General features: G+C 42.2%; 3 protein-coding genes across 6 annotated transcripts; 1 reads left to right on the forward strand and 2 right to left on the reverse strand.

Moving 5' to 3' along the window:
- Positions 1-20292: 20292 nt before the first annotated feature.
- Positions 20293-49892, reverse strand: LEO1 (LEO1 homolog, Paf1/RNA polymerase II complex component). Of its 2 annotated transcripts, XR_011338236.1 has the most exons (13): positions 49787-49892; positions 46839-47564; positions 46473-46577; positions 45665-45759; positions 44849-44994; positions 43347-43431; positions 42917-43011; positions 42501-42635; positions 41759-41894; positions 41288-41474; positions 40945-41042; positions 39550-39732; positions 20293-21161 (listed from the first exon to the last, which is right to left on the reverse strand). XR_011338236.1 is itself a non-coding variant. In XM_069866363.1 (12 exons), the coding sequence occupies exons 1-12, from the start codon at positions 49842-49844 to the stop codon at positions 39628-39630; spliced, it is 1971 nt and encodes a 656-aa protein (XP_069722464.1). In that variant the 5' UTR covers positions 49845-49892; the 3' UTR covers positions 39459-39627. The 2 variants fall into 2 exon arrangements, 1 of the variants encoding a protein (XP_069722464.1); XM_069866363.1 differs by lacking the exon at positions 20293-21161 and having other exon boundaries at positions 39459-39732.
- Positions 49893-54148: 4256 nt separating this feature from the next.
- On the reverse strand, positions 54149-74545 carry LOC138725438 (tropomodulin-3). 3 transcript variants are annotated; one of them, XR_011338237.1, is made up of 11 exons: positions 74483-74545; positions 69341-69527; positions 67768-67924; positions 61523-61645; positions 60858-60947; positions 60218-60348; positions 58938-59045; positions 57396-57539; positions 56898-57042; positions 55610-55751; positions 54149-54843 (listed from the first exon to the last, which is right to left on the reverse strand). XR_011338237.1 is itself a non-coding variant. In XM_069866365.1 (10 exons), exons 2-10 carry the CDS (start codon positions 69464-69466, stop codon positions 54812-54814), a joined length of 1056 nt encoding a protein of 351 aa, XP_069722466.1. In that variant the 5' UTR covers positions 69467-69527; positions 74483-74545; the 3' UTR covers positions 54149-54811. The 3 variants fall into 3 exon arrangements, 1 of the variants encoding a protein (XP_069722466.1); XR_011338238.1 differs by lacking the exon at positions 74483-74545 and adding an exon at positions 74380-74454; XM_069866365.1 differs by lacking the exon at positions 55610-55751.
- Positions 74546-82494: 7949 nt separating this feature from the next.
- On the forward strand, positions 82495-110542 carry LOC138725543 (tropomodulin-2). Its single transcript, XM_069866545.1, has 10 exons — positions 82495-82590; positions 90240-90448; positions 91850-92006; positions 101984-102106; positions 103395-103481; positions 106163-106293; positions 106914-107021; positions 107289-107432; positions 107748-107892; positions 109434-110542. Exons 2-10 carry the CDS (start codon positions 90323-90325, stop codon positions 109466-109468), a joined length of 1056 nt encoding a protein of 351 aa, XP_069722646.1. The 5' UTR covers positions 82495-82590; positions 90240-90322; the 3' UTR covers positions 109469-110542.
- Positions 110543-121896: the final 11354 nt, after the last annotated feature.

Genomic DNA, 121896 nt, shown 5'->3' on the forward strand with positions numbered 1-121896 from the left:
GAGTCTGCTCTGTTGTTGAATCAGGAGATAAACCGCTAGCAGCAACAGTCTGGCCTCGGAAATCTGGAGGGGCTTGTTGGTTGATTGCAGAAGCAGCAAATGCTCAGCTCTCTTACAGTGCAGATATAACTCGCATGGCTCCCACTTTCAGAAAAGCTGAGGGCTCCATGTTGTTTATTGTGCAATAAGAAGACACTAATAATCATGCCTAATGATGTTTAAGAATGGAGATAAAATTCTCTATTATCATGGATTATCAGTTTGTCAAAGGGGAGGCTGGCAGACAGAAGCTTTATTGAGATGAGGTTTGCATTTCAATGAGCAATCTGCTTTGAGCTCCTCTGAGCATCAGATCCAGGCAGGAGCGTATCTGTGCTGAAGCATCTTTCCAATATGACCTGCAGCTCTCAGAGATGTCAGGCTCCAGCCAAGTCACAGTCAAGGCTAGAAATTATAGACGGCCTTAACTGCAGAAGATGCTGCACTGCAGGGAGAGTAATTGGAGTTTTAGAAAAACACTCTGAAAACGACTGTATTTCCTGCTATTTATAAAATCCTGCAAACTGGAGACACTGGCATAATGCTCAAACCTCAGCACTCCCTCAGACCTAAGGTGCTTAGATCCTTTCATGAAGAGAATGGTAGAAGCACTGAATCCAGCCACTTTTTAAGGATTTTATCTGGAGCCAATCCCAAGCACCCAGGTAAAGACAAGGAGAGAAAACGCGTAGGCAAGCAGCGTCTCACCTCCTGGAGACTGCACTGAGTCCCACATGGAAAAACCTTGCTGCAAGCATGCTGTTGGTTTTCTGAACTTGTGGTGATTACAAGGGAACATGGAGTGGCAGTTCTGTCACTCCCGTCCCAGTCTGTCCTTCTCCCATCACATTTCTCTACCCTGCAGCCAGCCCACAAGACAGGTGAAGCACCTTCCTTGACTTGCCAGACAAGCCTAAAAAAGATCTCTTCTTTAAGCAGTAATTTCCTTGCTGTTCATTAATCTTGCATGATACCTGGGACTGGAATACGCTGAATTAGGCGCTTTTCAAGAGGCAATAGTAGCAGGATAAAACTTTGCACAGACTTGATCTTAAAACCAATGCTCAGCATGAAGAAGAGATTATCGCCCCTTCACATTTTCAAGTCTCTTTCTGCAAGCACAGCAGCTAGAAACACCTCTCCTTCCTCATCTCCCTTTAAGAAAATACTTGGGTTTCCCTGAAACATTATGCACCAAACAGCTGTCTCTTTGCCAAGCTACTGAGCATCTTGAGTCTCACAACGGAGTCTCAAGAGCTTATAAAGCTGCCTGTGCATGTAGTTAAGGAGGCTTTGGGGGATGAAAGGCAAGCCACGTCCCTGCTTTGGACCTTGTTTCTACCATCCACAAGACTCGCACAAGAGGCAGTATTGGCTGCATAAATTCTCACGGCCCCAAGGAGCTCTTTGCAGGAGCCTGCTGACAGCAAAATAAAATTCTTCTTGTACACAGCACCAACCCCGTGCTGCGCTTCAGAACAGACCTGAAAATGCCAGCAGCCACATGGATAGAGTCACAAGACTAAACACCGGCTGCTCTCTGTTTGCTCTCCAGGATGCAGCCACCAGGCTTGTGTGGCCACTGACGCAGGGAGCATCTGCTGTGTGCGCGCAGGGAGTGCTGTCGGCTGAGGCACATGCACCCACACATACATACATACTCCTCATGTGCACACATGCTCACCAGCTACAGCCTTATACCATAAACACAAGCTGCTGCTCAAGTGCAATTCTTGGCTGAGCTCCCTTCCACCTCTACGGCACTTGACGAGTTCAGAAACAAGCAGATTGCTGGGATAAAAACAACTAGTCATTATTCCTTCTGCGGCAGACCTGCTCCTGCAGGTTTCATAGGGCCTCCATGAGCAATAAAGACACGCACGTAAGGATGGAAGCACCGTTAACCCCATTTCTCAGGTAAAGGAACTCAATGCTTTGCACATACCATGAAGGTTACATCCCCTGCAGCAGCAAGGCAGCAGCCCAGCCCCAGGCTCCTTCTGCCTCGTGCCAACCCTTCTCCCTGCAGGTCTGGCTCATTTCTTCTCGTGCAATCTGCCACCGACCCAGGAAGGGGGTCCTTCTCCATGGACCTGACTTTGCACGTGAAGCTTGTTCTCTCCCTCTTTAATTCACAGAACCACTAGGTTGGAAAAGACCCACTGGATCATCAAGTCATAGAATCACAGAATCATAGAATAACCAGGTTGGAAGAGACCCACCGGATCATCGAGTCCAACCATCGAGTCCATGCAATTCTTTGTAGTTTAGGCTGGATAACCCTTATTTCAGTTGTCCCACATAAAACATGGGGCAAGAGAATAGCGCTGCTGTTACTTTTGCTGGGGTTTGCTGCTATTATTTTTTGCTGCTCGTCTCTAGGGCGATCCACCACTTTCTTCAACTACAGCGTGTAAAACCCAGACCCAGAATTTCAGCTGTAGCTTCACCTCTCCTGACCGTGGCCAAAGAATCACTTGTCTGGGTCCTACCAGCTACACTGGTATTTATCTGAGCCAGTGTGACAGTCCCCTAGCACAGTCCCCCTCTACATAACAGCATTGTACTGTTTCTCTGCAACTAGGCAAGGCAAAGACAGCAGGAATGCAGGGAACCAAGTGCCTGGGGCTCTCCCTGTATCCCCATTTCTCTCCATGTCTGCTTCTACGTGGCAGGGGAAAAGGAGGTTTGAAAAGTATCTCCCTTTGCAAGCCACTGGCTCCTGTAAGCCTCCTGGCAAGCAATGTTGCAGCACAGTCACCTGCCCCAGACAAAGGGCAGCAGAGGCTGTGGCTGGAAACAGCATTTTGAGGCAGCGGAGCACACATGCATTTTACAAACAAAACCTTAATAGACCAAGCACACAGCGTGGGCTGACACAGCTGCCACGCTCTCACTGTCTCTCTGCTCTCCACAAAAATGCACAATTTGTGCTTTGCTGCCCAGGGCAGAGGAGATGCACGGCTGGCCGGGCTACACACCTTCCCTCACCTCAGCTGAGCTGCCCCACAGCAAAGGGTCAAGGTTTATCCTGCCCCTCTCCACCTCCCCTCGCTGCCCAGGGGCAGGGAACACGCTCCCCAGTTAACACCGACCATCAGCGCTGGTTCGACACCACTGGTACACAACCAGCCTTCACAGATGGCCATGGAGCAAAGATTTCAATACAAAAAGCAGCTGAAACAACAAAAACCCTGCTGAGGTTAATTCAGCTAGTGAGCCTGCATCCCATTAAGCAAGTCGTTTTTTCCAGTTATTCAGTGCAGGAACCGCGTGGTGTAGTGAGGTTTCCCAGGCAGGGTCTGGCAGTGTTGATTCACCCCTTCCAGCCAAGCTCCCCGCAGCCAGCTTACTCCAAACTGGACCACGGTTACTCCTTCTGCACTAGCAAACAAGTCCTTGTGACAATGACTTCCAGCCAACTTTTTACTGAGGACACCCTGGCAACCCAGCAGGTTTCATCCACTTGCAGCCCCCTCAGGAGGACGCTACTGCATTTTGAGAGGGTGATTCTGGTTGATAGAGACTTGCCTAATGTAAAAAGGAAAGAGTTTCTCAATGTCCCTAGCTGGCACCTCCCAACATCTTGCAGGCATGGTGGTGGCTGTGACACTTGGAGGGGTAGAGCAGCACAGCTCCAAAGGAGCTGAAAGACACCGGTTGCAATTCTTGCACAGAGACCATTAAAAAGCAGAGCCAGGGCAGAGACTAAACCCACTTTTCCCTCTTTTGCATCATGTCTAAGGCTTACTCATGCTGTCTTGCAGACACAAATCTTGTCCCTTTGAGACATCCTAACTCAGAGTACCAACAAAATAGATCAAAATCTAGTAAAACCTACAGCTGGTGGAGCAGCTTTACAACTGTTTTTCTCCTTGATCGCTGCTGGGTTTTTTGCTGTTCATGAAGTGATGCAGACTCCAGACAGGATGTGGTTTGTGCCATTCCGTGGGTCATTCATAGAAGATGCTAGACTGAAACAGTCATTCACTGGGAGATTTCAAGCAGGACCTCAAGAAAAAAAATAATTTTTTTTTTTTAAGGTGGGTAGATGTCCCAGGGAAACACAAAGGTCCCATAGTAAACTAGGAATGAAATTCCCATTCCAAAGGATAAGTGACAGGAACTGAATGTCACTGCGCCTTTAAGTGACTGGCTACCTTTGAAAACTTCTCCTTCAGCCATCTGGCTTAAGCCACAGCTTTTAATTTAGCTTGGGAGGCTCTAAATCAAAGAACAGCTCCTAATTATTACTGACATATATACTGCTCTCTGAAGTAAGACAAGCTGAATTGTGAGTTTTAATAAAAATAGGATAAATATTAACCTGCTAACCATTTTGCAATTGTTAAGCAAAGTCTAGAGATACAGGAGTTTGCTTAACAGAACAGTTCAGAGGAGTTTGTTGTAGCTCATACTTTCAAGTAAAAGTCATAACCAGGTCGCACTGGAATCACATGAAGATGATGCTAGAATTACCAAACTGTTTGAGGACTTGACCTCTTAGGCAGACTGATAAATAGTTTTGGATTGAAAATGAAGGCTTTTATCCACTGTGCAAACACCTACTTGTTGGAAACACGAGGAGTCATGTAACTGATTACGCCAAATCTGATAGAGATCACGGGGCTGATCCAGAGATAGAGACATACGCAGGATCCTTTCTGTGCTCTGACGCAGTGTCAGATGTTGGCCGTGAAGCTTTGGATGATCCTCGGATGTTTCACCAACTACTAACCTTTAGAAAAACCAAAAATATCCTGTTCACTTTGATGGGGCTCAGCCTCTAAACCTAAAGATTTCTGCTGCTTTTTTTCTACATCCTCTTACATTTGACAGTTATCAAAAGAAGATACTTATTTAACAGTACGAAGCAACGCACACCCACCTAATGAAAGTTACAGGCGTTTCTGTATTGCTTGCAGGCAGAGTTTCCCTGAAAGCACCATCAACATCCCAATGCTGCACTTAATCACATATGTTCACTCGTCGTTGCCTTCCCTGGCAACTGTGCAGTATCCACGGTGCAGCAAAAATTGGCCTTAGCTCTTCATTAAACACCGTTTGGCTGCATTTTGGTTTTTCCAGATTACAATGTTTTGAATTTGGATGAATATAGCATTACAGAATAGTGTCTGATCCAGATAATCTGAAGCCGAGGTAGCACTAATCTTGCACTGAATCAGTGTCAACATGCTTACTCATGTCTCCTGAGTTCTGGAATGCAGCACTTTCCCTTCAGCCTGAGGTTGGACCAGAAATACCAAAAAGATGCTGGCAGAAACTGTAATTAGAAATGAAGACATCACGAAACCAGCCCTGCATAAAACCGAGATCACGCTCCAGCCTTGAGCTGGCTACTGCATTAGAATTACCGAGTAAAATAAATACAAATTTTATCAGTGTCTCTGCGAAACATTACCTTTGCTTCATACCCCTACCACAAACCATTAGAATTAAGCTATGAAATGTTACAGTGAAAGAATATTTGGCAAGCCACACAGACCCCGTTTTTTTTTTTACTTAAAGAAACGTACAGCTTGGTTTTACCAGTATCCTGGTACAAGATAGGATGTTTCTAGCCCACATAAAATGCACATTTTCATTGGCTGTGAACTACATAATATTTAAACACTGACGTAAAAACTGAATCACCTCAGATATTTTTCATCCTGTGGGCTAAGTATATATCTTGGAGATGATCCATTGGCTATCTGGTAAACAGTATACTTCACAAAATGATCCGTTTCCTCGCTGTGCAGCCAGACCATTTAAAGGAGATGTTCATTCCCTTCCTGTAAGTAAAATTCGTGGAAGAATTTTCCACTGCGAAGCTGGTCAAGAGCCAGCCAACAGCCTTGGCGCTCTGTGCAAAACCCACACAGCAAAGCAAGTCAGGGAAAGTCCACGTCGAAGAAGCAGAGATGGGAAAGCTGGAATGGCAGCGCCTGTCCAGCACCAGCTGGACACGCTTCGCCTGATGGGAGGCAGTAGAAGTGTAACAAAACCATGTTGAGAGACAACTCCAACTCATTCAGCCTGTCCTCATATGAGGAGTGGTCCACCTAGTCAGGGGCTGAGGTGCTGAGGCACCCAGAGTCGTACAGACTCTAAAAGCACAGCCTCATATAATAAATGCATCAGATTTATTACCTAGAGCCTGTCTCTGTGAGAAAGGTACAAGCAATGCAAAGGAGACTGAAAATACTGAAATACAGGTGAGCACTTGCATATCCTGGACATCTAGGAATCCCAACAAATAAGCAAAATGCCTACCCTCCCCTTGGATAAAACTTGTAGGTGGAAGAAAGGACACACCTAGGGGAAAGCCTCCTGCTAGAAGGGGTGTTGAATTTTTTTATTAGATCTGAATGAAAAACGTCCAGCAGACATTGACCAACATGAATTCATAGTTCTCAGCCCACTTGTTGGAATGGTTTGTCAACATGAGTGAAATAAGCCAAGACTTCAAGCCAATCTGAGGTATTGGGAAGAGTGACAAGCGGGTGCTATTGTGAAAAAACTTAGCAACACTTCAAAACCCAACTGTAGTCCTAAATTGAAGATGGAATTGGACAATTACAGCTTTGTACTTTCAACCAAGGACACCACACCTTGTCTTAAGACTCTCCAGAATGCTTTCTTCTGTCCCCAAGAATGTTCCTCCATGAGCTGATCTCATGCCTCTGAAGCCTCCCTGGGGATTGTGATGTGGTAAAACGTAATGAACAGCCACAGCAATCTCTCATTGTGTCCTTAGTGGCATTTGGGTGAAGATCGCTGTACCAGATCAGTTAGTGGCTGGTGGGGATGCTAAAAAGTAACACCACTTCTAGAGTCACCGAAGGAGAAGGAGATGGTGGGTACTTTTACCACATTTTGAGGAGATGAATGCTGACTATTAAAGTAAAACTTTTCTGAAGAAACATAATATAAATAATTATAAGCAGTCATATAATAAAATACAAGAAAACAGCAGTCTTAAAAATGACTTGTATTCAGCTGAGGTCACTGTTGAGCATCAAAGCCCTTTTGCAGCTTTGTTTTCTCAAACCCAGAGAGCTAAATAATATGTTGTGCTCTAGCCGTTTGTTCTTTAGGACAAACATGGGATATCACATTTTCATTTAAAGATACAATCTTGAATGCTTATAAGGTGTTACCAACTTACAAGGAGAAAGCATGCATAGTAAAGAAAGCCATATGGTACAAATGGTAAATAAAGGAAATAGGGCTGAAGTGTTAGTGAAGCCTTGCATTACTGCAAGGAAAAAGCACTTAAGTCTTGAAGAAATTTCTGTATGCATGCTTCTAAGAGTCTTTCAGACAAATGCATCTGATCATTAAGGATTCCCATTCTTGGACTGATTTGGCTCTCAATCCCCTCTCAACTGCCTTTTCCAAGTATATTTTTGCCTACGTAAAATACCTTCTGAGCAGCATCCTTTTGGATTTCTTTACAAATAAACTTCAAGTAACTATTCATAGCCTGTGAAAGACATATGCTTTTGGAGATAATCCAACTTTTTTGGTCATCACGGGAACAGTTATAGTCAAAAGAAAATAAAAACAGACTGTATCAATGTCTGATTTAGGTAACAATCAGCTTCACATTCGCCGCACAGATGAGTTTTATCACTTCTTTTATTTAAACCATTGTTGCCCTGCTTTTCACTCATCTTGTCATCTAGAAGAAGGCTGATCTGGAATGTTTATATAAAAATGCAGTGTTTACACAGGGCTTCTCTTTAAAGTCTTTGAACCCACAGAGTTGGATCACCACTGTCGGCGACATTAGCCATATGTAGTTTTAGAGACTAACATCAAGAAAAGTAACCTGCAGTTCTCAGCATCTCGCACGGCCCTAGCTGTGTGGAAGGGCTCTGTCAGCTGGCACAGCTTCAAAGCACTGTTACAACAACTTTGTTCCAAAACAAGCAAATTACCACCGTCTGCATCCAAGACTGGCTCTCACATATTATTATATTGTCAAGGAAAAAACTATGGCATCCTTAAAGATCTGAAGAAATTCCCAAACTAAGAACTGTCGTATATACCCAATTATGTAGCAGAACATTAAAACACTGTGATATTTCAAAGGCGAAAAAGAGTAAAAAAAAAAAAAAAAGAAAACCACTAAATATCTAACATGAATAAAATAAGAGATTGAAGGTAGCTTTAAATTTGAGGCCATTTCACTCTTCTTCCACACATCCACCAAGCCTGAGCAGCCTCTTCACCACTAGCCATTGTCCCAGACCCCACCTGCCAATATTTTTATGTGCCCATCTTGAAATAGCATCAGATGGAAAAGCTACACTATTGACAGCATGGAAGTCACAGTCCTCCCTCTTTTGGTCTACATACCTCCAGAAGAAGCTGCAGCAGGAGCCAGAGAACCTTCTTTGACTGCAGCACTTGCCATCAACTCCCACATCTCTTGTTCTTCAGCTTCCTTACTCTTCACCAGGTAAGACTCGAGAAGCACATTGAGAGACTCACATTTCCCAAAAAAAACATAAGCTCCACAGTAGAGGGAGTTACAAATATACCTCATGTATCACACTTACACGTGAGGAAAGCGATAAGAAGTCATAGTTCAGATTATTTGTGAAGATCATGAACTTCCAGATCAGAGCTTTCTATTTGTTCTCCTACTTCAACCCAGAACAGCCTCTCTCTTTCAGTGACATTACTATTTATATTCTTTCTGTGGAAGTAGCCAGGTCCTTTATACTAATTTTCTTTCTGAACATAACCAATTCTCTCTCTTTCTTTGGGAAAGTTAATTCCAATCAAGGCATTATACAATTTTAAAATGAAATTTTAGACAAATGTTACAGAGACTGCTGTTCTAGAGCAAAAATGCCTTTGGAAGTGCACTAAGATAATCCACAAGAAAAACCCACTCGAATTGGAATGTGTTTATAAGACAATCAAATAGTTTTAGTGGGGCAGCCATTCCAGAATAACTTTGAACTCCTGATGCAGCTGTGATGACTTTTTTCCTCCCTCTCTCTTTTTTTCTGCTGCTCTATCTCCTTCAAGCACACGCAATATGCACACAAGCAGCACTCAGCAAACGCCCTGATTTTCATGTACTGATATGTGCTAGGTAAGGGGATCAACTAGTACTTCACACAGGACTTAAACTGTCTCCGACAACCTTCTTAATGAGCAATGTCATCCAGCTCAGGAGGGTTTCTCAGGAGTCACAGCAGGAGCAGCATCCCAGCTTGAACAGGAAGAAACAGACATATCGGAAACCCAATTTAGATAAAGTGACACAACAAACTGACGTCAAACAGGATCAGCAGCTTCATATCTTAGTTCCTCAGTAAATAATTAAAATCAACAAGTTACTTGCCTTAATTCCCGTCCCTCTGAAGGTCTCAATTCATTTTTTGCTTTCAAATCAACTTTCGTGGGAGATATCGAAGCACTTGGGAATAATTCATGATGAAATTAATTTAACACAGTGTAAATCCTGAATAGTAGCAGATGTATGTACCAGGATACACAATGAGGAACCCAACATTAATCTGGTAGTATCTTATAGTACCATCAACACCAACCCCCTAGCTCAGCACATCTTAAGATTGGACACATTCAGCTGACTGAGAACTTCATTACAACCAGCCTTACAAGAGTTGAGAGCTAAAGCCATGGAGCCAGGTCATCTTGTAGAAAGTGGAGAGAAAACCACTGCCCAGACCTAACGACTGTCTGGTGGTGCTACAGACACACAGATTCCTTCTTGCTTTTTCAATTTCATTCACAAGGTTAAAGATGCTTGTCACTTGTATTTGTTGCAAAAATATTGTCCAATCACTCCCTACTCAATGAAACATCATTCTGTGCCCCCAAATTCATCCGCAGTATGAAGAAGCTGGAACAAGTTTCTCATGGAAGGAATTTCCATCGTTATTATCATTTCACAGAAAATAGGGCAAGTTTATTTCTGCTTTTAATAACAAACACAACCCCAGACTAAAAACAAAGCCATACTAAAATGAAAAATTAGCTGTGAGTCACCTAAAAGGCACCAGGGAATCCCCAGAATCTCTTTCATTAGAGAATATAATCACGGATTTGCATACAGACACACAAAAGGGACTCAAGCTAAAGGGAAACACTCCCTCTTTCACTTGAATGAACACCAAGTATTGATGCATGTCATATGAGCTGTGAGATGCAAATGAATCTCAAAGGGCCCATCTGTGAGTTATTTATTTACCTGTGGAGGGAGTGACTTGCAGCAGCAGTATTTGTTCTTCTGCTGGCAAGAACTCAGACTGCAACCATGGAATAACCCTGTGTTATAATTCTTCAAAGCAAAAACAACCCCCCCATGAAACTAGGACTTTCTTTAATCATAGAATCATAGAAACTTAGCATACTTTGGGTTGGAAGGGACATTAAAGATCATCCAGTTTCAACCTCGTCCTGTAAAAATACATATTTCCACATAAATTTGTAAAAATACCTATTTCTGAGTCTACAGAAAGTTTACCCCATTGCACTGTTATTTCTGTATAGAGTGATTAATACAGCTTAGCTTGTCTGCAAGCATGGAAGACAACCAGTCTAGTTAATTCAAACAACAGCGAAAGCTCATGCAAGACCACATCACATCAGCATTTCTCTGCTCATTGCCCTCATAAAGCACAGAAGTCACAGCCACCTGCATTTATCTTGGTCACAGCTGTATCAGGTTGCTACACACCACAGAGGAGTGAGGTAGAAGGCAACGTGACGCTTGGTATCACATTGTTCTGCAGTTCAAGGGGAGTCAGCTTCTATACAGGAGAAAGCAATAAACTGGGGAAAATGGGGATGTTCTGTATCAGCAGCCTGGAGTGGGAGCACCGGGCTGGGCTCAGCCGTGGCTGGGAGGGCTGACTGGGTAGGTTAATGGTTGGCTAGCTAGGACAGGAAAAATAAACTGGTTTATTTCATCCTTTTACTTCTCACGGTGTCTAAATAATATGTCCACTCACTTAAGTTTTCTGCTTAAACATGGTTAAAATTAGAATAAATAAATAAATAAATAAATAATAGATGAAACCAGCTACCAGAAGTAAACACAGTGAATAAATCAGAGTTGCTAGAGAAAATTCTATGGCACCAGGACAGCTGAATGCAAAGGCTACTACAAAAGCAGTAATCTCAAACCGGCAATGTTTTACAGGACATGTTGCACTAGGGCTCACGCTGCTGCTGGAGTTGCAGTAGAAATCTACTTGCAGCAGTGTAAGACCTTACCATGGACTCAGCGTGTGTGCATTTATTTAGCCAATTCCCATATCCTGTGTTAAACGCCTTGTTGTCCTGACAAACTCAAGTACTATCTTACCTGAAGCAACCAGCAGAGAGCTGGGTGAGGTGTGCCTGACATGCTTAACTGCCAGGCTTTACCTCTACTGACTTATCAGGATACCAGTCCTTTTCTTTCTTTTGCCTGCTCAGACATAAATGACTTGCTGCGTTTCCTACCACTTCAGGTGGAGCTATAACAGCAAAAGAAAGAGCTTAGCAATACCCAGGACTTGAGAGGACAGTGTAATCTCAGTGCAATGCTTCTGATTTGATATATTGTCTAAAAAGATTGTTCACAATGGAGAAATCAGAGATTAGAAATAGGAAGAAAGGAGAATTAGCTTAAAGAGCTTCACGTGACTTCATCCCACAGTGACAGTCTGTACCCAACTGTCAGCTCGAATCATGTCGCTACCTACAAGATGGACTGAGTGTGACAGTGAGGGAGGCATCGTAACCCTGTTTTACAGAGAGGGGAACTAAAACACAGAGTCACCAGGTCTCTTCCTCAAGGCCATCTATTGAAACCAGTGACCATTCTCCTGGCACGAGTGGCGCTCCAGGCACATGCTGAGTCCCAAAGACAATAAGAGAAACGATGTGCTGCCAACCCCCTGTGCAAATGAGTCCAGAGAAGAGCAACAAAGCTGGTGAAGGGGCTGGAGAGCAGGTCTTATGAGGAGCGGCTGAGAGAGCTGGGGGTGTTTAGCCTGGAGAAGAGGAGGCTGAGGGGAGACCTCATTGCTCTCTGCAACTACCTGAAAGGAGGTTGTAGAGAGGAGGGAGCTGGGCTCTTCTCCCAAGTGACAGGGGACAGGACAAGAGGGAATGGCCTCAAGCTCCACCAGGGGAGGTTTAGGCTGGACATTAGGAAAAAATTCTTCACAGAAAGGGTGATTGGTCCGTGGCAGAGGCTGCCCAGGGAGATGGTTGAGTCACCTTCCCTGGAGGTGTTTAAGGGATGGGTGGACGAGGTGCTAAGGGGCATGGTTTAGTGATTGATAAGAATGGTTGGACTTGATGATCCAGTGGGTCTCTTCCAACCTGGTTATTCTATGATTCTATGAAACTCCCTTAAAAAACCTTTTTTTTCAGAAAACCTCACGACCAGGTTTACCCCTGAAGATGCCTCACTGCTTGCAGCAGGTGGAACCACTGCTCTTGCACCAGGCTATTGAGCAGGTGGAACCACTGCTCTTGGATGGAGCTCAGTGCTGGCACCAGGCTCTTGAGCAGGTACTGTTGCACCAACAGAGCTTGCAGCACAAAGACTCACTCTGAAGTGTGGGTCAAATGCAAGCCATGACTTCTCCTGCAGCACTGAGCAGGACACCTCCTTCCATCAACCAGAAGGGAGATGTTAAAGCACAAATTTCAAAACCTCTTACCGCAGGAAAAGCCTCCAATGTGTGGCCCTTCAAGCTGTGTTATTGTTAGGGGGCTGTGAAACATTTGTTAAGGATTTGTCTTTGTTAGAGAAGCTCACAAGCAACATTATAGGAAAGCTATTCCCGTAAATTTTGTAAATCCAGCTGTACACGGAGGCTACAAATATAAATATGTAAACAGTAGCTCCAAACTCAGTTCATTCTGAGCGGAGGAGGCTGGGCACCCCCACTGGCAGGTCTCGGGAAACCTCTGTAAAAGCAAATGGTTCTGTTACGAGGGCAGGAGCGAGAAGAAGGAATTTGTCCATGAGTCAAGTCCAAGCCTCTCTCAGTCTGGGCCACACCAGATCTCAATAGACGAGTGTTATATTGGTTTAAAACCACTTCTTCATCTACGCTTGCAGAAAGTTGTTTGCAGGTAAAGCCTCAGAAAAAAAAATTTCTGAAGTGCAATTTCACCTGAAGAACCAGGAAACTGGGATTTACAGCACCGTGCTCTTCTCACAAGGAAGATGGTACTCCTAACCACTAAAGCTCTGTGGCCTTATCCCTATTATCAGGACTGTCAAGGAGCCCTTTGGAGTACAGTCGGCAACTGCATCTCCACAGCAGCTTACCCAACTGCAACCAGGGCTTTTCAAGCTCCTATAGACACCCACAACTTCTGTTTCCAGCAGGAACAGCCTTGGCAGGAGCACAGCTCCTCGCAGCGTCCATGAGGAGCAGACTGCCCAGCTCCCACTGGCCAGCTGTTCCTCATCCAAATCTCCACGGGGCTCGTGTTGCTTCAGAGAAGGATTGATCTTCGCCAGCAGTTTGCAGGGAGGATTCTCGGATAACAAGCATTTTTCCGAGGGTGGTTCTCCCAACCCTAGCAGAGAGGTCACGTCAGGAATGGAAAGACATGTGTGTGTAACTATGAACCCTGTTCACATCAGCTGAGGTTCAGACCATGAAATGCACTCAGGTAGTGGGGCACAACAACCCTGTGCAGTGCTACAGACTAGGAGAAGTCTGTCTAGAAAGCTGCCTGGAGGAGAGGGACCTGGGGGTGTTGGTTGACAGCGACTGAACAGGAGCCAGCAGTGGCCCAGGTGGCCAAGAAGGCCAATGGCATCTTGGCTTGGATCAGAAACGGTGTGACCAGCAGGTCCAGGGAGGTTATTGTCCCTCTGTACTCGGCACTGGGGAGACCGCTCCTCGAATCCTGTGTTCAGTTCTGGGCCCTCACCACAAGAAGGATGTTGAGGCTCTGGAGCGAGTCCAGAGAAGAGCAACGAAGCTGGTGAAGGGGATGGAGAACAAGAGGAGCGGCTGAGAGAGCTGGGGGTGTTTAGCCTGGAGAAGAGGAGGCTGAGGGGAGACCTCATTGCTCTCTCCAACTACCTGAAAGGAGGTTGTAGAGAGGAGGGTGCTGGCCTCTTCTCCCAAGTGACAGGGGACAGAACGAGAGAGAATGGCCTCAAGCTCCGCCAGGGGAGATCTAGGCTGAACATTAGGAAAAAAATTTTCAGGGAAAGGGTCATTGGGCACTGGCAGAGGCTGCCCAGGGAGGGGGTTGAGTCACCTTCCCTGGAGGGGTTTAAGGGACGGGTGGACGAGGTGCTGAGGGGCATGGGTTAGTGTTTGATGGGAATGGTTGGACTCGATGATCCGGTGGGTCTCTTCCAACCTGGTTATTCTATAGTTCTATGATCATCAGCTTCAAGGGTCTGTGTGACACCATGCAGTCAGAAGCTGGAACAGGAGCGTCTCTCCTGCCTGATGCCCATCAATAAGCCACCTCGGGTGCACCACTGAGATCTCTGCCAGAGTGCTTGGCTTCCCCCAGGAAATTCCCTGGAGAGAGGGGAGTTAATGCAAAGTGTATATGCAAAAGCTCCACACCCAGCATTTCTTCTAATCTCAAACATCTGAACAACAGTGTCCAGCACCTATGTGCAAGATGATCAGCAACACAAGCCCCACTTTCTGATGTCACGGTCATCTGAAGCCACATAGTACCCATTCATTAGCTAGAACACTAGCTGTTCATGTTTGTATGGGGGAAGAAAAAAGAAGCAATAAAGACAATGCATTCTGGGAAGGATTACTGAACTGGCAGAGAACATGCAATTTAGCACTAAAAATAATGGTAACACAAAGAGATTCTTGGAGAGATTCTCCAGTTATGCCGATGGGCACTGGCAAGGAATCAAAGAGATAGATTCCTACAGGAGCAAAGCATGCTGGCTGCTGAACTTTACGTAAATTTATCCTGTGGGCACAAATACAGCTACTAAAAGGCAAACATTTGTGAAAATGCAAGCAAGAGCTCTCTAAAGGCCACAGGCTGACTACAACCTGTCCAAGACCTGCTCTGTGAGCTACATGGCCACTAGCACACTGAGCTTACAAACTGGATTTGTGATGCTGGTCGCAGCAGAGGGGTGACGGGCTAAGGACACCTGCACGGTCTGATGTGCTTTAGGAGAACGTTTCCCTGCAGTGTCTCCTCTAACACTGCGATATTTACAGCTGCTTCCCCTGAGGGTGGAGTAGTGAGGGCAGAAACTTGGGTGGAAACACAAGTGAGATTTCTCTTAGTCCAAAAGCAAGCATAAACCTGGACAGGAGTCTCCTCTTGGACCACCAGCTGCTCTCTGCACTGTCCTCTTTTCCAGCTCCTAATTCATGGCTGAATTCATTGCCTTACTGGGTCATTATGGTTGGACTCGATGATCCGATGGGTCTTTTCCAACCTGGCAATTCTATGATTTCTTGTCCTTCACACAACACAGCTTCAAGTCTGGTGACTCCTTGCACTAAGGGAGAAGGGCTCTCCTTTTGTCAGCTGCTGTACAACTCTTTACAGGGTTCAAACAAGCCAGTGTTTTTCCTAAGCTCTAAACAGAAATGAAAACACAAACTACCACTTGACCAGTTATGCAAAACAAAACCTCCTTCAGCAAGGTCTGCTTTGTGGATTAAAATCTTTTCCCTTGAGCTCAACACAACGTAAAAAATCTCTTCCGGCAGCTTATCACAATTTAGCTAACCCCAATCCTTGAAAGACTTCTCTATCTCTGCACACCAAGGAAGGTCTTTGTCAGGGACTTTCCAAAAGCCCTTAGCAAACCTGCTGCACACAGGGTACAGTGCAGGCTTCTGGATATCACAAAACCTCTGAGATGCCAGAGTGAGCGCTGGGGGGAGGGGATGGTGGTGTTGGATGTCAGGAACAGAACAAGCCTGGGCATTATTTCATTTTAAAACCTTTTGCCAGTCGTTTGGAAACTTATCAGGTTGTTCCAGGAGCATGAAAAACAGGGGGCTTCAGTCAGAGCGTGCTGCTCCTCACATCCAGGCTGTATGTGGTCCTGGAGAGGTGGCTCCCTTGGGTAGACTGGAACCGGTCAGGGAAACAAAAGTGACAGAAAACAGCTTATAAAATCCCTCCAGATTTCCAGCTGTTTCTTCACAGGCTACACTTCATTCACCCTCTGAGACATGCATGAACATGAGACTAAAACGTGTGCAGTCCAAGGGATTAATCAAAGGATGCCACGAATTTGCTGGGAGAAAGCAGACTACGTGCCTGCAGTAATGAAGGACAAAGAGATCACTACTAAACACTGTTACTGGCTTCTTTGGTAACTTTTGTCTAGTCATAATAGCTCTGTGTTGTAGCCCTCTTAAAAATCAGAAAATATTATCACAATGTGATCTTGCTGGTTTCCCAAACTACCCCACACTTACAAAAATACCTGAAGATCTGGATAAACAAACAGAATATTTTCATTATACTAATCTAAAGAGCAAGGCAAACTCAGTGTAAATGTATTTTTTGGTGGCTGTGAACTTACTTGCCATGGAGCTACATCTTGCTCAACAACCCAAAATTAGCTGCTACCCAGAGCTCGAGCTCTATGAAAATGTATCTACGCCTCCTTGAAAAAGCAGAATGTTGTATACAAGTACTTACTAGCACACACAGAGTTAAGTTCTGTGCGCTGCCCTCAAACAGAACTGGTTTTGAGAAGTAGTTGTTTAAACAAGTTAACAGAAATGTCAGAGGCCATTTCACCAACTGCGGATGACGACAGCCGCCTTCCTCCTCTATCAGCAGAGAACAATTACACATTGGGAAACGAGGGCTTACTAATGGTGAGTCAGAGCAGGAAAATCTGTCCAGAAAATACATGTAAATGAAAGAAAGGAAAAGACAGACTGCGTTCTGTCTTCCCCTTCTTCCCTCAAATCACGCGAGCTGAGCAGAGACTGCGTCTCCTACCCTGGCTTGAAGAGCCCCATGGAAGAATTTGGCACAGCCAGTCTCATCTGTTCCCACAACTCCCGCGTGGGTACTGGTAGTAAATTGGATGTCCAGATAAATCCTTGCTAAGCTTAACAACTTCTGATTATCTCAGAGCAGGAAACTGTTTTCCAGGAGTATCAGGAAGCAGCACATCCTTCCAAGGGTGGGCTTGCGTATAAAGCACAAGAACTCTTGGATCTCCTCCAACATGAGAAGCTCCGGACTTCCTATGACCACACAGACAAACCATGCTGGCATTTCCCTCCAACCGCAAGTCTGACCGCAAGGGACGTGGGAGGTGACCTTCCTTCACTTTTGTAAAGAACCCAGGGCTAAAGGGCTTGTTAAGTGTTGGGCATGATAAGCGACTGAGATTTCAGTTTTATTAGACTGGAAGAGCCACCTCTTCAATGTTTAACTGTAAATACTCACTAATAATTATGTCCACACAGGTAGTTAAGAGCATAAACCTGAGTGACAGGATCAGCTGTGAAACACCGAGTTCTCTCACGTGTACACCTGTCCTTGCTCTCTCTCCTCTTTTTGCCCACCAGAGGTGACTTTTTCAGAACTTTCCTTAAATCAGGACGACCCCCATATTTCCCACCCAACAACAGTGCATTCCCACATCAACACCTTTTAGAGAAATCACTCCACCGGTTTGGAGCAGAGCGGCAACAGTGCCAGGACTGGCAGGGCCAAGATACACCATACCCAGACTTCAGCCAGCAGCAGAGAACCCTTACCTGTGCTCCCTGCACTGCACCTGGCCCAGCATTGTAGTATACAAGGTGCTGTTTGAAGCTGAATTTAAGGTCAATCCCAATAAAGGACATGGCAGCAATGCAGTCACACAAATAGAAAGAGATTTGATGCTTTCCCCTCAAACGTGGATCGTGAAAAGAAGGTGTACCCGAAGCAGGCACAGCTGGCAGATCTTCTTGGCCAAAGCCAAGTCATGCCTGCAGCGCTGCACGTGGCAGAGCCCTAGTCCTACAGCCTGAGCGCTAATTTAGCACAAACAGAAATCGTTAAGGGAAAACTACTTTGCTCTGGAGTTGATTTCCACTTGTGAAAGTAACACGGCACAAGGCTTCAATGCCAATAAAGCTCTGCCATCCGTTCCCAGAGGGCTCTGTTGCCTCTTGGAGAGGCTCTACAGCATCTTTCCATATTTCGAAAGGATGAGCGATTCTGAAAACACCACCAATCTCCTATATCTTTCTAGTTTTTAAAAGCAAGACCCCACAAAAACAAGCTGACAGAAGAAACATCTCCTCTGAAATTCCTGATTACACATTTAACTTTTTTTTTTAGGAGAGGATAAAAAAACAGGTGAGACATAATGAGTATTCTGGTATAGTACAGTTTCATTTCTTTCAAAAGACTTAACCATAAATAACTGAATACTCCCACCTCTTCCAAGAACACCAGTCCTGCTCTACTTTCCCCTCTCTCAAGCTGAGATGTCATGCATAGGTCACTCCTAAAGTCAGGAGACTTCAGCTATTCTCGTAAAGTGAAAGCAGAGTGTTCTACTAAGTCAGAAAACGACAGAATTCAATGGAAGTTGCTGCCTCGTTCTACAAACAGACCTGTTGACATTGTGGCTTTTCTAGATGTGCGTTATCAAACAGCTCTGACGTGCACAAACCTGCAGAAACAGCCTGGGAAGGTGACGCTGCAGGGTCCTCGATGGTTCGGAGTCTCCTGGAACAGGTGTCCTCTCCCTACCCGGGTAAAACACAAGAAATTCATTCATCCAAATCATACATTTCACTTCACGTTTTTGCCTTACGCAAAAAGGGTCGTGCAATAAAGCGTTACCTATCTTACCCACTTAATTCTCTCCTGAGGGCCCACTCTGCCTCAAACGTTCTATCCCTGGTCTCACCGCCCTCACTGGGCTGCTGTGCTGATGAATTAGTTAATGTTTGCAAGGTGCTTTGAAGATGAAGAGTGCTAAGTGCTCAGCAATAAGCGTGATTATTATAAAAACGCTGCAGGCAGATGAGTATTATATTGGAGTCACTTTCTCCTTTTGCCTCACAGCTACCATGACCCGCAGCGTATTTCAGTTCAACAGTTTCAGAAACGCATAGCGTGCCTTGTCTTACAGCTTAATTATAGAACAACATCTTGTCAACCCTGTGCTGCGTAGTGAAGCAGGAAGGCTGGTCACCACTCATGCTGCACGAACCCCACCACTGTGACCGACCAAACAGCAAGTTCTGCCTCCTGCCAGAGCAAATTCCATAATAACCCCGGTGATGGTTAGGCAAGGCTGCAATGGGATTGCAGCAGGTGATAAAGTATCATAGAAAAGCAGATAAAGAATCATAGAATCACCGGGTTGGAAGAGACCCACAGGATCATCAAGTCCAACCATTCCTATCAAACACTAACCCATGTCCCTCAGCACCTCGTCCACCCGTGCCTTAAACACCTCCAGGGAAGGTGACTCAACCACCTCCCTGGGCAGCCTCTGCCAGTGCCCAATGACCCTTTCCGTGAAGAATTTTTTCCTAATGTCCAGCCTAAACCTCCCCTGGTGGAGCTTGAGGCCATTCCCTCTTGTCCTGTCCCCTGTCACTTGGGAGAAGAGCCCAGCTCCCTCCTCTCCACAACCTCCTTTCAGGGAGTTGGAGAGAGCAATGAGGTCTCCCCTCAGCCTCCTCTTCTCCAGGCTAAACACCCCCAGCTCTCTCAGCCGTTCCTCGTAAGGCTTGTTCTCCAGCCCCTTCACCAGCTTCGTTGCTCTTCTCTGGACTTTTCTTTAGTCTCACTTTCCTAAAACACTACAGTTGCTATTCTTTATGTACAGCCTGTACTCCAGAAGGTAACAAGCTGCTAATCAAGCTAGTAAATAGGAACATCTGTTACCCCATCTATACCAAAATGAGCTAGGAAGCGTTTTTTCCCCAGAAACGTGATACAACCAAGATCCCCGAAGCACTGAGCTGCTTTTCCCCAGCTCGAGCACCAGCCACGTGCAGCAGAGGATAACGCTGGAACCTTACTAAATTAGTGATTGGACAAGAAAGGAGAAATTTATTAATGAATTTATTCCTGCTATTACAAACCATTTCCACTGCAATACCAGGGCTTTTAAAGGTTTGTGGCAGGACAAGCCAATTCCTTTCCACCCAAGGGTGCAATGGAAGGCTTGATTTCAATGATTGCTGAGCTCTTCCTGCAGCTCCCATTAGCTGTGGCAAAAGCTGTGAGGAGTGTTTATAGCTCTTCTGAAACACAACAGTTCGATGTGTGGAGGGGGGCTAAGCAACCCCTGTGAGTACATACTCAGGGAAGCCTGATAAACACTGTGTCCGTGGGCGCTGAGCATGGGGCTGCCCGGAGAAGGAATGGGAATAGGCTGCACCTGCCAAAAAAGGATTGACTCCAGCTCTTTCCCTCATACCTGTAGTTAAAGGCAGCCAGGAATGGGGAGAGCACTTCAGATCTGAGGTACTTTGGGGCGTACCTGATCACAGACTCAGCGTGCACCAAGCCACCAGACGACTGGGGCAACAAGACGAAGTGCTCAGGAAGGGTTGGAACTCCTGAAGCTCTGCTGCTTTACAGCAGCAGCAATTTCAGCCCTGAATTTAATCGTCAAGAGGAAGATTGGATAGACATCTGCCCTCAGTTAAAAAGTGCTTTAAAGAGACAGCAGATTCTTCAAAGTGATTCTGCCACATCACCTACAGTTCCTTCTTATCTAAACGTGGGTTGCCCAGCTATTGATGCTCCTCAGGGACTTAATTATTCACAAGAAATCTCTGTGTGCTGCAGCCAGCAGCCAGTGCTAGGTAAGGTCTTCTGGGATCAGAATCCAGACTGCCTTATGGCTTGATATTAGAAGTCAATTGCATGAAAATCAGTTTTCTTCTGCATGATCACATAAATGCAGTTGTCAAGCACAAAGTTGAAAGCTCTTCAGTGAAGAGAGGGTAGTGGGTTTTGTTTCTTTTTTTTTTTTTTTCTTTTCAACTGCTGAGACGAACTATTAAGTCAAAACCAAATCATGAAGCACTTATTCAATCTCCCGCGTCTGCCAGTCTCATACAGGCTTCTGTGGGAGGTCTGTTTGAACAAGGCTATTTTCAGCCATCCACCTGGGAAAAACAGAAAATAGAGAACTAAAGAAGATTTTGTTTCAGTATAATCTAGTTCCACCATGTGATGCTGACTGATCTATGATAAAATTTCCAGGCTCAGCAGGTGTTTGGGGAGTGACTGCAGCCGCCCGTTCGACACAATAAGCAACCACAAGAGAAAGATCCAAAAACAAAGGTCAAAGTAAAAAGAGTGTAGGAAGTTAGGTGTGAAGATGGATGATGGAACTAGATAAAACTTGTGCCAAGCGTAATTTACAGCAGGGAAATGAAATTCTCTTTCTGGGTGAGCACAAGTTGAATGGTTCCTGTTACAAGGTCCTTCTCCATCACGATAACAATCACACACATATCCAGATACACTGGGACAACCAGTGAAGGCTGCAGGAATCCCAGCCCAGAATACAGCTCACAGCCCACTTTGTCCACTTCTTCCACCTATTTGTGACTAGATGGAGCAAAGAAAAGAGATTTTCCTCCTCTTCCAGAGCTCCTGTTGTCACAAAGAAGCTGAAAATCAACAGAGTGATAATATAAATCCTAGCAGAACCAATTTTTTGCTGTTTATGTAGCCCAAACACCGAGGATGCAGGGGAAAGTTTCAGCTTGCTGTTGATACTCAAAAGCCGAAATCCCCACGCCTCAGACCTTTTGCTGTGAGATGTTTCAGTATGACATACTAAATATAGTTATAACCCTAAATATACCCCAGGTACTGCCTGCATAGGGTAAAACACTATGCGTGGAGCAGCTAGACAGGTGTATTTCAGGATTAGTGTCACACGGAGGATAAAAAATGCTTATCCAAAACGGCAACACTGTAGAAAATTAATTTCAGAGTTAACTGCAGAGAAATAGGAAATAAAGCAGCAAGGTTGCTAGGGTCTAACAAGTACAGACTAAAAGACGTTGAGGAGATAACATGGGCTCAAGTTACCAGACCAGAAAGAGGACAGATTAAGAGTCCCTGCGTATATGCCACCTTCCCCCTTGGAAAATAAAGCAAGCGTCGCTTTGTACAACTCCCTCCTGACTCTTCTGGCTTCCCAATAAACAAGCAGAAAGGCTTGTGCAGCTGCAGGCAGGAGGCACACGCACCCCAGCATCCCTAGCTCAGGGAGTCACCCTCCCTCCCTCCCTCCATGAGGGCATCATCGGGCGCAATTAAAAGCTAAACATTTCCCAGAAAGACCTTGAAATACCAGGAACTTCCTGGCCAAAGAAGCAGAACATTCACCTCCTAGTTTTTCCCACAGCAGCTGAGGATATTGGCTTTATGAATGTTAGGTCCTTTTACTTTCTGGGCAAGCCATTCTTAATTCTTGCAAACTCTACCCACTTTATCACTGAATCGGAGCAGCCTGTTCCAGAGGAGGCACATATGTAGCAGCTCACCACTTTGCTCCTAAAAAGGGAAGCACTAAACCAAATCAAAGAAATGAATTTACTATTTACTACTATAGCTATTAAGTACTTTGGAAGATGTCTGGTGTGGATCACTGACACTTGAAAAATAACATAACTTTATTATTTTTGTCTGAATCCTCAAACTCTTGTGCACTGTTCTATTTTCTATCGTAAGGAAAAAGAAATTAAATAAAAACCACCGCAAATTACACAAAAGAGCTGCTGGCCTTGGCTTCTCCAAAGAAATCTGCAACAAAATGGTCTGGTCAGCCTGTAAAAACTCTGCACTGGTTACTGCCAGGACTTGCACATATAAGGACTTTAAACCTGATTGCTACTGTAATGATGAATCATCACGTAACTGAAGCCTCACAACCCAAATATCATATGCAAAGGGATCACCCTCCACCGGTTTTACAGTTCCATGTTAATTTTTTCACTGCTGCAACTCCAGCCCCTAGAGAACGACCATAAACATCCCTAATGTAATGACCTAGCTACATATGACAGTATTTATAGCGCTATTATTTCCCCTTTAGTACGTTTCGGAGCACAGAGAGAGCAATCAGACCCCTTGAGGATTACATCCTAACGTATCTACTATAAATATTTATCTGACCGACTTAATTTTAGCTTTGCCTAGGTCTTCCAGCAGTACCCAGTGGGCTTTGGCTTGGGAAACCAAAGAAGCAACACAACGTGACCTTCTCAAGTTCAAGTTAGTTTCCCCTTTCTCTTGAGGGGTTAAGTTACCTGTGTGTAACCGATCTGGAATGGCCTTGCAGTCACTGCCTATCGCAGATGAATGGCAGCAGCCACAGTCCTTGGTGGATGCTGCAATTATTGCTGAAGTCAAGGATGGAGAATAGCATCATATTTTCATGCCACTTGTGACCCTACCACGACAATGAAAAGCCTGGCAGCACCCAGATTCATATCACTCCAGAGAGGTAGCTCCTTTTTGCCCAGTACAGTACATTCACATGAAAGAAAGGTGTTCGTTCCACTACTAAAAGAGAAGAAAAAATAAAATCCTGCTCAGAGTAACATCTTGGAAATAAATTGCACAGAATAACATACCTTCTGGAGTGCGAGCTTTGTCCTTGGACGTTTACCATGATGTCTGCCTATGTACTTCACACCTTGTCCTGTAAACTTCAGTCTTGCAAGCAGTTCCGTTTTCAAGCCACGGTTCCTCAACAGATGCTGGATCCCTCTGCAGCGGCTCGCCTGGCACACGATCATCCCTGGAGGTATTTAAAAGACGGGTGGATGAGGTGCTATAGGGCATGGTTTAGTGGTTAATAGGAACGGTTGGACTCGATGATCCAAAAGGTCTTTTCCAACCTATTGATTCTATGATCCGCGCAGCGGGAAGGTGGCCTAGGTTCCTAGCACCGTTCTTATTCAAGCATCCCCAGACTGGCAGCTATTTTAACTCACCACGGCACACTGATTACTGGCACGGTGAGCTGCTCCTCTAAGCTTACCTGGCAGTTAGCAGTCTCAAGGATAGACTGTTATCACTGCTGGCTATAGGGGAGACCACTGCCCTGAGGATGCTGAGGTGGTCTAGCATAGTCTCCTCAGCTATTAGCAACAAATTCACCCTAACAATTCGCTTGAACGCTTGCCATGGGACAGATACTTAAGCATCACTTCACTGGCAGGAGGAAAGATCAAGAAGAATCACGATAAAGTGCCAAAGTAAACAATATTGAAACAGCCTCAGATCTGCTTCCATGCAAGACCACAAGGCTAGAGGGAAAAACAAAGCAAAAACCCCAAACTAACTGAATTGTTCAGATTTGACCATGACAAGCAATTTGTCTCAGCAGAAAATGTAATTACATGGAGGAACCTCTACCAAAAACATAGCACCTCCTTTCTCTGACACTCCTCGCCCTGGTCTTAGGGTGGAGACAGATTCTTCAGACACAGGCTTGCAAGGACAGTGACCCTCCCTGCTGCTTTACAATGTTATCAGATGCTGAGGAACAATACAGTTCACCCATGAAGGAGTTCAGTTCAAGAACAAATTTTCCTATTTTCAAAGGATTTTTTTAAAAATAAGCTGTGATTGTTTCGGTACTCCCACTCACACTGTGACCTCACAGGAAGATCTATCAGCACATCAGCATGAGGGAAAGTTAATGCAGTTGGATCAGGAATAGTCAAGCAGCTCTGGTCTGTTTTGTTAAAAGGTTTTGACCCTAAAGAAAACACGGCACCGAGCTGAACCTTCAGTCACATTTGGGTGCACAAAACATTCTCACAGGCTGCAGTTCGCCCTTGCTCACCCTACACAGGCCAACTTATTAAGAGCAGGTTGAATCCTACTCTCTAGGAGGCAAGAGACAGGTGACAGGTGGTGGTTACCGGCACTGGAGTAACACTAGGAGAAATTTAGCTCATGGCTTGCAACTTTTAAATCCTTCCTTCTCCAAATAATTTGCTAAATTCCTTGTGCACGAGACGGTATGAGCAGCACAAAGAGCTCTCACTGTGAGGTCTGTCTGCCATCAGGTCCACCTAATCTAGGGGTGATCCCTCAGCAAGAAGATGAAAAAAAACCCTGCCTGGTTCTGCAGGAAGGTGGAGTTCATTCCACTTGGGCAGCAGCGGCAGGTGACATCTCCCTCTCACCAGGTTACCCCTTGGGCATCAGTGACAGAACTTTTTATGGGGCTTCATTAACTGAGGAACAGATCTAGGTCTTAATATTAAAAGCAAGAAAGATAAAATCAGTTTCGTGTTTGCTTTAAGTGCAGACCTGCTTAGCAGAGTCCCACATGCAGTTGCATCACCATGAGGGGAAGTTCCACTCGCTTCTAGAAGAGAGGACAATAAGTCAAGGGTGGAGTGGGGAACATTGCCGTGCAAGTGCCCACACTATGAAACTACACCCACACCAACCCACTACAAGAACAGCCCCGTCCTTCACCCCACAGCTTCCCACCACAACGGCAGCAGAAGTACTGACCAGGCTGGGAAAAGGCTTCTTCGCAGGTCCCCAGCTGAACAAGTTCCCTGAGGCTGCTCCTAAGCAGTGAAACGGAGCCTTCAGACCACAGAGCATCTCAAACCCCTTCCAGGGAAGCCTCCTGTCCCCTCTTCTTCCATGTGAAATGTGGCCATGGAGAAGAACAGCATTAGGGGAGGTGATACTGTCTATGGTGACTCCTAAGCTCCGCATGTCAATGACAGCATTCTGGAGCATGGCTAGAATTGTGGCTTCACGTTCTCTGCTTCCCAGAACCTTTCTTCATGGACCTAAGGGAGCCCATATCTCCTTAATAACTGTTTCAAAAATAATGCAAGAGTGGATGTATCTAAAATACTGTAGAAACCAACATTTCCACCAGACATCAACTGAGAAGCATCTCAGCACCAGGGAAACAGTGGTGGGCTGGCAGAGCAGGGCTTAACTGGCTTCTTTGGCTGCTCACAATCCCAAGAAGCACTGGGTTAAAATACTGCAGAGGCTGCTTCAAGAAGCTGTGGTGCTTGAGGGACAAGGTGGTGCGCAACAGGCAAAGACCAAAGACGGGTGTGGGGACTGCGAGGTGACTGCGGGGAGCAGCCTCCCAGCCTCTGCTGGGTGAGGAAACCACATCTGCAATGCAAATTGACCAAGCACAGGCAAGTTATCATCCCAGACAGATCTGTAGATCTGATCTTCTTCCACTTCTCAAACTGGGATTTTCACCATAGATGTTCACACAGTAAAAGCGCTGCCTAGCAGCCAACTATGAGAGGAGACGTAAGCCAGATATTTCCAACGCAATTCAACTGGGCTGGAGCACCTCCCATTCGAGGATAGGCTGAGAGAGCTGGAATTGTTCAGCCTGGAGAAGAAAAGGCTCTAAGGAGACCTTCTGGTGACCTTCCAGTACCTGAAGGGGCTGCAAGAAAGATGGGGAGGGACTTTTTACAAAGGCTTGTGGTGATAGGATGAGGGGGAATGGCTTTAAATTGGAAGGGGGCAGATTTAGATTAGACATTAGGAAGAAATGGTTCACGACGAGGGTGGGGAGGCCCTGGTTGCCCAGGGAAGCTGTGGCTGCCCCATCCCTGGAGGGGTTCAAGGCCAGGCTGGATGAAGCTTTGGACAGCCTGACCTAGTGGGAGGTGTCCCTGCCCATGGCAGCAGGGCTGGAACTGGATGGGCTTTAAGGTTCTGTCCAACTCAAACCATTTTATGAAAGATTTCCCTAGAAAAAAAAAATATTCAAGTCTTGAGGGTCTCTCTGCCGCTCCCAACGTACGCATCCCTGTTACTCCCTGCCTTTACCAAGACGAACACCCAAGCCACCCACCACCATCAGAAAGTGTTTTGATGTTGCATATCCCCAGCAAGCCAACTCCAGCACTAGGGAAGGGAAAAGGCTGTTCCCATGGGCAGATCGTGTCAAATTGGACAGGTGACAAGGACAACCACAGAAGAAAGATCTTCCATTATCTTTCACAAGTGCAGTTTTACGCAGCACCCTCGGTATCTAATATATAATCCATTTATCAGTATCATAGGTTTATGCTGGTTTAATTAACGTAAGCATTAAATTGAACAACTTACCTGGCTCAGATAATAAAAGAATAGCAAAGCCCAGAAGCCCTGACATAAATACTGTGTCACATCAGACAGCAAATGAACTTTGTGTAGAAAAGCATGAGACACATTATCTCTTCACCCAAACACACTTCCAAACCTAAATTTCCTGACTCTACAGCTGCTTTGGCAACAGGCACAAATGAGTTACTGGAGTGCATGAGAACTGGTTTGTAGCCTGGCAGAGCTGTGTGCAACCTATGGCCAGGTGCCCACTCCCTCAACAACCAGAGGACCTGCTGGCTTCTGCTGGAGGTTACCTTCCATTCCCACACCTCCGTCAGCCCCAGAGGTTGTGCAAGCCCAGCTTCAGCACAGCCCAGTGACCTGAAGCCTCCACCCAGTGCACGTTCAGTGCTCTCTTCTACTGGCACTGAACGTGGTGGCATCCAACCGGTGGGTAAAAATGAGCGGTAACATCTTTAACATGCGGCTCACAGGGACTCTCTGTGATTTCACTAGCTGGAGGGCTCTAACTGGAACTGTTTTAAGAGGACTTCAAGCCTCTAAGAGATCCCCCAAGCTCTTACCTCCCCACCTGTACTGCCTGTAAGAAGCCCAGGGAACCTTGGAACCCTGCACCAAAGGTGAGCGAAGCAGAAAAGCCCCCTCAGCAAACTCCTGCGCAGCAGCACACCAACCTCCGAGTGATCAAACACATTATGTGATAAGAATCAGCAACAGTCACTGAATAATTTATGTGATAAACTATTTCTGGAGCACTTGATCAGCTCTACTGGGTATCATTATTTTCGCTGAATCAACAGCCTCCATCAGAGCATATGCTCAAATGAAAAAAAGGAGAACCGTGACAGGTTAGGAAAGACATTTACTACATTAAACGCACGCCCCACTTGCTCCACGGAGCCCTAATGCTGTTCATACATGGAAATCTAAGCAGCTAAACGCATGCTCTTCCTGAAGTGGCTGTCTGAGCATACACAATCTGTCCCTTCAAGGTTTTTCCATTAACATACCCACGTGTAGAGCCATAAATCAAAATGAAAGCAAACAGAGCAAGCCAGCAGAAGGGCGAGAGAAAGAAAATGTACTGCAGGCCATTTTGCAAAAGGCAGCGATCAACTATTATCAGTTAAAAGCAGCTGAGGATGGAGCGATTCTGCACCTCAGTGGCCTACAGACAGCTGGAGATGTGGAAGGATGTTGGAGAGAAACGAGGTGTTTAGCTGCCCTTGAAAACAGAAAAGAACATGACAACTTTATTTTTTATTATTTTTTTTTATAGGGATAAAATGAGTTTTTATAGGAACTCATGCGACCTCTCCCTCACTTCAGAAAGTAGCTCGTGGGATTTGCTGGGGAGCAATCACCAGGTTTTCACTACAAACACTCCCCAGGGATATCCCTCGCTCCTACAAAATTTTAAATCCTTCCTTGCCACAACCTTTCTCCACGTGGCAGCCGTGAACCATTCTTCTTGTTGTACAGACGTAGAGTTTTGGAAAAAGAAAGAAGAACTGCCACGAGGCGTTGCTGTTGCACAGATGATTTGATCAGCACCGGGATTATGAGATCCTTTTGCTAATGAAAGGGCACACGTGGCACGCAAGCACCCATGCTTTCACCACATTCCCTGGACACATTTGTGGGATCATCTGGATAGCTCTGGCAGCAAAATCCCTGCTTAACTCATTTTCCCAAAGGTGGGTGGCCTTGGACGAGAGGAACCCTAGCATACGCTGGGATCTTCAGCTCAAAATACAAATTCATATTTAGTAATAATAACACACAAACCTCTAACTACCGGCTGCGTGCAGAAGACAATCTCATTTCCTACTCTGGAGCATAGAATCACAGAATCATAGAATCACTAGGTTGGAAAGGACCCACTGGATCACCGAGTCCAACCATTCCCATCGTGCTGAGATGTCAGCAGGGTTCACAAGAATGTCTGGGGCCAGCAAATTATTTTGGTGCAGCGAATCAGTTCACCAGGCAGCGGAACACACGCCAGTGGGAATGACGAGGCAGGAAAGCTGCCGGCTGCCCTTCAGCTGCTGGAGTGGTTCCTATCTGCACAAGCACACTGGACGAGGTGCTAAGGGACATGGTTTAGTGTTTGATACGAATGGTTGGACTCGATGATCCGGTGGGTCTCTTCCAAGCTGGTTATTCTATGATTCTATGATTACACCCACTTGCTATCTGGCAACAGTAGATTTTACACTGCTGAACGCTGCTGTGAACTACAGGAACCGTCTTACAGCGTAACAACAAAGTCACACGTAACTGGTTTAACCAAAGCTGAGTATTTTCCTGCTATGGAAACCAGTCACAAGAACCAAAAAGCTGCCCGAAGACAAGAATTTCATGTGCTGCTCTCTCCTAATCTGCCCTGTTCCCTTCTGAAACCCTAAAACTGATGAATGGTGACATGGACTGGTTACAGCTGGCCCAAAGCAGCAATCTGAGCTTTTCATATCAAAGCTCTGCCAATGCATTATCGAGGGTCACACCAAAGCACAGAGATATTTCACCTACCACCTCCAAATGACCTCCTGCAATGTACAGCCTTGCTTCATCTTCACCAAACAGACTTCCCACACAGGCAACAGACCTTTAAGCTGTAAAGCCGTAAGACAAATTCATTCTTCCAGAAACAGGAATAATCCACAAGTCCAAGCAAAGGGAAGCTGGGAAGAGCTCAGTGGTCCACAAATGAACGCGAGAGACACCGCCACATTTAGGGAAAAAGCTCAAAAATCGGCTCTGAAAATTGCAGTTCATCCTTTTCTATTGAGAGTAGAAAATATATGGACTGAAACTGTAGCAAAAGGTGAGCCGAGACTCAGAAAACCTTTGAAAAACTGGAGACAGATAAGCGGCACAACCATCACTGGCAATTTACAGGTTAAAATCTGTCAGGACGGCTTACATCATTTTTGCTGTCTCAGGTCGTGGAAATTCCCATCCAAATCTATTTTTCTATGAAGCTAAAACTACTAATGTTTCATGCCAAGCAACCCAAGAACTAAAGCACTCTGTATTCTGCACTGCAGAATTCTGGCTTTAGATATTAATAGAATCACCAGGTTGGAAAAGACCCATCGGATCATCGAGTCCAACCATTCGCTACTCTATACATCTCAGCAAACATTTTCCTGCTTTCTAAACGTTTAAGTAAACTTTTTGTGGGATTTTTAAGCTATGTTTCCATTCATCTAATGCCAGGACCTCGAGCTGGTCTTCCCCTGACACGTTACACTATGGTTTAGGAGTAAATAGGAATGGCTGGACTCAATGGTCTTTTCCAACCTAGTGAGTCTGTGATGCTGCTCTGCACCCCGGCAGAGGTGGAGATACACAGCTTGGTTGAATCGGTGGGGTATAAAGGCACAGAATCCATGTGTGCATATGTATATGTGAAATATCACTTTTATAAACTGAACTCAAATAATTTTTCAGCCTAAATTGCATTGGTACGTGTGCTAGGTGGTTTTTTAATGTAAGTTTTCCGTTCATTCTACAGTCATCTCTGTTACCAGTTTTTAAATACATATATTTATACGGTCTAGAAAGAACCATCTGGAATCAGGTCCTGAAAAACACATCCTTCTGGCAGACAACTTGTGTACTTCCATGTAATTAGCAATGTTTATTTAGACAAGGCATACTTGGGTGTTTTATGTTTGAGCCTGCCTTTCATTAATTACCACATTTTGCAAAGAGTGAGAAATAACATTGGGCCCTCCTCAAATTCAGCTGCAACAAACCCGGGTATGAGGCCACGATAAAATATATGCAACAAATGATTGACTGATGACTTCGTTCCCCCTCACACCTCCTGTGCACTTGTCCTCCGTGGTCCTGCACGGCTCTGCCCCAGGGGAGGCAGGGAGAGGGGCTGCCAGCACTGCAGAGGCAGCAGCAGCTTCATCCAGCAAAGCTCCTCAGCTAGATTAAACACCTGCTAAAAGTCCTGCCATTTCTCTCCTTCCACAACAACAGATTTCTTTCATCTCTTCGATTTCAGACTTCCTTTCATTTTAAAGTTTTTCAGGTTTTTGAAACACCTGTACAACCTGACTTAAGAAACACCTAAAAGCCCCTTCAAGATCAAAAGCCTTCAGGAAGCCCATTTATCTGAAATCTCTAATGACTTCTGAAAACCGTACAGTCCTTTTAAATTTCACAAACCTAGTCTGTTGAAAAAAAGGGTGTGCTTCGAGTTCAGCCCTGCAGCATGAAATGCATCTGTTTTAAGCCACTCCCAGAGATCCCCAACTCAAATGTGACACCTTGTTTTCTTAGCAGCATCAAAGTTGACCTCTCCTTTCTAGCTCCCCAGCAGCAGTAGCTGATCCACCAGTGCACCTTGGATGATGTTCTCTAACAACAAACCTGTGTGGCCTCGGAAGGTCTGAAGAGATTTAGAAAGACATTGTGAAAGGAAGGCATAGAAAGGGGGACAAAGACAGAATCAAAAGAAGTTTACGAAACATCCCTCAAAATAATTTCTTCCCCTAAAGAAACTTCCTTCCAGCTTATCTCGGAATTGTTCTTTCTATGCAGCCAAGTGTATTTCAGCTGCAGAACTACGCTCACATCCAGTACTGCAGACAAAACCATGAACCGTCCCCAATGTCCAGGTCAGCGCTCTCAACCTTTTCCAATTTGCAGCCTCAAGTCTTAACAGCAATATTAGCTCTTCTGCATATCTGGCATAAGCCTATTCACAGCCAGCCAGAATTAAGAATGTTTAAACAACTTGTAAAATCTCAGATAATCCTGCTTACTCAAAAACTTTGCTGCCTAACTGAAAGGAAAGTTGTCCTAAAATTTAAAAACACAGGAGCAGAGATAGTAAATAACTAAGGCAGTCCTGAAGTCCAACAAAGTGCCTAATTACAAGGTGACCCAAAGTCTTCAAACTGGCAGTGCAGCACCCCCAGATTTAGTTTTCCCCAGTATCTAGTAATCTCATGATAGACTATATCTTAAGACAGACAACCTCATACATGATGCTGCCTGCTACATGCCAGCAGCTACTCCAGATTTAGTGTCTGAGAAAGCCTGAGAACCAGAATAATCCTATTTAGCACTGAGAGATCAAACAGGATCTGTAGAAGGGTAACATATCCACAGATTACTCAAATGTTTCCAGTTTAAGTGTGGTCACTTTGTAATCATGTTCAGAAAGCATTCTCATGTGTAGATGTAGAATTTTTTACTATGTCCAGAGACATTAGAATTACATGAAAAATATACACTCATACATATAAATATACATGAAAAATCCTGGGAATGGTATTCATGAAACACCAATCCCCCCTTATTTGTCCCTCATACAAATCTGGACTCACTTACTGATTCAGGAAGGTTCTTCCACAATAATATCAACACAGGGAACATATCAACAAACCAAACCATCTCTTCCTTAGCAAAGAAAAGCCCATCAATATCATCTAACAATCAACTTCTCTAAGCAAGTTTTTCTTCAGAAAGTATTTAAATATGCCAGTTGTTTAAGTAAAGTTCATGCTGATCTTATCAACAATTAATTCAGTGAATGCAAAATGATGCGGTGATGGAAGTGTCTTAAAACCCAGCACACAGCTATATGCCTAACCATACCTGTAATTACAGCAATTAACAGTTCTGAAGAGCCTCCTAGAGCTCATTGTTGACGAGGTCCTTAACAATAGCTTAGATAGGACACTTCCAAGTATTTGCTCTTAATCCTTCGTGCTCTGCCTACTATGAAAATAGCAGCAGCATTCAGCTCACAACAGAAAAGCCTCCACCCAAGACAGTTGTGAATTAATTGCTTCTAAAAGAAAATGCAGTCAGCTTAGAACACAGGAAAATACAGCTCGGTAGACTGCGCCAACTGTGTGCAGCATCAAACCACCAATGTGACCTGAAGGGCAGAAAGGGATCCTTCTGCAGGGGGCTTTCTACCGCGATACCAAACGCAGAAAATCAGCCACCTGCCAGTGGAGATCCCAGGAAAACATTGTCTAAATGGCTACAGCAGACACAAACCTAATTATCAACCAGGCAAGCACCATAAATAACACAAATAGATGCACAGATGTTATTTCTGAGATAAGAACAGGGGCAGTCAGAGCTTCAGAAAGCTCTTGATCTCATTCAGCCACTCCTGCTATCCTTGAATATACACTCCCCTGGTCCCTAATTTTTTCATCCCATTGCAAGTAAGTATTTCTAACCTCAAACACGGATATTTTAATACCCATAAAGCTTTTTTTATTTACAGCAACATCCAATCCAACATGTCTGTTGAGTAGGGGCAGCCAGATCAAGTCAGCTGGCTCTCAAGATAAAAATAAATATATTTTCTATGTATAACCCACTACCCGTGACTAAACCTGACTGCAACAGTAGAAAGTGCTCGAGTTTAGCTGAAGCTACAATCCCATACAAGAAAGGTTTAAGGGTGCTGTGCTCAGCTGGACTTCTCTTTCTTAAACTGAAGGTTAAAAAAGCTGACTGAGTAGCAGAACTCGCTACCTGTTATGATGCTGCATACCTTTCTCTGGGCTCTGTTCAAACCCTGCCTATGTGACAGCTGTATTGCTGCTTGTTGGTTTGTTCTGTAAATTCTTGGAAAACTTTCAGTACAGACCTGAAATTCAGACTGACAGTGACCAGGCACATCCTGAAAGGACACACCACAGTGGGTGCTGAACTGAGTACCAATTTGTCTTGACAACTTTAGAGAACAGGTAGTAACAAATGCCTGTATTTTATACTGAATATACTATTCTTTTTCTTCCCAAACATGCTTTATTTGCACATCCTACTTATGAAAACTTATTTTCTCAGGGAATCTGATCCCCTTTATTACCTGAAATAAATCAATCTTTTGGTTTTTATAGCACTGCCGAGTCACACAGCAACAGGTCAAGGCTGTATTAGTGTTTTCACTGCATAATATGTTTCTTGAATCTTTTACAAACCTACCATAAATACTCACCAGGGACTATAACGGGCTTTATGCAACCTTACTAGATTTTTTTTCCTTCAGACAGCTTTCACATCCTAGACTGAATGCCTCTAGCTTGCTAGGTTAAGGATCCTGTTGTTTATTCCAGAAGTTGACCATTTTACCTCTACAATATTTCATCTTGGGTTGTACATCCTTCACCATAAGCCCAAACACTTCTGAAAGCATCAGCCCTCCTTAAAAACCACCGGCTTGTCAAGACACCTTGTGGACTTGGAAGGTTGTTCCCCTCTAAATTGTTTTCCATTCATTGTTACATAGAGACCACTGCAATGTAGATCAATCAGGCCATTTATACAAGCTGGACTGCTACAAAACTTACTTTCCTGAAACTATCATTTGAAAATTTAGTCTTCAACAATTTGACTCTTCCTAAAACACAGGAGGTTGCTATGGGCTTAAATGTCTTTACTGTAGGTACTGTAAGAGTTTGATCTGTACCCTATGATCTCCTATTAGGCTGACCTAAACGAGTTAGTCCCAACATAAGAATGTGTCCCAGTCATTTTCAGAAGACTGATCTATGAATACAAGCATATTTGGGCCAAAACCTGCAGTTCTATGAAACCACAAGCTTTTTACCTTAGATGAAGACTGTCTGCTCAATAAAGCATTTGTATAAGTTCCAAGAAGAAAAGAGGAATATCATCTATGTCCCAAGGCAATTCACAGAACTCATGGGAAGAAAAACAGGCAAACATTTTTAGTCAGTAAGCTAACACTCCACTATTTCTGTCCTTGTTATTTAAGCCTCCTGTTTCATCATCAGATGTGATGCTGTAAGTGATCAGCAGTGCTTCTCAAAATGACAGTGGCTATTTCGCATTTTTTTCCAAAGGAAGATGTTCTCCTTGCCTTTGCTAATCACCAGAAAAACCTGTACTGAGAAAAACACAGAAAATTCAATCCAAAAGGCAAATTACCAATTTGACATACATAGCGTAGCAAGGCGGGTATGGAAAAAGGATAATAACTCAAGACGTGTTAATATTGATATAAAATGAGGTACATACAAGCGTGCTAAACACCTGAATGGAAAGGCTGGTACTGCTGGTACCAAAACCCTAATGTTTATTTCCTTCATATATTGAAAATGAGAGCGTTTCTTCAGTATTCATGTAAATTTTCTAAAAAAAGGATTTATCATAAGATCAATAATGAGTCTCATTGTGAGAACCTGTCCTGTGCAAAACGTTTACCATGCATCTTTAAACTCAATAAAAAAATCCTTAAGAAAACTGCCAAATTACCAGGCTAAGATTAGCACCTCGCTTACACAGTTATATTCTGAAGTATTTTGCAAAGAACAGAAAAAGCATCAAACAATATAAAATGAGATAGCTGACTCAGTCACAAGATATAAAAAAAGAGGGTATGTTACTTAATACTTCCACTGTTTTATAAGATTTTATTTATCTTTCATTTACAATAAAGAATACAAAGTGGTTATGACTCAGTGACTAACAATAAGCTAGTGCTTCCCAGAAAATTTCAACAGAACCCAGAGACTTCACGTTTGTTGGTAAACTGGCTCTACCACCTCTCACTTCTTCAAGAACAAGCCTTAATGGAAAAGAAAAACCCAGACCAAAACAAAAATCACTTTCTGAAGTTAAGCTTCCACTTTTATCACTGATTTCTTCCAGATATCAACCCATACACTAAGATTTACAGGCCTTTAAAGCATTAAAAATACCCTTTAAAAACAACCACCAAAACCCTCAAGAAAAAAAGTCTTTGTGACAATCACTTCAGCACAGATTTACTTAATTTTACGGTACTTCCCCAACTACTTAGCATACATAATTCCTCAGAATGCCTAGGAGTTTTGAAGCAATTAAAGATACAAGCTAGTAATCAATACCAGTTTGCAGCTTTTTTGCAAGTCTTTCATGTCCAGACAAGTATTAAAAAACCTCAGCTCAAGTCAAAGCAACAGCAGGTATTAGTCACATTGCCCTCTGAGAAGCACTTCGAAGTCAAGCCACAGACAAGTTCCTGAGCCTTAGAATAACCTAAGTTTCACAGGTATAAGACGTTATACCTCTTATAGCAAAAATCAAAACTTTTATCAGCAACAAATCAACTTCTTGATCATTCCCCTGTAACAGTCTCTATGCATTCAACAACACCCAGAGAGCTCAACTAGCAGTCTAATGTTGTCAAACAACAGTGCTCTACTAGAATGGGCTGACACCAAGGACCTCCATGGCTACTGGCTGAGAAATAAATACCCATGACTTCATAGGAAAGTCACCATCTCATGTTTATCACATTCCTCAGGCTGCAGCTTCATATCAGAACTGAGCTGAAACTTGATGCCATATACGGGATGTCCTGCTCCACCTCTGCTTCCCCTTGCACCACTTCAAGGCACAGCTCCTTTTTCTAATGTGCTAGTCGAGACAGCTACACCAGTGGAAAAGTATTTGCTTCTTTCTGTATGGTCAGGGAAAGTTTTCATCCGAAAGCCAAATCAATGTTTACCTCTGCCAAAGAGATGACCCTTCCCTGATGTCCTCCAAGTCGACTGAACTGAGATGGCTGTGATGCTTACGCGGCCTGTAAGGCATTTCTGCAGGCAAGCCTGGCAGAAAACACACAAACTCAGCAGAAAAGAAATTTCCTGACAGTTTACCAAGTTGACTCACTGTCCTGGGCTAGTTATTGCCAAACCTGCTGCTAGGAAGAGCAAAGGATTGTGTGGGCAGCTGCTCCTTTCAGTGGGCACTCCTTGATCCATCGTGTGTGCCGCAATAGGAAATTCATGCCAAGTCGCATGGCTAGGATGGAGAAAAATTGCTGGTTGAAAATGCCACCAGGTACCAGAAAGAAAATTCTAGATAAACTGGAAACCAGGACACAGTTGAAGGATACTTCTTAAACAACAAAACTATAGACTTCAGAACAGCTTTTGGTGACTGTTTAAAGAGAATTTATCCTACATCCTGCCACGAGGCTAGAGTCAGCCTAGTACTTACATAGCTTAATATCAGCCCTTCAAAGAAATTTTTATTTTCTGGAAGTTGTTCAAATGTTCTTCCTGGAAGAACTATTCTTACCACTCAGCACCAGAGTAAACACAGTTCAATCCAGATTCTTTTTCCTTTGGCTTAATATTTTTAATTTGAATAAAATGAAACAATTCCAAGTAATTCTGTCATACTTGGAGGTTGTGAAAAGGGATACTAGTAAACTGCTTTCAGTTTAATAAAACTATACATTAGACTCACAATTAAAAAAATACTGTGGATAAGACTAAATTCATTCAAGTGACTTTAATTACAGGATGATTGTTAAACCAGTTTAAGCTGAGAAAACACTTTCTGAAATTCCGTGTTCAAATAAGACTTTAAAATAGCAATTTACAAAAGAAGACAGTGTAAAAAATTACTTCTTTTCATCTTTTTAATCCACAAAAAGCCTCATTTCTGGAAGCTAAAGCGGATCACTTAGTAAAGGCTTAGTTAGCATCAAACCTATGAAAGTAATTAAAACATTTTCACTCATAGGAGCGTAGAAAAAATAAAAACAGCCAACACTAATTAAACTGACATTAAAGCAAAGGGTGGTGTGTTTCCACACACCAAACCGGTTGCTTAAGAGGTATCTGGGCGGTTTTTATGTGAAAGTACAGCATGTTACATCCATACAGAATGAGACCCTTTCTAAACAGCCAGCTTCTTCCTGAGAAGGTTACAAACAGAAAGCAGGTAACATCATGTAAGAAGCCAGTCTCCCAGCAGAGGTCTAAACTAAGAGGATTACAGGGTCAGAATTCCAGCAGATGGAGAAAGGTTTTATCTGCACATTAAAGAGGCACAGAACTCTTAGATAACAATTTAATCATAGCAAAAAAGAACAGTTTCTCAGGCACTCAGACCTCCCAGTTAACATTTCTCACTTTGTTTTCATTCTTGCAAATATCTACACTGCAGGCAGCTGCTCAGCAGAATACATTAACACATGCAGAGCTCTGTCCTACTGCAGCTAGAACGCTCCTCGTACCTTCCAGGCATGAAAAATAGAGGTATATCATTTCGGAAAACTTCTGGCCTGATTAAAGATGAGAAAAACAAGACGTCCAGGTCGAAAGCTGTATCTCAAAGAACCAGGGAATGCCACAAGAACAAAATGCTCACTACGAGGCACTTATACTCTTCTGTTTTGTAAAAAGCAGGGCAGGAGAGAGAAGGGTAACAGTCCTCTTACTTAACTATCAATCAGCTGCTTTATTTCCTCTTACGTAACAACAATCTACATCATGAACTTTTCAAAGCATCAGTCAATGGTTTTGTTTCAAGAGGCATTAGGCTGGTTCTGATTTCTTTCTGTTACCTTTTTCAAGTCACATCCAGAATCAGGTGAAAAAGCAACACAGAGAATATCTGAATGCTCTCTCACCGATGAGAGAAACTACATATGGGATAATTCATCCTGGAAAGAAAGTGTGGAAAAGTTCATGTATTTCTTCTCTTCTTTCCCCACTTTACAACTAGTATTACATCATCAAATAAGGTATTTAGAAATAGTATAAAAGCAGCACTGATTCTGTCCAGAACACCCTCCTTCAGTGACTTCCCTGCTAAACAAAACTATTTATAAAACCAATCAGGAAGAACAAGAAATAGCACCATAAGGATTATATGAGATTATAAGACACTATTCTTAGGACATGTTTTTGCATTGTGGTTCATTTCACCTTTTAAAGGAGACTTTCATCTCTGCTTGCAGATATTTCTTAATTTTGTTTAAATAGGTGTTCTTTACTCTGACATTTACATCACTAGCATGTGCCAATTATTATTATCAAGGCTCAGCCAATGGATTTTCATTCTGGATTTCAATGCATGAAAAATAAATGTCTCACATGATGATCAGTTAATTATTCTAACCACAGGAACTTCACAGTTTACTCATATATGACAAGAAATATTTTCAGTCACCAAAACATATCAGCATATAATGTTTTGTTCACAGTAAACAGGAACTAAAAAATATTTAGGAAAAAGACAGAATTGTACCATACCACTCAAATGTTCTCCCAGCCCTTCTATAATAATGGTAAACTACACTGCCATACCCTTGTCAGGCAAACTTATCATTTAAGCAATCTGTAAAGATTAGAATGATTTCTCCTAATGAACTCAGTAAAAATCACTGATTAATTCACTGGGAAAATCAGTTACTACAATTCTCAAAACTGAAATGTACTGTGCAAGATTAAGAAACGGCACTGTGATGATCCCCGGAGCAGCAATTTCTGCAATAAGAGAAAAATCTTAAAAGGTAAAAGGAAGTCAAAAAATTTTATTCACACCAAAAATGTAGACTTCAATGGAATTTTCCTTTATCAAAATAACCCCATCATGGTTACTTACATCTTTGTGGTAAGAGAACTGTACAAGATATATATATATAAATATATATATTAAAAAAAAATCAACTTTTGTGCTTTCTTAATCATCATCATCTTCCTCTTCATCGCTGATCACATATTTCTTATGCTTCTTACTTGCTTTGTCATCATCCTCTGCTTTTCTCTTTCCAGAAGGTTCACCTTCCTAAAGGCAAAAAAGGACAAAAATAAACCAACACACTTCAAGCTAAAATACAAAACTCAAAACAATAACAAGTACCTTTAAAAATACCCTCACATCTAAGTAACCTCACTGCTTTTTCCATCTGTTGGTTTTGGGCTTGTTTTCTTTTTTTTAAATTTAGTTTTGTTTTTTTTTGTTTTTCTTTTTTTTAAAGCAACTTGGATTTTAAGAGGCAGGAAAGATTGAGTTTCAGTACTTTAATGAATTACTAAAGTTTCAGAACATTTATTCAAAGCATTTTAGTCTATATTAATATATTAAGTACAGTCAGAATCTCAGGAAGGATTTTAGCATGAAAAACAGGAATTAGTAGGGTGGGAATCTCAACGATAGCTTCTTCCTCAGAACAAGCATTCTCTTGTAATCTAGCAAAGCTACTGTTAAATGATTCATCTTCCTGTTTAGCAGAATACCCCCATTAACCACAGTAACAGTAAAGCCACTTGCTGTGTGTGATAGAGGGTTATTAACAACAGACTGATGTTTTCAGTAATAGTAATGAATTGTTACCAGGACAATACTTTGTGCTGTGTTGTTGACTAAATGCACAGAAGAGCAAGGCTGTGCACAGCAAGTCAACTGTTTCACGTATGTAGACGTGTATTAGGAGTACCACACTTCCTATCTGGTGACTGAAAGTAAGTAGTTATGCATCACTGGGCTTTTTTGCAATACTGCAGCACCACTCTGTGGCCCTGATGGGAATTATTAACTTCAAGCCATCCAGTTTTAAAATGGAGGCTATCACTGCTCAAGCAGCAGAGAAATGCTGTTGACTTTGGGTGGCTGGAGCACCTCCCATACCAGGACAGGCTGAAAGAGTTGGGCTGGCTCACCATGGAGAAGAGAAGGCTCCAAGGAGCCTTATAGAGGCCTTCCAGTACCTGAAAGGGGCTACAAGAAAGCTGTGTCTGCCCCATCCCTGCATAAGTTTTTCCATCTTTAAATCAGAAATCACAATAGTGACCTCCTTTGGGAATCACTGAGGTCTATGAACTAATGCAGTGTATAAGAAATTGGTGATCCATTACCATGGAAAACATTCCAAGTCAAATAATACATTCATTACAGCATAGATGAAACTACAAAAGCCTCAGCTTTAAAAACTAGATTTAGTGCAGGAAATGTTCCTGACTGAAAAATAACAGCTTAAGAGCAAAATCTTTTTCTTACCTCATCACTAGTAAGTTTCTTTGCCTTGAGTAATCTTTGTGTTTTATCATCATCTGAGCCCTCATCACTGTCAGAAGAGTAGATCCTAGCACGTTCCTCTACAGAGAAAAATGAAATGGGTGAGGAAGAGAGAGTATTGAAAATAGTTCTCTTTTATTTATTCCCGCAAAAAGCTTGGCAGAATCTAACCCCAGCATAAACAAAATAATCTGATATCAACTGAATTCATGTCTCCTCATGTGTCAAAACGACCTGGCAAATGCAATCTTACCAGGACTCTTCTGTGTAATGAATCCATCTGACTAACACAGGCCCTAAATACATGCTGGTAAGGTTTAATTACCTCTGATGCCACCTTTGTATCTGTTTTTGATAGCTGCTAGGCTGATAGAATCATCTCCCTCATCCTCTTCATCATAGCGATCAGGTTCTAAATAATTTGCACTCAGACCACGCTGATGTTGCTTCTCTCGCATTCTCCGCTGCTGAGATTCTCTGCGAATGGAAGCTCTTAATCTCTCCTCTTCTTTCTTTCCAAAGAAAGAAGCAAAATACAAAGATTGAAGAGAAAAAAAATACTCAGAAGCACCTTGTATTCCACTGTAGCTTTTGATACAATTTCATGGCAGTGTAAAGACTGCACACACACTGATGTTTTTGTAACCTCTAAGGTTAAGCTAACAACTCTCAGCTGTAACTTCAAAATACATTCTGTTTTTTATAAAGCCATAAAATGTTCAGAAATGCTCGGGTATGTTACAACTGCAATTTTTTTTATTAAACCAGCAGATAAGAGAGTTTTGTGCCACAATACCTTAATCATTTCTGTGCGCTGAGACTCTGGATCACGACCTGCCATTGGCAAAATACGAATTTTCTGGGTCTTTGAACATCTATCTGCCAGAGACAGAGTCATCTTCCTGTGAGTGGCACTGTCTGTAGAGTGTGGCCTGTAAAAAAAATAATCCTATGGGTTAAATACTTTTTAAAGGAGTGTATTTAAGGGACAACCAACAACGGTAGGGCTAGCATACTTAAAATTTCATAGACTCATCTGCGCAAGATTAAAAACATAATCCTTTTAAAAAATTATTTATGTGCATTGTAACAGCTACTGAAGGCATAAATTCCTCTCTCAGCAAACCATATGCAGTTCATTACCTGCCTGAATAATCACCCTCACATTTCACTTTAATATCCCAAGACATAATCATCACCTTCATAGCAACTGTGCATCACAAGAAAGATTAATTTCAGGGAATATTAATATTCTTTCTGATTCAGATGAGAACTTACACTTAAAAATGCAAATTAAAATATATATAAAAAATACTTGTAGTCTACATATTGCAGTGAATGGCATATTAACCTTTCAAAGAGGGACACCTAATTCAGGAAAAAGCCTTATTGAAATACTGACTTTGGAAAACAGCACATTCTTATTTAACACTTAAGCTCTCAAGATGTAAAAACTGGTACCTCTAATTTTTATATACTAGTTACAACACTTATTTGCAAAAGCGGTATTAATATTTGATACAGAATAGTATGTTTACCTGAAGGTTAACTTTGTCTTGAAAACAGCCTGTCCTTGTAGACCTGTCCCTTGCCTGATAAACAAATGGTTGTGATCTCCCTGTAGTGGCGCCTTGTACACGTCAAAGACCTCATTGCCCAAGTGGAGAGACATGCTTAAAAGAGAATCGTATATCAGTTACTTGATAAAGCCATTAAAGTCTATTTTTTGCCTCATTTATAAATGGAGAAAGCCTTCATGTTTCCTTTTTGTATAAAGCCAATTATATTTAAATCCAAACGAAGCAGAGCTTAAAACATTCAAAGCACTGAGACCAAAATAAATTTCTGCTGTGCAGAACTGACATCAAAGTTTGCTGACATTCCAATTCTGCACGCCATGGCATTTCACTGCAAGAACAACGGCATTCCTCAAAAGCAAAAAGTCCAAACTAACCTTCCATCTGACCATTTGACTATGCGTGCATTACTTTCTCTGATCTCATTCCCTTCCTCATCACGTCGCATCCGCCATCGTATTGTGTTTTCTACCTGTGGAAGAAAAAAAGCAAAAACATTTTTTCTAACTCACAGTACGGAACAGTGGTAAAATCTATTCTACATAGGTCAAGAATTACAGTTAGAAAGGCTAGATAACTTGTTGAAAGATGCAAAGAAATTAAAGTGAAAGTTAACACTTTTATAGTCAAGATCCAGGTGTCAAGCTTTTTTAGGAATTTATTATTGAAACAGATTGACTTTTCTCAGTGCTGAACTGCTCCACACTTTCATACTCTGAAACACAACTCAAAACACCATTTTAAAATACCTGACATAGACTGCGAAGAAATGTGGCATAAAAAAGAAAAGGATAATTAACATTATACCTTGAGTTTTAACCTAGTTCTACCCTCTTCATCAAGCATCTCCTCATCTTCAAATTCATCTTCATAATACTGGGGATCGAAAGGTCTGCAATAGATGATATAATACAGTCTTTACTCTTCTAAAAAATTAATCCAGATTATTTTAGAGCTGTGTAAAAATAACAGGTGCTCCAAAGGTTTAAATTATACTCTATGCCCAAGAGCAGGCACCGCAGCTGTGAGAGCCATTTCTGCAGCCATTTAATTTCCTGCATTGATTCTACACTGCAGGAGGCCTTCCTAAGTGTCTTCACCACCATCAATTACAGACACTTTAACATCCAGACCCTCTAAATGGCTCTAGCTAGAGAAAGCAAGACTGCCTTAAAATATACTGTTTCCTTAGCACCAGGATGATGAGAACAGGGTTAAGTCTGGAACAAAATACATACACAATATCATACAGAGAAAAGAAAAATTATCATCTCACAGAGCTGGTGAATTAGGGATTTTATAAGAGCACAATCGTTGTTCTTTTTTTTTTAAACCAACCAAAGGGAAAGGAAGATGAGGTTGTTTTTCCTCTCTTCCTTCAAAAAATCTGACGAGAGGGGTGGAAAGGAGCAGGGAAAGACCATTCCTTGGCCTCTTTCCTAATAGTTTTCAGGCTGCTGCAAGGGGAAGAAGTGATAAACAGACTGCTACTGTGCAATTCTATTTTCAGTCCTGTCTGACACCCAAAGATCCTCAGAACATCTCTCAGCTACTAACCGGATTCTTAACAGTTCTCTCCTGAAACGGTATAAAGCATGAAAGCCAGGAAGAATTAGTTAACTAATATATAACAGAAATAATGCCACACTGCCAGTTAACAAGGCACTGATTGAATACTACAATAAAGTTGGTTAACAAAACACTCAAAGAGATGGATTTAACAGCAACTTACTAGAAGTGCTGGAGGTAGGCTTTAGGGCCAAACCTATCACTACAAACAAGTCTAATAATTTGTTTTGTCTCTCCTTACGAATTCCAGAAAAAAAAAAAAATCTTTAGCTCTGTTTAAATCAATACGAAAAGAGTAATCAGCCATTTCATAGTTAAAGAGTACACTAAAAACACACACAAATAATAAAGGATTTCTTCTAAAATAAAAATTGATTTTATCACTAAAAAGTGCATCAAGATCCCATGCACTTCACTTTCATACCTCTGAGACCTTTATCTATGTTTGAAATTCAACTGATAGCATGTGCTTTCAATTAAACCATATTTTTAGTTGGTTTGTTGGTTGGTTTAAAGGCAAGAAGTTATTCAATCAAGCTGAAACCCATACTCCTAAGAAAACTACTCAGCCCTGGATATGTAACACTAATAAATATTACTACCGACTGCAACAATAAGCGTGTATCTTAATGTCAAAGATTATAAATAGGGCCAACATATTTAATTGTATTACTGAAACAAAAATCAATATAGGGAAACACTAAAAAAACTTTATCATCACATATTTATTGTGCAATTACCTGGGCTCCACGCTAAGGAAGTTGGGCAGCTTCACAAAGTACAAATCGTTACCCAAGTCTGTGTTTACTTTTGGTATTTCCACCTCTATTCTAGTCTCTGGAATGGGTTCCTCTTCCTGCTGTTCTTGACTCAGTCCATTCTCATCCTAATAAACAAAAAAAATCAGGAGTTTAAGTGAAAAAAGTCTACCTAGCTGCCATTGCTCTAATAAACACTTGCACTCTGCTTGAAGAAGCATCATCCATATACACAGAGAGAGATCAGGAAGCACTGGGTAAAGGAACCTGCACATTTTCAGTGAAAGCAAACCAGTTCAGCGTGTTTTATGCCACTTAAAGTTATTTCAAATATCAGAGCAAACTCAAGAGACCAAAGACAGTAAGGAAACAGCAAAGGAGCTGACATACGCTTTTCAGCTAAGCACTGGAGACTAAACAGGGGACAACTCTTCCCAGATAAAAAAAATATTTTTCTGTATTATCGACAAGACGCAAAATGAAAATATTTGTCAAACAGTTTACTAAGGTACCAAAGACAGCAAGGAGTTTGTATTTTACTTGACGACAATCAGAACTAATCAGTATATTTCTTACACGTACAAAAGTAGAGTAAGGATGGCGGAAGGCAGGTAAATTAATCCATCTGATATTGCTACGTTTAAAACTACAATAACTCTTTTAGCTACGACAAAATTATCTCTAACAGTTACTTAATGATATTAGATGTTTTTCCTCACTAAAATATGATCAGACTCAGTGTTCCACATTTCAAAATGGAATGGCATGCTAATGATTTCAAAAGTCAAGTCCACTCACAATGGGCTGTCCTGGAGTTGGTGGCTTGTCTTCTCCATCACTCCCCGAGGAAATGTCATCTGCCCCCCCAAACAGATCCATGACATCTGTATGCTCTTGAAGAGAAAAATTACCACTTTTAAATATACACTTTCATGCATGCACCCCTCTACATGCAATCAGACTCACAGAAAAAAAAAATAAAAATTAACACATCCTTCACTTTCATTACCATTTGAAATCACCCTCAAAGGTTATATTTACGAAGGACACACTACTCTCTTGTCCTGAAAAGCAGTGTTCCCCATGTATTTTTAGGCTAAGAACCTAAGGTATGTTTTCTTGGAAAGGCTCCATCAAATAAGAGAATCCAGTTGAAAAATGGCAACAGAAGACCTAAGAGTACAAAATCATCCTTTACTCAAGTAAACAAATATCTTATATATTTATAAGCAGCAACTTCATAACACATTTTGGGGATTTTACTTCTCAGAAGAATCACTACCTCTTTCTCAGCCAGCTGAACCTGCCAAACCCAAGGCAGGTACTCTGGGCTGCTCTGATTAGAGGCACCATTTCTTAACATCCTTCAGTAAAAGTATGCGAAACAACCTTTGTAAAAGAAAAGCTGTCTCTCATGGAGGAAACTGAAAAATTGAAAGCTAAGTAGAGGTAATTAGCAGAAATACAGCATGTACATTTCCATGGCACTGTAACTGCACTGTAAAGCAAGCGCTATCAATGTTATCAAGTTCTGTAGCAGATGAATGGAGCGCTTAAGGTGAGGATTAAATGAACAAAGTCCCCACAAAACAATGTCACCAGTTACCTTTCTGTCCTTCTGTATCACTGTCTGCTTCTGAATCTGATGCAATTGGTTTCTTCCGCTTCATTCGCAGAACTTCATCTTCACTGTCACTGCCCCTTGCAGACTCTATTAAGCAGTATAATTATTTTCAGCAAATTAAAGACCTTGTTCCACATATTTTAAAATTTCTTCACATTAATAAGTTGATTCAGATGAAAATGAATCTAAAAGCGTGGCATAAAATAAACATTACAGATATGACCATAGTTGAAAGCTAAGTGATTAATGCCTTTACATTGAGGTCTGAATAATTTCAGGCTGATATAAATGAGACAATAAACAGAGATCAAACTAGCAGCAAATCATTACAACTGTATTCAGTCCTACCAGATTTATGCTCTTGGTCCTCCTCATCAGAGCGCTGGGCCCTTTCGTCATCATCGGAGTTCTGCATCTTCTCCTCATCAGAATGTTGGGCCCTTTCATCATCATCTGAATTCTGCATCTTCTCCTCATCTGAGACCTGTGGCCTCTCCTCGTCATCAGAGTTCTGCATTTTCTCCTCATCCGAGTTCTGCAGTCTTTCCTCATCATCAGACATCTGTGGCCTTTCATCTTCATCAGAGTTCTGTACTTTCTCCTCATCGTCAGAGTTCTGCTGTCTCTCTTCATCATCAGAGTTCTGCTGTCTCTCCTCATCATCCGACTGATCGCTTTTGTCCTCCTTGCCCCACTTCTCATCCTCCGAATGTGCTTTTTCAGAACCCTCTCCCTCAGAATGATGACTGCCTTCGTCCGACCCATGCCTGCGATCATCCTCCTCATCATCATGAGCCGCTTCTGAAACACTGTGCTGGTCCACATCTGACTGATCATTATCTTCATGCTCAGAATGTCCAGAAGCTTCAGAGCGATTGTAGGATCTTTCAGAGTGGTTGTCACTCCCTGTGTGATGGGATGCCCCTTCATCCTCACTGTCATCTCCAAATAACTCCTTGTTACTAGGCTTCATAGCCTCCCTATCATCATCCTGGTCGCTGTCACTTCCAGAAGCATTACTGCCAGAGCCAGCATTCTCCTGATCGGAATCAGATTCAGACCCAGAATCAGAATCTGCAAAACAAACACCACTGTTTCAAGAGTTGAAATGTCCCTACAAAGATGATCATAAGACGATGGGCATTGCTTTCAAAAATAAAAATACACTGCCAAAACCCAGAGAGAGAACTTACAAAGAACTGTAAGAAAAAAATATACAAGTTTCTCAGGGAGACCTCATCACTGCCTACAACTGCCTGAAAGGAGGTTGTGGAGAGGTGGGTGTTGGTCTCTCCCCACAAGTGACAGGTGAGAGGACAAGAGAGAATGGCCAAGTTACACCAGAGGAGGTTCAGATTGGACAGTAGGAAAAATTTCTTCACTGAAAGGGTTCTCGGGCACTGGAGCAGCTGCTCAGGCAGGTGACTGAGTCCTCATCCCTGGAGGTGTTTAAAAGATGGGTGAAGTGCTTAGGGATATGATTTAGTTGTGGACAGGTATAGCCGGGCTCGATGATCTCAGAGGTCTTTTCCAACCCAGGGGTTCTATGATACTAAGTTACCTAGAACAACAAAGTAAAATAAAATATCTACTAATAAATGCAGAGCCAATGAAAACCAAAGAAAGTGAAGGAAAACACAAAGTTTCAAACCACAGGATTTTTTCTAAGATTCTAAAGTTGTAGAAAGAATAAGCAATTATTCAAAAGTAAAGAAGATAAAATTTGAAATAGTTTGGGCTTATAATAAGTAAATAAATATCTATGGCTTAGGAGATCCTATAAATCTAAGGAGTCATTGTGTCTTCAACCCCCATGAGCTGCCTTGTGCTGTGCCCAGGGACCTGCATGAGCTGAGGATGCTGAACACCGCCGTTCAGAGCAGGTGAAAAAGGAACACCCGATTGAGAGATTATTACAGAAGCCAAGACAACCACTGTAATCCCTTCAACCAGGGAGTGTTCCATCATTTTTCTCCAGATGCTGATGACAGCTAAAACTATACCAGGGAATGACCTGCGCTCCCACCGCCTCCGATCCCAGTAGCTCAGGAGAGCGCACAGTTAAGCGCTGCCCCATGCAGGACTGAGACTTGCTTTCCCTCCAGTCATTGCTTGCTCCACTTTCCTTCCCCAGTGCCTGCTTGGCTCTCGCTCCCATTGCCCAGTGGGCTCCCCACTGTCCACTCCACATTCCTTCCTCATCGCCTGCTTTGCCTTCCCTCTCACCATCTGCTCCACTTTCCCCTCCAACCACCACCAGCTCCACTTTCTCCGCACTGCCCACTCCAATTCTCTCCAACCCCTGCTTGCTCTGCTTTCCCTCCATCCCCTGCTCCACTTTCCTTCCCCAATGCCTGCCTGGCTCTCGCTCCCATCTCCAGCTCCACTTTCCTTCCCCAGTGCCTGCTTGGCTCTTGCTCCCACCACGCGCTTCGCTTTGTCCCCATCACCTGCTCCACTTCCCTTCTCCAGCACCTGCTTGGCTTTTGCTCCCACCTCCAGCTCCGCTTTCCTTCCCCAATGCCTGCTTGGCTCTCGCTCCCATTACCCGGTGGGCTCCCCACTGTCCACTCCACTTTCTCCCTCACCTCCAGCTCCACTTCATAGAATAACCAGGTTGGAAGAGACCCACGGGATCATCGAGTCCAACCATTCCCATCAAACACTAAACCATGTCCCTCAGCACCTCGTCCACCCGTCCCTTAAACATCTCCAGGGAAGGGGACTCAATCCCCTCCCTGGGCAGCCTCTGCCAGCACCCAATGACCCTTTCTGTGAAGAATTTTTTCCTAATGTCCAGCCTAAATCTCCCCTGGTGGAGCTTGAGGCCATTCCCTCTCATCCTGTCCCCTGTCACTTGGGAGAAGAGCCCAGCTCCCTCCTCTCCACAACCTCCTTTCAGGGAGTTGGAGAGAGCAATGAGGTCTCCCCTCAGCCTCCTCTTCTCCAGGCTAAACACCCCCAGCTCTCTCAGCCGCTCCTCATAAGGCCTGTTCTCCAGCCCCCTCACCAGCTTCGTGGCTCTTCTCTGGACTCGCTCCAGAGCCTCAACACCCTTCTTGTGGTGAGGGGCCCAGAACTGAACACAGGATTCGAGGAGCGGTCTCACCAGTTCCCTTTCAACCATCGCTTACCCCGCTTTCCTTCCCCAATGCCTGCTTGGCTCTTGCTCCCATCGCCCGGCGCGCTCCCCACTGTCCCTTCCACTTTCCTTCCAACCACCGCCTGCTTCGCTTTCTCTCCCATCGCCCACTTCACGTTCCCCCCACCACCCGCTCCGCTTTCTCCCCCCTCACCCTTGCGCTCGGCCTCGGACTCGGCGTCGCTGCCGAACAGCTCCTCCATGTCGGCCATGGCGGACGCTCCCGGCAGCGCCGGCGCCGCGCGGTGCGGGGCGGGATCACCGCCCCCTGGGGGCGGGGCGAGCGCGGGGCAGGGCGGGAGCACCGCCCCCTGAGCACCGCCCTCAGCTTCCAGGCGGCCCATGAGGGCGAGCGAGGGGCTGTAGCTCTTTCTCTGGAGCGAGTGCAGAGAAGAGCAACAAAGCTGGTGAAGGGGCTGGAGAACAGGCCTTATGAGGAACGGCTGAGAGAGCTGGGGGTGTTTAGCCTGGAGAAGAGGAGGCTGAGGGGAGACCTCATTGCTCTCTACAACTACCTGAAAGGAGGTTGTGGAGAGGAGGGAGCTGGCCTCTTCTCCCAAGTGACAGGGGACAGGACGAGAGGGAATGGCCTCAAGCTCCACCAGGGGAGGTTCAGGCTGGACATTAGGAAAAAATTCTTCACAGAAAGGGTCATTGGGTGCTGGCAGAGGCTGCCCAGGGAGGGGGTTGAGTCATCTTCCCTGGAGATGTTTAAGGCACGGGTGGACGAGGTGCTGAGGGACATGGTTTAGTGTTTGATAGGAATGGTTCAACGCGATGATGCTGTGGGTCTCTTCCAACCTGGTTATTCTATGATTCTATGATTCTCTATCTCCTATTCAAGGTTATGCAGAGAGCGGGAGGCAGCTCCAAAGGAGCAAGAGTTTTGACTGTCGTGATGTTCATAATAACATTAAAATCAGGCCTTGGAAAGTTGACAATATTCACAGAGTCATCGAATGCCCAGGTTGGAAAAGAACTTGGAGAACATCAAGACCAACCGCACCTCTCTGCTACTCAGTGCTTCATCTCCCTGTCTTTTAGGCCCCTCCAGGGACGGGGATGCCACCGCCTCCCTAGGCAGCTGTTCCAGTGCCCAAGAACTCTTTCAGTGAAGAAATTTTGCCTACTGTCCAATCTGACCCCCACCCCGGTGCAGCTTGAGGCCATTTCCTCCTGTCCTCTCACTTGGGCAAAGAGACCAACACTCAGCTCTCCACAACCTCCTTTCAAGCAGCTCTAGGCAGTGCAAAGGTCTCCCCTCAGCCTCCTTTTCTCCAGGCTAAACAACCCCAGCTCCTTCAGCTGCTCTTCCTAAGACTTGGTCTCCAGCCCTTTCCCCAGCTTTGTTGCTCTTCTCTGGACACACTCCAGCACCTCAATAACTTTCTTTAAATGAGGGACCCAGAACTGAACACAATAGTTGAGGTGCCAAATACAGGTGCACAAGTTTTCTGCGAAACTTTATACATATGCATGTTACGTGGGAAATATATTCTGTAACCAGCTTTTGTCTCGATGATATCAGCACCGTGGTGGGGGCAGCAGAACCATTAGTGGATGCAGAGAGTGGTGCTAGGGCCAACAGTGCAGGTGGTTGCAGACAGCGCTGCACACAGGCTTTCTCCAACACTGATGTCTAAGGAGCGTAAGCTCAGCCCATCCCTGTTTCTCCATTCAAGGCAGGGCCGTCGGCTGAGAGAGATGAAATCTCATCCCTTGTGTCTAAGAAAGGGATGTTTGTCTTTACAATGGCAAATGTGCCTGGAATAATGGTGCCCAAAGCCACAGAACAACCCACCCCATTTATTCTTTACTTGCTTGTGTCACTCCTTCCATGGGCTTTTAGCTGCCAGCCATGTGAAAATCATTTCCCTTTACTTCCAGAAACACCACTCAGTCACTCACCTACTGGAGAAGAAAAAGACATAAACCCACAACAAAAGAATACAGTACTTTAATAATTCAAAACTTTTACTGGTTTACACTCTGACAGCATACAGTGCTGATATGCTAAAACACTCAATGCATGTTTCCTGAATGGAAATTTAAAATGAATACTTGCTCGTTTGTAGCTTACAAACAGTATTACTCAAGCTGTAGAGAGAATCAGGCTATTTCTTTAAAATATAACAGTGAATAGATAATTGCTTTGGAATATAGGCTATGTTTCCATCCTTAACTTGAACCAACAGAATCAACATATGCAGTCATTTGACTTCTGTATTAAACCTGAAAAATAATTAGGAAGAAAAAAGTATCGCCTCTTTTGGAAAAAAAGCCTTGTGTTTATGGTAGCTGGTTATCAAAACAATACCACTTCTGCACTCAAAATAATCAAGTCATACACAAGATCTCATTACATGTGATAGCATTACAGAGCGTTGACTTTCCTTGTTGAGACTGGCTACAGACTGAATTCCTTTATTTATTCCAAAAAAGATACACACTGTAGGCACAAAAGAGATTGTTGCAGCTGTTTCATGCACCATGCCAATTGCCTCGCAACAATTTGGAGGACAAAACCTTTCTGGTTGAAAAGTACCATTTTCCATGCATAGCCTGCCAGATACCTGTTCTGAGAGTGCCAACAAGCAGTCAAATATTTCACTGCTCTCTACAGAGCTAAAGAAACTATCAGGGTTCGCTATTATCATCTGTGACAGGACACCCAAGAGTTGCATCTTAAAAGCCCCCGCCTTTCATTGGAATATAAACCATTAAGCAGCTTGACTTGATTTAATAAAGTAATTATTTGGGTTATCATTTCCATAATCCAGATTTTCATTTCTCTCCGTCTTCAAGTAGGAGATAACTGCCTAATCTTGTTAGATAATGATAAAATAAGTCATCATAGAATCACAATACATGAAAAATTTCATGAACATGCAGCCCTTCAACAAACGAAGGAAGGCATTTCAGCTTTTTTTGACACAAAGTTATTACGGTGCCTAGCAAATACAAAGTAAAGAACAGCTTTAGACAACTCAGCACATGAAGTGCTCTGGCCACGTTTACAGCACTGCCTGTAAAAAGTCACTTAATTCGCACATTATCTCAGAATTTCAATTTCAAATCTAAAAGTTCTTGAAAATTAACAGAAGCCAAACCCAAAAGAAGCCCTTTCTGTTACTAGTCTGATTCCTTCGAGTTGTTCTGAAGCTAGAGCATATATAGTCTTTGGTTTTAACAGAACTAATTCCAACTTGCTTTTCAGAGCACACATTTATTTGTAACTATAATAAAAGACTGATTTTGAAACAGGAAAGTAAATGTTCTTCCACAAGTATAAACCAGTTATGTACATCCTCTTTGAAGGCACTATAGTTTAATACACTCTGTACAGTTGCAGTAGAATTTGAAGTCCAGAATACAGTCTGTCTTTGAAGATCCAAAACAGGATTTGCAGCAAAGTACAACATGGGCACAGTGTCAGAGTTGCTCTCATTTTTATAGTATGTACAACCTGATGTAAAAATCTCAGTCCAATATGTTTTCTATGCATGAAATGCTCACCATATTACGGTCCCCTGATGAAAACAGTTGTCAGTTCAATTCTCTGTTGCTATAAATATAGCTGAGCAGTTCTTTAGAACATTTTTCTGAGTATATGATCTCATTGACGAAACCAGTACGGTACAAGTCCAAGCAGACTTACACCAAAAAGCCTCTAGATTTTCATATTATTTCAAATAAGTCTACTGTGATTAGGTACAGAAGTTGAAGTAATTCTTGTTGCCTTATTAGTCTGCTGAGATATACGCTTGAAATACTTTAATAATAACTACGCCATAGTGATTTGACACTGCATATTGGTTAATTTCTGCTTGTTTGCTGTAGTGTTTCAGCATCAACACATAAGTAGAATAGAAAAATCCTTTCTTAAAAATGTTACTTCATTGCTTTATTAAAAAACCTAAAGATTTATATGAAGTACTAGTAGCTTAATGCAACTGCTTGAAAAAAAGGATTTTTTCCATTTGCCAGCAATTTAAGACAGTGGTTTTACAGTTAAGGCTGCTTCTTCACGAAGGAATTTCTTCATGATGAGGGTGGGGAGGCCCTGGCCCAGGTTCCCCAGGGAAGCTGTGGCTGCCCCATCCCTGGAGGTGTTCAAGGCCAGGTTGGATGGGCCTCGAGCACCCTGGGCTGGTGAGAGGTGTCCCTGCTCATGGCAGAGGGGTGGAACTGGATGATCTTTAAGGTCCCTTCCAACCCAAACTATTCTATGATTCTATAATTCTTCTGTACAGAATTATTCAGAATTTAACAAATGCCTGTCTAATACATTCTTAAGTATCAGTTTCTCTAGAAGTATATAAAGTTATTTAGAGAAGCCAATATAAACTAAATAATGATGATTAGCACACAAAATCAGTCTAAAAATATATCCAGTTTAGATACAGAGCAAGATACAGTTATGGAACATTTCTAAAAACATTAAGGACTTGGGTGTAATGGAAACACTGTCATTTTGCAAGGCTCCTACTTTTACTTTTTCTTTTGCAAGGCTTCTACTTTTTTATTAGTCCCTCAAATCTCTTGGAAGACATCCTTAGCCAATTTATTTTTGTTTGGTTTAAAGGGATGTCTTTAAGCACAGATAATCACAGTATCAAGAATGAATCAAGGAAGAATTACAAATCAGATAGCTGTGAAAGATTTCTTTTCAGTGCATATGAACAGGGCTGAACCACTCTACACAATGAGTCCCGCTGTTGTGTGAAAAATCCCTTATCACTAATGCATTGTTTTCAAGATTATACACACCCCTTCACGTAAATAAGCACCCCCAGATTTTCTAACAAACATTTCAATTGGGTCATTATCTGCCCAGTAATCTTGAATATCCCATTCTTGGACTACATACAAGTACACCATTGATTGGCAATTACAATTTTAGTAGAAAGCACAGCTGAAGTCTTGAAATACAAAAACATTCTTAAAAAAAACACTCAAAAACTGCGGTACAGAGACTGGTGCAGTTTCTGTTCCTCAATCTCAAAAATGTGACACATACCAGCAGATTATTAATAAAGCTTTACTTTAAAAGGAATGGAGTTTCCAGTCTTTTCCCTTCTAACCCAGGTAACTGTAGTTCAAGATTGTCAAAGCCCACGGTGATGAGCATGCCTTGACTCTTGAAATCTCCACACAGTTTTGACAACAACAGGACTTACTAGTTGTCTCCTTCAACCCTTCTCTTTCGAACTGTAACGAGACAAAAAAAGTGTTTCACTATTTTATCATTGTAACTACTGTTTGTATTTCTACAACATCAACAGTTTAAGGAACCATACTAGTCCTTCCCTACTTTGCCACAAAGTTTCACATAGTACAACTTACGTTAATTAACACTTAATATTATCCATGATTTTAAGCTTATGCTTTAGCAGTGCTTATTATGTTATTCATGAAAAGCTTCAAGTATTTGAGGAGAGACTTGCAGGGAATATTGATCATTTTATGGTTGGTAAACAGATTTAGATCACATTTTTGTTTACATTGCAGTTTTCTAATGGTGGAAAATTAATGTACATGGCTGTACATGAGTTTTGCAGTATACTTAATACGATTTATACACTTCGCAAAAGATTTGATGTTACGTTCAACAGCTTAAAACATTCCATTTATTAATAAAAACCAAACATTTGTGAATAAAATCACTCACATGCTGTTTAGACTTAAGAATATGAAAGACTGACTGAACGACTGGAGTTTTACTCAATATTTGTAGTATTTTTAATTGATATTTTCTTTTTTCCCTAATTAAATGGTGTTTTCCTTTTCTGTGCCAAGACAACAAATGAAGCTAAAGATCTAAGAAATTATATAGGGCATCTCCACTTTAGATGCTCCAATCATGCAGTTAAAAACAACACGAACACATTTGCAGGCAAAGAAAAGGGGAGTAGTACAATGCAGTGTAAACAAGGGAGAAAGAAGATCTAAGCTACTTTTTTTGCAAGAAACGTACAAAGACAGAAATGAGAGACTTCGAACATCTCAGTTTTCAGTACTCAATGCCCAACTGGGTATTCAGGATAACCTGTCTCTGTAGCTTCATGGCTCGAGAGATGAAAAGGTATTTGCAGAAACTTTTACTTGCATACTCCAGACTAAGAAAGCAAAGAAAAAGAGGCAAGATGTCAATAGAAACAGATTTCCAACAGCCTCACATTAAAATGAGAACAAGTGAAAAGAGAAACCTTAAGAGTAGAAAGACACCTGAAGCATTATGACAAAAGTATAAAAACACCTGGTTTAGAATCTATTTTGACAAACAGTTATGCAGCGTCTGAGTGCCTTTCTTCTCTCTCTATGCTCTATTCTGTTACTCCTCCTCCATCTTGTCCAGAACTGTTTTCCTTCACATTAAGCTTTACTCAGAGGAGAAGCAGATCTTTAAACTGAATTTGAAGTTCCTATATCGTTCTGTCCAATGTATTTCTGAACTATTTCTAGACTGCCTGGTTCATTTTCACACTGATGAGATGTGTAATTCTTACCACAAAGCATCTAAACGCAAAAAGTTACATTAAATGGAGCTTTAAAATGTAATTATATTTAAATAGATGGAGCACATTATCTTGTTGTAGTTGAGAGCTTCAAGTATTTGACATTCTTATACAAACGATTTCCATTCACATGCTATGATATTAACTAATTTTCTGCTGGTCCATTTAGTTAGGATTCTAGCAGATAAGCTCCAAAAAAACTTACTGCAGCAAATGAAGACGCTACTGCTACCAGCCGCCTTTAAGAGAGGCAGGGAAGATACCTGTGCATGAACAGAATGATAAGCGAAGAGATGATCCAGTCCCAGCCTCTGCACGTGGCAGTACGTTCAGTTTCCTTGCTCAAAGAATCCAAATGAGACTGGGTGTACTGACACTGAAGAGGCACTCAGCACTATGTATTTCAAATACCGCTTTTAAAGAAACCACGAACCTTGTCCGAATAAAACTGAACAATCAAACCATTATTTCCTCTCCCTTTGCCACAACTCACATGGAATTTGAATGTTTTTGTTCTAGACCGTGCTAAAAATCCTCAACTCCTACACCTGAACACTCTGTAAAGAATAAAAGAACATCAAGCAGCATCAGAAGAGCAGGAGCGAAGCACAGGAGAAATTTGAAACTGATTATCCATATTTTGATATCCTGGTTATACCAACAAAAAAGCAGAAAAAACAGATAACTTTAAAACCTGTGCTAACCCACACATTCATTTAGGAGTCACTCCCTACTGACAGGTCTTACCCAAATCATTATTTTTTGTAATAGCTGCAGCTGCCCTGGCTCGAGGTCCCTGTTGTGTGAAATGGTATCCAAATTTGAGGATCTTGGTGTTTTCTTCAAGCATCTTGGCGATTTCTACTTCTGCAACTGTGCCCAGCTGCTGCCTCTGTTAAAATAAGAGGTATACAAAGACAACAGAACTTATGCGTATTCACCCTAAAAGAGATCACTTTATTGTATTAGTCAATAAACAAACATTTAACTGCATTTTGATTAATCTAGAAGGCAGAAGTTCATAAAATATGTCTGTGCGCTTCAAAGCATAAGCAAGCACAGAAGTGACCAGGAATCAACTTCAACTGGATGCTTCTGAGAATCTTAAGGACAATCATTTATGGATTTATTAATGTATTTAAAAGTAAAATATTTTGGGAAGTTTCACACAAGCTGCCTTCTAAAAACATTCAGTCACCTAGGATAGACTGATTTTAATTCTGGTATTTCTACTGCCTCACTTACCTGATTGTCAATTTTGATCTCTGTCAATGTTTCATTGTCTTTCAGTGCATCGACCAGTGCCAAAATTCCAACTCCGGTGATGAAGTTTGATTCTACGTTTAAACTTTTCAACTTTGTGTTTACTCTCAGCATCTCTGCAAGAGCCTTTGAATGCAAGAAAGCATCACTGAACTTTTTGGTTTTGCCACAGTACATCACAGAACACAGTGAGAGCCATTTCCACTAACTAGTTCAAGAGGAACAACAAGTCCATGGGTGCATGGTGCAACTTTGCAAGTTCTCACTTCTTATTTGAAGTAAGTCTTCATCTAGGCATTATCTACATTCCTTTTTCGAGTAGTGTTTAGTCAAGGAAAGGCCTCTTGTTACAAAGCAAAAAGCTACACAGAGTATGAATTGTCTGAAATTAGCATATTGGACCAGTTCCACTTTGTAAGCCCTCACAGCATACAATGAGTAATGCAAAGCTGCTAAGTAAAAGCCAAAGAAAGGGCATTAGTCAACTGAAAGGAGAATTAGATATGGTTAATTTGTAAACAGGAGATCTGACTTTCAAAGTGCTTGTGTTACAGATTTGGTAGGCAAAGGTAAAATTTAAAGCTCTAAGCACAGTACCAGCATATAACTAAACCCGCTTTTATGGAAAAGGCACATATCTGATCTTATTGCTGATAAAATAAGAAAACAAGATCTAGGAAACTGTTGAGGTTTAACATAATAAAAAACATAGCCTTCAGTGTTAGTGCATCAAGTCACAAAGTAAAAAAACCCAACAAAACCACAAGCCTTTATAGTTTATTACAAAGGTTTCAGTTTTCCTGAAAAGAAACTTTTGAATTGACTCTAAACAATGCGTTCCAATGTTCATTTGTTCATTTAATGGAGTCTTTCAAACTAGTTTTCTGTCTAATATGAAATTAAAATAAAGGCTAATGCTGTTCTCTAACTTCTTTATTTGAAAATAAATAAGGTACCAGATTTAATTCATCGTAGGAAAAACAGGACCTGATGATACATACCTAAGTTTTGATTGTGTCAAACTAGATACCCTGACTAATATTACGCTTTATACATCAATGCTCCAAGCCTATGGTAGCAGCAACATCAGAGAAACAGATATTTTACAACTTTCTTCAACTAAGAAAAGATTATGAGCTTTTCCAGTCCCCAAACATGGTTCTTTAAAGTTAATTTTGCACACAGTACTGGCTCATGGAATGAACACCAGGAACTAAACAATCGGGAAAGAAAGAAAAACAGGAAGGAAGTTTGCAAAACGAAAAATCATGGAGAAGGGACTGGAAAAAAAAGAATTCTCCCTCATCTCATACATCAGATCCACTTCTGCATATTAGTCAACTAGTATTTTAACAACTTTGATACAACAAAGGTTTGTCATTGAAAACATACTTTACAGCACAATAGAATTTAATCATTTTTATCCCTACATGTTTAAACAGGATTCAATTAAATCTCTTATCATTGTCTTTCCATCCTAACTTCCCTTGCACCTCGCTGAAGCATGATAGCAAGAGTACTTACAATAGCAACAGGATCGTTGCTTCGGGTGGCTGCAAGGCTAAAATTCTTCACATGCGTGTTGGTTTCTAAGGCTTTTGCAAATTCTTTCAGCGTTGGAATTGGTATGTTCTTGAATTAAAAATAGCGTTTCAGTCTCTTGAGATATACATAAGTTTATCCCCTCCCCACCAACTTCTTCCATTACCATACCGAAATATTAGCTATCACTGGTCTTCAGCAGTCTTGAAGCAAAGGCCTATGTGTGCAGCAAAGCTATATGTAAGATGCAAAGGCTATTTGAGTCACCAACAGTATGAAGCAAAGTCATCTTTATCACATTGATGCCATTGTCACAACAGGAGTGTTAAAGAGTTAGAGGACTTGAACCGCTGCTGAGCAAAATTTACATGAACTGAACATCCTGCTAACTATCAGCATCAAATTAACCTTTCACGAACAAAGAGATTTAGAGCTTTAAACTGTGAAACCATTAGCATTTCATTCTCTGTGTTCTATTAATAATAATTCTAGAATTTGCCAATTTATAGTTTGATAATTTTTACAGTGCAGTAGCAACCACGTTTAACCAAAATAATTTTAGATAATTAAGGCAGCAAATTTCTCAGTTTATTATATCAGAAATCTTGTTCTGTTGCCTTTCCAGGCATTTACTTTGGCTGATATTTCTCTATTGTACAGTTTTCTTAAGCCACGTCATTTATTTTCTTCCTTTAGTAAGGGTAACAAACCGCTTAGGCTGCTAGCAAGGCTGCAGCTAGCAGCCTGTCACTGCTGCCTGCACAAAGTCAAGAATGCCATAGTTCTGTTTTCTTTCACACAAATATACAAAAGTTTCAGTCATGTTTAAAAACACAACTGTAATGCTTATAAGCGGAAACTGCCCTCGTTGCCAACAGCTCCTTTGCACAAGAATCAGAGGGATGTCAGGTTTTGTTTGCAATAGCAGTAACAGAGAACACGCTGCTCCATCGAGGACAAAGCATTCAAAGTATTAGTGAACTCCACAATAGTGATCCCCTGGAACTGTTGCCAACTTGGCAGCAACAGAAATCTAGGCTGGCAGTAAGAAAATCACAGACTTTTTAAATGCACATTTGGCTAAAGAAACCAAGATGGCTTATCGGTTTAGCTCCAGGTTTCTGAGATTACACATACTGCAACACTTAACAGAAAGGCTGCTGTACTTAAAATAAGCCTGCCATGCTCTCTTGTAGTTTTACAGCTCAATGTCTTCTACTGAGAAAAAGCAGCATATTTACTGTAGGTTTTCAGGTGATTACCTTAATGTTATTTAGGTTAACTTCAACAAGACGGGGATCATTATCTTTAATCCTTTGCAGTGTTTCCTCGACATTTGTGGGATTTGGAGGTTCATCAAAAACAGGCAACATTTTTTCACCTTTTACTATATCTGAAAAGGCATTTAATTGTAATCAAACAGGTCACATACATTTACTGTGAATAAATTATTCATATACTAAATATTTACTGTATTTAAAGATTATCAGTCTTGCATCTCTCTCCCACCCAAAAAGAATACTACCCTCTCCCGACCATATTTTCATCAAGCTCAATCCTTTTCCAAAAGTCCTCACAGCCTTTCTGCTTTTCTTGCATACCAGCTTTTTTTCAGAAAGCGTGAGTTGAATTGCAAACACAAACATGAAACCTAAAAGCCAACACACAAATGTATGTTTATGCTTACTTTTATTCTCCCAAAAATACATTAACTGCAGAACGGATTTTAGTGTGTATAGATATATTTTAAGTCCACCCTTGCCAGCACTCAGCTAGCAGAGTTGTAGACATGCATATTTCCAATTCAAGACTGAATAGTCTATAAAGAATGTTAGTGGGATAGAAAATAGTTAATGCTATAGCAACTGTGCAGAATAAAGAACACATTTATCAAGCACTTACTTGAGAAGCTGTCTTTGTCAATCCCATTACTGCTTCCTACTACATCACAGAACTGATTGTTTGTTATCAAGTTGGACATTCCCAGTATGGCTGTAAAAGGAGAAAAAGAAAAAGAAATTACTGTTTCTGCTGAGATGCAGAGTTCTTCTAAATAATAACAACTGATTGTAAAACACCCAGTTATCAGTATGATAAGCCATTCTGTCTATCAAGAATGTAAAGAAAAATAGTAGTAAAAAAATTGATTGTAGACTTATAGTTGGTTTTCACATCTTGGAAAGATTTGATGCTTGAACTTGGTGAGGTCAAATTTCAGTCACAGAGTTCTTGACTGAAGCTTTAGGAACACAGGCACTTAGAAACACATTCTTAAATGCAAGAAAAAGCAGTGTGTGCACAACAAAAAGCAGCTTGTCTAAAGAATGAACTTCAGGGGGTTGAGTTTGAAAACCTTAAACAGGCCAAAGTAACCTACCTTCCTATAAACTATAACACACCAACCAAGGCGATATGCCACAACCAAACTGGCTTAAAACATGTTCTAGTTTCCATCACAACTGCAGTTTGGTATAGTCACATTTCAGATAATAAATGCACTATCATGCTAAATACAGATCTTTTTTGTCAAAATAGGCACCAGCTCATTCATACTTCAAAATACTAACCTGCAAGGTCACCTAATTCTGTGTCCGTGGCACTGGTCAAGGCTTCCTCTAGTTCTGGATCCAGAGAGAATTTTTCTTCTGTGTAAGACTGTACAGGCTTCTGCTTGGGGATAAATATCTTTCCTGGAGAAAAGATAATTACAAGTTTGATGTTACTTTGTATTATGTAGTTACTTATCTTAAAACTTTTCTGTACTTAAGGAATACATATTACATTTAGTAAATCCTGAGAGAAGCACCAAGGATAACATAAGGAATGAAGTTTCTTCTGTTTGTTCTTGAAAGTCAGAGATGAGAAGAGCATAAGCAGGAATGTAACATTATTTATTGCAGATTTTCAGGAGTCTATATCATTACTCCAATCTTACTTGTTTCTTGTAAGTATTAGAAAGCAAAATATAAGCCTGCATTATCCATTTTAAACAGCCTAGAAAAAGTGCCTGTAAGGAAAATTTAGTATCGCTTGAGAACCACGAGTGATATCCTCTCAAGAGAGGAAGGGACCCAGGCAGAATCGTAATCTGAACATGTCAAAAATAGAATATCAAAGAATCATCTGAAATCACAGACCTGAATATTCACTGCAGTCTTTCAGCATGCACACTATTTCTGATTTCAGATATTAACTCGATTTTGAAGTAAAAGAGTGGATGCCTGAGCTGCTTCAGAAAACCATGTTTTGTGAACAGCATAGAACAAGAAAATAGATTTCTGCACCAATGACACTTTTCTGAAAAACACTTAGAAAGGTCACAGAAGATTCAGTAGAAAAATGACCAGTAGTAATACCACATTCTGCACCAACTTCGTTGATAATTTTCCTTTGAAGACTCAGTGCTAATTCAGGAACCCACCCTCCTCCATATTCACAACTAAGAACCATTTACACAAATCATACTAACTCATCTCAAGTACACGTTGACAACCCACCATGTGCCAGAATTGGACCAGCTGGGCAGAAGCCTAAGAATTTTTTTTCCTCAAGCGTATCTTGTTACATGTTTGGACTAAGCCTAAGTTTAGCATTTTTAAATACCTCCCAGTGACAAGAAGCTTTATAGGAATGTTTCATTTTTACTTCTGGGAAATTCCAACAAAGTGGGATTTTGGTTCTACCACTTGTGGGAAGCAATGCCTGAAGTCAGCTCCTGTGCCCCACAGCAAGCACAGGCATAACGAAGTCCATCCACTTCTCTCTCTCTCTCTGTCTCCAAATTCCCATCCTAGATTACAATAGTCTGTGGTTTGTTTTCTTTTTAAAGGAACCTACTGCACTACCACTAGCACAGATTATAAAGCGTATCAAGATTTTCTCTGACAACACAGTCAGATGACCAAGATCTGTGGCTAGCAACACAGTATTTTTGTTCCTGGGTTGCTGTCTCCTTGGAAAGCTGTGTAAATGGTCATTATCCATATTCAGATGCAAAAAATAAATCTCCTTACATAACTGTACAGACTACAAACTGAAAAGCAGCTGACACGCATTGCCATCTGCACCTCCCGTTTGATGAACAGTGCATGTTTATGATGATACAGGATTTAATTTGCAAGTTTGGGTAGTAAATATTTAAGATTGTTTTGATGCAATTAATACAGTACATTTCTCCTCCCATTTTATTTTACCAGCATCATCTACTGGTGATAGATTAACTTTCAGCTTAATTGCAATTTTTAGAAGAGACATGAGAATATTTGACGAGATTTTCATTAACGGAACATGCTGAACAGCTCACGTTGATCTAGAGCCTTTCATTAGTTATGTTTGCATGGTTTTCCCTTGGTAAGATAGATTTCAGAGTACAAGAAAGAAGAGAAGGAAACTGTGATTTGAGCACCTGAGCCTTTGTTCATCCCATTTGCAGCATTAGTGCAGTAGGCAGCAAGTGGAAGAAGGAAATGGATCTCAATTAAACACAACTCTGTAAAACTGTATTTCAAACTAGATCTGCCTCCTGTCTGGTTCTTTCCACAGAACCCACAAAAATTAACTGTTTTTCCTGATGTTACTTCAAATAATTCTTAAATTCATAGGTTAGGAACTTCTAGTTTTAAACACTTGCTTCCTATGAGTAAAACTAAATTTATCCATACATGCTTGACTCTTAGGATAATACAAAAAGAGCATATTCAGTTTTTATTAAAGCAAAAATGTTAAAAGCCGCTCCCCACCAGAAATGTTCATTTCAGCCAACTCTAGTCATATGAACTGGGCCAGAAGCAATTTTTGTTATAAAACAGGTCACACCCTTATGTTTAGAATCTCTCATTCATTGGCCTCATCTCATCCTAGCCCAGAGTTCAGAGGTCACAACACACATATGAAAGCATGACCTTCTCTTCTCCGCTTCTCTCTTCCAGTTATAAACTGATGCTTTTTGAAGAGAGGGCCCATGTCTCTGGGGTCAATGATCTAACTCAAGGCCTGCTGCCAAGACAATTTAGTAATTCCCTTACCTCCTTACCAATGTAAGCTTTTTTAGAAAAAAAAAAAGACTACACATCTGTGCAGCCCATGAGAAGAATAGTTTTTGCAGCCCTCACGCGGAACTTTTCCAAATAGCAGGAACATGACATCCCCCTCTGCTGCCAACAAGGATACTGCAAAGATTAAGCATGACATGCAGAGGCAAATTTCAGAGATGTTCACGTCATTTCTGTAATAATTATATATTCTGGCCTTCTATGCCTTTAGCTAAGATCAAATGATGCACGTCCCAGGATTCATTCACAGACTTTCTTTGCTACAGATCAAACTTTCAGTTCCAAGTTCTACTCAATCATATTGCTTAAAAAGCAGAAACATCAGACACGTCTGTTGAAGCGCTCTAGACATTTCACAAGCAGACACACAGTATCTAAGGTGGGACTGAAAATCTCACAGAAATCAAGTCTGTTCAGCGTGGCCATCAATTGCATATTGCTGGTACTGTTCTCACATGTCCCACAGTCCTATATCCCTGCACTAGTAGGAAACAAGCAGCCACGACCTGCAGATCAGAAGTAAGTTTAAAATCCACTTTGCAGTCCTCTGTTTGCAGGAAAGGAATCAAATGTCACCTGAGGACAGTCAGATACAAGCTTGTATCATCAGTGACTTCATGAAGAAGAGTAAGCAATACCTGCTATATTCCTTACAGATCATGCTTCTTAAAGCTTCATCAGTCCATACGTTTATATAACCTGCAATTCATCAGTCACTAGGTTCTGAGCAGAGCAGCACCAAAAGAGCTCTAGCAGGTGACTACAGTTTCAGTCGAACAATATTTCCTGGGTGACAGAGCAGCAGAAAAAAAACAAAACAGCACAGAAACCCAACACTAAAGCAGAAGTTACTGAAATGCAAATCTACACAGTTCAAACATACCCAGCAGCAATGCAGAGGTAGAGTTGGAGGAGAAAACTACAATTAAGAGAGTGCAAAGGCTAGAAATGCAAAGCTTAGTTAACATAATAATTTGGTAATGCCTTCTACTGCACAGCACAAAGTACCGTATTGATTTTAGATATAGTTTTATCTCAGGTGCAATAATTCTCATCTTTTGCTGTTCCAAGAGAAATGGGAAGCGTTGGTCAGATGCATGGAACACACTCGAGGGCAACAGACTGAAGCTTTGCTTCCCCTTTGAGATGAGAGATCCCTCTCTGTGCCATATGCCTTGTAAAATCTTTATGACATACTTACGTACACAGATTGAGACAGAGCTGGTTTTGTTGAAACTATTACCACATTACCCTCATGAATCTCTTCAACAATGGTTTACTGCATGGTTCAACATCTAATTGGAACAGAATGTCACTTAAGTCATTAAATCATGTGTAAAAACAAAGTATGTTTTTAACAAAGCTTTTAGAAACAAAATCAGGCACTAGAAAAAGCAAATTGGAAGACAATTTCGGGATTGCTAAGCTTGACATTTCTTTAGCACCATTCATGTTCCTACATCAGAACACATTACGTGATTTCAGATCTTCCACATTCCATAGCACGTATTATCTATCAGTGAAAGAGATGCAATGTGGTTTTAATAACGTTACTCCAATACAGAGTACTTAACTGGGAAAGTGGATTTTCCTTTACACTGTAGTAGGGAAGCAAGGTTACCAGAATCAGTAGCAAGCCAGGATATATAAAATTAACCCAGGGTAAGCTGCTTTGATAAACCTGCAGGCCAAATCACTACAAAGGACATCAGCTCTACTAAACAGGAAAAGGAAAGAGAAGGATAGATTTTTTTCCCCCTTCTTACTGCATAAAAGGAGTAATTAGACGATCATCAGTTTTCTTCTGAATTAACAGGATAATCAAGCAAGATTTTCACCTGTTCCAGTCAGTTTCTCCATAATACATTTATCCAGCCAAAGAGAAAATATATAAACCAGCTTAGTCATTTGTTTTTTTTCAATATTAAAAAAGCACATTAAGATAAAAGTCCCCTCTAGATAAAAAATATCCCACACAAGCACCAAGTTTAGCTCTCCAGTCCCTTTCCAAGTTTTATATCCAGATAAGGATCATGATTTCTTGATACAAAAGATTGCTACATAGGTTTGCCATTTTTGTGCAAAATGGCCACAAACATGGCAACAAGCCAGAACTGAACCATAACATTACTGTGAGGGGACAAAAAAAAGGTTATTTGTTACCTACAACAAAATGAGCACAGCCTTCTTGCCTCCTCCTGCCCATTTAACGGGACAGGAAGTTCCATACTGAACATTTGTTTCCACATTTTAGTTTTGATGAAAGTAAGCTACATTTAATTTTTAATATTATTTTCTTTTCTTCTATGGCACTAAAATAAATAGTAGAAAAAGTTATTAAATAGCAACTCAGTTTTTAAGAGATAGGGTAAATTTTACTAACTAAATTGGTCTGACATATTGCAACATCCAGACAGACTGCTATTTAGTAATACTTAATTACATAAAGGAAATGACATTTGATCTTTCTTAACCAAGATCTGCATTGCAGCTGGACCCTTCTGGTTTTCTGCATGATTCTCACAGATTTTATCTACTCAAAAAAATAGTTTTGCTGCGTGCACATATACATAAGCCAACTTTAAGGAACCACCCATCTGAATGAAGCACTAGTACTCACTAGAAAAAGAAGTACTAACTAGACCAAACCTTCCGTGCCCAGCATTGTAACATCACAAGCTCTCTACTCCTTTAAGGAACAGAAAGAGATAAACATTGTCAAGTAACAGCTATGTTATACAGGCAGAGAAAATGCAAATACTCACAACAAATTTTTTACTGAATATATACCACCAGCACAATCATATTTACAAACTTGTAGATGAATGAAGACTCAAGTCTGAAACAAGCAGTGTACAAACACCGATGAAACAGCTAAAAGCTGCCTCCTATGCACACGTACCCAGGACAGAACTGGGAGTTTCTGTCCCTACCAATAGCGCATAGTAAGGCACGGCAAGTTTTGCAACTTTTGTTTTATGGGAGAAAAAAAACAGTCTTAGAATATTTATGATGAATGTTCTTTTAAAATTTTCTCCTGAAAAAGAAATTGCCTCCCATCGATTCAACAAGAAAACTAAATCCAAACAAAAAATTTAAAACTCCAGGCTTTAATAACATGTCCACTCATTGGGTCAACGTCCCCATGGTTTTTAGAACATAAATCACTGCCAGATTTTAAAGCTTCGTCCAACGTTAACTATGAAATTAATAATAACTATGCAATCTTATTAAACCTCTCAGTAAAGATACTAGAAAGACAACAGGACTGTATAAACTACTTACCTGGCCTTGTTAGCCTATGACATCTTTGAATATGACTGAGCATCTACCAGGACATCATTCCACTGCTATTTTTTTTAAATTCAATGTAGTGTTACAAACATTACTGTCTGTACTCGGCACTACAAGGCATATGCCAGAGATAATTACAGCATTTGTTATTACTGACACAAATTAGCTCTTACTTTGAGGATATCATCTCCATCAGAACTTTGCAATCATTGATGAGATGTTTGAGTCTTATTTCCTTCCTGTGGTACATGTAAACAGCACACCAGCCCCAGCCCCAAAAAATGCTTCAACAGGAAGCATCCCGCCTCTGCACAGTAGCACTCATTTGGAAACGCGAGTTAAAAAGTTAAACGTGAGTTAAAAAGCTTTAGAGCTGCCAATGCTTCAATAAACTTTGATTCACAGTACTTCTGGCTAGTCCACTTCAGAGATTTCATAACCACTTCCACCGGAAAGGGTGGCGTTACCTTTCTTTTCTCTTGTGAAAGGCACATAGTCTTCCCTGTCTTTGTGCTCAAGAGCCTGCTTCTCCAAATACGCAAGGAGTCTTTCCCTGTCAAAGGGACCTGAAGCCTTTTTGGTAGTCTGGTCTTTCTGTCGGAAGCCTGCAGGCAGAAGCGCATTCTGCAAAACAAAACGGAGCAAACAAATACAGCTTAAAGTCTGAGTAAGCACCAGTTTAGTTTCATTTGCCTCTTCCTACTCCCTCTCCCCAAGGTCAAAACCTAGTATACCATCCTTTTTCAGCACTCTTTGATCCCTTGCCAACCTCCTTTTTTTTTTTTTTTTGGGGGGGGGGAGGTTTCCAAGGTAATCTATTCTTTAGATACCAAGAATACAAATTAAAAATAGAGCACACTGCACTCTGAATAGCACAGAACCAATTCTTTAAGTACAATAGCTCCCAGCCCTAAATTTGCTAGTTACTTTGCAACTCTCTTCTAGAATGAACACTATTTAAATGAGCATTAGCAAGTAAAAGGCATTTACAGGTTAGACATTCAGCAAGACAACTTCTTCCTCCATCACTTACATCCAAGTGTCTTTAAGACAACTGCCTATATTATCACCTGGCATTTAACACCACATCGCTGCTTTTGACCTGGCTCTCAGAGTGAGGCGGTTTAGTTGTTTATTTTTGCTATCATCAACATACTTCAGCTAAAGAAAAAAAAAAAAACCAAAACCCCAAAACCCAGAAAAAAAAGGAAGATATTAACATGAAAAGAATAAATAGAAATTCAAACTATCCTAAAAGACAACCAATCACTTCTGCCAGTTTGCCAAAGTAAATTAAAATATCAATATCTTGCAGTGCAACAAAATAGGTGATCATAATGTTCTTAAGTAATACCTGAACATCAAGATTAAACTTAATCCTGGTCCTATCAAATCAAGAACAGAGAATCAGTACATGAAAAACCAGGTCATGGACTCTGACATTAGCTACAACACCAGTAGAAGACGTCTTTATAACAGAAAACTAAAATATGCCTTATTCAATACCCCGTGCTGACATAGCTTTTCAGGAGCTGAGTAATTATCTGTTTCTTCTTTGCAAAGTCAGCATGAGGACAGGAATAGATATAGGCTACCAGATACAAGACCAGGAATCTTTAGAAGAGGTTGGCATCCTTTCTCACCCATCAAACTCCAATGGAAAAGGAACAAAATAAAAACGGGTGCAAAAAGGCTGTTTACCAGATAACACTGGAAACAGGAAAGTGAAACAGACCTTTCTAAATAAACTTTCTTTTCAAGAACATGGTTAAGAGTGATTTTTATTTATAAATAAATGACAGAAAGCTCCTCTTGACAATCCCTTCTTCCATTTTCCTCTACTGCAGTTTCATTCACGTCACAAACAGGAAATAAAGAGTTCGAACATTATGTACACATACATATCTGTAAACAATATCATTAACAGACTAGGGAAAAGTTCTGTCCAAAAGTACATTCAAGTGAAAAAAGAGTCTCAATTTATTTCGGACAAGTTTCTGAACAAACGAAAAAATAAAACTTCTCTTGGCTGATACCTACTTCAGGGTCAAGATCATCCAAAACAGTTTCCAGTTGTTTCAGTTCTTCTTCTGAAAGTTTGCCAAGAATTTCGTCTTCATCAAGATCTTTGTACTTGTCCAAATCCTTTCGAAATGGGAGCGTCATGACTTGGGCAGTACTAAGTTGCTCAAACACAGCAAAACTCAAGTCTTATTCTTCACCAGATCTATTAAAAAAAAAAAAAAAGTATGAAAGAAATAACCATAGATAGGGTAAATATCCCAACTACAGCATCTTCAAACTCCAAACACATCTCTGAAGGGAAGGTTTTCCAGCATTCGTCTCTATCTGTTATTCCATGACAGACCACAAGTGCTTGGAAGCATCTACACCTCCTTTCCTCACTGCTAAGAAACCCATCCTGCTGTGCCCTTTTCAACTAATAACTAAGCTATATATATTTTTTCGGAAGTACACCAGTGTCCATTCTTCTTGACAAGAACTCCAAAGCCATAATTCCTACAGACCGCAGGGTGGGACGGAGGAGATACCAAGTATACCTAATATTTATGAGTCCAACTTAACACCATCGGTTTTTACAGATACTGCAGTCAAAAGAACAGTTAAGATGCTTTACGTTTATTATTGCTGCTGCTGTTTGAGATCAGTAAAGGAGAACATCGCTACAAACAAGTTAATTGGTTATTACTGACTCATATCCCTGCGTATTACCTGCCAAGGGAACAAAGGAAGCTTACTTCCCATATTACAGCACTAGTATTGAATTAACATTCTGTTCTGTCTGAGGAAAATTAAAATACTTCGATGAAAGGCTTTAGGAATACAGCTCCTAAGTAGCAGCACTCCAGTCGATCTCACTACCAAAAAAAAAATGTAATAGAGAACAGACTACACAACTGCTCATGAAATACTACACTCAGAGGAAACTGGGGTCCTCCAAAAGATTTACAGTCTGTGTAGTACTTCTCTCGGACTATAAGAATTCAGAGAACCTTCTTCTTAACAGTCACAATTTTTGAGTATTTGGCTTGAAAAAAAACCAGTTCATCAGTACAACATGGAAGCAGACAAGTCAGTTTCTCTCATTTTTCTGTAAAGAGTTCTGGGATTCTCCTTTTGTTCAGCCAAATTCTTGCTTCAAGTTGAGCACACAAATGCACACAAAAAATAGACACAAAATGCAATTTGAACGACTCTCTGTAAGTGAGCAAGAGCGGCTGTAAAGCATTTGGGGAACAAAAGCTAGATGTACACTTCCAGGCTCGTTTGCCCCCCTAATCCCTTTCTCTGATCTATAGGAATACTCAACACAGAGATCAGACATACAGCAAATGTTATTTGTTCTCTCGAACATAATAAAATCCAAGAGGAATTCTTAATTTCATGGTAAATTATGTCAAAAGATGGTTGTCTGGCTTCCTACGAACTGTAACTCATCATGCTGGAAGAGCCTGGACCTTTGCAAGAGGCCACAGAGCTGAGAACATCTGAGTTTAACGGGTGCAGAAAATGCAGAGGGTAGCATACCTATATTTTTCAAAGCCGTGTTCCAAAAGTAACCAAAGGATTGCCTCTACTGTCTAGTGCACAATCTCCTACAGCTTTCATAGTCTCCTGGTATTTGTTTCTCCAGGTGCAAAACAGCTGAAGGACAAGTAGCTGATACCTGCAGCAGACGCCTCACAACCTTCATGCAAACTTTTCATTCCCAGAGCCTTAATGTTTTCCCCTTCCTTACAATTTAAGACATTACACACTATCATAAGAGAAAAACATTTCCTGCAGCCAATTACACAGCATTGCTCGTGACTGGGCTGCACCTTCGGAATTCCACATGAGCACACTGTCACCTCCTACATTTCTGCATGTCCATTTGCATTCAAATACTAAAAGGTGTAGTTTTAACAGGTAATTTTAAGGAGCAGAATAGTTAGCATACTGTAGAACAGGGCTCCCCTTACTCTGACAGAGAGTAGCACTGCCTAGCTGCACATTACACTCATCTAAGTGACACTTCCTCTTCATGAATCGCTGCGAACTGCTGTCACCCAGAATTAATTACCTTTTATTTGCTGCATGGGTATGCTTTACACTGGAAAATCACCCATCCTTTATAATACATTAATTAATGTTGAGCTCATAGCCCCTAGCCTCACTCACTTTTATAATATGATCAAAGTAGCCATTTCAAATCCTGAGCTACTGCGCTCACACACAAAAGCAAAAAACAAAGCAGCAAAGCAAAAAAATCCACTATTTCTGTAATTGAGTCTTCACTTCAGCAGAGAACAAGAATCACATGAGGCCTGGCAGTTACTGATGAATGTTTTGGCATTTCTTTTTTCACAGAACGTCTGGATTTTCTTCACCTGAGAAGTCAATGAACAACTGCAGAAATTAGGAGACAGCAGTAACTTTACTTCAGGCCATTTTATAACTATAAATATTATATTTATAATCATCACCTGAAGAACTATCAAGCAGCTTTCACACACCTCTTATCTACAAGTTAAAATATGTTCATTTTCTCCTCTCTAAAAGTGTATTTTTCAAAACCAAAATATTCCAGAAATATTCTACATTCCAATTTTCTTTCAAAAATTCCTATTATACTCAAGAACACAATTTCTTGGCACCTAGCAGCAGGAATTCTTTAGAAATATCTTGCCCACAGGAAACTACAGTCTTGTTAAAGTCCACTGTAAATGGTTTCCATAACTTGGATTTTAAAATAGAAGTGACATCATGAAAAACAAACCAAGCCGGTTTTGGCCAGCATGTTTGCAGAGTTCACTTTAATCTCATTTGTTCCTTTGGAGCCTCCTTCCACCCAGCCTCTGGGTGAACCCAGCCCAGAGCAGGGGGGTCCAGAGCAGGGGTTCCACAGGGCTGTCAACAGTCCTGCACCAGTCAGGGCTCTGGGTCATCCCAGCTGCTCAGGGGAGCCTAATCTGAGCATTTCCCCAGGGACCCCCTACAATGGAAACAATTTTCTCTTCCAATGTGCAAGATTATACAGAACTGTTTACACGGTGCACTTGAAAAAGCTATCTTTATTTACCAAAGCTAGGGAAAAAATGAGAAAATATAAATATTACCATAATCCCAGCAGGTATCTTAGGATGGTTTCATAATGCCTCACACAATAGCTCCGCTGAAGAGCTCAATGCTGTTTTCTTATAAGAAAACTCTCGAGGGCCACCTGAGCCCTCCGAATTTCCTGCCTGGGGTAGGATACACGCAGCAGGTTCTCCTGCCCAGGGAACCAGCAGACATTCCCTAGCCCAAAGCTTTACAGAGCCAGCAGGTGGCAGCTCATCTTTGCGTATGCTTTTTGTCAGGGTAAATGGTGTTTTTCAGGAAGTAAGGAAGTCTCCAGGAAGTAAGGAAAAGCCATTCTGGGCTATTTTCCTATAAAAACAATCCCCAGGGTTCATTCTGTTCAAGGAAACAATTCACTAAGTTTTATAGATGGCAACTAGAGCTTCCCCATCTTCACTTTTGTCCATGCAGTAACCTGGACAGTGGAGTGGGACAGAACTACTGCAGAGTAACTATATGGACCACGAAGGTTCTTCCCTGATGAAAGAAATCAGAAAACACCTGGATTTCCAGTTCCTGCCAGCTCCCCCTCTGTGTCAGAGAGCACCTGGAACCAGGCAAAGCCCACTTTGCTTTTCATATGTCCTGTTTACACACAGAACTAGGACACGGCTGGTTTGCAGGCAGGGTGCTCTGAGTGATGGCTACACTGCCAAGCTGGCATTGTCCCATAAAATCTTACTCCTGTGTGTCTGTTCTTGAAAACCAGTCACCCCCTGCAGGGCTGCTTGGGCAATCACAGAGACAACAGAGACAGGAGCCCCAAAGTGAAAAATTCAGCAAGGTGAACAGGGCACAGGAGGTAGCATTTCAACACCCATCTCCACACCACTTCCAGGCACACTCATCAAACCAGCTGCACGAACGGTGTTATGATCCCAAACAAATACAAGACTGGGATAAGCTAAAAATCACCAATATCACACGTACTGGCTGCCCCGAGAAGCTCCTCTAGCAAAAATCACCACTCCAGCTGTGCATTCCCTCTCCCAACACGCAGGGCAGCACCACTGCACTGGGAATTACTGACCAGTCAGGAAGACAAATGTTTTGGCATTTCTTTTTTTTCACAGAACACCTGTTTTCTTCAACAAAGATGTACTTCCCATGGACATTGATACACAGTATCTCCTCCTACAGGCTTCCGGTCCATGCAAGCTATCTGAACATTTATAGAAACACTCAGATATTCGTAGCCATTACAGAAAAGCAGCAAAACTAACAGGACCAGAAGGGGACAGCAGAAGAAATTCACTTTATACCCATTACGTTAATTAAGGAAAACTTCTGAGTAGGAGCCCATTTCAGGCTCTTCCCTACATCACAGGCTGTCTTTCAAAGCTCTGTACATCTGACACAGCAGCAAAACATTCATCTTGAAGACACGTTCAATATATTACAGCAAATTTAAAGCATACAGCCAACTCTCTTGCACAGCACTCATCTTGCGCGTGTCTGCAAAGCAGCGGGCACATAAGCTTTCGGAGGTTTATACTGAGGGTTTAGCCACAAATTTCTCAGGAAAAGCAGAAATCCGAGCCCGCTCCCGCCGGGAGGGCCCAGCAGCAGGTCCGGTGCCAGCCAGCCGAGCGGGGACCACCAGCCCCGAGGGTCAGCAGGCTGTGGGCTTCCTAAGTCGTAGAAAACACAGGCAGCGAGCCGAAAGAACCACGCGAAGCGGATCTACAGGCGACGCTTTTAAAGTTACAGATCTCAGCCGCCACGGCAAAGCCTGGTGTGGGCTGAAAACCCAGCCACCCCCCGTCCCGCGGGCAGCAAACACCCACCCGGCTCCCCCGAGCCACGATCCCCCTTTCCCTGGGCTCTGAGGAGCCGCTCCCCGAGGCAAACACGGCTCCGCTCGGCACTGAGGAGCTGGGGGAACCGGCCAAGGGGCCGGGGCCCCTTCCTCCCCGCCCTCCTCCTCCTCCTCCCGCCGCGCTGTGGGGCCGCACCCGTTCTCCTGCGCTCTCCCCAGTCCCCGCAGCGGCGAGGCCGGCCCCGCACCGCCCGAGGGCCGCTCTCCGCTCGCCGTCCCCGCGGCCGCTCCTCACTCACCCCGGCAGCGACCCAGCTCCCTCAGCCGCGCCCAGCAGCGCCGCGCCCCGACCGCGCCTGCGCGCCGCCGCGGAGCATGGCGGGACTTGTAGTCCAGCTACAAGGCGCCGCGCCGCGCACCGAGCCTGCGCACCGCCGCGGAGCATGACGGGAGTTGTAGTCCGGCTACAGAGCACGGCTCCTGCCCGGCATCGGAGAACGGGGGGATCCGAGTTCGAGTCCCGGGCGGCCCCTTTGTGCTCTCACAGGATAACCAGGCTGGAAAAGACCCACAGGACCATCGAGTCCAACCATTCCTATCAAACACTAACCCATGTCCCTCAGCACCTCATCCAACCTTCCTTTTTGTGTGCTTAATGAGTATGACTCTTGGGGCTTTTCAGCCACAAAACATCAGGCACTAGTGAAAACTGCGTGCTAGTAAACATCAGCTATGTACGATTTTATATAGGTTTATAACGTGAAAGAAATCTGGTCAGACTGCCTTGAAAACAGTGAGAAATCTTAATTTAGGCACATTGTCTGTCACATTTCAGCGTACGTGAAAGCTGGAGCTGCTTACAGACAGCAGTCTTCAGAGGTGGGTTTTTTTCCCCTCTAGGGGTTGATTCTCTTCTTATCTCAACACTGGAAACAGTTAAATTTTCCACACCTCAAAATAACAAATACTATTAAAATTAAGGCTGTTGTCTGTCACGTACCGTTTGAGTGGCTAATTTCTGGCAACATAAAATGATGGAAAATAGAGGCTTCCAGTAGAAACTGTGGAGTAAACTTTGTAGGTGTTGCCATTCCTTTCTGCCTCCAGGATAAAGCACTTGTAGAATGACAATGGCAAGAAATAATCAATAGTACAGCTCATTTTCCAGATATCAAGGGCCCTGCGATACTGCCGTGACCGAAAGATAAATGATTCCCAGGCTTAGACAGCAGGTAATACCGAGATGCTGATTTATTCAGAGAATCACTGGAAACTCTTGGCAGATTTGGGAAAAGAAACCAGGGGTGAAATGTTGGCCCAATGGGAGTCAGCAGGAGTTCTACAGTTCAGCAGTGCCAGGATTTCACCTCCCTAAGACTTGGAGTCTAAGGCATCAAACGTAATCCATCTTATTTAATATGAAGATAATTTAAAATATTTAAAATTCTTGTAACTTATGACTAATACATTAATTAAAGATATTTTGCAAAGTCCTAGCTGTGCTGAAGTCATCAGTGAGACTCCTACTGTCTTTAACAGAGACAGAAATTAATTTGATAGATTACATTAAAATCAAAACTGTGCAAACTTAACGAGGAACAGTCCAATGTGTTGGGCTGAACCATCCAGGAGAGCTTTGCTTCAAAGAAAGAAACTCCCAGTGCGTGCAGAGGAGGAGACTGGAAGCAGAGGGTGATGGAGTTGGACTTTCGACTGCTGTGAGATTCTCACTTGTTCAGTGCCCGAGGCAGGAGACCCACAAAGCCACACTGAGTCCTTCTGGCACCGAGCCCACGGGTGAATGAAGAGACACTTTTATAACCACAAGAGCCCTTCTGCAAATGCTCAGCGATAGATTCATAATCCTCCAGTCATCAGAAGGCTGGTGTTTTCCAAGCTGACAGACCTATGCGTGTTCAGAGGGCAAACATAATGTTCTAGAAAGGATTAGTAGAGGAATTTCTTTTTCAAAGGCTGCAGTATGATGCGAGACAGTGATAGACGGGTGAGGGAAGTGCTGCACATCTGAATCCTCAAAGGACATGGAAAACCTGGACAGTAGTGGAACTTCCACTAGTGCTGAAATAATGCACGTGCAAAGCAAGAGCAGACACAGCCTGAAGCATCCTCACTGCCATCCACTGAGCTGAGCTGTGGACTGGAGGAAAGGAATGTCCAAAGCCCCAGACATAATCCTAAACTGATTAAATCATAGTATATTTACTGTCTACAATGCTGATGTGTTACAAACGAAGAATGTGGGTTCAGCACACACAGGCTAAGACAGAAATATCTTCCTGGCTGGAGAATTCACACAGGATATAGACAGGAAGGATATTGTCAGTAAATGAGATGATAATAAAAATTGATGCCTGGTCCCTTTATCCTACATGAGTTTTTAATGTGAGTAGCCAAACTCAGATTGAAACAAATTACAACTGAGGAAATCATATTCCTTCCAGCGGCAGCAAAGAAGGGCACGGCTTAGTCCCAGTTCTCTTGAGACACAGCCCTAATGCTTTGGGAATTTAGTGTTCTGACATGAAGGGTAAAGACAAGCACATTCCCATGAGCAGACAGGCTTACACAGCCTTTGGGAGGAGACCACAGGGGTAGCTACCTGCACGTGTTTTGCATTTTTTCCCTCTTCTTGCAGTTGTCTGCCTTGGGGCCAGCCTGCTGAGCGGTGCCTGGAGACCAGCTCAAGCACCAACCATCAGGTTCGCAGCGTTCTAAGCCCTGTCTGCAGGAGTCCACACGTTATCTAACACACCTTCTGCCCAGCACCTGGGACCTGAAAAAAACATGACCTATGCATATTGCTCCACTGCAAGAAAGCCTTTTTCTGATCCTGGGAATCCAACACTGAACAAGCTGTCCCGCGGATCCACTCGTGGAAGCAGAGGTGGAGCAGAAAGTTATTCACCAATAGCAGACCCTGTAAAGAGAGTAGAACAGGATCTGTTAGCTCCCGCTCCCTTCTGAGGAACAAACCACTTGAAACAGGACAATTTGAAGGAGGTGGAGAGCTGGCCTGGACCTCCAAAGCCTCCAGCTTCTCATACCAGCACAGATTGCAGAGCTGGGGCAGTGGAGGAACCACTGTACCTCAGTGGATGGAGCAGAAGTTGCATTACCTGTACTCAGGGTGTATTTTTGGACACGCTGCCTGGAGCAGAGTGGAGCTGCATAGCTCTGTAGGTGGGACATAGAGGAGGGAGAGCTGCTGAGATCTGGTCCCAGGGTCAGCAGTGGTCTTCCTATTTCCCTGGGTAATTTCTTCCACTTTCAAGCTTTTTGGAATCCCTGTTCATGAGACCAATGTTCCTGTCCCCAGACCTAAAGTAACCTCTGTTCTGTGTCTCACTTTCCACAGCTGCAAAATGGAAGTGGTAAATCTACTGCTGCAAATTAATTTGTACATATAGGGGTCTGAGGAGGAGGGTTATTATTACTGTTACTAACATGGCAAGAGCAATGTCCAAATCTAAGTGCTTTTCTTCAGGATTTAGTGTATTATGGATACAGAAGGGTTCACAGAAATCAGGCTTGGGTGAAATAGCTGATGACTTGAAGTCAGTGCTATTTAATGTATTACTGTATACTGCCTTATAAAACAGTCCCTATTATTTTTCAAACCAAAGCAATTAAAAGCCCAGCCTAAATATTTATTGTTTGATGACTTGAGATGCTGCTGGCCAGCATTTTAAGGCCCAAACCACCAGGTTCTTATGAACTGGGGCTGACTACGTACATTGGTTCTCTTTCAAAGCCACTTCAGAAGTATCACCACAACTCAGTAATTTTACATGTGAAAAAGAGTCAAATTTTATCTCTACTTAGGTCCAAGATTTGCTGCTCAGGCATTGAACCAAGGGGTTTTATATACAGGTCACTGAATCTGATCAACAGCTGGACTTGAAGGGAAGAGATCAGAACATGCACAACGCAATAATCAAGACCAGATGTTTCTCTAAAAGACAAGATCCAGCTCAAGCAGGAATTAATTAAGCAAAGTCTTACAAGCTGTGTAATAAGGAAAACAGATGAAAGATCACAAGAGCCCCTCTGCTTTTCCTACTAAAAAAATACCAGAAAAAAAATTTAAAACAACAGATCACTGCTTGGCTACAAATAGTGATATTTGTATCAGCAATATAGAACTTGATTTTGGGCGCCTCAGTTAACAATTTACTGGTGCAGCCTGCTGGCAGTGAGCTCAATTTAGGCAACGTTGGAAAACCACCAAACCTCTACACTGCATCCACCACAGAGCAGCTCTGAACCAAACCCTCATTCGTCCAAGAGTCAGGAAATCTGCTTTTTTTTTGGGAGGCACAGGACCGCTGGCTCTCAAAGGCGCCCACGGAGTGCAGCAAAATATTTTCTAGAGTAGTTGTCCCCAGATATGTTGCATCCTTAGGGTGTTAATTCTGCCACTGTGCTTCTTGCAACAAAGCAAATCTATAAATACATTAAAAGCCTAGATGGGAAGAATGTTTTGCAGTTTCCTACCAGGGAACAAAGACCATTTGGGAGCCGTATCCTGTACTTTTAGAAGTGTTTTCAGGGTGCTGCTCTGTGAAATCTCACACATTGGAAATACGGTCAGTGCAGTCATTTGTTATAAATGTATCATAGCAGAGATTCTCTGTAAATGGGATATTGTGCCTCCTGTACATGGGATATAGCTCAGATTTGTGAATCGTGTTGAATACTTTTGTCTTTTAATTGAATACTTCTTGTCTTTTAAGGATGACGAATTATTTAGAACACACACTGTAAACACGACTGATACGGCTGACTGTGTGCAGTGGTTTTCAGGAGAATGTTATTCCTATACGTATACGGATACTGTCATGTACACCTGCCTTTAATATATTTACCATGTATATTTTTGTCTGCCTGTCTCATGAATGCAGGCAAGTGGTTGCTTTTCTTAGGCAAAAACTGATCATGTTTCTAATTATTCGATTGCAAATTCTATGCATGAGGTAAAAGGAAGAAAAAATGTGAAATCACAGCCAACAAAGTGAAGAACCTTGAGTCTAGCCGAACCCTGCACTGCTTGCAGAGGTCTTAGATCATTACATTTCTAGCAGAAACTAGTATGAAGTGAATTTGTCAGCAGATACAAGGCAACTGCAAATGTAGAAGTCAGCATGGGAGGGGTTCTTCTCGTTCATGTCAGCTGAGAAAGAGTTTCAACTTAACAAACATACTTCAAGGTGTGACAGGAAAATCCAAATGGAAAATTTGCTGAAGTTTATCAAAAACCAAACACCCCAAAGCTACACGTTGCTTTTCGTTGACAGCATATTCCTCCTTCCCGATATTTGTACATTTATGAGTAACACACACAACCCCTGATCCTACAGATCAAGATTAAAACCCTAAAGAGGGTTTAATCAATGTTAAGAATTAAATACACTCTGCCTCATGCCTGAATCAGCCCTGTTTGCAGTGAAGCTTCAACACCAACACTAAACCAGCTTCATCTTCAGCCTGAGCCACCAAGTTACAAAGCAGCAGATTTCAGAGTAACTCGATTCAGCATCCCTGACGTGTCTGGTACTGAACAAGCAAAACCATGGATGCAAACACTGTTTTCTCTGAATGCTCCAAGGCCGAGGAAGATGGGGGGGCAGGGGGGAGACTGGGAAATAAATAGATCTGTTTCTTTGCCATTTCTGGGTGCTTTGTTAACTTATGGCTGAATATCCTGTTTCCTAAGAAGTTTGAGGCAAGGAGGCTCCAAGCAGATAACCGCAGCTTTGGAGCACCTTTGTGTACTCTGCACATTATTGTGGACACAGGTGTTTCCCTGAGCAGCAGTGGCATGAGTGGCATTTTAATCTGAGTTTTCTGCTCTAAGTTTTGCTACAGATGCCTGAGGTGTTTGGCAGGGTGCAGAGTGAAGCTGAAAGCATTGTATTTCTTAGCAGTACTTTTCTTTTGATAGAAAAATTCATCTCTGGTGCAGCATCTGCTTCTTAACAAGGCAACATCTTGTTTTCTTGCCAACACATCACGAAACTTAAAGACATTTTAATCACAGGAATAGCTTTTCTGCTACTAGTGACTCATCACTTAGTGCTCAGAACCAAGGACCTCGGTTCAGCTAAACCACAGCACCTAGTGAAGGCAATCGGACAAATAAAACCATGGTCATAGTTGATAACAGGGGGTCCATTCAGATCATATTATATGTCATTTCAACCAACAGTTAACTTTGGTACCAGAATAAAAGCACAAATATAAATTGAATTGTCAAAATTAATTAAAAGAAGAGAGGAAAAGCATCAAAATGGTCTCTTCCTAAGTCCTCCATTAACAACAACGTGTTCTTCTGGGAAGTTTTGACCCCACTGTAACCTCACTGCGCTGTGCTACAGCCAGCAGACTCCTTGGAAAAAGCCACCAAGCTTTCAGGAAGCACCAAAGCACTGACCTGTCCTTCTCAAATGGAAAGAGGCACCCCGAGATGCTCCTGTCTTTTAGGCTTCCAGATAAGACCCACAGAGATCCCTCTGAATCCTTCTGGAGACGCAGGGCTGTTTATTAAAGAATGCTTCTCCTCCAGCCTGTGTCCTGCATCGTGGCTGCAGCCCAGGCAGTTTTGGGCAGGGGCCAGCACCCTCCACTCCAGAATTGGCTCCAACAGATGCAGGGTGAGGGCCAGGAGGGTTCTGCTGCAGGACCTGTTTGGTGGGTTTGCAGGGGGCGTGGGAGAAGAGCAAACCGTGCTCTGCCAGGGCCTCCGTCCCCCTGCAGTGAGTGCAGGCTCAGCTCCTTGGAGATGTGCATTAGGGCAGGGGGGTGGCTGCAGGCAGCAGAGCATCCGAGCCACAGGGGAGGCAATTCTCAGCTTTTCCCTATAAAGGGGTCGCACAGGGGAGGGGTGAGGTTGGGGATGGGTCATGCTGAGTGGGAATAAATGCTATCTGGATGAGGGTTAGGTGAGACTTCACCTGCAGGCTTGGGGCAAGAAGAAGTCAGAAGGGCCGAGGGACGATGGGGGAGCTGGTCAGGTGCGAGTGGGAGGGATGCTGGCCGGGACTGGTAGGGATGCTGGCTGGAGCTGGCAGGGATACTGGCTGGGAATGGAAGGGATGCTGGCCGGAGCTGGTGGGGATGCTGGCTGGGACTGGGAGGGGTGCTCTCCGGAGCTGGGAGGGATGCTGGTTGGGACTGGGAGGGATGCTGGATGGATCTGGGAGGGATGCTGGCTGGGACTGGGAGGGATGCTGGCCGGGACTGGGAGGGATGCTGGCTGGGACTGGGAGGGATGCTGGATGGGTCTGGGAGGGATGCTGGCTGGGACTGGGAGGGATGCTGGTTGGGACTGGGAGGGATGCTGGCCGGGACTGGGAGGGATGCTGGTTGGGACTGGTAGGGATTCTGGCTGGGAATGGGAGGGATGCTGGCCGGAGCTGGGAGGGATGCTGGCTGGGAGTGGGAGGGATGCTCTCCGGGACTGGGAGGGATGCTCTCCGGAGCTGGGAGGGATGCTGGATGGATCTGGGAGGGATGCTGGCCGGGACTGGGAGGGATGCTGGCTGGGAATGGGAGGGATGCTGGATGGATCTGGGAGGGATGCTGGCTGGGACTGGTAGGGATGCTGGCTGGGACTGGGAGGGATGCTGGTTGGGACTGGGAGGGATGCTGGATGGATCTGGGAGGGATGCTGGCCGGGACTGGGAGGGATGCTGGCTGGGACTGGGAGGGATGCTGGATGGATCTGGGAGGGATTCTGGTTGGGACTGGGAGGGATGCTGGATGGATCTGGGAGGGATGCTGGCCGGGACTGGGAGGGATGCTGGCTGGGAATGGGAGGGATGCTGGATGGATCTGGGAGGGATTCTGGTTGGGACTGGGAGGGATGCTGGATGGATCTGGGAGGGATGCTGGCCGGAGCTGGCAGGGATACTGGCTGGGAATGGAAGGGATGCTGGCCGGAGCTGGTGGGGATGCTGGCTGGGACTGGGAGGGGTGCTCTCCGGAGCTGGGAGGGATGCTGGTTGGGACTGGGAGGGATGCTGGATGGATCTGGGAAGGATGCTGGCTGGGACTGGGAGGGATGCTGGCCGGGACTGGGAGGGATGCTGGTTGGGACTGGTAGGGATGCTGGCTGGGACTGGGAGGGATGCTGGATGGATCTGGTAAGGATGCTGGCTGGGAATGGGAGGGATGCTCTCCGGAGCTGGGAGGGATGCTGGCTGGGACTGGGAGGGATGCTGGCTGGGACTGGGAGGGATGCTGGCCGGAGCTGGCAGCGCTGCTGGACTACGAGTCCCAGCGTGCCCGGCAGCGCGGATCCGCTGCGCAGCCGCCGCGCCGGGCACCCACCTGCGGCCGGCGGCGCTGGGCTCGGGCGCGGAGGGGCGCGCAGCGGCCGCGGGGCGGGGTAAGGCGGCGGGACGGGGCCGAGCGGCCCCCGGGGCATCGCCCGCGGCCCCCGGGAGGGCGGCGGCTCCGCGGGGCTCCGCGCACTGCGGGGAGGGAGGAGCGGCGGAGCATCCCGGGGGAGGGAAACGCTGGAAAGGGTCCTCGGCATCCCAGTGCGGGGCGGGGGAGCTGCTGGAAAGGGTCCTCCGGGGAGCATCCTTGGGGAAAAGCCCCTAGAAAGGGTCCTCCGGGGAGCATCCTTGGGGAAAAGCCCCTAGTAAGGGTCCTCCGGGGAGCATCCTTGGGGAAAAGCCCCTAGAAAGGGTCCTCCGGGGAGCATCCTTGGGGAAAAGCCCCTGGAAAGGGTCCTCCGGGGAGCATCCTTGGGAGAAAGCCCCTAGAAAGGGTCCTCGGGGGAGCATCCTAGCGGGGGAGCATCCTAGCGGGGGAGCTGCTGGGAAGGGTGCTCGGTGGGGAAGGACCAGCGGGGGAGCCTCTGGAGAGGGTCCTTGGGGGAGCATCCCAAGGGGGAGCCGCTGGAAATGGTCCTCGGCATCCCAGTGCGGGGCGGGGGAGCCGCTGGAAAGGATGCTCGGGGGAGCATCCTTGGGGGAAAAGCCTCTGGAAAGGATGCTCGGGGGTCCTGCGAGGGACTGCGCCTGGGTTCCTTTCGGTGTGGTCGCATCCTTTATGTCAGGCGTTAAATTGCAACGGTGAGGTGAAGCGATTTGATGAAATATGAAAAGATGGTCTCTCTTTGGGGATCTCATGCTTTCTGCGTGTCGGAAATGCAGCAGGATTGATGGAGGATGGTTACGTTGTGCTGCCGCGGAGAGGGTCAGAATAAAGGTACCAGTGGCAGCTTCAGGAATAGGAGGCAGATTCAGGAACGTTTAATAACATTTCCAGGCTCTTGACGAGCAAAATGGGGCGTCAAAACCTGCGCAGCGGCGTTAGATATCACACGTGCTCTATTTTGTCATCTTCTGATTGTCATCTTCTGATTAGCCCTCTGCTAATTCAAGGGTTTTTTGCTTTGATGGAAGCTTTGAGGCGGTTTCTGTTGCCAGAGTAAAAATCCACAGCTGATCGATGGGAAGTGTGTAGAGAAATCTGAGGGCTGTAATGCTGAAAAAGGAAAGAAAATGGGTTAGACTGATTTTAGGAGTAACAGATGTGTGAAAAAAGCATCGTAACATCACTAGTGATGAAACAAAGTCAGAGGTGTATCAATAATTATGATGTATCAATTTAAAAATAATTGGAAGAGGTGATGATATTTTTTATACCATGACTGACTCACTGTGGAAATCTGTGCTATTGGGAACACTTAGCAGAGGAAGTCTTTGCGAAGTTATCGAGTCGCGTATTTGTGGTAAAGAGGTGTAGTCTTTCCATTTCTTATCATAGGAAAGGTTTCCTTTAGCTTATTATTCTCGGAATTGTCCTTTAACTTCCTCTGCTCTGCCCTTCTCTTCTGGAGGAGGGAAAGAACTTGTAATGGGAAAGAAACACCTGGGACCAACTGGCCTAATTCTGAAGACATCCCATCCTCTAATTCCTTGCAAGGGATACAATTATTAGAAAAATGAATTCAAACCCAGAAATGTATGGAGGTGTCTCACTGAATTGCCCAGATCTTTTATTATTATGATCTTTTCTGGATTATTCTGCACCCATTTGCTATCTAACAGACAGTTTGCCTATGCAGCTCTTAACTGGCTTCCTATATATATATATATGTATATACACATATAATATATATATTATATATATATATAAATTTAAAACCTGTAAAAAATTAAGAAGGTTATGTGAGTCATTTTAATGACTTGGCCAACCTAAATTGCATTCTGTGTGTTTTCTCCCACTCATCTAGCTTGGTTGGATCTGTTTGAATTTAGCCAGTGGCATCACTCATCTTGACAATCTAAATAATTTTGTTCAAAGTGGTGTCCTTTGCTCTCTCCTTGCAGAACTTCTCTTCCTTCCCCGAATTATTATTTCCATGTTTTACAATGTGTGGCAAGCAATGCTCATGCATTTCTGTTGTCATTAATCTGCTGTAGGATTTTTTTTTTTGTAGCATTCCTGAGTTATTGAATCTCATAGTTTGATGTCGTCCTGTGACTGAGGATCCTTTTGACTGAGCCTGTGGTGGCTGCAGGATTTGCTTTGGGAGGCAGCAGGTTGCATCCTGCAGCCGTGGGTATTTGCATATGCCTGGTTGATACCCAGGGGAAGGAATACGTTCTATTTACTGCCCATAACACACAAGTGTAGCAGTGGCTTCTGTTTAACAGCAGAGCTAGCTCACCATTATTTGAGGCCACAGGAATTTGTAAACTCATTTTTTTCTAAGTTCTCCCTCATTAGGATTATTTTGAGGAATACCTGGGTCTGAAGGTCCATCTGCCACTCTAAAATAGGGAAATCTGAGAAAAGTAGTGACAAAAAGGCAGCTATCTGTTGCAGCCCAGGTGGAGCAATGCTTTTGTTACTATTACCCAGTGTCCTTTTTTTCCTATCATTGCTTCCAACATGTGAAAAACAAACACTAGTGTTGTTTATCCAGGGCTGTTCTGATCCATTTTGTTTTAAAAATAAAAAGTCTATTTCCAGGTGCAGCTTCTTCTATTTATTGTTTCAGCTATCAGGATGTGCACATCATGGATAATTTCTGGCTTTGGTTTACTTACTTTCATGTTTTGAATGGTTATGAATAATACTAGTAATGTTATTTTAGAAATGGTCAGAAAATATTATTATATAACTTGACATCAGTGGGAGAAGCATTAATGTTTCATCTTTCTTTAATTACCAGTGAAAAACCTTTCATGTTCTCCGAATCTAAGGGATTGCGTCCCTTTATAGTTTCTGTAAATAAGGGTACATTCATATGATAATTTTGCAATATGCATGATGGTTATTTTCTTATAAAGGGCACAATTGAACTCCCATTAAAGTGAATTGATGTCTTGCATTTGATTTGCGTAGTTGTCAGTCCCTCAGTAGAGAAGCTGACTGCAATGTAAACTACAGACTGGCAGAAGCATTATCACGGTTCAGAAAGGCTCATTTAGTTGTGAAGCCGAGTTTCTGATTGCTGAATGATTATCCTAAAGGTTCAGACCTAGCCTAGTATTAAGACAACATGATTGCTAATTATTTACCAGTCTCTACATGGGATGAAACCAGTTGCTAGGAACAGATCATGAAATAAACTTACGTTAGCCCTGGGGAAAACCAGTATTTTGAATATATAGAGATTTTTAGAGGTTCTTTGCTGCAGTATGATAAAAGTTGGCAAACTGGGCTGGGAGTAGAAGAGGTTTGGCCACGTTGTTGCTCACCCAGAGCTCAGTTCCATGCGAGCACTCTCCACCGGCCCCTGAGAAACCCTCTCAATGGACCCAGTTCTACAAATCTTTAAACAGGTTATTTGCTTTATTTTGGGGAAATAGGCAGGAAAGTTAGGGGATTCTGTAGAAAAGGATTTGGCCTTCTAGATCTCTGCTATTTTCTACCTATGTGGGTTTCTTTTATGTGGCTACCGTCCCTATTTATCTAGGGACTTGTAGCTAAAACTATTTTCACGATGCATACAAAAAAACCCAGTTTCATACTGCTTCACTGTATGTTCCTGTCATACTCCGTGCTGCGCTGGCCCTAATGCTTCCTTTTTGCTTTGCTGAGATTTGTGAACCTCCTCGTTCAAATCCAAGAAGAGATGTTGTACCACAAAACATGATCTTCCATATGTTCACAGTTAGGAAGTACACATTTATCTTGCCTTTTAAGCCTTTTTTTAAAAAAAGGAACCTTGTTTATGTATCAAATAATGGATTACTTATGAATTTTAATGTATTTTTTTAAGTTTGAGCTGTCAAACAACCCAGCCTTGTTTGTGGTAGCAGTTCCTGGACAGCAGAAAGGCCCCTGTGTGGTATTGGATTAAGTACATGGTTGGGAACAATCCATTGCCTGGAAGGTGTGGGACAATCATCTTTCTAGAGAGCATCTGCTTGTGTTGCACAAACACTGCTCTTAATCATAATGGCCCCAATCCTATTTATTTGGTCCAGTATCAATTTAACTTGGGATTTATCCACCTGTTTTTTATTTTCATGTTTCGCTGCTTGAGGCTGTTTAAAGAAAGGAGAGAATTTCTCCACATTTGCAGATCAGTTTCTCAGTTATCTTTCAAAACACAAATTCCCACCACTGTGGATATGGAGATAGTTTAAAATAGATTGTGCATCAGTTTTCCTTTATAAACGTCAGTTGCCATGATTTGCAAAAGTGAGAATGATTTCTCTGTTCCAGTTATAAAAAAAAGATAGGTTTTTTTCTATAAGAATGCAGACTCTATTGGATTATTTCCCATTCAATGCATCTCTTTGCATAATAAATGCATCCTTTCAGTAGTGTCTAAGGTTTATAACCAAAAAAGTACTACGGAACACATCAAAATATAAGGAATTTGTAGCACAGCAAATGTTGACTACATAAAACTATAATAATTTTATGGGGCTGACTAATGACATCCCTTTTGTCTTTGAAAACATAGTTTGAATCCTGACGTTGACAGGCATGGGCGAAAAGGCTGACCCAAATAAGACAGAAATATATATTTATTTCTTTATATGTAATCAGAGAGAAAAATATAGCAATGGAGTTTTTGAAGCTCACTGCGAAACATCCGTGCTCCGCAAAGATTTAAAAGTAGCACATGGTTAGCAGAAAGGCTGCTTTTTGTAGTTCTGCACTATCTGAATGGGTGTAGCTGTTACCTGTTGGGCATCTAGCAGCACGCTTTGAGCCCACGGTAAGCCACGATGCTTCGTAGTGAAACTAAATGGGAAAAACACGGGTTTTGTGCTCCTCTATTCCTCCTTATGCACTCTTCCTAGCAAATCTGAAGGAAACTCCATAATCTTAGCCGTGGTCCCTCATTCTGCTTCCTTTAGTGTCCCTACTGCAGTCTAACAACACGTCGCATCTGTGATTAGATTGAACATCTCGTCTCTACTATCATAGAATCATAGAATCACCAGGTTGGAAGAGACCCACCAGATCATCGAGTCCAACCATTCCTATCAAACACTAAACCATGTCCCCCAGCACCTCGTCCACCCGTGCCTTACTGTGTGACATCTGATCTGCTTTTATATGCTCAAAATACCAGTAGCTAGGAGCTGCCGGTTAGTTCTGATTGCTTTTTTCAACTGAATAAAGATTGAACTATGTTTTTTCATCCAGTAATTATAACACAGGGAATCCAGTGGATATAATCTGTAAAAAGTAAACAGTGTACACGCTGCGAAAAGTAAAATCACAATAAGAAGGGGCACAGACAGCATATAGCCCTGTTTACATACACAAAATTATCAGTATGAAATCCAATTAGGAAGGTGGAGATCATAATCACCACATTAGACAGCAGTTTCTGAAGTACGTGAACTCAAGACTTCAACATTTCCTTCCCAGACTTAATAAATTGTTAGATTTATCTCGTTCCCTTGGTTTCTGATAATGAGATTGTGGTGAAAGGTCAGCGGGGAGAATAAAAGCAGGACGTGAGTGATAGGCATTTCAATGGAGCTTTTCCTAGCCTGTATGGCAGGGCGCAGGCTCCAGAAAAGCTTTACTATTTACAGGGATTGCGGACAAAGAAATTCCCTGAGCAGCGTCTTTTGCTTTTGTGCAGTCACAGAAGAGCTGAGAAAGGGAAAATATCAAGGGAATTTTTATTACAAATGTATATGTGCAAGAAAAGCATGATTTTAGGCTCTTCCACACACCACTGGTCTAACAAGGATTATCCAACAGTGCTTCATGCCATGAGAGAAATCAGACTGATAAGTCTTTAATTTCTGGGAGTGGCACTGGTACCAGGCATCCTGCACAACAGAAGGGCTGAGCCTCAGCCAGGAAAACTGTTCTGCACTCTGACTGGCTATTTTTCCAACAATATTTAATTAACCTAACCTTGGGATTACATTTCTGTCTTTTCCAGAGATGCGATTAAACTCCAATAGAATAACCACTTCAACTGTTAAATAGAGTTTTAAAAAGCTCTAATTCCCTCAAAGAAGTTTTTCAGCCCAGTTAATGACTGCTAGCTGAAATGTTACATGTTTAATGAGTTTATCCAAGGAAACTTAGAAAAGGCATGTACAGAAATGTGGTGCTGCAGCTGAATTTGGGTTTACAGTTTAAACTTAGTGCTTCTAAGAAGTGGTTTTGGTAACAGATTTTATCAGTTAAACAGCCATAGAACTAGTGTTGTCTTTAAGCACCAAATACACAAAACCATTAGCCCTTTGAGGCTTTTTTTCTCCAGAATATCTCTCATGCTCATCACACGTGACAGAGTTTTGATAATGCAAGAATTTTTCACAACTGCTGTAACTTTGTGAGCCATGAGGTGCTGACCAACTTCCTAAAAGAAACTTGCAAGTTAAAGAGCAGTTTTGTTCTACCATGACCTTCAGAATGATGTCGTGCTATGAAAACAGGGACAACAACTAGAGCAGTAATAAGGATAAATATGAAAATGTATATGGTAAATAATGCTTTTTTTGGAATAGAATGTCTAAGTGTTTCTAGTCAAGCCTTGTCATACCTTGCAGTATTCATAGAATTCCGAATCTTTCAAATTTGTAACTCGACTCATTATTCTCTTTGCTTTCTGTAGGTTGCTGGTTTGTAGTCTTTTCAGTAAATAGAAGAACGAGATATGTTTCAATATTTAGTGTTTTAATTGTGAAACTATAAGTAAATGCAACATTTTCACCTGCATTTTGAATAAAGGAAAAATAAAGATCAGGCTTCCAGCTCACGTGAAGAGCAACGGTACCCCCATGGTTTTTGTCAGCTTCTGACAAGTCAGGACCTGGTCAAGGAAAATCAGAAATTGAGTTTATGAATAAGCCAAATATAGATGCCAGTTGGCTGGTTCCTGTATCAACTACAAGTTTGAAATTTGTGAATGACTAACCTCAGCTGTAAAACTGCACAGCTAGCTGTGTCATTTTTCAGCAGTCAAATTTAGAGATGATCTTTTAAGCTAGAAGTAGTGTTTCCCCACTGCAAGAATTGTTTTGACAGTAAGCGCTATCATTTCTAGCCACAATTTTTGAAATAAGACTACGAACCAGCATACTTTAAAGCTGCTTAGGTAACCAGGGTGTACTGAAGAGCCAGCTAAGATGGTGTGGGTGAGCTTTCAGCCATCGACAAAGGTGGGATAGGATAGAACATCTCAAAGCATAACATTTTGTTTCTTGTTTGTCAGAGTTAGGCTCTTTTCTGTGACTCTACCACTTTATTTTGCCTTTAGCTGAAAGAATAAGTAGATACTGCTGTTTCTAAGCAAATTAAAAAAAAAAAAAGATTTATCTCTATGGAAAAGGATAGGTTGCCTATGTTTTTTTCCTATCTATATCTCAAAGCTTCACTTTCCTGCTGCGCCCATGAGGTTCCCAAGCGTGCTGTACCCTTCCCTGCTGCACAGGCAGCCCGAGGGCTTCCTACACCCCCTCCACTGAGGCAGGACATCTGCTTTGTTTTCATAAATAAAGTGTAAATGTGACTCTTAGAATGCGGGCTCTTTAGGACTATATCAGCTAAATGGAGATACTCATAATGCTTTATTGTTAACAGTGAGGGAAGCCACAAGAGGCTTAGTACTACTGGATGGTTGAAATCTTGAAGAGCAGCATCAATCGAGCAGTGCAGCAGGAGCCATGTCTCTGCCTTTCCGGAAAGAGTTGGAGAAATATAAGAATATCAACGAAGATGAAATACTCAGCAAACTCTCAGAAGATGAATTGAAACAGCTAGAGAGTGTTCTTGATGACCTTGATCCTGAGGTTGGTAGTGGGGAGCTGGGGAACGTAGTTCTGAAGATGCCTGTTCTAAATGCCACACGCTGCACTGTTTTATATTTGTATTCTATTACAGGAAGCATAATCTAAAAGATGAACAGCTCAGCTAGGGACATTTTGCTTTTATTCCTACTGTTAATGTGCCACTTGCTTTTGTGCACATGTCCCCTTTCTCTATCCCTTGCCTATTTAGACACAAGCTTGTCTGAAATCTAAATCTTTAGTCATGTTTGTACACTGCAGCACGATGAGAAGCTTTTTAGGGCTGCTATTTCTGAGCACATCAGGAAAACCTGAACAAACAAACGTAATGTGTGTCTGTGAAGATCACATCTTTGGAACTTTGAAATATGTTGACTATGTCATTCGGCACGGATATTTTTAGCTGAAGAGAATATATTTAGGCATGATTAAGAAAAATAAGATTCAGCTACACAACTGTCACTTGCTAGAAAGCGAGGAGAATTTGGATAGATAATCTCACAAAAAATTTAAAGATCTCTGGCCCAGGAACCACTGGGTCCTACAGTAATGAGGTTACAGTCACAAGTGTGCTTATTGGGAATTCGGACTTTAACTACCTCAAAAGCTTCCAAATTGATGTATGAGTTTGAGAACTGGCAGGTAAACTGGCAGAGAAAATCCATCCACTCTGGAAACAATTTGAAAAAAATCACAATAATTTAAAGCTTCTGGTTTTATAGCACAGATTTATCTGGAAATTCAGGGTGGGTTCCCTTGCTACTACCACTTCTACAGTGCATGTACCTGTGTTCCTTACTGGGATTTCCTGGACTGGATAGTCTTATGCATCGTCCTATATTATGGGATGGAAATGCAATCGCATGGTCACACAGCTACGTGTGTAAAGTGGGGCTTCATCTGGTTGCTTCCTGCATCCTCTGAATAGCTAAGTCCACATAATTCCCCAGTTACCTTCTGTGCGTGCCATTCATTTCTGAAGGCCAAGAGACATCTGCATTAGAATGAAAGGAATTTTTGAAAAAATGAAAAGAGAGAGAGATAAATGGGGAGAAAAAACAGAAAAAGAAGAGAAGAACATCCTAATCTATTTACTGGGACTACGTATTCCATGGTTGTAGTATGTGTAACACAAAAGGGCTCTGATCTTACTCAAGTCTTTGGTGCTGTGATTGTAAATATAGTTAATAAAAATATTAATTGGTAGTACAATCAAGATGCCTGGAAGATATACTGGGTTTAGTGGTTACATTTCAGTAATGTGGGTTCTTGCTGTCACTAAAGAGCATTATGTGGAGCAACATTCAAAGAATGGTTTCACTTAAAAAACAAGTGCATTAAAATGAAATTTGGAACACAATGAAATGGCCTGATCTCCTTTGCGTTCCTCCCTCCCTTTCTCAGAACGCCTTGCTTCCCGCGGGATTTCGGCAGAAGGACCAGACCACTAAACAAGCCACGGGCCCCTTCGACAGAGAACGCCTTCTGTCGTACTTGGAGAAGCAAGCGCTTGAGCACAAAGACAGAGAAGACTTTGTTCCGTATACGGGGGAAAAGAAAGGTACCTTCCATCTGTGTGTTTTTGTTGAGTAACGGGCTGCCTGAGCACAGGCATCCACCGCTGCCTGTCCTTTTCATGGAATATGCTAAGACAACAGAGATGGAGGCGGTTACTGTGCAGGGTGAAGCTCAAGAGTCAACCCAAGAGCAGTTGTAGTAGGAGATGAAGTGGTGGTTTTATCCGCCGCGGAGAGGTCTGCTCTGGAGTTTAGTTATGGCATTGGTGGGTGAGGGAACACAGGAGCACCAGACCAGCAAAGGGCTCAATCAGCAGCTCCCAAATCAGCAAACACCTCTATTTGCAGTCAAGGATGGACAAGGGTGGCCTCGCTAACTTCACTGAGACTATTCCCGCATCAGGCTCGTGCAAGGACAGCGTACTGGGGGGTGTTTAGCGGGAAAAGTATCAAATGCCTTTGCAAGGAAGCATTGCCTGCTGTACTCTAAGCTACAGCTCAGGGAATACACGTACAAAATATAAGTATTTTTCCACTTGTTTACTAGCCCATCTGGCAAAGCTATTCATGCAGACAATTTCTCTACTTCCTCTTGTCCCACAGCTACAGGAAAAAAAGAGAAAACCAGGAAAACCTAATTCTAAGCACTCAGACATTGGTAGGATAACCTTAGGCGGGACGCATTCCACAGAAAGACAACCAGACTTCAAGCACTGGGCTTCTCTGCCCTCTTTTCTCGTTCTCCTTCCCCGTTGTAGTGCACTGCAAAGACTTGATGCAGAACCTGAGCTTTATAAAACATACGATTGAGATCTCCATCTGCCAAATGTACTGAAATCTGCCTATGAATTTTATGATAATTCTGCTAATTGGGTGAGTCTGGTGAAACATAGTGAGTGTCACATAAAGGCCACGTGTGGCTGGCTCTGGATCAGAGAAGCCGTGCTTGTTAACTGCTGCATTACTTATTTTGACAAACTTGATTGAAGAGACAATAACAGAATGACTGTATTAAAAATTTAACAATTTTATTTCCATTTGCACTAAGATATTTTCTGTGCAAGGAAATAAAGCAATCCTGCAAAGACATTTCCAAGATATGATGCTATATGCTAGATTTAAAGGCAATTTAATTAGGGAATAGTTAGTATTCTTCCAATGCTTGCTAATTAGTTCATGAGAAGTAATTTACATTTCTAAAATGTGACCTAAAAGAAAATAAAGAGGTATATCCCTTGAGGAAAAGCTTATTCTTCACCTTCTACATGTTGATGGTCTTTTAGCCATATTTACAGGTTGGTAAATATTTGTATTATATTATATTGTAGAGATACCTTTAAAATTAATTCTTTGCATCTAGCCATACTGTAAATAGCCCCCAATTAATTTTACATTATTTCTGCTAATAAAAATTAAGTTCTGAGGCAGATCCAAAGTACCTCCAGTTGTGTATAATTAGAAAAGGGAGGTGTTGATGTCAGGGTACTGTTTGGTACTATTATCACCTGAGAATATTTGTGTGTCAGTAGGATTAGAATTTGTCAAATGTTGTTAAAGCTTTTGTCACTGTTTTGTACTTTGATATTTTTCTGCCACTGGGAAAGCATTTTTTTTTTTCAAATTTAGGAAGTGGGATGTTCCTACCAAATGTTAAGTGACATTTCTACCAGTTCTTATGTTTATCATGCAAAGCTGATACTTGAAAATTCAGTGATGAGCCAAAAAGAAGGCGGCATTTTAAATATCCTGCTTCCAGAACAGTCTGTGATACATCATTATGGTTTATCTAGTGTCTTTGCCTCTCCTATTTTTTGAGATAAAGTCTTATTGTAGAGTTCTTGACCAAAGAGCAATACAAAACGGCTGCTGAAGGGGAAAATTCAGTTGCTTTTGTTGGTCTCTATATGCTGAAAACAACCATCAGGTTTTGATTGTGCTAGAAAACAAGCCAAAACAATTTCCAGAGCTGACAGGGGTATTCAGAGTGGCTAAAACACAGGAAATGTTAAATATGAGCTCAAGGTGGGGGGCTGGTCATGCAGGGAATTGCCTTGTTGGTGACTGTAATTGTGGTTTTGAGGGGTTGGACATGTTTGGCAAAACCAGTTAAACGTATGGCATGCATTAGGGTTTTGGCCTTCTGCCATATTTCAGCTTGTTAATGTCCTACATTAATTGCTGTACAAAGAAAAAAGGTTTTAAGCCTGTATGGGATAGCTCTCAAGTTTCAATGGGAACCCAAGTTTTACTCTAAACCAGGACCAGACGAGTCCCAGCCTGGCAACCGCACGCCCTGAGTGGCCACCAAGCTATTTTTTCAGACCATTCTACCCACCATCCCTCCTAACACAAGTCAGGGACTAACCCAGGGAAAGGTTCTTAGTTGGAATGTCCCCGTGGTGAGTGTTTGCTCCCATTGTGGGACGCAAACAACCCTTTCAGGAACTGTTGTGCAAGGCGGCTGCTCATCAGCCCTTCTCACAGACGGAGGGTTTGTTACTAATGAGCAAGGAGGTATAGGGAGTTAGGGCTGATAACTGTAACCATAGTAATTGGCAGTTTGCAAGTGTTTACTCTATGTAATTTTGGATTAGTTCCTGCTTAGGACACATAGTCCAGAAATCCTTATGTAGATCCTGATGAGCTACAGAAGTTTAATTAGAGTGACCCACTGCATTTAACACATACAGCAGCAGCAGCCGGTTATCACACTTAGATCACTGCAAAGCCTTTTCTGTATCATTTTCAAGTTCATGAAAGGTCCAGGAATAAAAAAAAAATAGGTGGAGAATGTATGAGGCAGTGCAGGCACAAAATATTAAAGAAAAATGTTGATGCTGCATGGCTTCTCTTGCAGATTGTGGTGTGTACATCTGATCTCAGTTAAGATCCGAGTACTACTGTAATACAAAAATAAACCATTAGCAACATTTCTGTTTCTGCTTTGTTGCAGTGATTCTTAACTGCATGATGCTAATGAAATATAATTGAAAAACACTGTTGTTGTGAGATATCACTAGGTATGAAAATTTCGCCATGCCATTTTAAATTGCTATTGGGATTGCTGTTTCATCCCTTCCCTGCTATCCCCGTTTTCTATAAGGTCTTCCACTCCTTGCCAAACCACTTTATTTTGGATCTGCTCCAGTTCTCATCAGAGTCACAGGAAAACTCCAGTGAATCGGGCTATTATCATTTGTGGCTGCAAAGGGAAGGGGAACATGCTTGCATGTGATTAAACGCTAACAATTTTAGCCAACTAATAAAAGGGAAAATGAAGAAAATAAGGATGATTAAACCAGAGAACTTTTGGCCAAACCCTTGTTTTCAGTTGCTCTGGCAGAGCCCATCCATCTTGCATGTTCTGCTGTGCCAAGCAGAGTATCACTATGCAGTGCTAGTAATAATGACAGTCATTTTCAGAAGGTCAAAGTATTAGAGTAGATGCTAATGAGTTCCAGTTCTACTTTCTCTAATAGACTCTATGTTAGGGTTTATTTTAGAGACATGGTATTTTTCTTAGATTGACAAAGGCAGTTTTTACACCCCCAAAGCTGAAATGTTTTCTTTCATTCTTTTGCCACCCTCTTACTGTCCTTCAAGGCTTAAATTTAGAGCTAACATTTGTCTCTTAAAGCATTGAAAGTGCTGCAGTTGCTGACAGTAAAGCCTCTAGCCAGTGCCTTTCACCGCTTGCTTTTGTAAGACCCTGGTTTAGTTGCTTCTGACTTTGCCAAACTTGCACAGTTCACCCTGAAATTTCCCATGCAGAGAGTCTGCCTCGGGCTGGATTTTTGTAAAGTGTCAGCAAAAAGGACTCAGCTGTTTCCAAGAACCAGATTAGGAGAAAACACATTGTTTTAGCCATCTAACGTAAATTTTTCCAGCTGGTTTTTTATGAACTGCAGTTTCTCTGTGCTTTGAAGCGTGGAAGTCTTGAAGTCTGAAGCATGAAGTCTTGGTATGTGTGCCCTTTGCAGTCCCTGGGGAAATACACTTGAATTTGGCATCTTCAACGCGCTCTACTTGCTCGTACATCCAGTTTGTTATAGCGTTCTCCAAACATTCCCCCTGCAGTTAGTGTTAGGCTAGACATAAGGAGGAATTTCTTGTCAATGAGAGTGGTGAGGGGCTGGCCCAGGTTGCCCAGGGAAGCTGTGGCTGCACCATCCCTGGAGGGGTTCAAGGCCAGGCTGGATGGGGCTTGAGCAGCCTGGTCTGGTGGGAGGTGTCCCTGCCCATGGCAGGGGGTGGAACTGGATGATCTTTAAGATCCCTTCCAACCCAAACTATTCTATGATTCTACGCCATGCAAGATGGGAGAAAAGAGGCCAGAGAAGAACATAACTAGAGTGACACTTAACTTTGCCAAAATTTCAAGGCTCTTTGATACCCCTGAGAACCTGAAGCCCAATGACAGATTGACTCTTTTCCTCCTCTGCTGCCTTCCACACCAACATAAGAGCTTTGGGTACCGTTGATGAAGCAGGTTAATCCAGGTGATATCTAGAGGACTGCTGTAGGACTACAGGGATCCTAACTCTTGTGATAATCTATTTGAGGGTCTCATGAAATTCTGGGCTTCCGTTTCAAAGATTATAGGTTTGGGTTTGTTTATTTTTATTTGAGAAAGTGTACTTTTCAGAAAAGTTCTTTAAAAGGTAGCACGAAGGTGGTAGAATCGCAGAGCACTCAATCAAAGTCAAAGATGCTTTTACAATTTAACTTTGCTCTTTGTGTATATGCACAATAGATATAACTTTGGAAAGCTTAACTTTGCAACCTTCCTCTTCCATTATCATAATTTTTAAGGAATAGAATATGCAGACAGTAATCCAAGACCAATAGTACAGCAGCAATTATGATACTGCATTTTTATTACTGTTAGCTTTCAGCTCCACACTTATTTGAACTTGTCCTGTTTTCTTCTTCATAATACAAGTTTATTCCTGGTAAGACCTAATTTAGCTCCATTTTCATAGAACCCCATAAAGGAGATTAAGGAAGCCTCAAAAGAAAAGAATAGTGCAAAATGGAAAAAGTGAATCAGGTGCCTGTGATTTATGCAAGGCAGATTTCCAAGATTATTGAATTTCACTCCTAAGGTCAGTGTAGCATTCTGTAACTGAGAATAAACAGGCACTCACTGTAGTCAGTGATTCCTTGAAAAGTAAGAAGTAGTAAGTGTAACCAGATATTTTCTTGGAAATATGATGATGTAAACTACAGTTCATCGGAAAAGAAAGTACATTATTGTTTTACAATCATGGCAGAAAATGCATTTGTATTATAAAATTAAGTAACTATCCTTAATAAAAATGATTTTAAATAAAAGGACATTTCTACAGCTAGTATAAATGGGCTTATTTCCCATTGCTCTGTGCTTTGTTGAGTTTTGGCTTGTACAAGACATGAATAAATACTAAATAAAAATGGTGGTGATTTATAGTTATTGACAAAACTCTAAGGATGTGAGAAGGAAGATGGAGAGAAGACATACCAGAAATGATGTTCTGAATGCTGTAAACTATAAATGAAGGTGAAATCCTCAAAATGTTTTTTGGATTGGAAACACTAGTAAAATCCTACCAACTGTGCTATTTGAATTCCACTTTTCCCTGATGTAATATTGAACAAATGAACTACTTGAAGTAGTTCCCTACTGAATTATTACACTTTCCTATAGGTGTGCATATGCGGTTGTGTAGGTAATTATTACTGTACACGGAGATGGAGGTAGGGATGCATCTCATTTCCTTGCTTTACTTTGATGTTGCTTTAATAGCAGGATTTGCATAACGCAGGAAGTTTGAAACCAAGTGGCAATGTTACGACTACGGTTTTATGACTATACCCAGTGTACTCCTTTTTTTCCATAGAATTTGTTTTCCTTTTATCTCACCCTGCATTTCTATGTCTCTCTGCAGTCCTTTGTTCTGAATCCTTCTTTCTGCTTTTCAATGGATTTTTATCCTGGGCCTCTTTTGAGCAAAACATCAACCATATCATATTTCAATGTGAATAGAAGTTTTGCAGTGTGTGAAGAGGAGCAGGTCTGGTGTTAGACTGAGTCAGGACAAATCTCTACCCACTGCCCACGTCACAATCAGAAAGTCCCCTGGGTTATAATGAGCCACCTCAGTCATCATCTAGGTCACCCCAGGCATTTTATGTCTATTTGACAGAAAGAAGGGAAGAATTGCATGGATTCGCACTTAAAATTTCATGTTGAAAAAAACCCACTTCCAATTCCAGACATTTTGGATTTCTATGCATGTGTAAAAATAAAAAATATATTTTAATGCTTACTTTTTTTTTTACTGGAATTGAATTTAGTTTTGCAGTTAAACACAAGAATACGTAACGTTTGTACACAAATGTGGTTGTCTTAGTGTTGTAAATACTGGTGTAGCTCAAGCACGATATGTGCAAACATAGCTTTTCTCACTGTTTTTCTTTGGTAGAAAGATAAGCTATAACTATTAAGATTTAGCACAGAATTTTAGCATATTCTGGAAGCAAAATGTAACACAGACAATATTAATTGTACCACATGGAATGTTACAATCAAGTACCTTCTAAAATACAGTGTTAGTATAAAGAACATGAAAAGCAGCAGCTTTTCTTCATAAATCTCACTTTAAAATAATAAAACATCGCTAATCTTCGAAGGCATTTTCCAAATAATAAATTCTAAATTTAAGCTGGACCACTGAAACAAGCAGGCCACAACGCATATTTTATTTTGTCAGTGAATTCCATGATGGCACCGTGTAATGAATTTATAGAGTACAGATGTGGGACTGGGAGGGACCTCCTGAATCTTTAAACTCTGTCCTTAAAATAATGAAGGAAAACTTGTTGACAGCCTATAAACACTGTTTGGTTGATGGTGGACAGGTAATGAATTACTAATAACGTGCTCTTCTAACCTCTCTCTGCTATACTACAGCATCTCTTCTCTGTGGGATAATGCAAAAGAATGTTCTTATCTAGATAACTGAAAAAAAAGCATTTTTTTAAAAATGCAACGGGGCGCCAGCAAGGCCCACATATATTAAAGTTACGTATTACCATCTTTGACATGACCTTGCCCCTTTAAATATTTCATATAAGCAGTAATAGAATTTTTTTCTAAAACAATTGCCAAGAATGCTTTAAATGAAACTATCATTGGGAGTCATATACATTTTAAAAGATTTGGGCTGCCATCCAAGAACTACATATGCCTGAAACAAATGCTTAAAAATTGTGTTCCTATACACGTGAGCTGCACAGAAAAAGTATGAGCCTGTACTGGTTTCCATTACCCCTGGATTTCTTGCTATACGAGGCACTTGGCACACGCACATCCAAGGTCTGTAGAGAAGGACTATCACTAATACATATGGTGTCCAGTTTACACAAGACTCAAGGTCCTGTGTCCCCTTACAATATTATATGTGAACGTATAGACTTCCATCAGTGTTGGTTAACAGCCTGGCTGGGCTTTGGGTCCACGAGGAATCATGTTGTGTGGTGTTTCATGTGGGCTATGGCTCTAGGGAGCGTAGCTGTTGGGGGTATTAACCATTAGGATGAAGTTGGATTCCCTCGTGATCTCTAATGGCCACCAGTGATCTGAAAGGAAAATATTTATGGGCAGTACTCCTCACTATTGATTGTTTACTCAGATATTCTGAGTAATTTTGGTCTTCTAGTCTCCAACATAACGGCTGAGAGAGCTGGGGGTGTTTAGCCTGGAGAAGAGGAGGCTGAGGGGAGACCTCATTGCTCTCTACAACTCCCTGAAAGGAGGTTGTGGAGAGGAGGGAGCTGGGCTCTTCTCCCAAGTGACGGGGGACAGGACGAGAGGGAATGGCCTCAAGCTCCACCAGGGGAGGTTCAGGCTGGACATTAGGAAAACATTTTTCACAGAAAGGGTGATTGGTCCCTGGCAGAGGCTGCCCAGGGAGGGGGTTGATTCACCTTCCCTGGAGGGGTTTAAGGGACGGGTGGACGAGGTGCTGAGAGGCATGGGTTAGTGATTGATGGGAATGGTTGGACTCGATGATCCGGTGGGTCTCTTCCAACCTGGTGATTCTATGATTCTATGATTCCTTTTCCTTATCCTTAACAGCCAAGCTGGTATTAGGTCTGGTCTCAGGCAATGGTGTCTAGAAGCTACCATCCAACACTTCCAATTAGGTGGTAGTACAGAGACAGTCAGAAAGCTTAGCACCTGTGCTGTTATGAAATCTGAAGAGCATGACTAATCACTCTTCACAGAGTATTTCTCCCCCCACATTTCCCCTTGACATTTATCAGATGTGGTTGACGTGGCTGTCTCTGATTCCTGTCACCCAGTGAATGGGGAAAGGGAAAATGATTCTCACCTTTGGCCCACATGAGCTTTTATCTTCTAGACACCTCATCTTAAAAAATTACTTACTTAAAATATCACACGAAAAATGAATCGTAATATGATAATGCTTTCTCTTTCTGCATAACGCTCTCTCCAGTTTTGTACTCAGAAGTTATTTAGCCTTAGTGCAAATATCTCTAGGGTAAATAATTGAAAACCTGTATCAGTAAACCTTGCCAGCGTGTCAGAAATTTCCATTAATTTTTTTTTTCTGAGCCTATTCAGTGATCTCAGTCATGGAAGCCAACAGTATAGAAATTGCAGTAGACAGGCTTGTATGAAAGAAATAAATGAATTGGATAGTATCTAGATGAAAGTGATACTTTGGACCATAATCGGAAAAAAATATATCACAGAAAGATGCTCATGTTGAAAAACCAGAGGCAAAGCATCTGTAATTGAACACCAAATATCAGAACTGTATTTATAAATGGTAACAAAATAATATCATTGGGACTGTTTAAATTAAACAATATGAGATTTTTCAGAAAGGCACGGGATGTGCTTCAAGCACCACATCTAGAGTGTACAAGGCTGTACCAATAAGACAATTCAAAGCTGACAGTGCGCCAAAGCCACCTGCATCCAAAGGTCATCAGAGCTTCATTACAATGAGATTAACTAAAGCCTGCTTAAGAAATAGTTATTACAGACAAGGTGAGGGGAAACGCTCTGCAGTGGGTGGTAGAACATGGCAATGCACCGAATTCTCAGAGCAATGACACCATCTGTTGTGTGTGGGCATCATCGAATGTATCACCAACTGTACGGGTTTGGTACATGACAGTGTTGAGAGGGAGAAAGCCCCCAGCCCTGCTGGTGACTAAAGCGCAGCCTCAGCTCTAATCTAAAGGGACTCGCTCCAAGAATTTGCAGCTACATCATCACACAACCGGGGCTAACTGTACAGCAGGCTAAAGACGTCACCTGAATTGTTGTGTTGTTTCTGGATTTAGCCTACAATTTTCTCCTTTCAGCAGAAGGGCTGATGATCTCAGTCTTGGGGGAATATCAAATGGAAACACACACCTGCTAACCTCACTGGAAGAGCTGTATACAAGCAGAGACAAATAGGTCAGGAGTCTTTCTTGGGGAACACGTGGTTCAGTTCAGTTCAATTCAGACTTTCCAGGCGTGCACGGACAATCATGAGAAGGCTGTTTAAACAAATGATTATCAGGAGACCAAGGGTAAATACTGACGGAGAGAGTGGGAATGAAATTGTGTTACTGGAAGAGAACAGGTTTGCTGAGCTTTCAGTGTCTTGCATGGAATTTGGTAAATGGAAAGGTTCTTGCAGTAGGGTGGTTCTAACTGCTTCTGGTTTCTCATTTAAATACGGTTCAAGCTTTTTATGTTAAAATCCCAGCTGTGACTACTCCTTGGGGTTTATTTTAGGAAATTTGCTTCCGTATTAACATTCACCAAGAGCAGAAGTCTGCACCTTTTATTTTTGGACTCTAATTAAGATCCTAGTGTGGAGTATACGTAACATGGAGTAAGAAAGACGAAAACATGCACTTGATGTATTTCCCAGCAGACCTATTTCCCTACTGCCAGGAGGCAGAGAATTGTTCCAATATGTCATTACTCACTGTAGGTTTTTTCTTCTTCTAGGAAAAATATTTATCCCTAAAGAAAAGCCCATAGAAACCCATACAGAAGAGAAAGTGACCCTGGATCCAGAACTAGAAGAAGCCTTGGCCAGTGCTTCAGATACTGAGCTGTATGACCTTGCAGGTTAGATAATATATGGGTATAATTCTGTCTCGTTTCTCAATTACCTCAATTACATGCAACATTTCAACATATTAGATTAATCAGAATCTGGGTTAAATCAACTTTAAAATCAAAACTCTTGTAGATACTATGCTGCCCTATTGAAGAACATACAGATTATCTTCTATACTTCTTGGCTACACCACACATTTCTGGATACATTAGTCTTGGCTCTGAGTGAAATGTGATGTATCACAGAAATCACAGGATTATAATGCAGCTAGCACTTCTCAGGAAGTTCACTGAATGAAGTTCCAAGTCTTGCTCTGCCCTGGTCAGTGCCCAACCATTCATGACAGAATTTGTATGTATCAAAGTCTAATGAAAAACAGCAAGTAGCACAATAACTGATGAGAGTTCTGAAAATAGTCTCTAATAGCAACTAAAGAGAAATTTGATTATGTAACAAAGACTATTTTCCATAAGAAAAAGCAGATGATAAAGTAAATACCTGCATTAAGTTAATAACTTTAATTTCATGTATGATTCTATAGAACAATGTGCAAGTAGATAATTTATGGGAGAGGTACCAGCAAACACTGCACTGACACTATGGCAGTTCATTTGTACAAAAGATAACTTTGTCTTCTACTGAGTTTTCGTTTCTTTTGTCATTTCTCTCATAATAGTTTATATCCTCACTATTTACTATGAAATCCTGGAGTATATTATTTTTTATACCTAAGCACGTTAGCATCCATGTGTTTCTATAAGAAACCCCAGTGCAAATGTCTGTTTATTAAGCTAACTACACATACAGTCCAAGTCTTCTTGGATATACCAAATAATACAACAATGCAATGACAGGTTCGGGTTGTATACTGGGGGAGAAATCATTAGGAGTGTAGCACTGAAACAAGTTACCCAAAGAGATTGTGGGATTTCTATCCGTGGAGGTTTTCAGGATCCAGCTAGATAAAGCCATGGCTGACCTGGTTAATGTTGGCAACACTCCTGCTGGAGGGGGAGGCTGGACGAGCTGACGCGCAGTGGTTCCTTCCAGCTGGCACTTGAGTGATTTGCATACTACATTGATTCAGTTGTTCAAAAACTTCTATTAAAAATGGCTGTGTCTCCAGTACTTAGTCCCCTAAAGACTCTCCCTACGAGCAAGCATGACTCAGAGTTAACATTTTATAAAGGGGGTTTTGTTTGGGGAGCTAAACTAGAATATATACCAGATATTTTTCTGCAGATCTTGTTCCTGCCAATAACATTGTATCCTCTTCCTGGTATTTACATATTTCAGCTGTTCTTGGAGTGCACAACATGGTCAACAACCCAAAATTTGATGAAGGAGGAGCCCGCAGTAAGGATGGAAAAGGAACCGTGAGAAGTAAGCGAGCAGATTTGTGGGTTATGTATCATCTTTAGGGACTTGTACACATACAGGCTGGGTGCATTGGTCTAATTTAGTGTAAGGTAACTGGGCCTTACCTTTATTGATCTAATTAATCATGAAGGGGAGCTCTTAAAGTAAATACAATCTTAAAATTCATTATTTATAATTACAACAGTACTATGCAAATAAATCGTTCCTAAGGAGCTTTGTTTTCCTAGAGAGCAATATCTGGCTCCGCAGAGGTGCTTGAAAGGATGAGAGTATTTAAGAAGCCAAGACATAAATATACTCATTCCAGGACAGAAGGCAGTGAGTTGTAGCTAAGAGGTGGCCACAGCACAGGTCGGGCTATCTCACCCCGAAATGGGGCTTGAATGTAGCAGAATCCCTAGCAAAGTCACATTTGTGACCAGAGCCACATCAAGTTGTGTTCACAGGGAGGCAGAGACTGCACGAATGTGCTCCTGCCCTGGCTACTTTCTCTAATCTACTACTTTCACCTTAGTCCTGTGGCAGCACGGTTAAATTTTTCTGTTATGTGGGTCCTTAGGTACATGGGAAGCTTAATCGTTCAGGATATCCCCCATCCCTGGAGGGGTTCAAAGCCAGGTTGGATGGGGCTTTGAGCAGCCTGGTCTGGTGGGAGGTGTCCCTGCCCACAACACGGGGGTTGGAACTGGATGGTCTTTAAGGTCCCTTCCAACCCAAACCGTTCTATGATTCTATGATTCAGAAACAGCTGTAGTTACTAAACATAGAAATGTTTGCACTAAATAAACGGACCTTTGGTGAATCAGGTCAGCAGCTGACAAGGGGCTGGATGGGGGTAGAAATGGGTACGTCCAAATCCAAATTTTTCTTGAGAGCTGCCAATCCAGAGCTTATCACCTCCAAGCTCTAAGATATCAAACTTCAGTTTTTATGACAGAATTACTAAATGCTTTTTTCCTAGGGAAGCAATACTCAAAAAGTATGTTTTCTTCTTGTAAGGCCATAAAAGCAGCAGCTGTCTTTACCAAAGACTTCCATTTTCATCCTTCTCTACTAAAAGGGAGGTGGAAAAGTAGACAGGACACTGTATCGCTTAATTTTTCTCAAGACTAAGACTGCTCTGCAAGCCTCTCCAGTGGGGCCCTGTGCAAGCTGCCATGTATCTCATAACAGGCAACTGCATGCATTACTAATCCACATAGATTTCAGATTATTTTTGTTGTACTGAGTCAAAATGTCAGCTATGTGAGTCAGCTAAACTATGCTCCAATCACAAACTTAAGACCCAGAAAATCACTAGCAGAACACTTTATTCTTTGGTCCAAAAGCAATACCTTTTCTTAGCCAAGTGAAATACTTCAGCAAAAGAAAGAGACGTCTCAAAAGATACCTATCAATGTGGCAAACCAGCACCATTAATACAGAAACGAGATAAAACTCATGGGAAGAAAAAAAGAGGTAGGAAGTGAAAAATACTGAGTACATGGGGATGTCTAACCTGAGAGCAGGTTTAAGTCTCTCCTTGGCTTCCAGCTTGCAGGATGTTGCCACAAGTGCTTTGCTGTTTTTTGTTTACTTTCCATCCTCACATCCAAGATAGAGTGAATTCTCTATATGCATTTTACCAGTAGTTCTCAATTTCCTACTCCCTAGGAAGGCTGGAGTGAGGTATCTCAGAAAATTAGTCAAAAAAAAAAGTTCAGGGCAAAAGGGGGCAGAGTGAAAACCAGCTTAAGGTTTGTGTGTGACTTCATTTCCACTAAGAGAATGAGTTCTGAAAACTATTTTTCTTTTGGCCCATGATAATAGCATGAACTTTGCCCGGTGCACCAAACAGAAATGTGTAGAACATTGAGACTTGAGCACAAGTCTTCAAAATAACTCCCTGTCTGTGACATAAAATAAAAGGGTTTAAACATACTTGTGGTTAGTAACGTATTCCTTTCTTTCCTCTAGTGTCTTGGGTGGTCAGGGCTTATAAATTAATCTCCACAACTATATGTGTGGGAACTGGAAGTACTAATTGTGTTCCAAGCTATGATTTTTATGCATCTCATAATATTTATAGCTTATAGCTGCCAACATTAAAAATTATCTCTTTAAGCATGAATGTTCAAAGACTTAGTGTTGGCAACTGGACTTGCTTTTCCTGGTTTGATAGCTTTATTATTTAGAAAGTGCAGATGTTGTAGTTTTATAAGAGGTAATTGAATTTATAGTAAGGCAGATAGCATCAGCCTAGAGAAGGAAACGGAGAGGCCTCCTGATCTCCTTTATGTTAGCACAGACTATACACAAAAGTGCAGTGCCATTTTCTCACTAACATAATGGTCAAGTCAGAGCACATCTTCCTTTACAGGTGTTAGACAAAGAACAAAGCAGCCCTTGCAGTATATTATGTCCCGTACAATAATGTTTAAAGCTGCTTTGGGACTTCTGTACAGAAAGGATGCATTTGCCCATGAGGACACTGTCCAGCCACTGTGACCACAGCCTCCACTGACAGAAGGTGCAAAGGACGTGATAGGGATAAAGGGGCCAGTTCTCCTGTTTCCAAGTTTTGTGGTTCATCTGAACCCTTTCTTGAGCGCTACAGTACAAACCTAAATGGGAATTGAAAGGCCAGACTGATACTGATGACGCCTGTTCCTCACATCAACAGTTCATGAGATCTTGTGTTGCAGATGTGGTAAAAGGAGAGAAGGTCAAGCCCATCTTTGAGGAGCCACCTAATCCAACCAACGTGGAAGCAAGTTTACAAAGGATAAAAGCAAATGATCCTAGTCTCATAGAAATTAATCTCAACAACATAAAGGTAGATGCTGTGGTTTTCTTTATGTCATCATAGGAAAGTTTATTCAAGTATTTCCAAAGCCCTTGCCTTTTATCTTTAAATTTTTTCTTTTTCTACTGTTCAGGAAAAGCAGGACACACAGGAAAGAGGTGTGCAGGGAGCTGTTGTAAAGACTCCAAGGTCGTCAATGTTTGATATTGAATTAGATGCCAGCTAAAAGCCCCAAGGGGGACTCCCTCTGGCTGCCTTTCTTTAGGAGATTGTAAAGCAAGATACCTCATGAGTAATATATAATCATCAGCAGCAAAATTCAATTAGCCCACGCATGCAAACAGAGGAAGAGCTGGCATGTGGAGATTTTAAAACTGGCAGCAAAATAGGAAAGTAACTCAGAGGTCGGTCACGAGTTCATGTTGGCCTGACCCAATTAAAGGCAGTGCTGACATTGCATCCTAGTGCAGATCTCCTCAGGTCTCTGTAGGCACTATAAGCAGAGGATGCTTTGTCCGTTCTGAGATACTCTTAAAATGTTTAGATTGCATAGAATGTGGCTATTAATCATGCAGTTGGATAATAATTAAAATCAGCATCTAGCGATGTGACTGGCTTTCCTAATTACTGGCTTTATCTTCTTAATGTAGAATATTCCTATTCCAACACTGAAAGAATTTGCAAAAGCTTTGGAAAGCAACACGCATGTGAAGACGTTCAGCCTTGCAGCCACTCGAAGCAATGACCCTGTAGCTATTGTAAGTTTAAACACTGTTTGAAAAAAACCCACAACCATCTTTTAAATAGGCCCATCTGCTTTAGAATGCATTCTTCATTTTCCCTCGCAGAATTTCCCTGTAACTATGCAAAGCAGAATTGTAATTTCTTCTACTCTATGTCCACGTTCTCCTAAGCCTATTTATGTTTTATATCTTTGTAGGTATTAGGTTATGTTATGCAGACTCCCAGCTATTCCCTGAAACTCTCAATAAGTTATCTTATATTCCCTCTTTTTGCCTCCTCAGGCATTTGCAGAGATGTTGAAAGTGAACAAAACGCTGAAGAGTCTGAATGTAGAGTCCAACTTCATCACTGGGACGGGTATTTTGGCACTGATTGATGCACTGAAACAGAATGAATCCCTGACAGAGATTAAAATTGACAACCAGGTAAAGAGAGAGCTCTGAGTGAGTCCACTTTTGTTTCCCTTCTATATGGATTCCCAGAGGGTTCTCCTAGAGAGCTCTGGCAAAGTCAAGGCTGCCTCTGTGGCTCAGTCATTCTGTAGCTCATGTCCCGTGCAACCAAACAGTGGGAAACTTATGATTAAAACTAGTCAAAGCCGAATACGAAACTCAGAGCAAAATAATAAGGGCTGGGATTCTCTTTGTAGTTGCAGCACAATACTGAAATAGAACCACTTATTTCTCTCTCATATGAAAAAATAAATTTCTTTTCTTTTGGGGACTTTTCACCACCAACAGAGGCAGCAGCTTGGGACGGCTGTAGAGATGGAGATCGCAAAGATGCTGGAGGAAAACTCCAGGATTCTCAAGTTTGGGTACCAGTTCACAAAGCAAGGTCCGAGAACCAGGGTAGCAGCAGCTATCACTAAAAACAACGATCTGGGTAAGATACTACTACATTTACTCATAATTTGCTCTGCCCTGTATGCTCAATACACAGAATAAGGAGGAGATGACTAGGTGGGAGTAGTTCACAGGAAAAAGAAAAAAAAAAAACCAAAAAGATTAACTATGTGTTTTTAATCAATTCCATTTCAAAGAGGAGTGTCAAACCATGTAGTATTGATCCTGAAACTGTTAGTGTCCTGAAACATCCCACCAACAAAGAGAAAAAGACCTTTTTTCCCACTATTTAACCTCTTGCCATTAGGCATATATCCTATACCTAATCTTCATTTCCCTGCTTTTGTATCGTATGGTTCTGTTCAAGATTTAGTAGGAAAGAATAGCTAAAAAAATTCAATAAAATAAAATAAATGAAGCAGCAAAATACTGAAGGTAGACATAAATGACTGATGTTACACTGTAGGCTTCAGAATAATGCAGTCTGTTTGCCAAGAGAGCACTATGGAATAAACCTCCTGATAGTAAAGTAATGGAATGTTTGTACTAATATATTGTTTCTATTGACTTTCTGTAGTGAAAAACATTCATTCATCCAGTTTTACTGCTTTTGTTCTGTACCTCAGCAATTCAATATCAGAAACAGGACATGCCAGTTTGATGTAACATCAAATTTTCTATCACATGAACAGAACCTCACTAGTATTATCTGGCCAAGACTCAATACATTTTTGTTAGGGTGTGGAGTAGCAAATGCTGCCCAACTAGACCTGCTGTGTGCCAGGCTGTAGTGTATCCAAAGGGCTGTAAAAATTCATGTGGGGCTGCTTGTCAGAATAATCCTGCCCACAACACAAAGCTCATCACTCTCTGCTTTGCCGAGTGGCACCTTCAACCAACTTGATTTCTAGTGAGAATCCAGAGTTAATTAACCTACTGTCAGATGCTTGATGCAATCACAGTATGTGAGGTTTAAACAGGTAATTTAAGGTCCAATATGATATCTTCCTTGTTGCTGGTACTCACTGATATCAGTACTTTAGAGCACTTCAAATTATTTTCTAAAAGGAAATGATTATTGCTTACATGTAGTATACACTTGTGCAATTAAGAAAGTTATTAATTTTTGATGCCTAATGCTTAAGTAATCCAGAGCACTGCCTTACAGACTAGAGCAGACCAGTGTCAACTTAGGTGAAACACAACAGCTTTTAAAAGAACAATAAAACTGTAACAAAAATCTAAATGGAGTCACTGGGAGGAAGGACTGGAAATGGTGATTTCTTTATCATCTAAAACCTTTAGCTCAGAATCTGATTTTTATAGAAAATGTATTGATATGAAACCTTGGTGAAATTCTACAGTCTGATATAGAAGAGTGCAGTTTAGATAGAATTGTTTCGCTTTGTTTTGTTTTAAGGTCTGTTAATTACAGCATTTCTGGACATACTCCTGCTGAGGATTTCTTGGAAGCTCTTCCCTTCCTGTTCATATTACTGGGAAGGCAGTCTGTGAGTGAGAAAAGCCCTTAGGCTCTCTGCAAAGCAATACTAATGCTCTTTTTCTCTTTTATTGGTCTAGTTCGTAAAAAGCGGGTGGAAGGAGAGCGGCAGTAGCCACGCCATAGAGGATGCAGGGCAAGATTGGAAGCCACCACCAACTGTAGTCTCAGAGCATTCACTGGTCAGAAGGGAAGGCACTGGAAAACCGTTACAATGGGAGCTGCTTATTTCTGTTAATGCCTCCTTTTAACCTTGAAAACACAACCTGTTTGTTTTTAACTGTCACAGTTAATTTATTTTTTTGGGAAAGATTCATAGTTGGTTTGCTTATAATGGAAAAAATGTTTTGCAGTACCTGAAGCCAATATGCAGAATGTTACTGTGCTACTGAACACAACGTATAGTGACTCTGACCCATATTTTAGACACTTTTTGATGTGTTAAAATATGATCTTGTGTATGGATAAGGGGTTCTCTGCTGAAAATAGAAATTTTAGGGCCAAGTTCTGCAATGCCTTACGTTTGTGAATATTCCTTACTTATATGCAGATAGTCCTGCCGAACTGAATCCTGCAACGGATGCTCCCAGGAGTAGAACTAGTCATGCTGGTACAGGTTTGCAGGATCACACCCCTGAGCCTCTCTTCTGCAGCAAGATCTGGGCAGCTGGAACTGCAGAGGCACAGTGCCCTTCTACCTTCTTGGGTCCCCACCCGTCCAGGTCCAAGTGCAGGATCACGCCTAGATGTATAAACATTGTCAAAGCCTACGTGTTTACATAAGCTTAGGTTAGGTGGATCATTTCACAATGTTACACTGGTATGTGTTATCCTTACTCCACATTGTAAAGTAATGTTAGTGCTGCCAATCCTATAGACTTTGTACGGTTTGGGTTTTTTCCTAGGCCAACAGGTTTTTATTTGCTACTAGAATGCGCAGTTTACAGCTATTAATCTTAATCTAAACAAGTATTCTGAGCAATATTTGTTTTTCTTTGAGCCACGCGTTTGACTTTTTTTTTAGTTCTGGTATTTATGTACATTTGTTAGTATTATAGAACTGTTCTCAGGACCTTTTTAGGTGAAGATTAATTAAATAGTTAGTCCAGGAGAGCAGCTCTGCCACCAGGAAAATACATTAAAAGGGTAGCTGTGGCAGCTATATAACTTACATTTATAGGCTCCAGTTCGAGTTTTGTCCCTGTATCATGAGGCACGTAGTTATTTGCATCGGTGCGTAGCTGAACAAGGGCAGATTTAAGCAGATGCACAAATGCTTTGCTAAGTCAGGGCCTTAACTCAGATGCTGGACATGATCTTAACCCAGTGGAAAACGCTTGTGAAGCGGCAGCTAACCCCAATGCTCAACAGCATCAAAATTTTAGTAAGAATTCATTCCAATGTTTCATTTTGTGTATCTCACAGTCTGAAACTATTCTCCACCACTGTTCTATCACTGCCAACAGCTGCCTAACAGCCAGAGGTTCATTTTGGTTACAGGTCAGCATGCCGTGAGAGCTAAGGGAGGCTGGGTTAGGTGTGTCACACGTACCAATGCTGCAGAAACACACCTAGGGCTAGCACTGCTACCCAGGAAACACCAGCCTCTCCTCCGAGAGCTCCTTCAGAACAGGAATAAAGCATTGTTGCCTTCACCCTGGTGACGGGACAACACTGGAGGTCACGGTCACTGCAGCATTCTCCTGACCCAGGGGGAAAGCTGTGAGCCACTGTGCAACTGGGCATCCAAGGATTAGAAACTGGGGGAGCCCCAGGACCAGTTGGTAAATATTTGACATACTTGTCTGGGTGATGTTTTCATGGCCAGAGTTGGAGTGCAAGCTAACAGGATGAACCCTCCCTCAGTGCCTTTTATAATGGAAATGAGTAGGTCCAAGGCAACACTCTTCCAGTTGGATACTGGTCTTCATACTGGGGTGCAAACTGAATAACTTAAATAGACTTAAATAGACTTAAATCCCACTTAAAATATAGTTTGCTAAGTGGTCTCCTCAGCTGGGATCTGAAGCACGGTATCCTCAGTTTACTTCCTTGGAGAGTTCCCAGTCTTCACAATTTCCACTTCTCCCCTTCCTCAGAATAAGGTGGAAACATTTGCTTTGCAAGTAAGAAACATGACACACAGGGGAGTCTTGCTGAGATTTTCCCTGGAGCCATGCAGGATTTTCTGTGAAAAACTTTGATATCCCATTAAAAAAATGACCAGTTCTGTAATGCAGCCATAACTCTGCATGGGCTTAAATAAACAGTCCTTAAAAACATGTAGATTATGAGGGCGATACTGGGCTTTGCAGCATCAAATCTCATAGGCAGGAAGAATCCCCATCCCCAGAACCAAAAGACTATGGTTGCTGACAAACTTGAGTTATGAGAATCACACTGCTCCTCTTTTCTTCTTTTCCTTTGATCCAACCAAGGGAATCTCAACTATCAATCATTTTTTAAATATATTTTGAAGATTTTTTTATTATTATTATTGGTTACTTTTTGTTTTTGAAAGAGTGGTACATATATGTCTTTAAGGGAAACAAGTGCAATCCATTTCTAGTCTTAATTGCCATTTCAAGTGTTGGTATTTGCATGCAGTGGTTTTACAAGGATGGATCGTTCTGGCTGCTTCATGATGTCTGCAGCGTGTCATCCTGCATAGCTTTGCTCAGAGCTACGTAAGTGGTTGTATAGTCAGGTGGCTCCATTCGTGTCAGATCTAGTTTGCATCATGGACCAAGGTATGTGGCCCCCTGCTTGGGGGCTGGGTGACCAGGGACATCTGTCCTGCCTCTTGTGTGCTCTCCGTGCAGGGGTTTGCTGGTCACCTGGCCTGCAGCACCACAAATCAATATTGCAACAATATGAAATGCTGTTCCATACAACAACAGCACACGACGGTGATGCTTGAAGGCAGATTTTCATATTAATATAGGTTTATTTAGCTGCTTAAAATCTCTGCAACTAACATGAAGCGGGTCAAGACGTGACTAGTTATTTTAAATTCTACTTTCAAGCAACATCTGGCATATTCAATGCTGAATGGGGAACAGGGACAGAAGAGTCCTTTTTTCTTAAGCAAACATTCAGGAGTAACTGTCTATTTTTGCACATCGCTTCTTGCGTTGACAGCTTCAGTTTGGTTTGTATTTTTTATACAGTTATTTTCATTCAAAAGCTCAATTTTGTGTGTGTCCTAACATATGTGTGAATTGTAGCGTGCACTAAGGACCGTGTGTGTACATGTATAACTCTAGGTGAAGATGTTATTTCTGGAACAAAAAGTAATCGCATGCGCACGATGTGGTGCATATTACTCAAGAGGAAGGGAATTACCACGCTATGTAACAGTGACTCCCCAGCATTTTGGTTTTTCTAAATAAATCATCATAAAGGGTTTGGCTTTTGCAGTTTCTCGTGGGTTTGTGACTTGAATTGAGCCTCCCTTGATGTCACGTTCTCCATCCATTACATTGCATTGAAGTCCCTCAGGATTTCGGCTATGAATGCAACATATTCCAAGGAACACTGGTGCTGTACGCCCCCTGCTCACTTGAACCTTTAGTTTAGGAATCAAGTTCTTCACCTGCTCCTGTTTCTTTTCAGAATGAAAGCTGAATATACAAACAGCTGAAAAGTAACTCAGTTACAAAAAGAGGATCATACTATTCTTAATCTCTGAGCGTGCATCTTCATGTCTCTTCTGTTCCGATCTCTTCACCCCTCTCAAGCCTGAGCAACAGCAGTGCAAGACCCAGGTGGTCCATTTTCTACAAGGTCAGTCTCCCCATGACTGTGATGTGGAGTGACAGCCTGAACTGCAGCAAGCTGCATTTACCCCTGGCCATCCAACTCCTGCTGCTGCCACGCAGAAGGTCCCTTGCTTGTGTTCTTTTGGTGCACCTACCCAAAAGTAAAATATCTTCTCAATTGTGACCTATACAGAGACCCTAGTGTGTTTTAATACAACAACAACAGAGGTGCAAGCTGATGAAGTTTTTCTGACATGTGGCAGTAGCTCTGATCTGCCTCTTTGTGTGTTTCCCGAAGCACAGCCAGGAGCTCTGCACTCTGTGCCTGATTGTCAAGCTCCTGCCAGGTCTGCAGAAGGCTGATATCCAAACGCCGCTCATGGAGAGCACCGACTGCTGGGAAGAGAAACCATAGGGCAAGTACTCAGCTGGGTGTGAGGATGTTGCAGAGCAACCACTAAACCACGCAGTTCTCAAATCAACTTTTTAGCTTTTTTAGTGAGGACAGTATCTGCACATTAAGATCAACAACCACCAAGGTTCTGTTCTAATCTGTTCCAGCTATAGAAAATGTTCACGTATGTGTGAACGGAGCAGAACGGTCAATTTGAGGTTTCCTTTTTGAGGAAGAGGAGGAGAGGGAAAAAAAACCCAGCAGAACTGTGTTCGGCTGGTTCCCAGCCACAGCACAATGCTTTAAATATTCATGCTTTTCTTGTCCATTCCAGTAAAGCAGATGAGCACAAACAAAAGCAGCATGAGGGGCCTCCCTTAATGAGGCTCCGTTTGTTTCTTATAGCCAGCTGTCTGACTCTATTGAATCTGACATTAGGTAAACTTGTTCAGTGAGCAAGGGAGGAGAAAACAAGGCTGGGAGACAAAATTATTGCATGTATTGTTTCACTCGACCTTTTCCAATAATGGCTGCACTGATAATATATTAAACAGAAGCTGAAAGCAATATTTCATTCTTGCAAACTGCTTGTTTTCCAGCTGCCACTGCAGGTACAGGTCACCTAAAAGCTGCCTGGACTCTCAACTTATATTGGTGAACACTACATAGAAAGAACTCTTCAAAAGTGAGAATCTTGCATTAATTCTGCCATTTGTCCATCAAAACGTTATGTACTCATCATCTGTGTAAATCTTAAAGTTTTCAGGTGATGATGCTGGTGAAAGCGGTCGCTGCGTTCAAGAGTCTGGTGAACAAGGTTGGGGCATGCTTGGTTAGTCTGCACTCCAGCAGTGCTGGCACACTGCACACACCAGTGTTTGCCAGGCACATTAACTCTTAGTGGTCAAATCTGTTTTCTTGTCATTGTAGCAGTTCACTTAACTCTGCACTCAGGAACAGAAAAAAATTGCAGAGATGAGCAGAAGCTGCTAGCGAGGCTCCCCCCACAGCCTGGACCTCCAGCTCTCCAGCCCCACCAAGCAGCACAGTTGCTCTATCCCCTTCCTGTATTTTTATCTTCATGCTTTTAGGCTGCTTCGGGTTAAAAAACAAACAAACAAACAAAAAGAGTTACATTAGATGTGTCAAGCTTACTGGAAAATAAGGATAGCCCCTAAAAATAATCTCCTTTAAATTTTCATCTTCAGAACTGATTGCTCTGCGGTGTCTGATTAAACCTTCAGTTTAGCTCTCCCCGCCTTTACATTCCAAAGGCACTGGCAGATCCAGGTTAACTGCTGTGACAGCTTCTTAAATGCACCACAAGGAAGTTTATGGCATCTCTTCTGAGCCAGGAATAAGGTCAGGAGCACTTCTTATGAAGCTCGATCTGGTTGCCTCACATTTAAGCTGCTCCCCTTGCCATGATTTTTGCAGCATGCTGATCTCATATATGTATTTGTGGAGAAAAGATGGAGTGCCTGACAGGATGGAAATGGAAGTTTTATGGTCATAAGTGGACAGGAGAGCTCAGCAGCTGTGACAAACCCAGCCAGCAGGGACACACACAATTATGCCACCTGCCAAGAGCTGGCGGCCCTTCCAGCATGAGAGATTCACAGAGTTTGAAAGACCATTTCCATGATGAGAAAGACTGAAGGTTTAAACAAAATATATGACAATATTTAAATGAAAACATATTGGCTTCCATTTGCTGTGCATTTTTCACTAAAATGAGACAGTGGTATTCAATATCTTCCAGTTATTTCCTATTAATTTTTTTGTAACAATGAGAAAATCCTATTAAAAATATGATTCCCCTGCACTCTTCTGAAGCTTTTGAACTGACTCCATAATAAAACGAACACGTAAGAACAAGTTGCTTCGTACAATGGGAAACACACACTGTTTCCAAGGAGAAGGGGTGCGATCCTGCATGCCTGGATGTCATCCAGGACTCAAACCTGCATGCAGCCAGTGCTGAGAAGAGCAGCAACCCTCAGAGACACCAGCAGAAATACTTGCTGCTCCTGTGAAGGTATCGTAGGGCTCTTGTGTATCTGATAGCCTTAAATTGCATGCCACTGCCCAGCCTATAATTTAATCAGGCCAAGTACGCACATCATTTAGAATAAAAGAAGAAAGTTGACACTAGAACTATGTTCCAGAGTATAAGTGCTGCAATGGCAAAAATGAATGTGGTACAATATATTGAAGTATTTCCATGTGCTGAAAGTAAAATCCACCTGGTGCAAAGCTTAAGGTCTCTATCAGCTCAGCTGAGCTGGAGGGATATCAGCTCCAAGCTGGTGATTAAGTTTACCTCTGAACACATAAGCAGTCTGGCACACAAGACCTGCCAGAGATACTAAAAAAGCATTGGCACCAACCCTCTGGATCCTTTTCCGGATGTTCATATTGAACCCAATCATTCACTCTGCTTGGAACTTAACAAAGGAGACCTCAGCAGGCTAATTTACTTGAAAATGTTTAAACCAGTGCCAATCTCATCAGCCCTCTGGATGACCCTTTGAATCTCCTCCCCTGAATAAAGCTGCTCTGAAATTAAAGAGAAATTTACCCCCAAAATAATTTAGATACCACAAAGGGCTCCCAGCTCTGAGGAACGTGGCACTGTGCAACCAGAGTTGAACCTCATCACCATCCAAGTTAGCAACCACCTTGTAGCTGCTTTCCCTCAGACCATGCCCAGCACCTGCAGCAATCGCTGCTGTGCTGGTGGTGCCTAAGCAGGCTGCATCTACCTCGTAGGAGTTTAGAATAAACACTGCTACTAGGCTGAGCTATATGTGGAAATCCTCTCTTATCTACTGCACAGGACACAAATGCTATTCCTACGCTGTGAAGAAAAGCCCAAGCAAGCAGTGAAGTACTGCCCATCCTTGCCTGCTCAGTTTCACAAACCAGGGTTTTATTTCAGTGGGTTTTCACAGAAAATGCACATCTGCTCTGTTGGAAATGCCATAGTCACCTACTATTAATTAACATTAACTGGAGAGGGAGTGGAGGCAGGACTAGATTTGGGCTGAATGTGTGGGCCTGACTGTAAATGCACTGAGATTTTTCCAAAGTGGAGGAGTACAGAAAGCACATAAATACTTTTAAGGTGATGCATATTTACACTTTTCTCTAAACTGGGTATCAATGGCTACCTGAGCTTACTCATTCCCAGAACATCCCCTCCAACGTCAACTTTACACTTGGAAAACAAACTTGCTTTAGAAGGGGGGGACTGTCAATTGCTCTCCTGCTTTGAGTGGTACAGGTGACATTTCAATTTTTGGACCGTCTTTAAACCATCAATAAGTAAGTTTGCTGCATTTTGCCAAACAGGTTTGCTGGGGACATTTAAAAGTACTCAGACAGTAAGTACTGTACACATCCTTCACAGACTACATAGGTGGAAACTTGAGGCACAGATATATTCAATACTTTTTCCCCCATTCATCCAACAAAATGTTAAAAATAGAAATCCCCTTGATGTTTCCTGCAGCAGCTCCTACATAGCACGATGCATACCCTGTCAATGAAGATTTATCTGCTAGTCATGCAGTTGTTGATGATGCATTTGATGAGCATGGGAGCTCATCGGTGCTGCAGTAATGCTTCTCCTTCCCCTCTGATCTCTGCTGTGAGTCACTGAAGCTTTTATCGCTGTCTGGGTAGGAGCGAGAGCAGTGTCACTCCCTCCATACACACGCAACCGGGCATCCCAGCACAGCAGAGGGGAGCAGGAGGAGAATGACTCACCCTGGAGCATCCAGGGTTGGTGCCAAGACAGCAGCTGTGCTTTAACCATTGGATTACTCAGACTAAGCAGCCTTTAATTAATGGCTTGGTTCTCACTCCCTCCTTTCTCTCTCAGCCCTAACGTTTCCTGCGCTCCCTAGGCAAGTCACTGAAAGACTTCAAACAGACAGCAAACAGCAGAGACCACAGCCAGTCCAAACAGCCTTTGGGAGAAAGCCCTGAGCTTCAAGGAGCACTGATGAAGCGGGGTTGGGTACAGCCACCGGTGTGACCAATGTCTCAAGGAAGGGCAGCGGCAAAGTGATAGACACCAAGTAGATCTGCCTAGAGCCAGCGCGTTCATCACTAAGAGACCCGAGATTCACTGCCAGAACCTGTCAGCCTCTAACACTTAGAAAGCCCCTGTGACACCAGAGCAAGGAAGAAAGACATACACTAAGAACCTTCAGCTCTCAAGCATGCCCTTGGTTATATCATTGATGGTGAGAGGAAGGCAGGGTTTGTCCTATCCTGTCAGCATAACTGACACCTACCACAGATAAGTTTTTGTCTGCTGGTAGATGGACAGTAGGCTACTAACCTTTAGGAATCCAGAAATGATAGGCTACAAATCACCATAGCACAGCATTCAAAAGGGAAGACACAGCTCAAGATTATTTTGTTTCAGAATTGGGTAAAAGTCTATACAAGCAATCATTCAGGATACAAAATAAAACAAGAAAAGCTAACCCCCTACACAGGTGTAATTTCTAGCAATTGCACTCTTGAAACACTTTATAACAAAGGATATTCCAGTCACATACACTATGGGAAACATGAATCCAGAACACATGCTAAAAGCCATTTCTTAATGAAGAAAAATCAACTTGAAACAAGGCATACAATAGGCACTGTAAGGATCCACTTTTAACTGTGAGGAAACGAAATTCACAGCCTGGAGTAACAAAGCAGCCTGTGAGATCCTATAGACTATTCAACTAAGCATACCAAGGAGAAAAGAAGATATTCAGAAATAAAACACACTTAAAACAAGCACCAATTTGTTTGCTTTTTCAGATATGCAAACCTGCATTCCCACAGGCCTGATCTAAGCATTTTTAAACTCACATGTAAATTGCTACATACCCAGAACAGCACATACCTATTTTAAGTGTTCAGAGCTGTTCAGCTGTATCATGTTCTCCCAGTAGAACTGAATGAAGCAACACCACCATTCCCTGAGTATGTGACCTTTGCATGGTTAGAATTACAGGTTTTTAGGATTTGCTCCTCAGTGATGACTATTTTCCACAGCTGGAAGATGATTCACCTGTTCTTCATCACAAGGTCTTTACATATGTCACAACTATATGCATATGATCATTGATGCTCATCTGATCTTCAGATACGTCACTAAAAAGTCTCCAGTCATACCACAGAGCCTAGATCTCCTCACTAATTCTTTGCACTTCTTTTCCAGGTGATACCTGCTGCTTGCAACTATTTTTATGCTGCTAGGGGAAGGGCTGTAGAACTACTGCATTGAAAATCTCCATTTTCTCCTTCACTAAAGCACTCAAGTTGACCTCTGCTTTACACATATAAAATAGATTTAAAAATGAACAGTACTGCTAACACATACCAGGTATACAATAGGAAGCAGAACAATGAAACCAGCGTGGTCCCCCTAATCGCCTGACACCCACAGTAAAGAAAATACCCTCCACACTGCAGATCCAACTGCAGCGCTGTTGCTTTCAAAGGCTTTACAATTTGACTTCAAGGTTCTAAGTCTTAAGTGCTTTTCACTTAACGTAGATAGCATAAAAGACTCTTCTCCAGATAGCACCAAGCCTTTAGATGAAAGCTCTAGCTTGTGAAGAGCTCCCTATTTTAAATCTCAACACTGTGTTATGTAAATCAGCATCTGGACTCGTTCCTTTACCTCTCTCCTCAGATGCCATTGATTCTGTTTTCCAGAAAATGCTCATCCAAGGTTCAGGGCTCCTGCTGAACTTACCTTTCTACGGCCAAATGACTGAACTGCCCAGAAGAAATTCCTGAGGATATTCTAAAGACCTGAGCATTAATTTTGGCTCAGGGAGGAGCAGTGACACATTCTTTCTTCAGAACATCACTTTCTCTTGAATAAGAATTATAGAGAAAAATCTGTCTGGGTGCAGATGGAAAACATGACTAACAAAAGGTTCTCTCTAATGAAAGGGTATTTTCTTGTCCTGCACTTCATACCTGAGCCACAGTGGAGTCTGATGTTCATAAGGCAGAAGTAACCTATTTACAGGTATTGTTCCCGAGATGACACAGGGAAGTTCAAACTTTTTATTTAAAGTGACCTGTCCAGTTGTAATCAAGAACATCAAGATTTTGTTGTTTTGATCTCAGCCTATTCACGTGGGCCTCAGAGAATACACACAACACGGAAGAGCAACATGGATATACTAATGGAATAGCTGACAGCTTACAATGAAACTTTCTGGACTGTCATAGAAGCTAAGGTAGATTTTGTGCATGTTGACAACAGAGATGATGAGCAGAAATCCCTGGAAGCAAAAACATTTGCCAAGAGAATTCCTGATTAATGAACGTAGTTAGCAAAGTGACTGAATTACCAATATGGGATGATGTTGTCCACTGCAGAGAAATACATCTTAGTGTAATCACTTTTGGAAAAATAAATTCAATCTTAGCCTAAACCTCATAGGCTTCACCTTTGAAACGTCAGCTCTGAACACACATTCTACAGGATTCACCAATCAAAAAATTTTGATTTGCCAGATTTAACATTCAACAACAGAAGATTTGCCCATTTCCAAAGCCAGGTCAGGAGCTGCTGATGAAGAAACAGGATGTTACAAAATGGACCTAGGGACATAGTCCAGCTGAGGATGAGTAATGGCACCTGCTTCTTCATACGTGCACAAAACCAACCATCATTAAGAGGTATTGACTGTTAATCTTAAGCTGTTAGATTTTAAGTTATTCAAGGACAGAAAGAGTTATGATTCATAAAGAAGCTTTTATGAAGATGAGTCTAAGCCCTGCACTGGAACAGCTCAGGCAGTGCTTTTATTGTAGCTTAGATAATCACTCAGGTCAATTAAAAGCTACAAAAGTAGCTCTAAAGATTGCATGTGCATTTGTAACAGCTATCTATATTTTAAAATGACTAGCAGCCTCAGCTGAATGGGAGGCCCCCATATCCACACAGAGCTCAAATATCTAGCAAAAGCATAGTGAGCACTGCAAAGATGCCAGAAACCGAAACAGTAGATTTATTATTTCTATTTTAGAGTTCAAAATTACAAATGCATGTCTGGGTCTATCACAACTAATGTATAGAAGCCCAGCTCCATTTACCTTCATGTATTCTGCTCTTTCCAGTGACCTCAAGCCCTGGTACCTCCTAAGGCAGGACCAGCCCGGGCTGACTGCCCAGGAACCTCACTCACTCTCCACAGCTCAGCAAGGACTTGTCTCCTGGTCCTCATCTACCACTCTCCTCAAAACCCCTGCTTTGTTTGCAGGTGCTTTCCTGACAGAAACTCCATAGGGGTGACCAGTATCATCGCAATTCCTGAACTACAACTCGTAAGCAGCCTTAGTTCTGCTGGGGAGAAAGATCTGCCTGAAAGAACTTGGGTTTCTTGTTTCCACTTTCAAATTGAATGTAAATATAAAACCTCAAATCCTTTTAATTAAGGAGAAAAGAAAAAGAAGCTTACAAGTTTATACACAAAAGCTGAAAACTGCTGCCTTTTTCAGGACCCTGAGGCACTGCAGAATATCATGTTTATTTATGGTGTGGAGTAAATAAAGAATTAAAAAGTCACTAAATGGAAAGCAGCATTTCTTTAATTTGATTGTTATTTTTTGAACAGAAACTTCTAAACTATTTCCAAAAGGTCCCCTACTGAAAGTGCTTTCCAACTCCTACTTCCAAGCAAGCAAGTTGCAAACACCATGGAATTAAAAGGTCACTGCATAATCCAGTCTGAGCCATTAACATTTTCCTTTGTAGTTATGACTATACAAAAATAATGATCCCAGTTCACAGGATGATTAAACACATCTATTCATTTTACTTCAGTAAAACAGGATGAAGAATCTTTGTATAACCAGGGTAGCTGAAGCACAGTTCACAACAACTTTTCCTTCAAGGAAGTTAAATTTGTCAGTTAAAAGAAAAACCCTAATTCTTGTTCAAACTCAGCGTTTTCTTATTCAAAGCTGTGAAATAAGATTCCAATTTTAGCATCTAATTCAGAGCCAGCATCTCAGAACTACTGCTGAACATTATCCTTCTGTCTGCTAATTTTAAGGCACTCGGTATAAGCCCTTGGAGGCACATAATTGTTTACTATAAGTGTTCTCATGCTGTTTGAGACATTTGTACAAATATTCACTGAGATAAGTGCCCTTGATAGCTGGTGAAAAACCCTGCAACTTCACAAAAATTATGTCCTCAGAGTCACTTGACATCCACAGTCTTATTTTTCTGTGAGAAAGATGATTTTTGTAGACTTTTGTTAATTTTTCTTAGATTTCATGTATTTCTCATCACTAACTTGAACTGACTGCAAGAACAGACCTCTCCCTCAACCAGAAGAGCAATTCATA

Source organism: Phaenicophaeus curvirostris, chromosome 12, assembly GCF_032191515.1.
Source record: "Phaenicophaeus curvirostris isolate KB17595 chromosome 12, BPBGC_Pcur_1.0, whole genome shotgun sequence".
NCBI lineage: Eukaryota > Metazoa > Chordata > Aves > Cuculiformes > Cuculidae > Phaenicophaeus > Phaenicophaeus curvirostris.

Bases quoted from the DNA above. Each gene is read 5' to 3' on its own strand.
- LEO1 (XM_069866363.1), bottom strand. From the start codon at position 49,844: ATGGCCGACATGGAGGAGCTGTTCGGCAGCGACGCCGAGTCCGAGGCC. The intron at 45,760-46,472 runs GTAACTGGTGAC...TTTCTCTTCAAG, and splicing joins TGATACAGAAGGACAGAAAG to AGCATACAGATGTCATGGAT. The intron at 41,043-41,287 runs GTAATTAAACCT...TTTTCTCTGTAG, and splicing joins ATACAAAGGTGGCATCAGAG to AGGAACGTGCTAGGATCTAC.
- LOC138725438 (XM_069866365.1), bottom strand. From the start codon at position 69,466: ATGACGCTCCCATTTCGAAAGGATTTGGACAAGTACAAAGATCTTGAT. The intron at 60,349-60,857 runs GTAAGTGCTTGA...ATGCCTTTTCAG, and splicing joins TGACAAAGACAGCTTCTCAA to ATATAGTAAAAGGTGAAAAA. The intron at 57,043-57,395 runs GTAAGTGAGGCA...TTATTTTAACAG, and splicing joins AGATCAAAATTGACAATCAG to AGGCAGCAGCTGGGCACAGT.
- LOC138725543 (XM_069866545.1), top strand. From the start codon at position 90,323: ATGTCTCTGCCTTTCCGGAAAGAGTTGGAGAAATATAAGAATATCAAC. The intron at 102,107-103,394 runs GTTAGATAATAT...TACATATTTCAG, and splicing joins TGAGCTGTATGACCTTGCAG to CTGTTCTTGGAGTGCACAAC. The intron at 103,482-106,162 runs GTAAGCGAGCAG...CTTGTGTTGCAG, and splicing joins TGGAAAAGGAACCGTGAGAA to ATGTGGTAAAAGGAGAGAAG.